This window comes from Convolutriloba macropyga, chromosome 9 (assembly GCF_964194025.1).
Source record: "Convolutriloba macropyga chromosome 9, txConMacr16.3, whole genome shotgun sequence".
Taxonomy (NCBI): Eukaryota; Metazoa; Xenacoelomorpha; order Acoela; family Convolutidae; genus Convolutriloba; species Convolutriloba macropyga.
In genome coordinates this window covers 965218-1109396 of record NC_134476.1, presented here as the reverse complement: position 1 = coordinate 1109396, position 144179 = coordinate 965218, and the positions used below count along the sequence as shown (strand labels likewise).

The window sequence follows — 144179 nt, the reverse complement described above, 5'->3', positions numbered from 1 at the left end:
TATCCAAAAGAGGACGTTTCCATGACTGCTGCATACCCATTGCCCATTCCACAAGATGAAATTGTCAGAAAAATCCTGAAAAACTCATTATTTCGAAAAAAAAATAAAATTGAAACTACTTTGCTGAGCATTTTTTTGCAAAAACCATGCCGTATTTGGTAACCAGTCTAATCTAATGTATAGTGAAGACCTGTGGTGCCACATCTTCATCCCAAACTATGGTTCTTTGCATACAATGTCTCTGCACTGACAAAACGGAATTATTTTTTGGGGTCCGTTTCACCACATTTGCAACGCTAAGTCAGCAACCAAAACCGCAGCAAAGTTTTTATTAGCGCAAAATGACGCACACAAAGTCTTCTGATAGTGGGGTGTCAAAAAAAATCCCCAGTGGGCCCTAAGGCCCAATGGGGATTTTTTTTTTTTGGAGTAATATTTTGATATCATGGCCGAGAAGATCATAGAATCGGTTGATATTTTTTTCCTAAATGTAAACCAGAACAATTGGTGCAAAACTGTTACTTTTTTTCACGGACTACTATCCAAAAGAGCACGTTTCCATGACTGCTTCATACCCATTGCCCATTCCACAAGATGAAAATGTCAAAACCGTCTTTAAAAACTTATTATTTCGAAAAAAAATAAAATTGAAACAAGTTTGCTGGGCATTTTTTGGTAAAACCATACCGTATGTGGTAACCAGTCTAATCTAATGTATAGTGAAGACCTGTGGTGCCACATCTTCATCCCAAACTATGGTTCTTTGCACACAATGTCTCTGCACTGACAAAACGGAATTATTTCTTGGGGTCCGTTTCACCCCATTTGCAACGCTAAGTCAGCAAGCAAAACCGCAGCAAAGTTTTTATTAGCGGAAAATGACGCTCACAAAGTCTTCTGATAGTGGGGTGTCAAAAAAAATCGCCAGTGGGCCCTAAGGCCCAATGGGGATTTTTTTTGGAGTAATTGTTTGATATCATGGCCGAGAAGATCATAGAATCGATTGATATTTTTTTCCTAAATGTAAACCAGAACAATTGGTGCAAAACTGTTACTTTTTTTCACGGACTACTATCCAAAAGAGCACGTTTCCATGACTGCTGCCTACCCATTGCCCATTCCACAAGATGAAATTGTCAGAAAAATCTTGAAAAACCCATTATTTCGAAAAAAAATTAAAATTGAAACTACTTTGCTGAGCATTTTTTGCACAAACCATGCCGTATTTGGTAACCAGTCTAATCTAATGTATAGTGAAGACCTGTGGTGCCACATCTTCATCCCAAACTATGGTTCTTTGCATACAATGTCTCTGCACTGACAAAACGGAATTATTTTTTGGGGTCCGTTTCACCCCATTTGCAACGCTAAGTCAGCAACCAAAACCGCGGCAAAGTTTTTATTAGCGCAAAATGACGCACACAAAGTCTTCTGATAGTGGGGTGTCAAAAAAAGTGGGCCCTAAGGCCCAATGGGGATTTTTTTTGGAGTAATTGTTTGATATCATGGCCGAGAAGATCATAGAATCGATTGATATTTTTTTCCTAAATGTAAACCAGAACAATTGGTGCAAAACTGTTACTTTTTTTCATGGACTATTATCCAAAAGAGCACGTTTCCATGACTGCTTCATACCCATTGCCCATTCCACAAGATGAAAATGTCAAAACCGTCTTTAAAAACTCATTATTTCGAAAAAAAATAAAATTGAAACAAGTTTGATGGGCATTTTTTGGAAAACCCATACCGTATGTGGTAACCAGTCTAATCTAATTTATAGTGAAGACCTGTGGTGCCACATCTTCATCCCAAACTATGGTTCTTTGCACACAATGTCTCTGCACTGACAAAACGGAATTATTTTTTTGGGGTCCTTTTCACCCCATTTGCAACGCTAAGTCAGCAACCAAAGCCGCAGCAAAGTTTTTATTAGCGCAAAATGACGCACACAAAGTCTTCTGATAGTGGGGTGTCAAAAAAAAATCCCCAGGGGTTCCTAAGGCCCACTGGGGATTTTTTTTGGAGTAATTGTTTGATACCATGGCCGAGAAGATCATAGAATCGATTGATATTTTTTTCCTAACTAAAAACCAGAACAATTGGTGCAAAACTGTTAATTTCGTTCATGGAATACTATCCAAAAGAGGACGTTTCCATGACTGCTTCATACCCATTGCCCATTCCACAAGATGAAATTGTCAGAAAAATCTTTAAAAACTCATTATTTCGAAAAAAAAATAAAATTGAAACTACTTTGCTGAGCTTTTTTTGCAAAAACCATGCCGTATTTGGTAACCAGTCTAATCTAATGTATAGTGAAGACCTGTGGTGCCTCATCTTCATCCCAAACTATGGTTCTTTGCATACAATGTCTCTGCACTGACAAAATGGAATTATTTTTTTGGGGTCCGTTTCACACCATTTGCAACGCTAAGTCAGCAAACAAAACCGCAGCAAAATTTTTATTAGCGCAAAATGACGCGCACAAAGTCCTCTAATAGTGGGGTATCAAAACAAATCCCCAGGGGGTCCTAAGGCCCACTGGGGATTTATTTTGAAGTAATTGTTTGATATCATGGCCGAGAAAATCATAGAATCGATTGATATTTTTTTCCTAAATGTAAACCAGAACAATTGCTGCAAAACTGTTAAATTTTTTCAAGGACTACTATCCAAAAGAGCACGTTTCCATGACTGCTTCATACCCCTTGCCCATTCCACAAGATGAAATTGTCAAAAACATCTTTAAAAACTCATTATTTCGAGAAAAAAAATAAAATTGAAACAAGTTTGCTGGGCATTTTTTTTTTGCAAAAACCATACCGTATTTGGTAACCAGTCTAATCTAATGTATAGTGAAGACCTGTGGCGCCACATCTTCATCCCAAACTATGGTTATTTGCACACAATGTCTCTGCACTGACAAAACGGAATTAATTTTTTGGGGTCCGTTTCACCCCATTTGCAACGCTAAGTCAGCAACCAAAACCGCAGCAAAGTTTTTATGAGCGCAAAATGACGCACACAAAGTTTTCTGATAGTGGGGTGTCAAAAAAATCCCAAGTGGGCACTAAGGCCCAATGGGGATTTTTTTGGAGTAATTGTTTGATATCATGGCCGAGAAGATGATAGAATCGATTGATATCTTTTTCCTAAATAAAAACCAGAACAATTGGTGCAAAACTCTTAATTTTCTTCATGGACTACTATCCAAAAGAGCACGTTTTCATGACTGCTTCATACACATTGTCCATTCCACAAGATGAAATTGTCAAAAACATCTTTAAAAACTCATTATTTCGAAAAAAAAAATAAAATTGAAACTACTTTGCTGAGCATTTTTTGCAAAAACCATACCCTATTTTGTAACCAGCCTAATCTAAGGTATAGTGAAGACCTGTGGCGCCACATCTTCATCCCAAACTATGGTTCTTTGCATACAATGTCTCTGCACTGACAAAACGGAATTAATTTTTTGGGGTCCGTTTCACCCCATTTGCAACGCTAAGTTAGCAACCAAAACCGCAGCAAAGTTTTTATTAGCGCAAAATGACGCACACAAATTTTGCTGATAGTGGGGTGTCAAAAAAAACCCCAGTGGTCCCTAAGGTCCACTGGGGATTTTTTTTTGGAGTAATTGTTTGATATCATGGCCGAGAAGATCATAGAATCGATTGATATTTTTTCCTAAAAAAAACCTGAAAAATTGGTGCAAAACTGTTAATTTTTTTCATGGACAACTATCCAAAAGAGCACGTTTCCTTGACTGCTTCATACCCATTGCCCATTCCACAAGATCAAATTGTCAAAAACATCTTCAAAAACTCATTATTTCGAAAAAAAAATTGATACTACTTTGCTGAGCATTTTTGCGAAAACCATGCCCTATTTGGTAACCAGTCTAATCTAATGTATAGTGAAGACCTGTGGCGCCACATCTTCATCCCAAACTATTGTTCTTTGCATACAATGTCTCTGCACTGACAAAACGGAATTATTTTTTTGGGGTCCGTTTCACCCCATTTGCAACGCTAAGTCAGCAACCAAAACCGCAGCAAAGTTTTTATTAGCGCAAAAGGACGCACACAACGTCTTCTGATAAAGGGGTATCAAAAAAAATCCCCAGTGGTCCCTAAGGCCCACTGGGGGTTTTGTTTGGAGTAATTGTTTGATATCATGGCGCAGAATATCATAGAATCAATTGATATTTTTTTCCTAAATGTAAACCAGAACAATTGGTGCAAAACTGTTATTTTTTTTCATGGACTACTATCCAAAACAGCACGTTTCCATGACTGCTTCATACCCATTGCCCATTCCACAAGATGAAATTGTCAGAAACATCTTTAAAAACTAATTATTTCAAAAAAAAATAAAATTGAAACAAGTTTGCTGGGCATTTTTTGCAAAAACCATGCCGTATTTGGTAACCAGTCTAATCTAATGTAAATTGAAGACCTGTGGCGCCACATCTTCATCCCAAACTATGGCTCTTTGCACACAATGTCTCTGCACTGACAAGACGGAATTTTTTTTGGGGTCAGTTTCACCCCATTTGCAACGCTAAGTCAGCAACCAAAACCGCAGCAAAGTTTTTATTAGCGCAAAATGACGCACACAAAGTCCTCTGAAAGTGGGGTGTCAAAAAAATCCCCAGTGGTCCCTAAGGCCCACTGGGGATTTTTTTTTTTGGAGTGATTGTTTGATATCATGGCCGAGAAGATCATAGAATCGATTGATATTTTTTTCCTAAAAAAAACCTGAAAAATTGGTGCAAAACTGTTAATTTTTTTCATGGACAACTATCCAAAAGAGCACGTTTCCTTGACTGCTTCATACCCATTGCCCATTCCACAAGATCAAATTGTCAAAAACATCTTTAAAAACTCATTATTTCGAAAAAAAAATTGATACTACTTTGCTGAGCATTTTTTGCAAAAACCATACCCTATTTGGTAACCAGCCTAATCTAAGGTATAGTGAAGACCTGTGGTGCCACATCTTCATCCCAAACTATGGTTCTTTGCATACAATGTCTCTGCACTGATAAAACGGAATTATTTTTTTGGGGTCCGTTTCACCCCATTTGCAACGCTAAGTCAGCAACCAAAACCGCAGCAAAGTTTTATTAGCGCAAAATGACGCACACAAAGTCCTCTGAAAGTGGGGTGTCAAAAAAATCCCCAGTGGTCCCTAAGGCCCACTGGGGATTTTTTTTTTGGAGTAATTGTTTGATATCATGGCCGAGAAGATCATAGAATCGATTGATATTTTTTTCCTAAAAAAAAACCTGAAAAATTGGTGCAAAACTGTTAATTTTTTTCATGGACAACTATCCAAAAGAGCACGTTTCCTTGACTGCTTCATACCCATTGCCCATTCCACAAGATCAAATTGTCAAAAACATCTTTAAAAACTCATTATTTCGAAAAAAAATTGATACTACTTTGCTGAGCATTTTTTGCGAAAACCATGCCCTATTTGGTAACCAGTCTAATCTATTGTATAGTGAAGACCTGTGGCGCCACATCTTCATCCCAAACTATTGTTCTTTGCATACAATGTCTCTGCACTGACAAAACGGAATTATTTTTTTGGGGTCCGTTTCACCCCATTTGCAACGCTAAGTCAGCAACCAAAACCGCAGCAAAGTTTTTATTAGCGCAAAAGGACGCACACAAAGTCTTCTGATAAAGGGGTATCAAAAAAAATCCCCAGTGGTCCCTAAGGCCCACTGGGGGTTTTGTTTGGAGTAATTGTTTGATATCATGGCCCAGAATATCATAGAATCGATTGATATTTTTTTCCTAAATGTAAACCAGAACAATTGGTGCAAAACTGTTATTTTTTTTCATGGACTACTATCCAAAACAGCACGTTTCCATGACTGCTTCATACCCATTGCCCATTCCGCAAGATGAAATTGTCAGAAACATCTTTAAAAACTAATTATTTCAAAAAAAAATAAAATTGAAACAAGTTTGCTGGGCATTTTTGCAAAAACCATACCGTATTTGGTAACCAGTCTAATCTAATGTAAATTGAAGACCTGTGGCGCCACATCTTCATCCCAAACTATGGTTCTTTGCACACAATGTCTCTGCACTGACAAGACGGAATTATTTTTTTGGAGTCCGTTTCACCCCATTTGCAACGCTAAGTCAGCAACCAAAACCGCAGCAAAGGTTTTATTAGCGCAAAATGACGCACACAAAGTCTTCTGATAGTGGGGTGTCAAAAAAATCCCCAGTGGTCCCTAAGGCCCCCTGGGGATTTTTTTGGAGTAATTGTTTGATATCATGGCCGAGAAGATCATAGAATCGATTGATGTTTTTTTCCTAAATGTAAACCAGAACAATTGGGGCAAAACTGTTAATTTTTTCATGGACTACTATCCAAAACTGCACTTTTCCATGACTGCTTCATACCCATTGCCCATTCCACAAGATGAAATTGACAGAAACATCTTTAAAAACTCATTATTTCGAAAAAAAAACAAAATTGAAACTACTTTGCTGGGCATTTTTTGCAAAAACCATGCCGTATTTGGAAACCAGTCTAATCTAATGTATACTTAAGTCCTGTGGCGCCAAATCTTCATCCCAAATTTTGGTTCTTTGCACACAATGTCTCTGCATTGGCGAAACGGAATTATTCTTTTGGGGTCCGTTTCACCCCATTTGCAACGCTAAGTCAGCAACCAAAACCGTAGCAAATCTTTTATTAGCACATTGGCAGAAAAATACTTGTAAAGATAATAGAAAGATCAAATCGGAGAAAAATTTTTCATTGTATGGTTAGTTCAGTAATTTTACACAAAAGATAACAGCGCATTGACTCTACAATCTAGAGCAGAACACTTTCAAAGCACTTTTGGCACGAAGCCCTGCGTTGGCAGATATTAATGCAGTTTTCACAGGCAAAACTTTTACACTTACTGCAGCAAAGGAAATCGATTTCCGAGTTTTTTACATTTATTTTGCACGCCACGCAGCGAAGGGTAGGAAGGGGCAATCTGAACTTTTGTCTATTACAGAAGCCTCTCCACCAATCGATACCAGCTTCTTTTTCCCTCCCGCTGCTCTGGCATTGACACCTCCTTAGCCTTTGCTCTCATGTACACATTTCTCAGAATTTGTTTCAAGGCCTTCTTCTGTAAAACGCACAAGTTCTTGATCCAGATTTTCAAATCTGACTCCTGAGCTGGGGTGAACACACACTTTGAATTCTCAGTGGAACGTTTGACATTCCTCCTTATAGTCGAATAAGGTACCCCGGTTGACTCAGCAACAGCACGAATTTAGTAGTCCCCATGCCTTAAAACATACAAAGCAGTGTCAAGATCGTACTGCGAATATTTTCTTTTAGTTGTTCGAGTATAATTTCTAGGCATAATTTCTCTCTCAAACAGGCGAAGTATTGAGTGCAACCCACAAACGTAATAGTCTCATTTTCAAAGCATACCACACAAGAGAAAACATTCAAGTCCAATTACAAATAAATAAGACATCCTGTCAAGACTATAAAGAAAAAAACTGGTAATAACATACAAACCCTAAGATCAACAGACACCAATTGCTTTTAACAAATAAGAACACTAAAGAAGCTTTGAGTACAAGCCCTCTGTCATGTACAACACTAGTTCTATCATTTTATTTTATATCAGCAGTTTTCATTATATTGCAGAAAATATAACAAGTCAATCTCTTTCGAAGACGCAACACAGTTCTGACACAAAATTGAAAACGCCAACAACTCGCAGGATGCACGGTGCCACAAAATTCATTACGTCTACTTCAACTAAATCATGTTTCAAAGAGCCGACAACAAAAAGAGCATCGTCAAGAGATTCTAAGATCTCTAATACTTCATCCATTGCCAAATCCATTTCAATAACATCCACACTTGATTCAAGAGTAGTGAGACGGTCACGTAATTTTTGTCTTAAAGCAGTCACAGACTCGAACATTTTCACTTGAACAACGCCGCACAAATTATCTAGATCGACAAAAATGGCATGTAATTGTCCAAGAATAATTCCCTCATCAGAATTTATCATAACAATATGTTCGCACGAACCATTTATGTCAAAACTACAGCTTGACGTGTGGCAGTGATAATTTTTCCCGTGTTTAGAAAAGGAGGAACAAGTTTTGAGGACGGATGTTACCATGCCAATTCGAGCCTGAATATCTTTGCACCGTTTTAGCAATAGAGGTCCAATTTTCAAAGCCTGTTCAACAAACGGTTTTCTTCTATAGAAACTTCTTTGACGCCGTTTCACAGCTAAACGAGTGAATAACTTGGTCGAAACTGTTTCACCAAGTTTTTTTTTAATTGAAAATGAGCTGCTTCGAAGGCTATAGTAGAACACACAGACAGCGGGCCACAACATTTCACTTGGCCTGCAAGATGACCCAAACTATGCGCATTGTACATTTCTGACTTGTCACCGTAGAACCGCGATAGCTGCCGTTGAAAACAGTCAATACATTTCCCAGCAATATCAATCTCCTTCTCTGATTTAAGACACGAATTTCTAATAAGACACGAATTCCAGTACTCAACAAGAAAACATGAATAAACATCTGACCAGATATTGTGCCGAGAAAAGATAAAAACCCATATAGAAGAAACAACTTTAACTCAGAAGCTTTCCAAAGTTTGAGCGTGTCAAGTGGACGCAACAGACGATTGTGTTCTTGAGAAGGCAGTCTACAAAGTGTAAGCGGGAAACAAGCCCCTTCTGTTGTGCCGAAAAATTTCTCTGACGAACGATATTGCTAACAGTCTTCTTCACAACACCCAGCAAAACTTGGTGCATGTAGTCAATGACCACGTCTTCGGGAACTGATACTAAACTTTCAATAGCAGACACGCCTCTCAAACCAAAGATAGGTTTTTTTCTGTAGGCTCCTTAGCTAAAACTTCTAAACGGTGTTTGTTTGTTCTCATTTCCGACTTGCTCTCTTGGTATGGATAGATCCAAGGCTTTCCAGACGAATGGCTCTGGCCTGGTACCTGGCAGTTGGGGTAACCGTACAAACCGTTAAATTGGTCCTGGTTTACGAGTGGGGCTTTCATGACAGAATCAACCATAACAAGTCGGATGTTGATTTCGACTTGGAACTCTTTGTCCCCAACTAGAAGTACGCGCTGATGGTTGAAACTGTGAACAAAATAAATCAAGTTTTTCATTAGTGATGAGCAATCAGGCTTGCTGTTGCCCCCAAACAAAGATACTAATAAAAGATTACGATAAAAAACTCTGAGCTTTTGCGGTAAGTTGAGCAACATCAGCCAAACTGGGCACAAACTGAACTTTGCGGACTTCGCAGGCGAAACGCCGTCCGTGCTTAAACTAAAGTGTAGAACTTGGTAATTTTCTTTGTGCTCCAAGTGAATATCTTCCTGCAGCTGCCATATGTTCTTGGATATCTTCTTGGAATAAATTAAATCGATGTTTCGTTCAATCAAAGCGCTTAATTGAGATTTGACATTCAAATGAAAAATTACTCCATTCGGTAATTCCTCCTCTTCTAGAGTGTTGGAATTGAATTCCATCTGTTGCAGACCATAAAAACTCGGCAAATTGTTCTTAGAAGGCAAGGAACGCTCAACCAGATTTAAAAGAGATTTGACATTTCGTTCACTCAATGCAAATTGATCAGCAATGCCAATGAACAGCTCCACAAAATCGGGCATCGAGACTCGTGATCCATCACATAGCGCATCGTCTGACTCTGTCAACTGTGTTTCTGTTGAGCTGTCTGAGGACTCTGAACTAGAAGTTTCAACAAAATTGTCAACTTGACGCAATAACAAAGGGGTAGAGAACTCAATCGGTGCTGGCGAAGGAGAATCAGTGTTTGCTGAGTCCTATTGTAGAGCGATGGCGGCTTCCTCACTGGAAATCATTAGCTCTTCACTGCTTGATCCGGAGCTTGACACGAGAAGTCTTTTTTTCTTGAGAGGTAACGAGATTTTTTTGGTTTTATTCTGCCAACATAGCTTGCAAAGCTACGAGCCTTAAATTTACGCTTTGAGTTGTGACTTTCTGGTTTCTCGGCGCTTGAAAGAGGCGAAATCACTCCAGATTTTGGAGTCAAAAATGATATTACTTTCACTGGGGTCTCGGGGTAGTGTATAATTCGTTTGACTTTTCCTGATCTTGTCCAATTATGGAGTATAACAGACGATGCACCATGAAATTCAGCATGTGGGCACTCACAGAACATTCTATCAGGCCCAAAAAAGTCACCTTCATACCGCACAGTAACTTCTTCTCCGACTTCTATCCCTTTGATAGCAGTAAAGCGAATTTGCACTTTTGATCGGCACCTGTTAGGCACATAAACAGAATTTTCCCTACATGAAGAATTAATGAACGAAACACCACAGAGCATCAATTTTGGTCCCGTCGAATGATCAAAATTAGAAACATCATTGACACCCGCAATGATTTCAGACGAAGGCATCGGAGCAAGGAAGCCAGTTAAACCAAACAAAATTTCGTTAAAAATAAATTTTTTCTTGGCAAATACGCCTAAACTTGTATGGGCAGCGTCTTTTGAAAATGATTTTTTCTCGGGTTGGAGATCGAAATTTTCAAGAAAATTCAAGTAATCTCGTCTCATAAGGCTTTCAAGTTTTTTTTCGGTTTGACTCACAGACAGTTGGACCAACACCTGGAATCTTATGCGTTTGCACATTCCCGTTATCCAAAAGCTCAGCTGTAAGGACTGCGTCGATTTGAGCAAGATCTGTCCAAGCAATATAAACCATTGCATTTAAACTTAAATATTTCAACGAACTATGAAAAAATTTAGAACGACCAAGAAAACCTCAGTTCCACAGAAAAAATGAAACGTCAATAATTTTTTAATTGAGCAACAAGTTTGAACTGGTATAATCAGGGAAACCAATTTGACAAAAACTTTAGTATTGAGCACGAAGAGAACTTAGCATAAAGAATCAAAACACATTGATAGCTTCAATTTTTTGGGAAGCTGCGAGCTATGAACATCAAGTACTCATCCGATTAATTGTCAATGCACTAGCAACAAGCTATATTAGAAACAAAATCAAAGACACAGTTTATAATAAGATACAACAATGGCGAAAGAGTTAAGGAACGGAAAACAGAGCTATAAACATCAAATACTCATCCAAATAATTGTAAATGCACAAGCTATATTAGAAACAACATTAAAGACAAAGTTTATAATAAGATACAACAAAGATGGAAAAGTTAAGATAGACATCTGAAGTCAGATGAGACATCAAAAGCCATTTTTACTCTGCTTCCTGTCTGCTACTACAATCATTTCCATCAGCAGCTTTCTTACTTTTTCTAATACTATCTTTCTTGATATCGCGCCCCAAATCGTCTATTGCATCACACTCCTGCATAAATTCGCCCGGAAACCGTCCCTCGATTAGCTCCTTAATTTCCTGCAATTTTTATCCATCAAGTGATGCTAGGGATGTTGACTTTCTAGGATTGGTTCTTCGGCCTTTTAGCTCTTCAATTGTAAAATATTTCCTCGCCAGATTCCTTCCATATTTCTTTGCAGTCTTCCCTTCGACCAGCGACATGTCCTCTCCTTTTAAAAAAAATTGCCGTTTCTCTACATTGGAGACCTCACTAACAAGGCTACTTGGAGCAGGGGTCGTAGCTTTCAATTCATTTTCGAGATATAATCTAAGCTCCCTATTCTCTCTGCGCTGATTGTCTATAACATTCGTTACAGAGCGAATCGCTTTACACACTCTGTTCAGAATCGAAGTGTCACTGGAAGCATCAATTGCCTCTCAACTTCTTCGTTTTCTGATTCCTGGCTATTGCCATTGTTCTCATCAAAAATAGTTGGACTATTTCCGTGGTCAACCTGCGGAATAGTGGAATTGGCATCTTCACACTGATCATCGCTCTGTTCATCAGCGCTTTCGTTCGGCAAACTCATCGTGGAGATTGTATTCAGTTTTGACTGCACAAGTTTTGGGCATTCGACGAACTGGACTCCTTGACAGTTCGGATAACTTCAATTTCCTGATCTCCTGAAGTCTTTGGCCTTTCTCTTTGTGCACTTGGGTCAATTCATGACAGGTTCAATTCACTCAAAGGCCGTTTTCGACTTTGATGCGAGATTGTCTCGATCGCGGCTTCTGTTTCTGCAGAAAAGGAGAGATTCCCCTTCTCTGTTGATGTATTGGCCTTGTCCAACCTGTTGTTCATTTGAGTGCAAACAACTTTTATAAAGTTGCTATCGCCTTTGGTAATAAAACGAGCATTGTAAAACTTGTTCGTCCAATAGAGTCTGAGAACATCTCCCTTCTTTACTCGGCTACGGGATGTGTAGCTTATTTTGTCCGGCCATGCCTTATGGTCAAGGCCAACTTCTCTATAGTTTTCGTCTTCAAAAAAAACAAAAAGTCTATCCCCTGGAAATTCTCAAGTAGTTTTTATCGTTTTCTGCCCAGAAAAGTAACCGCCTACGGAAACATTGCCATTTCTGGAAAAAAAATTCAAGAATAAAAAATCTGGTGATAAGAATTACGAAATCTACAAAATTCTTCCGCCTATACACAAATGATGCCTTCACTAGCTTCAATCTACTTTTATTATAGCTCAAATTTGACTAGTAAAACATATTTCAACGACTTCAATTCGGCAGTGCAAATTTACAAATTCATTCAACGCGAACTACAAAGTTGACAATATTTACTTAGCTCCAAGAAAATCATCAATGTAAACAAGATTTCTTGAGGAGTTGTCACTCTCAGAAATTGGCTGCGCAGCTGGCTCTTTCACTGATCTCAACTTTGCTCTTTATAGGTCTCTGCCCTTTTGATTTATAGCTCACCTTGCCTCTGGCCAGCATCCGGGAAAACGAAAATTCACCTGCTTCTTATTTCCAAAACTTTTTTCTTGCCTAAAGAATCATCGGATGTTTTTTGTGGGCTGATAACAAAATTGATTAGCTCGTCCTCAGTAAAATTTTCGATAGCTAGAATAATCCCGAGTTGTGTAGCCGAAACTGCTGTTTTTAGATTTAACTCTTCTGATTTAGGTCCTGCCGATGTCAAATCACTGGGATTGACATTTTCGTCCGGTATACTTGGGACGGCAACCGGCTCATTTCTACTTCTCAGTACAGCAACATCACGTTTCTTTCTCAGTCTTCTAACTGTTCCCACGAACAATCGATGCTCATTCTCTGATCGTCTTGTGCTTTTTTCAAGGCGCTGAAGTGCCTTCTCTAGCTTCTGCAGCTCGCTCATTGAAACTGAAGATCAGTAGAGATTCTGATTACAAAAGACAACGTATGGTAGTTCAAAAATGAAGCAAGTATTATATAGGCAGCCTCGAAAAACAACAAAAATATCTGGCCTGTCGCTAATATTATCTCACACAACCTGCGCTAAGATTAGACTTTAAACTTAATTCAGCCTCAAATTCCCAAACTCCGGTGTTCGAGTTAAAATAACTGCCCCGACTAACCATAATAAACCTGCCACTGCGACTCAAAATGTCCTATCTTACTTAACACAATAAAAAAATTTGAGATCCAAGCCACAAAGTCCTAAATTGCGCACTTAAGTAAAAAGAGCTACTCTTCGATACACTTTTATAAAGACAAACATGAAATGAACAAGCTTATTCGCAAAAATAATCAATGACGTTCACTAAACCAAGAAGAATTATTGCATGAAAACTCCATCACATCACTACTATAAAAGTTATTGACATCAGGCAACACTACTCGTTTTTTTAAAGGTAACTGGTTGGAAGATCATCGACTCTTTGAACCATGGTTTACTAACGTCTCCTTCTTAGAGTATTTCAATTTTACCGCTTGGCTGGTTTGTCATCTGTTGCTTTGTGATTTCGCAATTGGAAGGGTTGCGAAAATTCATCCAACCATTCAGACTACTTTCGTTTCTCCTTGAGCACAGGAAATACACACTTTTTGTTAGTGGATAATGCTCAATTAGTTCACTCTTTGCCGCTCTTAGTCCATCAGAGGAGGATGGGTGAAAACAATTGAAGCGAGGGGAAATAGCTTTTGCGTAGAGATTGCTCTTCTGGACCGGTTTCTTATTGCCTCCTTTCTTCAGTGCGTTTTCCTTATCTGATTGGCTGACTTTACGGTTCTAAAACGAAGAAAAAGAGTGGCAAAAACTTGTTTAAAAAAAATTATCCTTGAGCCTAAATTATCCAATAAGAGCTAAAAAAACCCTTATACCCGGGGCTGGGTGGTCCCACTTATGCCAAATGTGGTGGGCGATACCAGTTTACACTTTGTGGTGTCCCCTGATACCCGGTGCTGGGTGGTCTTGATCTTCAAAAAGCGAACAAAAAGCAAAAAAAAGCAATGCACCCATCTATCAAAAAACTGTAATCCTTTGAAAATGACAACAATTTTTGCAATTTTCCTATTCGGAACTTTGGTACAATTCACAGTTCATATAGCCGGTACAACTGAGAAAACTAGAAAAAAGTCAACAAAATACAAAATATCTATTATTTCCAATATCTTGAAAAATAGAAGACTTTTTCGAGAAGAGCTTTTTTCTCATAATTTCAAGTTTCTCTATACTGGAGCCAATTAAACAGAAACTCTAGTTTTTTGCCTATAGAGACGTATAATTGTGACAACTAACAGGTTCGAAACCCAAAGAACACAAAAGAGTCAAGTTTAGAGAGAAATTGGCGAAAAAAGAAGCTCTATTTTAGAAGAATAAAGACACCTAGTTCTCCTAACTACGAAATATTCAATAAAGAGACAAAACCGAAATTACATACGAATCAGCCGTCTCTATAGACACTGTGAGAGTGAGAATTACCAAAAAAGCCTAAGAAACTAAAATATTTTTGATTGGGAGCTAGAGAAATAGTAAAAATATGCACCTATCTATCAAAAAACTGAAATCCTTTGAAAATGACAACAATTTTTTGCAATTTTCCGATTCCGACGGAATTTTGGTACAATTCACAGTTCATATGGTCGGTACAACTGAGAAAACTAGAAAAAAGTCAACAAAAACCAAAATATCTATTATTTCCAATATCTTGAATAATAGAAGACTTTTTGGAGAAGAATTTTTTTTCTCATAATTTCAAGTTTCTCTATACTGGAGCCAATTAAACAGAAAATCTAGATCTTTTTGCCTATTGAGACGTATATTTGTGACAACTAACAGGTTCTAAACCCAAAGAACACAAAAGAGTGAAGTTTAGAGAGAAATTGGCGAAAAAAGAAGCTCTATTTTAGAAGAAAAAAGACACCTAGTTCTCCTAACTAAGAAATAATCAATAAAAAGACAAAACCGAAATTACACACGAATCAGCCGTCGCTATAGACACCCTGAGAGTGAGAATCACCGAAAAAGCCTAAGAAACTAAAATTTTTTTGATTGGGAGCTAGAGAAATAGTAAAAATATGCACCTATCTATCAAAAAACTGTAATCCTTTGTAATTGACAACAATTTTTGTAATTTTCCTATTCCGACGGAATTTTGGTACAATTCACAGTTCATATTGCCGGCACAGCTGAGAAAACTAGAAAAAAGTCAACAAAATACAAAATATCTATTATTTCCAATATCTTGAAAAATAGAAGACTTTTTCGAGAAGAGTTTTTTTCTCATAATTTCAAATTTCTCTATACTGGAGCCAATTAAACAGAAACTCTAGATCTTTTTGCCTATAGAGACGTTTATTTGTGACAACTAACAGGTTCTAAACCCAAAGAACACAAAAGAGTCAAGTTTAGAGAGAAATTGGCGAAAAAAGAAGCTCTATTTTAGAAGAAAAAAGACACCTAGTTCTCCTAACTACGAAATAATCAATAAAAAGACAAAACCGAAATTACATACGAATCGGCCATCTCTCTAGACACTGTGAGAGTGAGAATTACCAAAAATGCCTGAGAAACTAAAATATTTTTGATTGGGAGCTAGAGAAATAGTAAAAATATGCACCTATCTATCAAAAAACTGAAATCCTTTGAAAATGACAACAATTTTTGCAATTTTCCGATTCCGACGGAATTTTTGTACAATTCACAGTTCATATGGTCGGTACAACTGAGAAAACTAGAAAAAAGTCAACAAAAAACAAAATATCTATTATTTCCAATATCTTGAAAAATAGAAGACTTTTTCGAGAAGAGTTTTTTTTCACATAATTTCAAGTTTCTCTATACTGGAGCCAATTAAACAGAAACTCTAGATCTTTTTGCCTATAGAGACGTATATTTGTGACAACCAACAGGTTCTAAACCCGAAGAACACAAAAGAGTCAAGTTTAGAGAGAAATTGGCGAAAAAAGAAGCTCTATTTTAGAAGAAAAAAGACACCTGGTTCTCTTAACTAAGAAATAATCAATAAAAAGACAAAACCGAAATTACATACGAATCGGCCGTCTCTATAGACACTGTGAGAGTGAGAATCACCAAAAAAACCTAAGAAACTAAAATATTTTTGATTGGGAGCTAGAGAAATAGTAAAAATATGCACCTATCTATCAAAAAACTGCAATCCTTTGAAAATGACAACAATTTTTGCAATTTTCCTATTCCGACGGAATTTTGGTACAATTCACAGTTCATATAGCCGGTACAGCTGAGAAAACTAGAAAAAAGTCAACAAAATACAAAATACCTATTATTTCCAATATCTTGAAAATAGAAGACTTTTTCGAGAAGAGCTTTTTTTCTCATAATTTCAAGTTTCTCTATACTGGAGCCAATTAAACAGAAACTCTAGTTCTTTTTGCCTATAGAGGCGTATACTTGTGACAACTAACGAGTTCCAAGCCCAAAAGACATGAAAGAGTCAAGTTTAGAGAGAAACTGCCGAAAAAAGAAGCTCTATTTTAAGAAAAATTACACCGAGTTCTCCTAACTACGATAAAATCAATAAAGACAAAATCGAAATTACATACGAATCGGCCGTCTCCATGGACACTGTGAGAATAGGAATAAACAGTAAAACCTAAGAAACTAAAATGTTTTTCATTGAGAGCTAGAGAAATAGTAAAAATATGCACCTATCTATCAAAAAACTGAAATCCTTTGAAAATGACAACAATTTTTGCAATTTTACAATTCCGACGGAATTTTGGTACAAATCACGGCTCATATAGTTGGTAAAACTGAGAAAAGTACAAAAAAGACAAAAAAAACAAGATATCTATTTTTTCCAATCTCTTGAAAAATAGAAGACTTTTTCGAGAAGAGTTTTTTTCTCATAATTTCAAGTTTCTCTATACTGGAGCCAATTAAACAGAAACTCTAGATCTTTTTGCCTATAGAGACGTATATTTGTGACAACTAACAGGTTCTAAACCCAAAGAACACAAAAGAGTCAAGTTTAGAGAGAAACTGCCGAAAAAAGAAGCTCTATTTTAGAAGAAAAATTACACCTAGTTCTCCTAACTACGATAAAATCAATAAAGACAAAATCGAAATTACATACGAATCGGCCGTCTCCATGGACACTGTGAGAATAGGAATAAACAGTAAAACCTAAGAAACTAAAACGTTTTTCATTGAGAGCTAGAGAAATAGTAAAAATATGCACCTATCTATCAAAAAACTGAAATCCTTTGAAAATGACAACAATTTTTGCAATTTTACAATTCCGACGGAATTTTGGTACAAATCACGGCTCATATAGTTGGTAAAACTGAGAAAAGTACAAAAAAGACAAAAAAAAACAAGATATCTATTTTTTCCAATCTCTTGAAAAATAGAAGACTTTTTCGAGAAGAGTTTTTTTCTCATAATTTCAAGTTTCTCTATACTGGAGCCAATTAAACAGAAACTTTAGATCTTTTTGCCTATAGAGACGTATATTTGTGACAACTAACAGGTTCTAAACCCAAAGAACACAAAAGAGTCAAGTTAGAGAAAAATTGGCGAAAAAAGAAGCTCTATTTTAGAAGAAAAAAGACACCTAGTTCTCCTAACTACGAAATAATCAATAAAAAGACAAAACCGAAATTACATACGAATCGGCCGTCTCTATAGACACTGTGAGAGTGAGAATTACCAAAAAAGCTTGAGAAAGTAAAATATTTTTGATTGGGAGCTAGAGAAATAGTAAAAATATGCACCTATCTATCAAAAAAACTGAAATCCTTTTAAAATGACAACAATTTTTGCAATTTTCCGATTCCGACGGAATTTTGGTACAATTCACAGTTCATATGGTCGGCACAACTGAGAAAACTAGAGAAAAGTCCACAAAAATCAAAATATCTATTATTTCCAATATCTTGAAAAATAGAAGACTTTTTCGAGAAGAGTTTTTTTCACTTAATTTCAAGTTTCTCTATACTGGAGCCAATTAAACAGAAACTCTAGATCTTTTTGCCTATAGAGACGTATATTGGTGACAAATAACAGGTTCTAAACCCAAAGAACACAAAAGAGTCAAGTTTAGAGAGAAATTGGCGAAAAAAGAAGCTCTATTTTAGAAGAAAAAAGACACCTGGTTCTCCTAACTAAGAAATAATCAATAAAAAGACAAAACCGAAATTACATACAAATCGGCCGTCTCTATAGACACTGTGAGAGTGAGAATCACCAAAAAAACCTAAGAAACTAAAATATTTTTGATTGGGAGCTAGAAAAAAAGTAAAAATTTGCACCTATCTATCAAAAAACTGTAATCCTTTGAAAATGACAACAATTTTTGCAATTTTCCTATTCCGACGGAATTTTGGTACAATTCACAGTTCATATAGCCGGTACAGCTGAGAAAACTAGAAAAAAGTCAACAGAATACAAAATATCTATTATTTCCAATATCTTGAAAATAGAAGGCTTTTTCGAGAAGAGTTTTTTTTCTCATAATTTCAACTTTCTCTATACTGGAGCCAATTAAACAGAAACTCTAGATCTTTTTGCCTATAGAGATGTATACTTGTGACAACTAACAGGTTCTAAACCCAAAGAACACAAAAGAGTCAAGTTTAGAGAGAAACTGCCGAAAAAAGAAGCTCTATTTTAGAAGAAAAATTACACCTAGTTCTCCTAACTACGAAATAATCAATAAAAAGACAAAACCAAAATTACATACGAATCGGCCGTCTCCATGGACACTGTAAGAGTGAGAATCACAAGTAAAGCCTAAGAAACTAAAATATTTTTCATTGGGAGCTAAAGAAATAGTTAAAATATACACCTATCTATCAAAAAACTGAAACCCTTTGAAAATGACAACAATTTTTGCAATTTTACAATTCCGACGGAATTTTGGTACAAATCACGCTCATATAGTTGGTATAACAGAGAAAAGTACAAAAAAGACAATAAAAAACAAGATATCTATTATTTCCAATACCTTGAAAAATAGAAGACTTTTTCGAGAAGAGTTCTTTTTCTCATAATTTCAAGTTTCTCTATACTGGAGCAAATTAAACAGAAACTCTAGATCTTTTTGCCTATAGAGACGTATAATTGTGACAACTAACAGGTTCTAAACCCAAAGAACACAAAAGAGTCAAGTTTAGAGAGAAACTGCCGAAAAAAGAAGCTCTATTTTAGAAGAAAAATTACGCCTAGTTCTCCTAACTACGAAATTATCAATAAAAAGACAAAACCGAAATTACATACGAATCGGCCGTCTCCATGGACACTGTGAGAGTGAGAATCACCAGTAAAGCCTAAGAAACTAAAATATTTTTCATTGGGAGCTAGAGAAATAGTAAAAATATACACCTATCTATCAAAAAAATGAAACCCTTTGAAAATGACAACAATTTTTGCAATTTTACAATTCCGACGGAATTTTGGTACAAATCACGGCTCATATAGTTGGTATAACAGAGAAAAGTACAAAAAAGACCATAAAAAACAAGATATCTATTATTTCCAATACCTTGAAAAATAGAAGACTTTTTCGAGAAGAGTTTTTTTTCTCATAATTTCAAGTTTCTCTATACTGGAGCAAATTAAACAGAAACTCTAGATCTTTTTGCCTATAGAGACGTATATTTGTGACAACTAACAGGTTCTAAACCCAAAGAACACAATAGAGTCGAGTTTAGAGAGAAACTGCCGAAAAAAGAAGCTCTGTTTTAGAAGAAAAATTACACCTAGTTCTCCTAACTACGAAATAATCAATAAAAAGACAAAACCGAAATTACATACGAATCGGCCGTTTCCATGGACACTGTGAGAGTGAGAATCACCAGTAAAGCCTAAGAAACTAAAATATTTTTCATTGGGAGCTAGAGAAATAGTAAAAATAGACACCTATCTATCAAAAAACTGAAACCCTTTGAAAATGACAACAATTTTTGCAATTTTTTAATTCCGACGGAATTTTGGTACAAATCACGGCTCATATAGTTGGTATAACAGAGAAAAGTACAAAAAAGACAATAAAAAACAAGATATCTATTATTTCCAATACCTTGAAAAATAGAAGACTTTTTCGAGAAGAGTTTTTTTTTCTCATAATTTCAAGTTTCTCTATACTGGAGCAAATTAAACAGAAACTCTAGATCTTTTTGCCTATAGAGACGTATATTTGTGACAACTAACAGGTTCTAAACCCAAAGAACACAAAAGAGTCAAGTTAGAGAGAAATTGGCGAAAAAAGAAGCTCTGTTTTAGAAGAAAAAAGACACCTAGTTCTCCTAACTACGAAATAATCAATAAAAAGACAAAACCGAAATTACATACGAATCGGCCGTTTCCATGGACACTGTGAGAGTGAGAATCACCAGTAAAGCCTAAGAAACTAAAATATTTTTCATTGGGAGCTAGAGAAATAGTAAAAATAGACACCTATCTATCAAAAAACTGAAACCCTTTGAAAATGACAACAATTTTTGCAATTTTTTAATTCCGACGGAATTTTGGTACAAATCACGGCTCATATAGTTGGTATAACAGAGAAAAGTACAAAAAAGACAATAAAAAACAAGATATCTATTATTTCCAATACCTTGAAAAATAGAAGACTTTTTCGAGAAGAGTTTTTTTTTCTCATAATTTCAAGTTTCTCTATACTGGAGCAAATTAAACAGAAACTCTAGATCTTTTTGCCTATAGAGACGTATATTTGTGACAACTAACAGGTTCTAAACCCAAAGAACACAAAAGAGTCAAGTTTAGAGAGAAACTGCCGAAAAAAGAAGCTCTATTTTAGAAGAAAAATTACACCTAGTTCTCCTAACTACGAAATAATCAATAAAAAGACGAAACCGAAATTACATACGAATCAGCCGTCTCCATGGACACTGTGAGAGTGAGAACCACCAGTAAAGCCTAAGAAACTAAAATATTTTTCATTGGGAGCTAGAGAAATAGTAAAAATATACACCTATCTATCAAAAAACTGAAACCCATTGAAAATGACAACAATTTTTGCAATTTTACAATTCCGACGGAATTTTGGTACAAATCACGGCTCATATAGTTGGTATAACAGAGAAAAGTACAAAAAAGACAATAAAAAACAAGATATCTATTATTTCCAATACCTTGAAAAATAGAAGACTTTTTCGAGAAGAGTTTTTTTTCTCATAATTTCAAGTTTCTCTATACTGGAGCAAATTAAACAGAAACTCTAGATCTTTTTGCCTATAGAAACGTATATTTGTGACAACTAACAGGTTCTAAACACAAAGAACACAAAAGAGTCGAGTTTAGAGAGAAACTGCCGAAAAAAAAAGCTCTATTTTAGAAGAAAAATTACACCTAGTTCTCCTAACTACGAAATAATCAATAAAAAGACAAAACCGAAATTACATACGAATCGGCCGTTTCCATGGACACTGTGAGAGTGAGAATCACCAATAAAGCCTAAGAAACTAAAATATTTTTCATTGGGAGCTAGAGAAAAAGTAAAAATATACACCTATCTATCAAAAAACTGAAACCCTTTGAAAATGACAGCAATTTTTGCAATTTTACAATTCTGACGGAATTTTGGTACAAATCACGGCTCATATAGTTGGTATAACAGAGAAAAGTACAAAAAAGACAATAAAAAACAAGATATCTATTATTTCCAATACCTTGAAAAATAGAAGACTTTTTCGAGAAGAATTTTTTTTCTCATAATTTCGCGTTTCTCTATACTGGAGCCAATTAAACAGAAACTCTAGATCTTTTTGCCTATAGAGACGTATATTTGTGACAACCAACAGGTTCTAAACCTAAAGAACACAAAAGAGTCAAGTTTAGAGAGAAATTGGCAAAAAAGAAGCTCTATTTTAGAAGAAAAAAGACACCTAGTTCTCCTAACTACGAAATAATAAAAAAGACAAAACCGAAATTACATGCGAATCGGCCGTCTCTATAGACACTGTGAGAGTGAGAATCACCAAAAAAGCCTGAGAAACTAAAATGTTTTTGATTGGGAGCTAGAGAAATAGTAAAAATTTGCACCTATTTATCAAAAAACTGAAATCCTTTGAAAATGACAACAATTTTTGCAATTTTACAATTCCGACGGAATTTTGGTACAAATCACGGCTCATATAGTTGGTATAACAGAGAAAAGTACAAAAAAGACAATAAAAAACAAGATATCTATTATTTCCAATACCTTGAAAAATAGAAGACTTTTTCGAGAAGAGTTTTTTTCTCATAATTTCAAGTTTCTCTATACTGGAGCAAATTAAACAGAAACTCTAGATCTTTTTGCCTATAGAGACGTATATTTGTGACAACTAACAGGTTCTAAACCCAAAGAACACAAAAGAGTCGAGTTTAGAGAGAAACTGCCGAAAAAAGAAGCTCTATTTTAGAAGAAAAATTACACCTAGTTCTCCTAACTACGAAATAATCAATAAAAAGACAAAACCGAAATTACATACGAATCGGCCGTCTCCATGGACACTGTGAGAGTGAGAATCACCAGTAAAGCCTAAGAAACTAAAATATTTTTCATTGGGAGCTAGAGAAATAGTAAAAATATACACCTATCTATCAAAAAACTGAAACCCTTTGAAAATGACAGCAAATTTTGCAATTTTACAATTCCGACGGAATTTTGGTACAAATCACGAATCATATAGTTGGTATAACAGAGAAAAGTACAAAAAAGACAATAAAAAACAAGATATCTATTATTTCCAATACCTTGAAAAATAGAAGACTTTTTCGAGAAGAATTTTTTTTCTCATAATTTCGAGTTTCTCTATACTGGAGCCAATTAAACAGAAACTCTAGATCTTTTTGCCTATAGAGACGTATATTTGTGACAACCAACAGGTTCTAAACTCAAAGAACACAAAAGAGTCAAGTTTAGAGAGAAATTGGCGAAAAAAGAAGCTCTATTTTAGAAGAAAAAAGACACCTAGTTCTCCTAACTACGAAATAATCAAAAAAATGACAAAACCGAAATTACATACGAATTGGCCGTCTCTATAGACACTGTGAGAGTGAGATTCACCAAAAAAGCCTGAGAAACTAAAATATTTTTGATTGGGAGCTAGAGAAATAGTAAAAATTTGCACCTATCTATCAAAAAACTGAAATCCTTTGAAAATGACAACAATTTTTGCAATTTTCCGATTCCGACGGAATTTTGGTACAATTCACAGTTCATATGGTTGGTACAACTGAGAAAACTAGAATAAAATCAACAAAAAACAAAATATCTATTATTTCCAATATCTTGAAAAATAGAAGACTTTTTCGAGAAGAGTTTTTTTCTCATAATTTCAAGTTTCACTATACTGGAGCCAATTAAACAGAAACTCTAGATCTTTTTGCCTATAGAGACGTATATTTGTGACAACCAACAGGTTCTAAACTCAAAGAACACAAAAGAGTCAAGTTTAGAGAGAAACTGCCGAAAAAAGAAGCTCTATTTTAGAAGAAAAAAGACACCTAGTCCTCCTATCTACGAAATAATCAAAAAAGAGACAATCGAGAATTTACACCGGTTTTGGCTAGCCTCATAGACACTGCGAGCGTGGGTAACACCAAAAAGCCTAATAAACTAGAATATTTTTCAGTGGGAGCGAGAAATAAAGAAAAAAAATATGTACATATTCATAAAAAAACTGAATTCCTTAGAAAATAACAATTGTTGCAATTTTACGATTCAGACGGAATTTTGGTACAAATCACAGTTCATATAGTTGGTACAACTGGAAAAATGCAAAAAATAAAATAAAAAGCAAAATATCTATTGTTTCCAATATCTTGATAAATAGAAGACTTTTTCGAGAAGAGTTTTTTTTCCTACAATTTCAAGTTTCTCTATACTGGAGCCAATTAATCAGAAACTCTCGTTCTTTTTGCGTATAAGGACGTTTATTAGTTAGAACTAACAGGTTCTACACCCAAAGGAATCAAAATGGTCGAGTTTTGAGAGAAATTGCCTGAAAAAGAAGCTCTATTTTAGAAGAACAAGTACACCTAGTTCTCCTAACTGCTAATTGATCAAATAAGAGACCATCCCGAATTTACACCCGAAACGGCCGTCACCAAAGACACTGTGAAAGTGATTAACACCGATAAACCCTAAGAAACTAAAATAGTTTCCATTGGGAGCTAGAGAAAAAGTGAAAAATATGTACATATTTATCAAAAACCTGAAATCCTTTGAAAATAACAACAATTATTGGAATTTTACGATTCCGACGGAATTTTTGTAAAAATCACAGCTCATATAGTTGGTACAACTGAGAACAGTACAAAAAGGCAATAAAAACAAAATATCGATTATGTCCATTATCTTGAGAAATAGAAGACTTTTTCGAGAAGAGTTTTTCTTCTCAAAATTTCAAGTTTCTCTATACTGGATCAATTTAAACAGAAACTCTAGATCCTTTGGCGTATAAGGACGTATAATAGTGGGAACTATCAGGTTTTAAACCCACAAAAGAAAAAAACCGAGTTTTAAAAGAAAATTGCCAAAAAAAGAAGCTCTATTTTAATAGAAAAAATACACCTAGTTCTCCAATCTACAAAGTAATCGATAAAAACACAATACCGAAATTACACCCCAATCGGCCGTCTCAATAGACACTTAAGAGTGAGAATCGCCAATAAAGCCTAAGGAACTAAAATATTTTTCATTGGGAGCTAGAGAAAAAGTAAAAAATATGTACATATTTATCAAAAACCGGAAATCTTTTGAAAATGAAATTAATTGTTGCAAATTTTGGCAAAAATCGCAGTTCATATAGTTGACACAAATGAGGCAACTGCAAAAAAACACAAAAAAAAACAAAATATCTACTATTTCCAATATCTTCAAAAATAGAAGACTTTTTAGAGAAGAGTTTTTTTCTCATAATTTCAAGTTTCTCTATACTGGAGCAAATTAAACCGAAACTCTAGTTCCGTTTGTATAAAAGGACGTATATTAGTGAGGACTAACAGATTCTAAACCCAAAGAAGACAAAAGAGTCAAGTTTAGAGAGAAACTGGCGAAAAAAGAAGCTCTATTTTAGAAGAAAAAAGACACCTAGTTCTCCTAACTACGAAATAATCAGTACAAAGACAAAACAGAAATTACATACGAATCGGCCGTCTCTATAGACACCGTGAGAGTGAGAATCACCAAAAGAGCCTAAGAAACTAAAATATTTTTGATTGGGAGCTAGAGAAATCTTAAAAATATGCACCTAACTATCAAAAAGCGGAAATCTTTTAAAAATGACATTTTGTTGCAAAATTACAATTCCGACGGAATTTTGGCAAAAATCACAGTTCATATAGTTGGTACAACTGAGGCAACAGCAAAAAACACGAAAAAACTAAATATCTACTATTTCCAATATCTTGAAAAACAGAAGACATTTTAGAGAAGAGTTTTTTTCTCATAATTTCCAATTTCTCTGTACTGGAGCAAATTAAGAAGACAATCTAGTTCTTTTTGCCTATAGAGACGTATATTTGTGACAACTAACAGGTTCTAAACCCAAAGAGCATGAAAGAGTCAAGTTTAGAGAGAAACTGCCGAAAAAATAAGCTCCATTTTAGAAGAAAAATTACACCTAGTTCTCCTAACTACGAAATAATCAATAAAAAGACAAAATCGAAAATACATACGAATCGGCCGTCTCCATAGACACTGTGAGAGTGAGAATCACCAATAAAGCCTAAGAAACTAAAACATTTTTCATTGGGAGCTAGAGAAATAGTAAAAATATGCACCTATCTATCAAAAAACTGAAATCCTTTGAAAATGAAAACAATTTTTGCAATTTTCCGATTCCGACGGAATTTTGGTACAATTCACAGTTCATATGGTCTGTACAACTGCGAAAACTAGAAAAATGTCAACAAAAAACAAAATATCTATTATTTCCAATATCTTGAAAAATAGAAGACTTTTTCGAGAAGAGTTTTTTTCCCATAATTTTAAGTTTCTCTATACTGGATGAACTTAAACAGAAACTCTAGTTCTTTTAGCGTATAAGGACGTATATTAGTGCGAAATAACAGGTTTTTAAACCAAAGAAGACAAAGTAGTCGAGTTTCGAGAGATATTGCCGAAAAAAAGAAGATCTAATTTAGAAGGAAAAATACACCTAGTTCTCCTAATTACGAAATAATCAATAAAAAGACAAAACCGAAATTACATACGAATCGGCCGTCTCCATAGACACTGTGAGAGTGAGAATCACCAATAAAGCCTAAGAAACTAAAATATTTTTCATTGGGAGCTAGAGAAATATTAAAAATATGCACCTATCTATCAAAAAACTGAAATCCTTTGAAAATGACAACAACTTTTGCAATTTTCCGATTCCGACGGAATTTTGGTACAATTCACATTTCATATAGTCGGTACAACAGAGAAAACTAGAAAAAACTCAACAAAGAACTAAATATCTATTATTTCCAATATCTTGAAAAATAGAAGACTTTTTCGAGAAGAGTTTTTTTTCTCATAATTTTAAGTTTCTCTATACTGGAGCCAATTAAACAGAAACTATTGTTCTTTTTGCATATAGAGACGTATACTTGTGACAACTAACAGGTTTCAAACCCAAAGAACACAAAAGAGTCAAGTTTAGAGAGAAATTGGCGAAAAAAGAAGCTCTATTTTAGAAGAAAAAAGACACTTAGTTCTCCTATCTACGAAATAACTAATAAAGAGACAAAACCGAAATTACATACGATTCGGCCGTATTCATAGGCACTGTAAGTGTGGGTAACACCAATAAAGCCTAAGAAACCAAAAAATTTTTCATTGGGAGCTAGACAAAAAGTAAAAATATGTACATAATTATCAAAAAACTGAAATTCTTTGAAAATGACAACAATTGTTGCAATTTTACGATTTCGACGGAATTTTGGTACAAACCACAGTTCATATAGTCGGTACAACTGAGAAAACTAGAAAAAATTCAACAAAAAACAAAATTTCTATTATTTCCAATATCTTGAAAAATAGAAGACTTTTTCGAGCAGAGTTTTTTCTCATAATTTCAAGTTTCTCTATACTGGAGTAGTAGTAGTATTAAAAGACTCAATTCCAAAACATGAGTGAAGAGATTATTTAGTCCAGGCATCAAGGGAAATTAAGAGCGACAACTTTTACAAAAACGTTTTACAAAGTAAGAGCAAGACATATCGATGTTAAAATGAGTAAGTTTTTCAACTAGAAAAATATGTACTTTAGTACAAAATATGCCCAGCGCATATCGAACATGGGTTAATCGACGGGGGTCCAGACCAGAAAAACTTGTCGGGCGAGACCTTTTCAGCGGCATATCGAACTGGCCAGCGGCATATCAGCGGAAGCATAACTGGTCAGCGGCATATGGAACTGATCGACTGATCGAAATGATCATAAAAGAGAGACAATACCGAATTGACACCCAAATTGGCCGTCTCTATGGACACGGTGAGACCAATAAAGCCTAAGACAAATGAACATTGCATGCACTACGAAAAGCCTGACGTGATTTTGGGGAAATCTAGGTTGGCATTTTATGCCCCCCTGCGCTTATTACCCAAGACCATGAAAGCACTATTATACATGCAGTACCTATCTAAAACATCACAAATCATAAACCTCATTATCCGAACTGCATGGCTTGGGTGTAGAACTGTTCTCATTGCCGCAACTGTCAGAACTGGTACACTTCTTGGGGATACGCTTCAATTGACATATTTCGGGAGCATCAGACATGATTCTGAAATAATACGACTGAAAATGGTACATAAACTATATATGACGATCAAGCCCACCCCTCTGGGTGATCATCAAACCATCCCTGAAAGCTCAATTCATTATTTTCATCGATTCACAAGTAGAAACATGGGTGCACCAGGACACCAAAATGTCAAACTGGAGGTGAATGTCCTTGACAATATCTCGAAAACGGCCGAACAAAACTGAACGCGCTTTGGCAGAATTAAAGTACGACTCAAATTGCGCTTATCCTCAAAATTTGAGCCAAATTGGTTCATTCTACGAGGAGTTATTACAAAAAAAATGTCCGGTACCAAGTGACAAACATGTCATAGTGACACCACTGTTATTGTCAAAATTAACCTCTAAAACATGCCAAACAACGTTATTAAACTACACCATTACAACCAGGAGATAATACTGCGTCTAAAAAACCTACAATTTACAGTAAAAACTGATTTTGAAGTGGTCTATCCGACCTCCGCTTGTCAGGTATCCTGCTTCCGGGGTTCAAAATGGGGGTACATTTACTGGCCAAAAACTGAACGAAATTACAGAAAACGCTATACGTTATGTATACTGTGAAAAAGCTCATTTAATATCCTGACAGATGATGCAAACAGATCAGAAATCGGATCCTTCTACGACGAGATATTTCAAAGATAAGGTCCGGTACCAAATGACCAAAAAAGCGGAGTACAACCACTGCAGAGGCAAAATTGAGCATCATGACCACGGAAAACGCTATACAAAATATAGTGCATTATAATCAAGACATTCTGAGGAATCTAACGAGCCACTATAAGTACACTAAATCAACTGTTTTAAGGTACCGAAATTAGGGTAAACCAAGAGGTCCCAAAATCAACAATTTTTCCAATTTTGCACGTGAATAAATTTTCACCAGGCAGCCCAACTAACAAGCGTCTAATCCAAGCAGGAGGAGTTCATTACCAACAAAATGAGCCTACATTTGTTGAAATTGGTACAGTACTTTAGGAGTTATTAACAAAAACCTGTGCAGTAAGCCCATTTTTTCGTTTTCCTCGGAGCCCCAATTAACGAGAAAACCTGAAAAACCACGTTCGGAAGCGTCACGCACGTGTTTCTGGACGTCTGTTAAGTCCTCTGGTAGTTTACTTGACACCCAAGACCCTTACCGCGAGGTGGGAAAAAAATCCCACCTCGCCATAAGGGGCCAGGGTGTTTTGTGTGTTTTGAGTAAAAAACCGATTTCACTGAAAATTACTGAAATGGCCAAAAATGGTAAATCGTCAAAAGCTAAAAACTGATGGTTGTAGTAGCTTCATAGACTTGCAAAATGGATAAATAGCACAATTTGCAACTTCAAATGCTCCCAACAAATCAAAAATAAATCTATTAACGTAAAAATTGTTCCGAGGGAACATTTTTGAAATTTGCTCTTGAATAACTTTATAGCTGGGCCGTTCCTGTACAGCAACTGTATTTGGCAACAAGGTGGTACCGAGTAGTAACACAGCGGGCTTTAATTGACTCAATTTGGTACAGTATTGAAGAGAAATCAACAAAATCGAGAACCATACAACAATTTTTGCACTTTTAGAACGTGCTTAATTCTGGAAAATAACTGACAATTGCTTCGAAAATGAGATGGAAGGTGCTAATGTAAGCAAATGCAGTACAGTATTATGTCACTGGACATCCGAAAATTTAACAAGTAACCAATAAAAAATTCAACGTCGCTATATTAGCCACAAATTATCGAAAAAAAATGAACCAAGTTTTTATTGATGAATCAAATTTTCTATATGATGGAGCAAAAAAATCGACCCCCCAAACTAGGCTTATGAGCTTATGCTTTTACCTACTTTTAACTAATGTTTGGGATATTTCAAAGAAAAAAATCAGTCTTTTTGAATCAAATTTTCTATATGATGGAGCAAAAAATCGAGCTCAAACTTAGGTCTTTGAGCTCCTGTTTTGACCTTCTGTTAATCAATGTTTGTAATTTTAAAAAAAAATCAGTTGGTTGCAGGAGAAAATGTTGAAAGGAGACAAAAGTTATAAAAATTTCGAAAATTTTTGTATTTAAATTAAATTTTCTTTATGATGGAACAGAAGATCGGCCCCACAATCTAGACTTTTGAGCTTATGTTTTCACCTATTTTTAACTAATGTTTGAGATATTTCGAAGAAGATAATCGGTTGGCTGCAAGACAATGTGTTGAAACGAGACATAAGTAGAGCAAAAATCGAAAATTTTTAATTTCGAATCAAATTTTCTCTATGATGGAGCACAAAATCGAGCACCAACATAGATTTTCCAGCTCCTGCTTTTGCCTACTTTCAATTAATGTTTACGATTGTCCAGAAAAATCAGTTGGGTGCAAGCGAAAGGAGACAAAAGTTATAAAAAAATTCCGAAAATTTTTGTATTTAAATCAAATTTTCTATGTGATGGAGCAAAAAAATCGACCCCCCAAACTAGGCTTATGAGCTTATGCTTTTACCTACTTTTAACTAATGTTTGGGATATTTCAAAGAAAAAAATCAGTCTTTTTGAATCAAATTTTCTATATGATGGAGCAAAAAATCGAGCACCAACATAGATTTTTCAGCTCCTGCTTTTGCCTACTTTCAATTCAGATTTGCCATTTTTCGAAGAACCATTTGGGAGCAAGACAAAAGTGTTGAAATGAGACTAAATTTATAAAAAATTCAAAAATTTTTGTATTTAAATTTAATTTTCTATATGATGGAGCAAAAAATCGACCCCCGAGCCTAGACTTTTGAGCTTAGGTTTTCACCTATTTTTAACCAATGTTTGCTATATTTCAATGAAAATAATCAGTTGGTTACAAGAGAAGGTGTTGAAACGAGACAAAAGTAGAGCAAAAATCGAAAATTTTTATTTTTAAATCAAATTTTCTATATGATGGAGCAAAAAATCGACCACCAAAATAGATTTTTCAGCTCCTGCTTTTGCCTACTTTCAATTATTGTTTGCAATTTTTCAAAAAATCGTGCGGGTGCAAGAGAAAGTATTGAAAAGAGACAAAAGTAGAGCAAAAATCGAAAATTTTTATTTTTAAATCAAATTTTCTATATGATGGAGCAAAAAATCGACCACCAACATAGACTTTTCAGCTCCTGCTTTTGACTACTTTCAATTAATGTTTACGATCTTCCAGAAAAATTAGTTGGGTGCAAGCGAAAGTGTTGAAATATATGTTTGAGATATTTCAAAGAAAAAATCAGTTGGTTGCAAGAGGAGGTGTTGAAACGAGACAAAATTAGAGCAAATATCGAAAATTTTTCTTTTTGAATCAAATTTTCTATATGATGGAGCAAAAAATCGAGCACCAACATAGATTTTTCAGCTCCTGCTTTCGCCTACTTTCAGTTCAGATTTGCCATTTTTCGAAGAACCATTTGGGAGCAAGAGAAAGTGTTGAAATGAGACTAAATATATAAAAAATTCAAAAATTTTTGTATTTAACTTAAATTTTCTATATGATGGAGCAAAAAATCGACCCCCGAGCCTAGACTTTTGAGCTTATGTTTTCATCCTTTTTTTAACCAATGTTTGCCATATTTCAATAAAAATAATCAGTTGGTTACAAGAGAAGGTTTTGAAACGAGACAAAAGTAGAGCAAAAATCGAAAATTTTTATTTTTAAATCAAATTTTCTATATGATGGAGCAAAAAATCGACCACCAAAACAGATTTTTCAGCTCCTGCTTTTGCCTACTTTCAATTAATGTTTGCAATTTTTCAAAAAATCGTGCGGGTGCAAGAGAAAGTGTTGAAAAGAGACAAAAGTAGAGCAAAAATCGAAAATTTTTATTTTTAAATCAAATTTTCTATATGATGGAGCAAAAAATCGACCACCAAAACAGATTTTTCAGCTCCTGCTTTTGCCTACTTTCAATTAATGTTTGCAATTTTTCAAAAAATCGTGCGGGTGCAAGAGAAAGTGTTGAAAAGAGACAAAAGTAGAGCAAAAATCGAAAATTTTTATTTTTAAATCAAATTTTCTATATGATGGAGGAAAAAATCGACCACCAACATAGATTTTTCAGCTCCTGCTTTTGCCTACTTTCAATTTATGTTTACGATTTTCCAGAAAAATCAGTTGGGTGCAAGCGAAAGTGTTGAAAGGAGACAAAGTTATAAAAAATTCAAAAATTTTTGTATTTAAATTAAATTTTCTATATGATGGAGCAAAAAAATCAACCTCCCAACCCAGACCCCTGAGCTTATGGTTTTACCAACTTTTAACTATTGTTTGAGATATTTCAAAAGAAAATAATCAGTTGATTGCAAGAGAAATTGTTGAAAGGAGACAAAATAAGAACAAAAATAAAAAATTTTTATTTTTTAATCAATTTTTCTATATGATGGAGCAAAAAATCGACCCCCAAAGTAAAAATTTCGAGATTCCCGACGTTCCCCTCTTTTTCACCAAAAAGAGATAAAACATCTCGGGTTAAGTTTCACAGTAAAAATCCTTATATACAGATTTCCTGCAAGGATAGTCGAGAAAAGTTAGGACATAAATATACTTCACCAATCTGCAGCGCCCAGACTTGCATGTCATAGACTTTCAATTGTAAAACATATCCCAATAGTAAAAATCAGTGGGGAAAATTTCATGGCTTAGTTCTGAAATTTCTGCGACAATCAGATCCGGGAGGTCGCCCCAGTTGAGAGGTCGCCTTTATGAAAAGACTTATGAAGTCGACATGGGGGGTAATTTCCTAACTTAAATACACGGTCGACTTCCATAGTGATAATCGACCTAAAGTCTTTTCATAAGTCGGCCAACGGTCTTTTCATATCCAATATTGGTCCACCAATAGTCTGTTCATATCTGATATCGTCGACTTAAACTCTTTTCATAAGTCGACCAATGGTCTTTTCATATCCAGTACGGTCGACCTTAAGTCTGCTCATAGGTCTCTTTTAACAAATGCTCGGTGCGTTTTTAAGGATACATGGGTAGTTTAAACTGAGTGTTGAGTACCCCGTATGTACAAAGATAGCATCAGATGCACTAGAAACATGTCAATGATATGAAATAGAAGGACAATATGTTGGCTCAAAAAAGACTTGGAAAAAAATGTTTTTTTATAGCTTTGGCAATAATTATCTTTTGCAAGCCGAAATAAAACAATTAACACCTAAAACTTTAATATATGCAAAAACGTATTTGTCAAAATTCAGAGTCGACAATTGCCATATCGGTTGACCAAAGTCGACCATGACCATATCGGTCGACCTAAAGTCGACCATGACCATTAGGGTTGACCTAAAGTCGACCATGGCCATAAGGGCAGACATAAAGTCGACCAAGACTATTAGCGTCAACATAAAACCTTTTCATACCAAACATCGGTCGACCACTGTCTTTCTATGCCCGATATTGGTCAACCACGGTCTTTTCATAATTCGACGTCTCAACTGGGGCGCTTAAAGTACATTATATCCCGGGTCGAGGTTTTGACAAAAAATAATGTAAGATTAGCGGTGAATAGCGGTGAAAAAAAACTTTTTTCACCGCAAAGCGCCCGAATCTTTTAGCGTTGAATGCGCTGAAAGCGGTGAATTTTTGTAAGAATTGCGTTAAATTTTGTGTTGAAATTTTTTTTTCACCGCATTCAACGGAATTCTTACAAAAAAAGGCGGACGTACTAGGGTTCGAACCTCTACCGCATGCGTGTCATCAACTTCGTAATCCACTGCACCATCTGTCACTTACTTCAATGGTATTTCCTGTGAATATAAGATAAGCGTTGAAATTAGCGCGGTGAATATTTGTAAGATTTGCGATTTTAGCGGTGAAAAATTTTTTTTCACCGCATTCTGCTGGTAGCGGTGAAAAAATTTTTTTCACCACATTCTGCTGGTAGCGGTGAAAAATTTTTTTTCACCGCATCCTGCTTGTAGCGGTGAAAAGTTTTTTTTTCATCGCTTAAGCGCTGAAAAAAAAAATTTTCACCGCTTAAAAGTTTTTTTTCACCGCATTCATCGCATTGAACGCAAATCTTACACTTTTACTCAAATTCACCGCAAATCTTACATCTTTTAGCGATTTTTAGCGGTGACACCTCGAGCCGGGATTGTCACCGGGGTTGATTAATTGTAGATGTTGACCTGGGTGGTCCGGTTGTTCAGTACAATAGTAACCACAAGTGTCTCTTTGGAATAATGCATGCTGACAATGAAATGTGCAATGAGGACCAACTGTTGTATGTGGCTATGAAGTTACCAGCATTCTATGAGAACGTGTTTGGAAAGCATTTCAACTGGTATTATACAGGCGACGAGGACTTTCAATTGAAAGGAAACACGCTTTTAAATTATGTTGACAAACATCAGCAGAACGTTGCAAGTTCTGGATAAAAGATTCTATCCAAGCAAAAACTCAACCTAACGGATACTTGTTTCTGCTTGGGTAATCAGCTTTATCTACTACTACAGTATCGGATAAATCCACCACAACATATAAACATCACTCTATATTCCCACTCTTATACAAATAAAAACAATCAATTCCTGTCTCACTTATTGCGACCCAATAGTACAGAGTTAAGCTGGTAATTAACCATTATCAGACGGATAGTTTGGGTTCCATCCCCACTGACTCCAGTGGACGTACCAAGATACTAGTGTAACTAGTGAGACCGTGTAAAAAGCACGTAAAACCAACTTGCAAAAATAATCTGAACAAAAACCGGCTTTATATTAAGTCTTTTGACATATTCCTTGAATATATCTTTGGTATGTGTGTATCTATATCTATGAAGATAGATACATGATTTACATCTTGCATTTCTAAATCTAAAGAAGAAATATGTTTATTAACCAGGCACATACTACAAGTTAAATATAAACTCTGTTCATCATAATGTTCTCCTAAATGTTTATTAAAAACATTTACTCTGACTATATTTGTGGATATATACCAGCGATGTTCTAATTCTTTACAATCATTAAAACATTGTAAAGAAAGGACTATTTTTTTACAGATTTCACAATTCATTTCCTATTTTTGAAAAATTAAAAATTTTCCCTAATGAAATAAACAATGTCCCACTCAACAAACAATAATGTGCCAAAAGCAAACTTCTGTGACGTCTGTAAATTGTTCTTTGAAACAAAGAAGAGTTTTTACAAACATCAATCACACGATCCTTAGCATGAAGAACTATTAGAGAAAATGTTTGATTCAGATGAGGTTTAGAAAATGCAGAGGGTGTATGATCTACATCAAGCTGATACCTTGAATTAAGCTAAAACTAAAACAGAAACTGAAACTAAAACTAAAACTGAAACCTCAGATAAATCTGTGTAGAGTTTGTATGATCCAGATGAAAATGTTTACATTCTTAAACCTAAAACTAAAACTAAAAATGAAACTATAGCTAAAGCTGAAACTAAAACTAAAACTAAAACTGAAACTAAACCTAAAACTGAATCTTCAGATAAAACTATGGAGAGGCTGTAGGATCCAGATGAAGATGATTACATTCATAAACTCAAAGACAATACTAAAACTGAAACCAAGCCCAAAGCTGGAATACCATGTTGAGCCTGTGCTGAAACGTTTAAAATTTATACAGCTCTAAAAACTCATATGAGTAAACACTGGAGAGAGAACATAGCTACAACTAATGATTATGATATTAAATCAAGCATTAATTAGAAACAGATATATATATATATTAATAGATTTAATAATGAGCTTGTCGAAAATATAAAGGAATCAGTAGATTATATCTTAGATGAATTTCTACCATTTAGATCGTATAAATGTAAAGTCGCTGTTAATTGTTTATATAGGAAGAGAAAGTCAGAGGGAGGCACAAAGACTACTGACATAAAAGTTAGAACAGAAGAGTATATGACTGAAGATCATCGACTAGATCTAAATCAATGGCTTGATTATTCTAAGAAACATACGAAGGTTATGGTTATGACTACGAGTTTATTGGTGTGACAGATATACAATAAAGATAAGAATAAACTAAACCATCACTAGGATCTTTTACTGAACTAACAACTGATTTAAGAAGTAAAACCTAAGCAATATTAAATGTTAAAAGCAATTTAATTGTCTTCTTTTGTGTACTACAGCAGCATTATACCCCCTACAAATGCAACAAGGGAAAATAAACATATTGTTAATCTAATTGAAGGCTGGAAAGATAATGAATATGAATATGATTATTTAATAAAAATACAGAATAAATATAATTTGAATATATGGTTACAAACCTTCAACTGAAGATATTTCAAAAGTAGAACGATTAGATAAATGCACCAACTTCGTCAGCGATTGTAAGAATTTAAGAATACTAGTCTGGGATTAACACCGTGCTTCAATTAAAAACATAGAAGTATTATTAGAAAGACCTAATACTAAAAACACAAAGTATTGGTTTTGTGATAATTATACTTATTGGTTTCACACTCAACAAAAAATGAAACTCATGGATGCTGCACACAAACCAAACCAAAGATTAAAACAGAATTAAAACAAGGCAAATTAAAACAAGACAAATTCAAGAACCATCACAAACAACAAGAAGTGAAGAATGTTGTCTATATTGATATTGAATGATATATTGAAGGTGCTAATAAAAAGATTGGTGATAATACATATAAATTGTAAGATCAGATACAAATGGCTGTTGGATCTAGTTTTAATGGTGATTACGAATCATATTTTGATCTGGGCTCTATGAATGATTATTTCAAAGATCTATTAGAAATAGAAACTGAGAATAATTTCAAGTTAAACAAAACAATGATTTTCAATAAAAAAGATAATTTATATCGAGATGCCAAAAACACTTTCCATATATGTGGTAAAACATATATTAATGAAGTAGGAGATCACTGTCACGAAACAGGTAAAAATAGAAGTGCTGCATGTTATATTTGCAATTTAATCTATAGACAACAAAAATTCATTCCTGTTATATCTCATTATGGTAAAGGTTATGAATTTAATCTACTATTCGATGAGCTATTTAAACAGAATAGTGGTAAAACAGGAGTAAATGTTTTTAACTAGTACTAATGGTAAATCTAGCATGTTTAGAGTAGGTATACTAAAGTTTATAGATAGTTACAGTTTTATGACAATGTCTCTTGTAAAATGGCTAATGTCTGTGGTATTAAAAGTAAAACTTTTTATCCTTATGAATACTTTAAAGATGAAAATAGCTATAATATAATATTAGGTAACCTATCAATAGAAGACTTTATAGCATCAATAAAAAATAAGTTACCACTCCAAGCTGAATTTGATGAGTTTAATATAAATAATAGCAAGAAAACTGGTAAGGACTTAACACTTGATTATATGGAAAATGATGTTAGAATGTTAGTACATTCTAACATCTGTGGTATTAAAAGTAAAACTTTTTATCCTTATGAATACTTTAAAGATTAAAATAGCTATAATATAATATTAGGTAACCTATCAATAGAAGACTTTATAGCATCAATAAAAAATAAGTTACCACTCCAAGCTGAATTTGATGAGTTTAATATAAATAATAGCAAGAAAACTGGTAAGGACTTAACACTTGATTATATGGAAAATGATGTTAGAATGTTAGTACATTGTTTCAATTCATTTGTTAAGTTAAACACAAACAAATAAACTCAATCTTCTACTTTTTATTAGTCTACCTGGTTACAGTTTTAATTGTTTTCTAAAACTAAGTAAAAATGAATTAGATACAATACTAGATGAACAAATGCTAAAAGATATCATTAGTGATATAAGATCTGGTGTGTGGTGTTATGGGTGATAGATGTGTTACTAATGGTGAAACATGGACGATGTCCCATAATAATAGGTCCATGGCAAAGGATGAACTGATGTCTATCTTGTATATTGACTCCAAAAACTTATTTGGTTCTGCATTAAACCAAAAGCTACCATATAAAGACTTTAGCTTCACTGACATATTTTTAGACGAGGTGTTTAACCCTGATGATTATATTGACAATGGCTATTGGGTTATCTGTGATTTAGATTAAACAAATGAATGTAAAGATAGAACTAGTAAACTTCCACTACTACCTATTAGAGGAGAAGTAGAGGATAATGGTTTGGGTTATAAAAAAGACCAAAAAATTCTTCAAAAAGTGAGAAACTAATATTAGATCATAATGATAAACATGTATATCCAATACACTATAGATTGTTAAAGTTTGTTGTTAGGATGGGTATAAAATTTACTAAAGTTCGTAGAATAATTAAATTCAAACAAGACTATATTTTTAAAGATTATTTTGAGCTTAATTCCAAGATGAGAACAGTAGCTAAAACTGAGGTCGAGAAAGATATACTTATGTTAATGATTAATTCTCTGTTCGGTAAACTATATTTAGGTGCAACTGTATTAGAACTCGGTAAACTCCACATGTATGAACTCTTTTGTAATGTATCAAAACCATCACTTAGAGATCTAAACCTTCACTATATGGATACTGATAGTTTTGTATTATGTGTTACTGGAGGTAATGTTCCTGATGAATACATGGACTTAAGTAATTTGGATACTCTAATTGAAATTAATAATAAAGTTCCAGGTAAATTCAAACATGAAATGGGGAAGAGTTATAGAAGAAGTCCTGAAACCAAAGACTTATAGTTTTAAGAATTAAACATCAAAAGAGACAGGAATAAAGAAAAAAATTAATGTTAAACAAGTAGACTATTATAATGCATTAATGTATGACAAAGAAAGAGCTGTAAAAGATTGTAAAATACAAAAAGTAGGAGATAAAATGGCAACTATTAAAACTAGTAAGATAAGTCAGAGTAACATTGATAATGAAAAATTCTATATAAATTTTGTTCTAAACTGCCCTCTTGATAAAAACTTATATCTATTCAAACTTTTATCTATTCATCATAAATATATAATGATTTATAATTTTTTTTAACAAACAAAAATGATTAAACTAGAAAAATTTATAGAATTAAATAGTCTAGAGAAACAAAACAGAAGAAATAGATCAGAAGATAAATTAAAACAAGAAGAATATTATTGTGAAATAGAAGAGTTATTTGATCCTTTAACAAAAACTTTAAACACTAATAACGAAACAATGCAAGCCTATAACGAAACATGGCAGGTCCATGCTGCAACAATGCAAGCTCTTCAAAACAACAGTTTAGCAGCATTAGCTGACACCATCTCACACCAACGTCGTGGCAGCTTTCTTGATGAACGAGCCTCTCTATTATCATTCACACGCGATCCACCTGTAACAATAAAAGATGATTGAGGCAAAACATTTGCTGTAGACAAAGATATGATTGATGTTTTATGGGTAAAAAAAACAAATAAACCATTCAAATTAATCTCAGTTGATCCAAATTTAAACAAATTTAAAATAAACGGTGTAGACGTATCTCTAGGACCTGATGATATAAAAATGAAAGCTAATTTCTATGATTTTTCTAAGGGTTTGTTATGTTTATTACTATTATAGATGTAACCGAAAGAGATATAAAAAGTTATGAAAACAAAATAAACCGATTTCTAAGGGATATTGACAACGAGGAGATACTAAAAGTAATAGCGCAAAACTTATAAGAACAATATAAGCTATTATTGTGAGACCCACTTCACAGAGTGCAGCTTTCTTGATAAACGAGCTTCTCTATTATCATTCACACGCGATCCACCTGTAACAATAAAAGATGATTGAGGCAAAACATTTGCTGTAGACAAAGATATGATTGATGTTTTATGGGTAAAAAAACAAATAAACCATTCAAATTAATCTCAGTTGATCCAAATTTAAACAAATTTAAAATAAACGGTGTAGACGTATCTCTAGGACCTGATGATATAAAAATGAAAGCTAATTTCTATGATTTTTCTAAGCGTTTGTTTTGTTTATTACTATTATAGATGTAACCGAAAGAGATATAAAAAGTTATGAAAACAAAAAAAAAACAATTTCTAAGGGATATTGACAACGAGGAGATACTAAATTAATAGCGCAAAACTTATAAGAACAATATTAGCTATTATTGTGAGACCCACTTCACAGAGTGCACCACCAATAGTGTTTTCTACTTATTGTTATGTTTATTACTATTATAGATGTAACCGAAAGAGATATAAAAAGTTATGAAAACAAAATAAACCAATTTCTAAGGGATATGGACAACGAGGAGATACTAAAAGTAATAGCGCAAAACTTATAAGAACAATATTAGCTATTATTGTGAGACCCACTTCACAGAGTGCACCACCAATAGTGTTTTCTACTAGCGAAGATGAAACATATCGACGTGACACTACAGATTATGAACAAGGTGCATTAGAAGAAGAAGGAAGCAGAAGAAGCAGAAGAAGAAGAAGAAGAAGAAGAAGAAGAAGAAGAAGAGGAAGAAACTGTTTTCGAGAGTGATAAACAAATTAAATCTAGGGATCTTAGCATGGCCAAAAAACAAAGTTTCCATCATAAAGATCCAAACAATTTAATAGGAAGACTTAACTACTAATACTAGAAACAAAGGGTGGTCATGATGGGTTATATGATGAAAAGTTCAATATATCTAAACAACTATAATAAGTGAATATTATTAATCAAGAACAACTAGAAAAAATTGTTTTTATTTAGGTTAAATGAGCAAAGCTATGACTACATCCATAATGGAAAAACAAAGCGCAATTAAAGCTTAACAACAACAACTACTATCAAAAAATTTATTTAGTCCTCAAATAAAAAAGTTCAGAAGGGAAAGAAAAATACCATTTTGTAAAGATGTAACATGTTCAACTAATTTGATGGACAAATCATCTCTAAGTAAATACAATAAGAATTATAAGATTACATTAACTGCTATAGCTTTATCCGCAAAATTTGAATGGACCATAGCCTTAAAGAATAAATCTCGTATATCTATAACCAATGGTTTTAAAATAGTATTAGGCGAAGGTAGAAAACCAGAAAAGTTATGGGTAGATAGAGGTAGTGAGTTTTACAATAAAACATTTAAATCTTTACTTAAAGAATATGATACTGGAAAAGACGGTTCTGGGATCGAACTATATTCTACATATAGGGATCAGAAAGCTGTGTCTACTGAGAGAATCAATAAAACATTATTGCACATAATTAACAAACCATTGTTCATCAAAGTTGATGGTAATTGTGTAAATATAATAAATAATGCTTTTGTAACATATAATAACAATGAACACGCAACAATTAATATGACACACGTTGATGCTTCTAATAATCCTGAAAAGATTAGTTATATTATATCTACTTCTACTAAGGTTAAACCTAAACTTAAAGTTGTTGATTATGTTAGAAATGCTGACAAACGTAACATTCTCTAAAGGATATACTTCTAACTGGAATAGAGAATTATTTAAAATTAATCAAGTTTTAAAAACTCAGCCATCATTATATAAAATAGAAGATATTAATGGTGAGATAATGGAAGGCAAATACCATGGACAGAAATTATTAATATCCGAGTCTAGTTTTGAATCTAATGATAAGGTTTTGGAACCATTGAAAATTCACCTCCGGTCAGCTACAAAGTAGATAAATCTCTCTAAAAAGAAAAACAAATATGACAAGAAATACAATTGACCAGGCTAAACATCAATAATCAACAACCAACAATCTATCAGCAAGTAAGGCCCGTCAATTATTCCTAGAAGATATTGATAATATTGTCATGAAAGATACCTATAAAATTACAAATTTACAGCCCCATTGAAAAAGATTTTATTAATAAAGGGTATTGTGATAACAACTTGTTATCTTCCCCTAATAAAATCGATATTTTAAGTAAAAATACAACTGAATTAAGAAAACGTGTGTTTGATAAAGCTACAACTAAAACATTTAAGCTAAACAAAATACAAGTTAATGAAGAACTAATTATTGGGTTTAATATATCAACAAATGAAGTCACAAATACAGCTCACTTTTGTAATAAGGTTTTTAGTGACAAAATCTCTAAGTACAATCAATTAAAACAAGCATTTGATAATAATAAGTTTAATCAGAACATTATTAACATACTGCTAGATTAGATGTTTACTACTGGTTTAAGGGAATTTAAAGAAGTTAATGAAAAGACTAGTTCTGCTGTTGATGTAGTTCTTATAAAGAATGGAAAACAATAGCACAATATATTTTAGCTATGTTATTAGAAAGTAAGCTAGTAGACAAAAAAGAACAAGCAAGACTAGAGATGCATCATGATTTTGATCCTGAAGATATATTGAAAGAGCTTGAGAATTTTTTTACAATCTAATTGTGACTACATCTATGACTATGACTATGACTATATCTATTGCTATGAATAAGACAATGACGATGACTATGACTAATGCAAAAATTTTTACTATATAAAAATGGAAGAAACTTTAATAACAATATTAACATTATAAAAGATTTTACAAACTATTATGAAAGTGAAACTAATATTTATGATGAGAAGTTAAGTATTATAAAAATTATTTTAATCTTGCTGGGATAACAGAAATACTATTAGCATCAATAGCAACAACAGCAACATCAACATCAGTTGCATTAACAGGTATAGGAGTACCTTATTCTATAATAAAAGCTTTTGCTACAACAACTGTTTGTGGTTCATTATCAAAAACAATTTATTCTAAAATAAGAACTAAAATTATAAAGTACTTATAAATGTATATTTTTTAAGTAAACAGTCTATTGACAAATTTAATAAACTATATACTAAATCACTGAATGATAATATAATTGACAATGAAAAATGTAATGGACTGGTTTAGGTATATAGGAAAAGTAAATTGAGCGTTTTTTTAAACAAAAATTAATAATTAATAATAATATATGTAGTAAAAAAATATTAATATTAATATATACCATTAGATCTAGAACTAGTCATAGTCATAGTTATAGTCATAGCCATAGCCTTAGTCATAGTTATACCCATAGTTATACCCATAGCCAGAGTTATAGTTATATTTAAACTCTAATATAATTACATCATCTTCTTTGTACCTAAATAAAAGCCTCTACCTTTCTGTACTACATTTATACCTTTACCAGTAACTTCAATTTTAACTAAATCAGGTGTGGCTGATAAAGCTGCTCTAGGGTTTCCAGTTGCAGATGCACTTCCTATTTCACTTGCTATCTCTAATGTTCTGACTGGATTATTAGCAACTTTCTTTCCAAAGTTAACTGTTGCTTTACCAAAACTTTTAAAGATATCTTTCAATCCCTCTGCTTCTATTGTTGCATCACTGACAATCATTGACTTATTTCTGTTACATTTAGTACAACCAAACTTTAATATTTTAGTTCCTTTAACTGTAATAAATCTTCTTATGTTATTAATTCCACTATATTGTCTGCCACCAACGCAATATGAATTAGTTTTAAATTTCTGTAAAAAATTCATATTTATATATTAAAGAATGGAAGGTGAAAAAGATAACCCAAGACTTTGTAAACCCAAAGACTAAGACTAAAACTAAGACAAAGACTAAGACTAGAACTGAAGGTAAAGGTCTAATTAAAGCAAATGAAAAGAAAATAGATATTATTTATACTAAAGCATTTGTTAATTTAAGTAAGTCTGACTAAGATTCTAAATATATAATGATAGTGTAACTAGAGTAATAGATATAACTAGAGTATTACCTAAGCTTTAACTACAACTATTACTAAAGTATTATTAAAATATTATTAAAGTATCAACTATAACTATTACTAAAGTATTACATAGAACTATTACTAAACCATTAACAAAAACTAAGACACTACGGAAATATAAGCCCACTGCTAATAGTGTCTACTGCACTATATCAACCATCCTACTACCATCACTATTAACACTAACAATCCTTCTAGTTGATACTAATGCATGAAATATATTATCAGCAACACCACGAGCAAATTTAAAGTAAAGTTGTATTGCTAGTGCTCCTATATGATCTCTTGGGTATCTAGTATCGAATATATATATACTCTATGTTTACCTTCAAATGTTCTATAGTTTATATATGGTTTAATACTATCTAGTAATCTATTATAATTTCTATTAAAGTTAACAATCATCTCAAAGTTAACAAGTATCTCAAAAACACTCACTACACCTATATCAAACAAGAAGTTAGTATCATCTGGTACATTCTTGTAAAAGGGCTTTTCTTCTATAGAAGCTAAAGGATCTATACAGGGTACGCAACAAACTTTATCTCTAATTTCTATATAACAATTATTAGCTACTACACCAGCTCCTGCTTTAACTCTAAATAACGCTCTATCATTGCTATTTTTTTAGTATTAACTTAAAGCTTATGTCATTTATAGTCTTTTCTAAATCATTTATAAATCCACATAGATCGTTCATTTTAATCATCATATACATATGACCTTCTTTGTGAAGCTATATGATCGCCTTTTATTTGTGAAGCTATATGATCGCCTTTTATCTCTTTCTCTTTGATCTCTAACAAAACCACTTTCATATTTTTCCCTTGTGCTAGTTAGTAGTTTATACATTAATAGATTAAGATGACAATGATCTATATATTCGATTAATTTATCAATATTGGTACTAAATAGTGCCGTTACACCATAGTCCACAAATCTAACATTAGCATCATTAGCTATTATACCACTGCCATTACCTGAAACCATCAACTCAATCTCTTAATAGGATTCGTGTATGTTTTAATGATTCTCTCCTCTACTAATTAAATTTTTAAATTTATTGTTAACTGTATTCATTGTTGGTAGATTGTTTGGTTTATAACTTAGAATCCGGCTATTGTGTATGTCATTGTTATACATATATTGTTTATTGATTTCAAGTTCCATTTTATCGGGTTAAAAAATGACAGACAACTTAATCTTATGGGAACTACAAAAGATACATGAAGCTTTAACTAAAACTTAAGAAGAACATACACTTAACTTCAGAATGATAAAATCAACAGAAAAATTTTAGTGGACTATACTTAATACAACAAAATTAGTTTTGATTAGATGATTTGATGATAGGGTTTATAGCTCAGTGTTTAATGTGAACAAAAGGTTAACCATTTTTTATAAACCAGTGTGGTTTTAGATAGTTCTAGCTTTAACTCTAGCTCTAATACTGAATCTAGCACTAACACGAACACCAACGCTAACACTAACTATAAGACTATATCTAGCTCTAGCTCTAACGTTACGTCTATTCTTAATTATATTTATAAAGGAATCCCCTTATTATATTCAACTATTACCAGGTGCATATGAATTAACTGAAATAGCAGAATTAGTAAAAGAAGAAAATGAAGGTAATGTTATAATAGAAACCGATTAGAAGACAATGAAATGTATAATGGAAATAAACAAGGTGCACTTAGCTTTGATGCAGAAAACACAATAACCCATTACTAAGATATAGAAAATTAGTGTATAAACCAGGTAAAAATACATATCAAAAGATTATTGATATTATGGTTTTTAGTACTATTAACATTCATTGTAATGTGATATTTGGTGTTAAAGATAATGATAATAACACGGATATACAACATACATTTAATCTAACGGAACCAGGCTTCTTTATAAATATTATACCAACTAATGTCTTATATCAAAACGTGACAAAAGATAGAATCGAATATTTTGAATTTCATATTCAAGATAAGCATGGAAGACCAATTAATTTCAATGCCGATGTGTTGAGTTGGACTTTGCATCTAGTGTAACTAGCTGGTCAAAGGCCCATCTAACATAGTCAGCTGACAAAAGTTCCATCTGTGTTATCACAGCAACTTCGTTGATTTGATTTAATCTCTGTCTATAATAAAAGTTTCGGTCCGCTCTCGTTGCGATAACTTTCGAAAAGATCAATAATCGAAGTCTTAAAAAAAACTAATAAGAATTCAAGACTTAATTTCTTGAGATCAGCAACGTATCGGAAAAAAGTCGATATAGCAAGCACAATCCTGTTTGTGTACAGGAAATCCAAATTTTTGTATTTCACAACGTATAGGATTCAACGTATAAGACTCAACACCTATAAGACTGATAAGAATCAACGTATAAGAGAAAAACGTACGTAAGATTTACTGCATCAGACAACTAGCAAGGTTGTCGGCCAAACGTAATTGATGCTCTTTTCAAGGTCGGAATAGGTCAAAAATGCTATTAATTTGACCTCTGGATTCCATTTATATATAAAAAAAGAGATTTGCTCCCACCGGGGTTCGAACCGCAACCTCTAGATTAAGGGACTGAGGTCCTAACCATTAGGCTATATCCCAGTTGGAAAAATCTGTGCGAACGCACAAGTAAAATGCTCTTTCATTTACGCTTACACGCAATTGCGTCAGCAACATCTTCAGGCCCCAAAACTGATGATTCGAAAACTGGTATCAAATTAACAATAGGACGAATCAATGAGCCGGATTTTGTTTGAACTTGGGCGAACCGTGGGATTCCGTCGTTACCATTACGTAGACTCAAAATGCGGGCCAATGGATAATAGCCTCTTGGGCTGTCGCTATCGATTATCCAAACTAGGTTACCGGTTTTCAAGATTTCATCGGACGGAGTCTTCCATTTACAACGATGATTCAATGGGGGAAGATATTCTTTTAACCATCTTTTCCAAATGGCATTAGCGTACGCTTGAGCTCTGGCGTATCGCTTTCGGTGATTGAAGTCATCGATAGGGGTGAGTGAAGGAAGGCAAGTACTGCGATTCCCATAAGAAAATGGTTTGGCGTTAATGCATCTAAATCGTTGGCATCGGAACTTACGGAAGTCAATGGGCGGTTGTTTAGTGACTGTTCTACCAGATAGAAAGCAGTGAGGAGTATTTCATCTGTAAGCCGACGATTGCCAAGGACTGCGTAAAGTGTTTGCTTGAAACTCTGCACTAGCCCTTCCCAAACACCTCCATGGTGCGGTGCAGCGGGTGTATTAAACTTCCACTTGACTCCCCCTAGTGCCAGCTCCGAAGCAATGTTTTGTTTGTCCAAGTTTAGGAAACATAGCAACAGTTCTCTCTGTACCAAAAAAGTTAGTGCCGTTGTCGGAACATATGACCAACGGCATTCCACGACGAGCAATGAAGCGTTCAATACCCCTAACACACGAATTTGTATCAATCGAAAGTGCAATCTCAACATGAACTGCTCAGGTCGTTAGACAGGTGAGCAGGAAACCCCACCTTTTCTCAGAGTACCGACGGATCGTGACGTGAAACGGACCAAAGTAGTAAAGACCGACATTCGTAAAGGGCGGACACCTGAAGGCAAGACGTTCGGACGGAAGATCAGCCATCATAGATTGGACAGGCTTATTGCTTCGTTTTCTGCAAAGGACACAATCAAGCGGAGGATAGAACGAAGCTTCAGAACAGCATACTGCTGTTGGACAATTGCGCGAAGATAATCGTTACCTTCATGATGATTTTTGAGGTGCATATGGCGTAAGAAAATGTACACCAGTGGGTGTCGACCGTCGAGGATTATGGGGTGTTTCAAACTGAACAAGAGGTCGGTGAAGCGCTTAATTCGGCCACTGGAACGGAGCAGGCCACCGGGCCCGAAAAACTGCGAATACGCAGCGATAGGGCTTCTCTTACTGATTTTTTCCGAACTGCGGAGTTGCATAAGCTCAATTGGGAAAGACTCTGCTTGTGTAAGAAGCTGCAGCTTTTTTTTCTGCTGCGGTAATTTCCTCAGGTTCTACTATGTTTCCATCTACAGATCGGTAGGTGGCGTGCCGTGGAAGAATACGTAGGACATACGCAACGATTCGAAGAAGTTTAGGATTCGAACTGTATTTGCGAAGATGAATGCTGAAATCAGAATTTAAACAGTTGGAATGTAGGACGGAACAGTTGTCTAAAGGGTTGGGATCAGCTGCATGACGCTTCAACTTGATGTTCGACACCACTTCGATGTCCGGGGGAAACGGAAATTCAGATGTACGAAGAAAATCAGGACCACGTAACCAAGCGCTGTTCTGCAACGCCTCCGAGGACAATCCCCTCGTGCCGGCTTCGGTCGGGTTGTTCTGCGTTGCCACGTGATGCAATTGATCGACTGTTGTTCCCTCTAGAATCTCAGAGACACGATTCTCGAAAAATATAGGCTGTTTCTCTAGGGAATTCAACCACTGAAAGACTGTGGTACTATCTGTCCACATAAACGTGCGTTGAATCCGAATGATGAGCGCCTCGCATATTTCCTCCCTGAGGCGGGATGCCAGCAAAGCCGCTTGGATTTCGAGTTTAGGAACGGTGAGCACTTTCATCGGAGCTACTCGTGCCTTTCCAATGACGAAGGCTAAAACGCAACTGCGCTGAGCGCCTCCTGTGAACTGTCACCAAAGACATGTAATTCTAAGTGCTCGAACGAAACGAAAAAGTAGCTCCTAGGTAATTTCATTAGCCCAAGTTTTGATAATCCTGAGCTCCAGGACTCGAAACGCTCAATCATTTCCCTTGGGAGTACATCATCCCAGCACTGACCGTGAAGTTGCCGGACATCTTTGAGGGGGAGCCGGGCTTTCACAGTAAAAGGAGAAACAAGCCCAATTGGGTCAAATATTTTTGATACAAGGCTCAATTCCAGCCTTTGTGTAACAGCTTTTGAGGCATCACATATTGTTCCGCAGCTAACAACTAGTGTGTCATTTACATGATCCCACTTCAAACCTAGAACATGAGATGATGACTCCTCCCTTGAGGCGCCTATTTCTTCTGGAACCTGTTCAACTGATTTGTCCTCCAGCTCCTCGAGGAGGCCAGGGTTATTGCTGATGAACTTAGTCAGCTTGAAACCTCCCCTGTTGAGTAGTTCGATCAAATCGCGCGATATTTTTTGTACTATGATGGTTGACTCCATTGAGTCAAGGTAATCATTAATATAAATTTTTGGCAAACGGGTTGCGCCGCCTCTGGAAAATCTGAATTATTGTCTCTTGCGGTACGCAATAACGCATAATTGGCGCAAGTTGGTGAATCTTTTGCACCGAATATGTGCCTTGTGTACTGGTATACCTCAATGTTCATTGAGGGATCATCCCGCCACAGGAAACGCAAAACTGACTGTATCGCTGGCAAAACACCTACTTGTAAGAACATACCCTCAATATCAGCGGAAACAGCGAATTGATGCTGACGAAAGCGTATCAGAGTATGGATTAGTCTCTGCAACAGGTCTGGACCGGTGAGTAATAAACTGTTCAAAGATATACCCTGAAACTTTGAAGCACCATTCAACACCCTACGAACTTTTTCCGACTTGTTGCGGTTTACAACCGGGTGATGAGGCAGATACCATTCTCTTCCGGAGCAATGCTTTTCGTCTCAATTTTCCATTTTAATAACATAGCCTTTATCAAGATCGTCTTGAATTGTCTGTGCATAACGCTTGTACAAAATGGAATCTTTACTTAATCTCTTTTCCAATGATTTGAACTGCACCATTGCTGAAAAATGTGTTGGGGAGTTTTACTTCGTCTGAAGACCAAAGCATGCCTACATGATAACGGCCCTCATTGTGTACGGTGGATTGTTCGAGGACCTCAGTTGCCCGATGGCCAGAGGCTGAACGGGGATCGACCTGCTTGACAGCCCCATATGACTCCATATCATACCAGGATTTTTTTTGGGATGCTAACTCGGAATCTTGTTTAGCTACTGCCTTGAAACAAGTAGAAATCAGACCAGATGAAGATGGCAACGGACCGCTTAATACCCATCCCAACGGTAAGCGAACGGCAACGGTTGAGGATTTCGATTCGGTCTCAAAATACTTGATCGGGCGGATGGCGTGGTAAGCGTCTTGGCCTAGCATCATCTCGACGTTTGCGTAGTCATACGTCTTGTTCGGTAATACGCTTAAGTGAGGATATTTTTTTGAATGGCAGTATTATCAATAATGTCGGAACCTACTCGTAAATTTGTTTTTACATAAGGGAGTAGATCAAACGGAGAGCAAATGTTTTCGCCTATTGGTTGGACAGTAACCGTGCAGATTCCGTTGTTATAGTTTCTTGAGTATTTATGCCTTTCACGGTCAGCTTTAATGTGGTACCCTTCAATTGAAGACGACTAGCGTGCTTACTGGACATCCAAGAATGACTACAAGCTGTGTCACAGAGAACAAGTTCTCTAGTGCGTACATCTGAGGGACTTAAAAGATCAACTTCACGAACCTGAAGAAGCCCTTTTACATCAGTTATTGAAGTGAGTCCCGAGGAACTAGTCGTTCCCATAGACTTTGCATTTTCAACTGTTTTTGATGATTTTTTGTGGAGTTGACTTTAGTCAGCGTGCAAACGTTACTTTTCTTCTCAATGCTTACGGGAAAAACGCGTTCTGCCCCATGAAGTAATGTGTTATGAGCGCTTCGACAGCCCTCAATCGTGCATTTTTGTTGACGTGGACATGTTCGGAATGAATGCTTACCATTCAAGCACGAGAAACAAAGTTGGTTTTCTGCAACAATCTTAGCACGCTGCGTAGGGGTCTTTTCCTTGAAAGATTGACATCGCCAAATGGGATGTTGACATTTGCAAAGGGCGCAGGGCAATTGATCATTTTTTGCACTCTGGGAAGCTTTACTAGAGATATGTTGTTTTGCATTTGCATTAGCAGCAAAGAATTTGGAAGAAACTTTTGTTTTTGTTACACTTATGTTACCATTATCCTCATTTTTTCCCTTGAAAGAGATTGCTTTCATGCGCTCATGAGCTTCTGCTTTCTCTTTCAGCCAATCGTTAAAATCTAACATGGTTGGTCTCAACCACTCTTTCTTCACGGTGTGCATTGACCAGGATTCTGTTAAATTAGGTGGAAGCTTTTGAACTGCTTGGTTTAAGAGGGACGAGCTACGAAGATCTGTGTCATATGACAATGACCTGAATACGCCAACGAGACTTGAGACTACAGTAGCAAAGCTGATTACACAGTCTGAGTTATGCATTTTTACCGGTGGATAGTTGGACAATTTATCAAGATGCGCAGTCACCACTGCCTGTGGCTGTCCGAACTTACGCTCAAGCGTTTTCAAGGCATCTCTATACATTGACCCACAATAGGCAAATTCGGCAATTGCAGCCTTTGCTTTCCCTGTTACCAATGTTTTTAGGTACGTTAGCTTAACGTCATCACTCAATGTCTGCGAATCGATCGCACTACTAAATTGGCCGTACCATTCATGCCATTGAAGGGGGTCGCCGTTGAATTGGGAAAGTTTCCACTCGGGTAGGGGATCTCTCTTGCTGAAACTAAGCAACTCGGCAGATCTTTTACTGTTACTTGTTGAGATGCTGGAGGGTGCGACAAAAAAAAGTTGTTGCATTGGTAGTGGATTTCGAGGGTAAGACAGCGAGGACGAAACGGGTGGATATCCCAGTAGGAGTGGTATTGTTTGGAACGCCTGGTTATCTACTATTGCACTCGAAATTGGGTTACGGTAGTACGTTGTACCACCTACGGTGTTTACTGAAACAGGTACGTTTGCCGTGACATTAACATTGGACCTCTGCGGAGCCATCGTGAAAGCATTTGATTTGGTGTTTAAGGGAACATTAGCGAGGGTCCATGTATTCAAGTTAGGCGTGTAGTGACTGTCTGGTATTGATAAAGCCTGGTGGTGGAGTGGGCTTGCCGCAGCTGCAGGCAAATTTGCTTCTAATTGCGCTGCCAAGTGGTTGAGTTGAGCGTCGGCCGCGAAAGCATTATCCCGATTATGTTGAGGGGTGTATGCTGCTGTCAAAAAATCATGAGCTGGAGATGAAGTCTGTAAATTTCTCGTGTTTTGTGGCTGGTTCACGTATGCATTGCCTTTCAGAGACGAGCTAGGTTGATTTGTTTGAAAAATTAAACCACGGTAGCAAGCAGATTCTTGATCAGTAAGAGACTGCCAGAATTACAGTGTCATTTTCGGCAGGCATTCGTTTTGATTGTTTACTTCGGAGATCGGATTAATGAGTTCAGGCTCTTCGCTGCCTTGATTGATTTGCTGGATAAGATCATCATTTCCAGCCAAATCTGACGGTTGAGGAATCAATTGCGGTGCATGCTGTTGGTTTTGATCGTTCATTTCTGATCGATGGTTCTCAAAAATAAGATTCTCGACAGTATTACCCTGTTCATGGACGAAAGAGATATTATTTTGTGCATCTGCTGCCGCGGAAGAAATAGTTTGTTCGAAACAAGCGCTGGATTTTTTCTGTTAGCGCTACCAACTGACTCAACCCACTCTTTGACTCGATTTTCGCTCTTTGTTGAGTAGATACTGCCATGTTTTGAGGAACTATTAGTGGCGGTCTCTAAAAGCAAAGATTCATCGTCCATTAAGTTGACTTCCTGCATTTTAGCTTCAACGAGACGTTTCGGTTTTCCTCATGCATTTTCTCGAGGTCTATTTGACATTTCTTAGAAAACAATTTTATCTCATGCCTTCTCTCAGCCATTTCACGTTCTCTCTCTCCCATCTCAATCTCGTACTCTCTTTCAGCTATTCGAGCAGACGCTTTATTTTCTTCCTCCACTTCTTCTCGTCTAATTTTTGCTAATAAAAAGTCTTTCCGGCGAGCGGTTGAAGCCTTCGAAGAGGTACCAGCAGACAAGGATTTGTGGGATCTTTGAGAGCCTTTTTTTGAATTTCCTGAGTGGAGTCTATATAGTCTCGGGCATTTTCCATATTTTCATCGTGTCTTTTTTTCACAACTGCCAGCCATTCTTCTAATTCGGACTGAAGTTTCTCTGCTTGTTCAGTCTTAGCTGCAAGACCTAACAGGCTATCATTTTTTGTTATACAATTTTCGAGTAGATTTGGTAACAAAACTCTCTGCTCTCACTCGCCTCGCTTTTTTGTGGATAGCGTCATCAAGCTTTCGTAAAGTTTGCACAACTCTTTCTCAATCTTGGCCCTTGCCTCATACACCTTAGAAACTTTGCTTAAAAAGGGATTTGACATAATGGGAGTAAAAAAAACAAAAGATTAACTTACAGATTTGGTGAAACAGAAAGGGAAGGTGAAACAATATTGAACTTAGTGCACTGCAAAATTGGGATTTTAGGACAACAATTTAGGAGATAGAACAAATTGGGTAAAACAAAGTGATCATTAATTGGACAATTCTCGTGACAGGGGAGATAGAAGTTGGGGCGTAACTCGAGGAACGAACGAAGATTAGGGTGGAACGACTGAGTCTCAATTACAATAGTTTCTATAACCCCTGTAGTTTAAACTGGGGACACAGAACCCACAACCATTTGAGACTCAGAGAGCAAAACACCAATACGTAATAGGACTATAATATTTGCGCACAACAAGAGGACCGGAAACGCTTGAGTCGCGACCACGCGGCGATCGAGTGAGGAAACGGGAAAACGGTGGAGCGGCGGATGCGATAATTGAAAACCTTAAAAAGTGAGTGGTGCCAATCAAACGACACTACAATAACCACGCAACGAAAGCAGGACACGACGGAGCGATTGGGTCCTACAAAAAACAAGCTCTATAACCCTTAGTAGTTAAACTGAGGTCATCGAGCTGGAAAGCAATAGGACTCAGTGCAAACTCGAAGTTAACGCCGCTTCAGCGGCGAGTTTCTTATTCTTTTTGGCTCTGCGGCGTCGTTTATTGAGTTTGCTATGACGAGTTTTCTTAAGCAAGCGGCGAAGTGACTTCTGATGCGTTAAAATTAAAGTTAACGACTTAAGTGCCAAATGAGCTTTCTGATGCAGTTGATAGCACTCTTTTACTAATTTTGGATCTTTCTGTTTCCGCTTTGACACTAGGTCAATCAGTACATGGATAGTCACAACGTCTGTTTGCTTAAGAAAAACAAATATATTTGGTGCTCCGTTTCGCGGGCAATAAACTATAGCTTTCAAACGAGTTTGGTAACTTTCTAGCACATTAGAAAGTTCGGAAAACGCTAGTGCTCGAAAATTATTCGTTCGGAGAGAAGTCAACGAATTGTTTATAGCGTCGTGCCAGATTATGACATCAGTTTTGTACCGGAAGACGTTGTCCAACTAATATTGCACCGTTTTTCTTTCGTTAACAGCAAAAGGATTCAAGCTTTATCCCGGAAGTGAAAGTACAGTGCTTTTATACCGATTTTGGGCGATTTTTGGTAGACTATTGATGGCGTGGAACAACGAACTAGCACCCAAAACGGATACCATAAGCTCACATCAATTTGTATTTACCGTATCAGGACTAAAAACTACGAACCTTTCTTGTTTTAGATGTTTTTTGAGATTTTTTCTCAAAAATCAGTAAAACCGACAATTCTCAAAAATTTCGTCAAAATTCAAATTTTTTGTTGAATACCTGTATTATACTGTTACCCCAACTACACTGAACAATAATTTACCAGTTTATCAAAAACTTGACCAAATTTTCGATTTTTCAAATATTCGATCAAAAAATAGCACAAAAATTCGATAAATTTACCGAATTTTTTTTGAAAGCTGGTTTTTCAAGTTCCCACCCCTTCATTACGTGCGACCAATATCAATTTATGAGTACGAGTGAGTTTAATATTTTTCGAATATAACCAGTTTTTCTAAGTTTTTACCTGTTTTTCGTCAATTGCGGTCACTTTCGTCTTTTCTGGTGAAATCCTTCTTTTTCTAACCCAAATTGTCTCGGTCTTACAATTTTTGTGATGCTCGGTTGCGCTGCCCTGAAGACGACGTCAGGATGTTCCAGTCACCCGTTTTGCATGTAAAGATGATGACTGAAACCACCTCTCTCACTTTTTGGGCTGGGAAGCCGACTCTTTACAAGTCTAGTTGTTGTAGTGCTCCCTGATTTTTTTCTCTCGGTGGACCAAAATGTCCGCTCTCGTTGCCATAACTTTCGAAAAGATCAATAATCGAAGTCTTAAAAAAACTAATAAGAATTCAAGACATAATTTCTTGAGATCAGCAATGTATCGGAACAAAGTCGATATAGTAAGCAAAATCCTGTTTCAGTACAGGAAATCCAAATTTTTGTATTTCACAACGTATAAGATTCAACGTATAAGACTCAACACCTATAAGACTGATAAGAATCAACGTATAAGAAAAAAACGTACGTAAGATTTACTGCATCAGACAACTAGCAAGGTTGTCGGCCAAACGTAATTGATGCCCTTTTCAAGGTCGGAATAGGTCTTAACGCTATTAATTTGACCTCTGGATTCCATTTATATATAAAAAAAACAGATTTGGTCCCACCGGGATTCGAACCGCAACCTCTAGATTAAGGTGCCTAGGTCCTAACCATTAGGCTATATCCCAGTTGGAACAATCTGTGCGAACTCACAAGTAATATGCTCTTTCATTTACGCTTACACGCAATTGCGTCAGCAACAGTTTCAATCACAGATATAGTGATAGTTATATATAGATATACACAAAGATTTAGACTGAGACCTAGTAATAGACTTGATAGGGCTCATAAATTTCAATTAAGCTACAAAACTCTACAATCTCAATTAATTCTTATTTTATCATTTTGTAGTTTTAGATATATCAATAACAAGTTAGTTATAAGGCTCTCTCCAAACTTCATGACAGAGTTTAGTAGAATCTTATAATCAAGTTCAGCTTCACTAAAGAAATCTTGATATATAGATGTGAGAACTTTGCCTCTTTGTTCAAATGGAATAAATAAATTACAATTCTCTCTCTAAGACTATGTCTATCCAAAGAGAACAAAATTTGAATAAGATATATCATATTACAATCATTATGTCTACCTCTATAGAAGTATTCATTTATAACTGAGTGTTTGGGTATAACATCATCAAATATCATAAGTCTTTTGGTAGTTGATTAGGGGAGGTTAAATCTTTTACATCTTTAATAAACTCAACATTTGCTGTATCTTTATAACTCTCTACACCATCATATTGATCACCAGTAGGACCAATGATGTATAGTTTATCAAAATATATATTAGTTGTGATTATTTTTTTCTAAAAAGAATGTCTTTGCACATTCACTATGACAGATTATTATACATCTAAAGATATCAGGGAAGGCAGCATTAACAATAATATCTTCATCACTTAACCATGACTGTAGATTTTCATTATCATTGTTAGAAATATTTTTCCAAAGTTGGGTCAAAATTTCGTTGCTGTTAGGTTTACCCTTCTGATGTTTTTCACTGAATGTATATATAAAATTATTATTATATATAATATTATTATCTTTATCTTTATCTTTATCTTCATCTTTATCTTTATCTTTATCTTTATCTTTATCTTTATCTTTATCTTTATCTTTATCTTTATCTTTATCTTTATCTTTATCTTTATCTTTATCTTTACCTTTATCTTTATCTTTATCTTTATCTTTATCTTTATCTTTATCTTTATCTTTATCTTTATCTTTATTTTTATCTTTATCTTTATCTTTATCTTTATCTTTATCTTTATCTTTATCTTTATCTTTATCTTTATCTTTATCTTTATCTTTATCTTTATCTTTATCTTTATCTTTATCTTTATCTTTATCTTTACCTTTATCTTTAATATTGATTTTGATATTGTCAATAAAATTGATATTGTCATCGACACTAGCATTGTCATTGACATTATCATTGACATTGACATTGTCATTGTCATTGGCATTGTCATTAACATCAACATTATCATTGACATTATAATCGACATTATCATTGATTTTAGCAGTGACATTGACATTGTCATTGGCGTTGACTTTATCATTGACATTGATGTTATCATTGACATTGACATTATCCTTGACTTTATCATTATCATTGACATTGACATTGCCATTATCATTGACATTATCATTGACATTAACATTTAAAACACAACAACTAAAACATAAACAGTTATTATACATCCCTGGATACTTAACTGGACTGATTGAAAGATTGAGAGCACTCTTTTTTCTAAATCTTCTATAAATAAGATAGATCTTGTATAGACAATATGCACCACTTTAAGATTCATCATACTCTTGTATCCTCTCATCTGACCATAGATCAACATGTTCTTCTAAGAATAATGGTGGAGTCTCAACACCAAAACTATCAAAATAATGTGTCTTAGCACTTTATCTCCTTATAACTAACCCAATGAGTGCCATCAGTTGGATGTAAATTAACAATAAAGTTGAAGTTGGCTTCACGAATATTATTTGGTTTCTGATCTCTCATTAATATTTCTATTGGTATTAAACTTCTATCACTACCTGTATCTTCTATTTTGATATTACTCAAAGTTTCATTATAAATACTAACTCTATTATTGAATTCCTCAAAAGTTAAGATTAACATTTTTAAATGATAAAAATTGAAACGGGTAGTTTAGTTATATTTTTTTTTTATTTTTTTAAAATTTAATTTATAATATATGATTCAATACCAATAAATATGCAAAACTAGAAAAGAACTTTAGTAGATTTGTAGATAGATATACGGTAAGATTTGAATTTGAAAAATCGCCATTACATACTATAGTTTATGGTGGTACTGGAAAAGGAAAGACTTATTTTGTGAGACAATATTTAAAACTTTATAGAGATCAAACTTGAACTGAGACATTAAGTCCTTATGTATTTAGAGAAAGTGAGAATATGGCAGGAACTAAGACTGGAACTATAACTGAAACTAAGACTGAAACTATAGATAAAACAGAACTAAACCTGAAGATCAACTCTTTGATGTAGTCTTTAATCGAGTTGCTGATCATATCTGGGAAGAAATCAGTTCACGGTTACAGAGTGATACAGATGAGGTCAAAGACCATGTCCAAGATGATGTTAAAGATCAAGTCAAAGACCAAACCAAAGGCCACATATCCATAATCATAGTAAGAGTTTATACTGATTTTAAAATGAGTGATATAAATACGATCACAATAGAAAATATGTGAAACTTTCAAAAATAGTGTAATTGTTCTTGATGATATGGGGATAAGTTTAATAAGGATATAGCTTGTTATTTCACAGTTGGAAGACATCATAATATTCAAAAGATTGAAATGTGTCATAAACCGGCTCAGATAATTAATACAGCAAGAATGAACTTTGATACGAATTTTTTAACAACTTACAATGGTGCTGATCTATCTATTAACTTCAACGATATATGTAAATGCAAACATGACATCCAAGACATGATTAGTGAGTTAAATAGCAACTATGATAATTGTACAGATGGATTAGATCCAAAACTTCGTTATGATATAATAAAATATAATAAGAAAGAGAATGCTTTTATTATTTTTGATAGTTATAGAACTATGATATATGATTCAAAAGTTGCTTTCTCAGATATTAAAAAAGGTCTTAGTATAAAAGGAGGATTATCAAATGAGGAGAAAGTTTTTGCATATATGAAACCACTAATGATAAATCCCACAGGTAGAAATATTATTAACAATGATAATTATGGGTTATATTTTAATAAACTTCTTGCATCAAAAGGTATTGAAATACAAAATGATGATCTAACAAAAGAAGTAGTTAAAGCTAATTGGTTAAAGTTTGCATCAGTTTTATTGGAATTATCTGTACAGGTAATATGATGTATAATTACACAAGTCCTGATACTACAATGAAAACTGGTGGCCTTGTAGCAGCAGGTGCAAGTACTATGTTAAACAGAACAAATACATTGGTTAATTATGGTTTTGGTGAAGTTGGTGAAGCATCTGGGGAACGGTTTGGCATACCACTGACGGAGTCCGTTCACCAATGGTCGAAGACCCATAATGCTATTGTTTATAACAACGGTTATGTTTATGACAATGGTTATAACAATGGTTGTGACCAAAGTTATGGCAGTAGTTATAGTAATGGTTATGAAAAAGATTTAACAATGTTTATGCTAATAGGACTCCATCCACATTTCAACAAAAAAACAAAGACAAAAAGATAACAAAAGTGAGCACTTAAATGTAGGCCGGACAAAATCAGATATGTTATATGAACAATATATAATTAAAATCACAAATGCTTTAAATAAAAGGGATCTCTATGAGAAGAATGAAGATTTTAGTGAAGATCTTGCTAATTATATCAGAGATAAATTAGCTAGGAGGAATGAACAATTTCAGATAAAAGATGTAACTATGTTAATTATAATACTCGGGGTTATGACTATAAAGATGAGTGTTTCAAATCTAACGATCACTCTCAAAATTTAATTGAAACCTTAGCTCATTATAAATGTGGACTTTTAACTCTTCAGAAAAAAATTGTAAATATGTTTGTTGTACTTTAGCAAATCTAGTTTTTCATTATCAGCATTTCAAAAAGATAAAAAAGTTAAGAATGTATGTGGCTATAAAACAATCAGTGGTTCTCCTGCTGATATAAATCGTCCTTTGAAAAGTATAGTGAGGATAATATTAACATTAATCCACGTTGTGGCAACTCTGTTGATCCTATCATTGATCCTATCAATGACGGGTCAAACTCATTCGGAGATCCACGAAGTGGCAACTCTGTTGATCCTATCATTAATCCTATCATTGATGAGCCAAACTCCTTCGGTGATCCTGAACAGATTGCACCTATGGCTTTCAACCAACCTGGTCATATCTACGATAAAGAAGAGATTAAAAAACTGTTAAAAGCTTTTAAAAAAGAGATCATAAAAGAGTTAGGTGAAAAGATTAAAAAAGAGTTAAAAGAAGAGTTTAAAAGAACAGATAAAAGTAATATAACTAATTATATAACTAATGTTAAAACTATTAACAAAACAACCAAAAATTGTTGTTTTTGTAGAATTGAATGAAATATAGATTGCTTCTTTAAAAACAGTAATGTAGGTAAAGATTGTTGTTCAGAAAAACTTTTATATTTTGTATGGCCAATTTAAACAGATCTTCTCTTAAGAAACATATAAGGATGGTGCATAATAAATAAAATATTTATATTCTTTTTCTTATGATTTTTCTTATTACTATTCTTATTCTTATTTTTTTAATTATTATTATAATTCATATTATTTTTATCCTTTTCTTATTCTTATTCTTTTTCTTATTCATATTCGTATTTTTTATGCTTATTATTCTTATTCTTTTTTTTATTCTTATTCGTATTCTTTTTTAGTCTTTTTCTTATTCTTATTTTATTATTATATAAAAAAGACTAAATATTATTAATTTTTCTTAAAAAATCAAATATTTTTTCTCATATTTTATATTGGATTATAAGATTTCGGATTATGGATTACTTTTTATGGGCTATGGATTATATTAAAAAAATAAATATTTAAAATGAAAATTTTGATTCAAGCTGGTTTTTTGTTCATATTATTTCGGCAAGTTGGTTCTACGTGCTTTTTACACGGTCTCACTAGTTACACTACTATCTGGCGACGTCCACTGGAGACAGTGGGGATAGAACACAAACTATCCGTCTGATGACGGTTAATTAACAGCTTAATTCTCTCCTACTGGGTCGCACTAAGTGAGACAAGATGTGATTCTTTTTAATTTTATAAGATTGAGAATATAGAGAAATGTGTATGTGGTGGTGGATAAAAGGTGATATCGAATGGGGACAGAACCCGGACTATCCTTCTCATAATGGCTAACTGTCAGCTTAACTCTGTACTAGTGGATTGCACTAAGTGAGTCAAGAAATGATTGTTTTTAATTGTATATGAGTGGGAATATAGAGTGATGTGTATATGTAGTTGTGGATATATCCAATACTGTAGTGTGGATAAAAGGTGATTATCCAAGCAAAAACGAGTACCCGTTAGGGTTGAGTTTTTGCTTCAATGTACACCGTTTCTAGTGTCGCTTTTGGTTAGGGGTTGAGCTAAGTGAGAACCGGAAACGGCTATATTGCTCCAATACCAATTTAAAAAAATCAAGTAATGATTTAATTTAATAATGTAAATGAAGATAATTTAAATGAAGATTGTCATGAAGTGAAAAGTGGATATTTTCTTTTGCATCACCCGAGTGTCAACCAGTTTATAATTAAGTGGAATGTTTCTCAGCGTTACAGCTTTTTTTTCAATGTAAGCTATTTTTTAGAAGCATAATGAGGTTATACAACTCAACAACTGAAGAACTCATTTGAATGAAAAAAGATAACATATGCTCTTATCTAATTGTACAGTCTATCGATCGGTTTTTATTTTTTTTCGCAGATGCTGAATTTTGTGAGTTGACCCCTCTAATTTTGCGCTCTTCCTTTATTCAGCTTGCAGGATAAGATCTCAGTCTGGACATGATGGCTTTGGATGACATACAGCCCCAGATTTGTCAGTGAATTGCACATGTTGGAAACAGACTATGACATTCCTTTATAAAATTTCACTTCCTACAAATCTGTTGTGGCGTTAATAACATCAGAAAACTTATAGTACAAAGGGGTGACCACCATACATAATTAACGTGAAAATACTGAGCATGTTTTTACACGTAACAGCTCGCCTGAGATTGTGCGTAGCATATAATACTCCTCGTTTCTTTGTCGAAGAGTTTTTTGTGCTGAGACGATTAGCTCTTTTGACGATCAGTTCCTCGTAGATCAAATTAAAACATTTTCCTTAGGAAACATGAAAAACAGTTTATCATTTCTGATGACATTCATTTTAAGGTCATTCCGTTATATGACTTTTTCAAGACGATGTTGTTTGAAAACTTTATGCCAACTTTTAGGGAAAGTTTTTCTACAGTGCAACTAGGCCACCAGTTCAAAATTGTCATTTACAGAATAAACAAAAATCAAAATGTTTTTCAAAAAATTAAGTCACATCTTTTCAGCAAGAAACTATATAAAGACATTTCTAATTCGTATTTCCCCAATTTCTCCACCGTTCACTGCAAACAAACAACGATTTTTTTCTGTCTTTTCAACTTTACGCTGTTGGTCTTTTCAACTCTGAAACAAGTAAAAATATTATCTGTTAAGTGTTCTTTTGTTAGTTCAGCGTTTCAGTTGACGGCTGAAACTGACAAAATACTTTTTTACTTCGAAACGATTTCTGAAGTTCAACTGATCTTTCTCTGAGTTTTGTCTGAAACTTCTCTATATCAAAAAAAGTTACAATACAGGTTCAGATATACCGTCCTGTGAACCAGATAGTCTAAAAGGAGGAATCAATTTTTTCCTAACAGTTCATGCAAGAATCCAGAAAAAAAATGAACAAATAGTTCGATTTTTTGTTGTTTTCTGTCGCTCTCTTGCAAAAATGCCTTCAATAGTTTTCCAGAAAACGAGCAGTGCTACAATTGTTCTCATTTTTGGCAAAGAACATAAGAAAAACAACTACAGTGTGATAATTCTAAATAATTATTGAAGTGTTGAATGAAAGATGGAAGAAACTAAATATTGAAAATACGTTAAATTTTGAATTTTTGTTTTTCTAATGAAACTTTTTGATTTTCAACGTTCCTAACATTTTAACATTAGAATGTATCCGAAACCTATTGAATAGAAAAAACTCTAATTTTAACAAAAACATTGTTTTCTGTTTTTTTTTCATTTCATTAATTATTTTTGAATTCGTTAAACACATTTTCATTTTAGTTTGATTTTTGCTATAAAATAACAAATTTATTACAAAATTATTTTTTCAAAATAATTAATGAAACTCTCCAGAACCGCAACCACGAAAACTTGATTTTTTCCTACTTTTTCGGGTTAGTTTGTTTCTTATTTTTTTCATAGAAGAGCTCCCCTCGTTCAACATGCAAAAAATTTTGTGTTTTTCAAAAACTAGAAAAATTAACATCTAACGGCTACAAATTGTTGTGTCTTCCATTTTGCTGCGTTGCTTGAAAACAAAATTGAAAAATGGACCAAAGAAAAAAAGCCAGCATGGCATGTATATGTCTGAACACATGCGTTCTATAAAATGCTTGCTAGATATGAAGAAGAGTTGCATGGCAGATTTCAAGGAGATGCATATCTGGTCTGACGCAGATATTTATCCTTTCAATTTTGCTCACTTGACTGAATTAAACAAAGGTAGTTCACCTAATTAGATATCTAATGTATTCGATTCCTTCAAATGTGTTCGTTTTTTTTGTTTTCTGCAAAAATGAGCAGCAAAAACTTTTCTTTTCCAATACAAGAATACAATGCTACAAGAAGGACTAGAGGTTTTATAGGTTCTCAACCAATTGTGTTTCTTAATCAAACATCTGATTGGCTTAAATCCCGTTTTAGATCGCTTTGCTATTTTTCTGCCTGATACAGAGAAAGTTTCGCCTTGGAAAATAAACTGTTTGCCTAATATGATCATATCTGATTGAGTTTTTTGTGCTGAGACGATTAGCTCTTTTGACGATCAGTTCCTCGTAGATCAAATGAAAACATTTTTCCTTAGGAACCATGAAAAACAGTTTATCATTTCTGATGACATTCATTTTAAGGTCATTCCGTTATATGACTTTTTCAAGACGATGTTGTTTGAAAACTTTATGCCAACTTTTAGGGAAAGTTTTTCTACAGTGCAACTAGGCCACCAGTTCAAAATTGTCATTTACAGAATGAACAAAAATCAAAATGTTTTTCAAAAAATTAAGTCACTACTTATCTTTTCAGCAAGAAACTATATAAAGACATTTCTAATTCGTATTTCCCCAATTTCTCCACCGTTCACTGCAAACAAACAACGATTTTTTTCTGTCTTTTCAACTTTACGCTGTTGGTCTTTTCAACTCTGAAACAAGTAAAAATATTATCTGTTAAGTGTTCTTTTGTTAGTTCAGCGTTTCAGTTGACGGCTGAAACTGACAAAATACTTTTTTACTTCGAAACGATTTCTGAAGTTCAACTGATCTTTCTCTGAGTTTTGTCTGAAACTTCTCTATATCAAAAAAAGTTACAATACAGGTTCAGATATATCGTCCTGTGAACCAGATAGTCTAAAAGGAGGAATCAATTTTTTCCTAACAGTTCATGCAAGAATCCAGAAAAAAAATGAACAAATAGTTCGATTTTTTGTTGTTTTCTGTCGCTCTCTTGCAAAAATGCCTTCAATAGTTTTACAGAAAACGAGCAGTGCTACAATTGTTCTCATTTTTGGCAAAGAACATAAGAAAAACAACTACAGTGTGATAATTCTAAATAATTATTGAATTGTTGAATGAAAGATGGAAGAAACTAAATATTGAAAATACGTTCAATTTTGAATTTTTGTTTTTCTAATGAAACTTTTTGATTTTCAACGTTCCTAACATTTTAACATTAGAATGTATCCGAAACCTATTGAATAGAAAAAACTCTAATTTTAACAAAAACATTGTTTTCTGTTTTTTTTTTTCATTTCATTAATTATTTTTGAATTCGTTAAACACATTTTCATTTTAGTTTGATTTTTGCAATAAAATAACAAATTTATTACAAAATTATTTTTTCAAAATAATTAATGAAACTCTCCAGAACCGCAACCACGAAAACTTGATTTTTTCCTACTTTTTCGTGTTAGTTTGTTTCTTATTTTTTTCATAGAAGAGCTCCCCTCGTTCAACATGCAAAAAATTTTGTGTTTTTCAGTAACTAGAAAAATTAACATCTAACGGCTACAAATTGTTGTGTCTTCCATTTTGCTGCGTTGCTTGAAAACAAAATTGAAAAATGGACCAAAGAAAAAAAGCCAGCATGGCATGTATATGTCTGAACACATGCGTTCTATAAAATGCTTGCTAGATATGAAGAAGAGTTGCATGGCAGATTTCAAGGAGATGCATATCTGGTCTGACGCAGATATTTATCCTTTCAATTTTGCTCACTTGACTGAATTAAACAAAGGTAGTTCACCTAATTAGATATCTAATGTATTCGATTCCTTCAAATGTGTTCGTTTTTTTTTGTTTTCTGCAAAAATGAGCAGCAAAAACTTTTCTTTTCCAATACAAGAATACAATGCTACAAGAAGGACTAGAGGTTTTATAGGTTCTCAATCAATTGTGTTTCTTAATCAAACATCTGATTGGCTTAAATCCCGTTTTAGATCGCTTTGCTATTTTTCTGCCTGATACAGAGAAAGTTTCGCCTTGGAAAATAAACTGTTTGCCTAATATGATCATATCTGATTGAATTTCCACCTCAGAAGAAATCTCTCTATAAAGACTCGGATCTAAAAGTCGCCATGAAGTCCTGCCTCTAAAAAAACGCGAGCTTGAAATAACTAATATTCAGAGCTTATACGATCCGACAAAAAGATTTTTGAACAAAGTGGAACTAATGAAGGAGAAATGACCAGCAAAGGGTGAATTCACGTTTTAACAGTAACTTATTTATCGCTAACAAATTGAAGAGACCACTTTTTGTGCAACTTTGCAATTTCTCGACAAAATCAAATCTGGAGAAACATTCTGTCGTGAAAAATTGGTTTACGTTTGTATAAATAACTATGAGAGACAGGGCTTGGTCTGAAAAAGTAAACTTGAACCAGCTGGTCGATTTGTTTACATTGGGTTTGCCATCAAAATGGAAAAAATGTTCTATGGCTAAAATTTTATCAAGTTTTGTCTGAAACTTCTCTATATCAAAAAAGTTACAATACAGTTTCAGATATATCGTCCTGTGAACAAGATAGTCTAAAAGGAGGAATCAATTTTTTCCTAACAGTTTATGCAAGAATCCAGAAAAAAATGAACAAATAGTTCGATTTTTTTGTTGTTTTCTGTCGCTCTCTTGCAAAAATGCCTTCAATAGTTTTGAAGAAAACGAGCAGTGCTACAATTGTTCTCATTTTTGGCAAAGAACATAAGAAAAACAACTACAGTGTGATAATTCTAAATAATTGTTGAAGTGTTTAAAGAAAGATGGAAGAAACTAAATATTGAAAATACGTTAAATTTTGAATTTTTGTTTTTCTAATGAAACTTTTTGATTTTCTACGTTCCTAACATTTTAACATTAGAATGTATCCGAAACCTATTGAATAGAAAAAACTCTAATTTTAACAAAAACATTGTTTTCTGTTTTTTTTTTCAATTCATTAATTATTTTTGAATTCGTTAAACACATTTTCATTTTAGTTTGATTTTTGCTATAAAATAACAAATTTATTACAAAATTATTTTTTCAAAATAATTAATGAAACTCTCCAGAACCGCAACCACGAAAACTTGATTTTTTCCTACTTTTTCGTGTTAGTTTGTTTCTTATTTTTTTCATAGAAGAGCTCCCCTCGTTCAACATGCAAAAAATTTTGTGTTTTTCAGTAACTAGAAAAATTAACATCTAACGGCTACAAATTGTTGTGTCTTCCATTTTGCTGCGTTGCTTGAAAACAAAATTGAAAAATGGACCAAAGAAAAAAGCCAGCATGGCATGTATATGTCTGAACACATGCGTTCTATAAAATGCTTGCTAGATATGAAGAAGAGTTGCATGGCAGATTTCAAGGAGATGCATATCTGGTCTGACGCAGATATTTATCCTTTCAATTTTGCTCACTTGACTGAATTAAACAAAGGTAGTTCACCTAATTAGATATCTAATGTATTCGATTCCTTCAATTTTGTTCGTTTTTTTGTTTTCTGCAAAAATGAGCAGCAAAAACTTTTTTTTCCAATACAAGAATACAATGCTACAAGAAGGACTAGAGGTTTTATAGGCTCTCAATCAATTGTATTTCTTAATCAAACATCTGATTGGCTTAAATCCCGTTTTAGCTCGCTTTGCTATTATTCTGCCTGATACAGAGAAAGTTCTTAGATTTTTTCGCCTTGGAAAATAAACTGTTTGCCTAATATGATCATATCTGATTGAATTTCCACCTCAGAAGAAATCTCTCTATAAAGACTCGGATCTAAAAGTCGCCATGAAGTCCTGCCTCTAAAAAAACGCGAGCTTGAAATAACTAATATTCAGAGCTTATACGATCCGATAAAAAGATTTTTGAACAAAGTGGAACTAATGAAGGAGAAATGACCAGCAACGGGTGAATTCACGTTTTAACAGTAGTTTATTTATCGCTAACAAATTGAAGAGACCACTTTTTGTGCAACTTTGCAATTTCTCGACAAAATCAAATCTGGAGAAACCTTCTGTCGTGAAAAATTGGTTTACGTTTGTATAAATAACTATGAGAGACAGGGCTTGGTCTGAAAAAGTAAACTTGAACCAGCTGGTCGACTTGTTTACATTGGGTTTGCCATCAAAATGGAAAAAATGTTCTATGGCTAAAATTTTATCAAGTTATGAATATACTTGATCAAGTAAACGGTTTGGCATGTATGAATCATGACTCCTAACTCGATCCTTGGTAATTCATGGTTTCTTAGAATTGACATGATTTGCAATAATTGCAGCGAGGAGGCTCAACTGATGCTAAACATGCATTTTCCTTAATTTTTCTCACTGTGCTTTCGTGCTTTTTCGAGTGTACTGAACAAAGTTCAATTCTCACTGATCGCAACACTAACTTTTCCTCGAAATATTAAAAAATAGCGAGCAAGAGCTGTGACAGGTGTTAGCTGATCGAAATTGGTAGAATAGTTTTGAAGAATCTTTTTCGGATAGAATATTAGCAGTTGCATGTACTGGCTAGTAGCTTAGTTACGTTTGGTCAATATTTGTGCCTTCAACTGAACTAAAAGTAGAAAATTGAATTAGTTTTCAGTCTAATGAGGCCTGAAATGTCTCTAGTAGATCAATATGTCATGAAAGTTAATCGGTTGCAAAATTTGTGCTACGGAAGGGAACTCTGTGATACAGTATTAAGAGTCAAAGGGCAGTAAAAAGTCCATGCGCCCGTTATTCACTGTACATTGGGAACTGTAAGGAAGGCCCTGGACTTGCCTTAATTCTGATTTCACACTATTCAGACTTGCGCAAAATCTGGTTTTTTTAACTTGCCAGACTGGCACCCGTTCTGTTTTTTTTTAATTTCCAGACGGGCAGAAATTCTGATTTTTAACCCTGTATTTTGACCAGTGGTTCGGGAACTATCGGCTAACGAGCGCAGTGCAAGTTGACCGATGTCGATATATGCCACCCTGTGCTCGTTCGTAAAATTATGACCATAGACTTTAGATTAACTAGCTGAGGACAAGAACGGTTATTTTACTAGCTGGTACCCAGTGATAGAACACATTTCTTCACGCATTTCGCCTTAACTATCTTCGGGTCGAGACATTACAACCATCTGAAAGGTAAATTTCGTGAAAATCCGGTCAAAAACGTGCTGAAATGTCCCATAACACATGAAAGGGGGAACAAACAGTCGCCAGCAAAAGTCCTGGTCTAGATTTGAGACTATCACGGGTTGCTGACTTGCTGTTTGTTACTCCGTCATTATTTTATAGCACCGCAGAAAAGTGACCACCCCGAAAATCGAAAGACGTGGCACGTTAAAAAAATTTTTGAAATTCAAAATTTTCACATGAATTTTTTTGAAAAGGTTATTTACATTTGTGAATCATTTGCCAAGTGTAATTAAAGTCCCATAAGACTAATACACTTGATATTGTACTGATTCAGTACTGATTTTTGTGGAAAGACTTGCATTTTTACTGGTCCATTACTGAAGCACACTTGGAGTTCGGTGCGGGTGATGAAAGTTAATCTCTTGCAACATTTGTACTACGGAATTGGGCCCCGTGATATATTATTGAGAGTCAAAGAGTGTCAAGGTTTTGCAGCCAATGCGCATATAATTCACTCTAAAATGTGAACTGTATTTGAGTGCAATAAGTAAGATTATGTTTGTAAATGAGGCTGTCCGAGATAAATTTTTAGCGTTGAAGATTTATTCATTTTTTAATAAAAAAAAACGCAATGCCCTGTATCTAATATCAATTGCATCTAATTACCCTGTATCTCACATCGACTCTTTTCCATTTAACCTAATTTCATATCTTTGTTAAACCCTTATATCATCCAAAAAACTTTCAGTCCGTTTGCTCTGAGTACCGAAAGTGCTGTACAATTCTGGAGGACTGCTGGCGCTTGTGGGCTGTCCAGAGCCATAGGAGCCCTACTATGTTGATTCTGCGAGGTCATTATGTGGAATTTTGTTTGTTGAAAGCCTAATATGAATTACATCTCATTTTGAAAACTAATTTAGGGCCAAGGTCCAGCAGTTGATCCCTGATCAGACCATCTTCTGAGCACAACATGACTTTTTACGGTTTTTCTACGACTTTTTCTAAACCAGGCGTCTCTAAAGAAAAAATGCTCTGGAGGTACAGAAGTCTGGTCGTGTTCGAGATATTTGTATAATTGAATGGTGACAATAGCAATTTTGCACCCAAAGATCGTGCTTTCAATCATACACATCCACGGTTTTTTTTTCAAGCAGAAAACTTTGGTTGATTACTCGCTTTGAAATAGCAGTGTTTGGCACAGAGTCCCCGGTCGAAACATTGTCACTTCAAAGTGAATAATCTACCAATATTTTTTGCTTGAAAAAACCGTTGGGCGTATATAGTTTTGGATCCAAAATTGCTATTGTCGTCATTCAACCCGTAAGTAATGTAGGAAAGCATCCACAAACATTGAATTAAGCCAGGATGAGATTCTCGGGAATCGAGCTGGCTTCAAGTTCGACTGTTGCAAACAGCCAAGTCACAGTCTGTACAACTGCTGATCATGGATGATTCGCGGAGTATTCCTTTATTTTCTCTTGTTAGTTTTACGCATACACCCCATATTGCCACGGTACTTCATATCTAACCATGGAATTGAATTTGACTTGGATCATATAATAGACTTAGTGTTACATTACTTGATCAAGGAAATTATCAAGATTTTGACTATGTTGAATTCCATTCTTTTCAATGGTGGAGAAAAGAAGAAAATTATATAACTTTCAAAATTTGATCCTTGAAAATTTGATCCACAAGTTTGCATCAAACTCCATAATTCCGCCTGATTGCTCCCATTATTTAACCCGCAATTTTCAAACCACTTAATGAATAAAAATTGAACGCTGTAGGCAAAGAAAAGCATGCAGGCGAAACGAACGCGCATTTTTTGAGTTTTCTAGCAGAATCTGTTTTTGTTTTGTTAGTAAAATTTATTACGAATACTTCTTTATTCTAGCACGTGCACTGTATGATATGAGATGTACTCTTTGAGAGTTTCATTAGTTTTCTGTTAGATCAATACAGTGCGTTGAAAATGGTCGAAAAATGCTGTCTTTACTTCTTGTTTATTTTTTGCAGATTTTATAATGCATTGATTTGCTTACGTTTTAATTTGCGTTGCTGACAAATGCTCATTTTTTTCAATTTTTTGTCTCAATGATGGCTGAATTTTTCGGAACAAATTGTTTTTTCAAACAAAATGTTGTCACATTCAAAGCATTCACATAGAAAAAGTAATCCTCATGCTGGTAATTTTTTGAACTTCAGATCAAACACGAGGATTAAACGTTGAGCCTCGGCCCAGCTTTTTTTCTTCGTTTAAAAATAGTTTTAAAAAACTTTTTTTCTCAAAGTAAAAAGACCTACTTCCTACGGCACAAATTTCAAAACCGATTGGTGATATTTTTTGCAATTTTTCTATTGCAAAAGAAATTATTCTGATTTTTCTGATAAAATGAGTTCAAATTTACGACAAACAGTGGAAAGCCAATTAGTGGTGCTTCCCTCGCCTCCCCGTGAACTAGTTTCACTTAATCCCTTTATTCAGAGCATCCTATCACACAATAGCGTGATTACTTTTCTTCTTCTGATGGGACTAAATGGACTAGTTGTTCGAAGACATCCAAAAACGATGGATGACACACCAGAAACTTCTAAAACGTGTCCAGATGACGACGTATCGTTTGGATGTTTGTTCATTCCAGTGCCAATTTCGGGTAAAGTGTTCATTTTCAAGATGATTGAAGATCTTTCACAAAAAGGAGCGGGGGACCAAATTTACAAATCTATTCAACACCAACTCAGAAGTTTAAATGAAGTCGTAAAACAGTTTGTAGGCCCGAGTTTTGATCACAATAAAATGGAAATACAAATTGTGATTTGTACTGCCCCGAAAGCTGAAAAAACCGAAGAATTTAGGAAAGTTAGATTGTTAGACACTGACTGCTACTTGAACAATTCCGATTTAAGCAATATCAGTCCAATTTTTATTTTCACAAGCAAAAAAAGGTGACTGGGGTTATCGCCAAACCAGTCGATTTTCCACCTACGCAGTTTGATTTTGTTAAGCAGTTGATAGAGTTTTACATTGACAACCTAACCAGAGATGAAGTTTATCTTCCAGGCCCAACCCACAAGTTATTGGGTGGGCAGCCAGTGTCAATAAATCATATTGAAAAAGTTGTCAAAACTTTCAACTATTTCTTTCCCGACCGTGAGAGCAAACTTGAGTCAATTCCATCTTTCAATAGAATGCTAGACAACATGCTCTACTGCTACACAGAGGAAGGAAAGTTGGGAAAATTTACCGACTACTCAATTTATTTGGGGGAAGTAAAACTTTTCTCTGAACTGTTATTGGCTAAAATTGAGAAATCTTGTGGGGTCCTGATCAGAGGGTTCAGCAACGAACACTTGAAAACCATTGCAACGCTGCCGGAATATTCTAAGCTTCCGAACTTCGAAATTGACTGGTTGTACTTGGGAAAAGAGCACATTGTTGCTTTTGAAGTGGGCTTGTCTGAAAATCCCGAAAAAGCAAAGCAATCATCAGTCTCGAACAAACTAAAACAGTGCCTCACAAAAATTATACCACAAATGCAACTTATAATCCATTCTTTTTGGAGCTTGTATTCACAAAACGACACTACTTCGATCGGTGATTTGCTTAAGAACACGTTGAAAGTCGTTGTATGCCTTCCGAACATAAAACATGACATTTTTGAATCACAAATCACAAGCATAAAAGAGGAAGTGACAAAGACATGGCATACCAATTGCCCAAGTGAGTTGGCTTTGTTAGTAGAGAGAAATTGGGCACAAGTTTCAAACCACTTGTCCTTTCTGGTCTGCAATTCATCCAGCAATGATCTTGTTTGGCTTAAAATTAATGACCAGTTGAATGTTGTGAAATGTGATAAACCGATTGACGAATTATTTGACAGAAAAACTGACCCCTCAGAATCAGTTCTCTGTAAATTTGATGACGTTGAAATTGACTCAGATGACTCCCGCTGGACTCTCAAACACAGTTTCATTGACTATGTCTCTGCTTGTCTCGCCTGTGCCGCTTTAAGCATGTCTGCTTTCATTTCTGATCAGAACATGAGAATTGAGAAGACCGCTTTGGACGTCAACGAGCGGTACCAGAAATCATTCAAAAAGTGGAGGAACAAAAATTTTGGGGAAAACTCTGATGACCACCCGCAGTTCAATTTTGTGTTAAGTCCACAACAGCATCGAATTCTACTCGATCAAAACATTACTCACTTGATTCTAACTGGACAACCTGGTACTGGTAAGACTTTACTTCTCCTAGCCAAATGTGAACAGCTGGCTTCACGCAAAGATATTGATACAATTTTTTACTTCTACGATGAAGACAGACGTTTGTTTCGTAAACACTTGGATTCGCTGGTAGAGAGTAATTGCAGCCAAGAACTCAAAAGCAAACTGATAGTAGAAGGAATTGCCGATTTCAAACATATATCCAGTAAGATTAATAAGCTGAAGAAACGAAATCGCGTAATCATTTTCAGTTCTCAAGTAAATGGAGTCAGAAAAAAAACAAGTTAAACTTGACTTATACAACCATTATTACTTTGCAAAAAACTTGATCGAGTAAAGTTCTAAGTGTGCAGACAACAGCGAGTATTGTGTCTAAGCAAGTGTGGAGAAAGGTTTATTTTGCCTTCTCGCGCAGTCAACGTTATACAGTAATACAGTTTTAAAGTAATATAATACAATAGCCAACCGGTTACAGTATTTTTTTAGGACAGTTGACCGCGCGATAATCAGACAAACGATAAAAAACCTAACTTCTTTTTAAACGAGGATGTGATTCACTCAATGGAGGGAACAGTTAGCGCGCACTATGCAATATCACTGCATCGTATATAAATTTACGGCAAAAATACATGCTCATAGCATCGTCAAACAGAAACAAGTCTTTATAGCTCTTTTAGAGCTGCGTCATATAAGTTAACTTGTTATGATTCTTGTCTCCCCTTCTCGCACTATGGCACTGCAAGAACCTTTTGGGAATAAATTCCCTTAAAATCCATTATCCGAAATGTGGATTGAGAATCGCTACTAAAAATCGTCCAAGCAGAAAACAATAGATTTTTCAAAATTTTTAGGTGCAAGATAATTTGAACACCAATATTTTCGTTTTATTGACTTGTACGGTCTGAATTTAACTTCTTTATGAATTCTGCAACCACATCATTGCTTTTTTTCAGAGGTTGCCATGTACCTCTCTGCTATATTTGTCGTTGGCTACTTACCTTTATTCTTTTCCGGACACAAACAAAATGGATTGAAAAATAGATTTTCATCATTCGAAAAGAAAGTGAAAAAAACTAATGGGAAAAATTCCTATTGAAAAATGTGTTTTAATATTCCTTAGAGTTTTGGCCAGTTGGAAAACGGAAATAGACAATAAGTCCGAGACTGAGATCAACCACAAAATTTTTGAGAAAATTTGCCCGTTCTAATATTTTTTTGCAAAAAAATTTAAAAGCACAAGGTTAGGAAAGAATGAGTTTGGGAGGGATCGCTTCATGCATTTAGAGCAACATCAAGAAGAAAAATCTCTAGCTAATAGAAACAGTTGGGGCTGAGGGCTCGAAAAGAGCTTCAATATTCACAGAATCTTGTTACTAGTGGTTAGACTGAATGACTGCTAACGACAAAAGTGAATTTCACAATGTTGACTTCAGATTCATTTAAGAGAATCAATAAGATCTTGGCGTAATTCTTGCTATCATTAACTTAAAACTGACGTAAACTTCTGTATTCCGGAAGTTTGAAATGGGTAGAAATCTATTTTGACTAAGCGGTCGATGGAAGTGGGGTGAAGTGATGTTAAGTTGAGTGAAGTTGAAGTGTGATCTGGCTAGCAATACCATGTTCCAGTTGTCTCCTACTGTCCCTACCATGGAGAATTTTGTCTACCGGAGCATTTGTGTTGCCGGAGTCTCCTCTGTATTATACGACAGATATCTCTTTATAATTGAGCAGTTTTTAATTATGACTTTGCTTCAGTTTTTTAAACCTCTTTTCACACATTCAACGTTTTTGCACTACATCAATTAAAATTCTGGGAAGTGTGGCAAATATAGTGAGTAAAAGATAGAGCAGAGGTTGTTAAAAGGCTTTTCCTTTGATTAATTCGGGGTAAGAAGTACAGTTTTGAAAATGATTGTTACAGCGAAACCAAAGTGCTTTGATGATCGACGAAATGAGTTTGAACATTGACGATCGCATGAAGGAATATTTATCTAACTTCCGTTGCTGCTGGATATCTTCTACTGAATTTAATAGTGGAGATAGTTCGATAATAAAGGGAGATGAACTTCCTGCTGAATTCAAGCATGAGAATTTGAATATACTCTTTCGAAGTGCAAGCCACATCAGCACTATTACAAGCAAATATATCGAGAGGGTAAGAAATGAACTTCCTTTCCCTGCGGAAACTGTTAAAATTCCTGGATGCTTCATGGCTGAACAGCGAAAGGTATCCGTTTGGTTCGTACCGAATGTCATTGAATCGTTGTCCAATGGGCGCGATCTTTTCCTTGGAGACAATTTTTCCAATAGATTGATTGTTATTATATCGTCTGATGACTTCCCAGCAGAAGAGAAAATTGATCAAGTAAAATTAAGATGGAAGGCAACTGAAGTTGTTCTCTGTGAAGACAAATTGAAAGATATTTCAGGTTCAGAGTTTCAATCAGTTCTACTTGCAGTTAACAAAACAAGTGTTGATTTGGATGATGTTACTATGGCTATTTCAAGAGCCCAATATGAGGTAGGAATAATCGTTAATAAAGAACTTTCTATTATCAGAGAGTTACTTTCAACTTACCCGGGTCGAGGTTTGGGCAAAAAATAATGTAAGATTAGCGGTGAATAGCGGTGAAAAAAAAGTTTTTTCACCGCAAAGCGCCCGCATCTTTTAGCGTTCAATGCGTTCATAGCGGTGAATTTTTGCAAGATTAGCGATTAATTTAGCAGTGAATTTTTGTAAGATTAGCGATTTTAGCGGTGAAAACTTTTTTTCACCGCTTCGTGGTAGCGCTGAAAAAATTTTTTTTCACCGCATTATGCTAGTAGCGGTGAAAACTTTTTTTTCACCGCTTAAGCGGTGAAAAAAAAGTTTTCAGCGCTACGAGCAGAAAGCGGTGAAAAAAAATTTTTCAGCGCTACCGTTAGAATGCGGTGAAAAAAAATTTTTAAGCGCTACCACGACTCGGAGTTTTCAAAGCAACATCATTTTTTTTTACATTACCTGAACCAGCACCCCAGCTGGTTTTTTGACAATGACAATCCAGACAGCTGCAGACATGTCCATAATACGCCATTTACGTCCCCACCATGAGGTGCACAAAATCCCAGCGGGGGGGAAACCGACTAACCGGCGTCTCAACGGGGCAGGGGGGGGGGGTGCACCTCTTCATTAAATAAATTTTACATTTCCTAGGCAAGCTATAGCAAAAATTCTTTTTGTTTTAGGCTCTAAATACACTGGGGATACTCCATACCGAGTTTGGTTTGATTTGGACAACTCCTTGTTCCGATGAAAAAGACCTATTTTTAAAATTCGTTATTTGCGAAATTCGCAAATTTTCGATTGAAAAACGATCTTTTTTTCTAGTAAAATTAGGCGGACCATTCTTTTTGCATTACAACCTATATAGTACTGGTAGTCTGGGATATCAATTTGATTTACTTTGAACAACTCCTTGGCCCGATGAAAAAGGCCTATTTTTTAAATTCGTTATTTGCGAAATTCGCAAATTTCCGATTGAAAAACGAACTTTTTTTCTAGGAAAGTTAGGCGGACCGTTCTTTTTGCATTACAACCTATATAGTACTGGTAGTCTGGGATATCAATTTGGTTTACTTTGAACAACTCCTTGGCCCGATGAAAAAGGCCTATTTTTTAAATTCGTTATTTGCGAAATTCGCAAATTTCCGATTAAAATACTAACTTTTTTTCTAGGAAAGTTAGGCGGACCGTTCTTTTTGCATTACAACCTAAATAGTACTGGTAGTCTGGGATATCACTTTGGTTTACTTTGAACAACTCCTTGACCCGATGAAAAAGACCTCTTTTTAAAATTCGTTATTTGCGAAATTCGCAAATTTCCGATTAAAATACTAACTTTTTTTTCTAGGAAAGTTGGGCGGACCGTTCTTTTCGCATTACAACCTATATAGTACTGGTAGTCTGGGATATCAATTTGGTTTACTTTGAACAACTCCTTGGCCCGATGAAAAAGGCCTATTTTTTAAATTCGTTATTTGCGAAATTCGCAAATTTGCGATTAAAATACTAACTTTTTTTCTAGGAAAGTTAGGCGGACCGTTCTTTTTGCATTACAACCTAAATAGTACTGGTAGTCTGGGATATTAAAATGGTTCACTTTGAACAACTCCTTGACCCGATGAAATTTCTATATTTTTGAAAATAGAATAAGCGAATAAATCGATATTTCCTATTCAAAAACGAACTTTTTTCTAGGAAAGTTAGGCGGACCATTCTTTTTGCATTACAACCTAAATAGTACTGGTAGTCTGGGATATCAATTTGGTTCACTTTGAACAACTCCTTGACCCGATGAAAATGACCTATTTTTAAAAATTATTATAAATTAATTATTCGAATTAATCGGAAATTTACGTACGATAAACTAACTTTTTTTCTAGGCAAGCTATAGCAAAAATTCTTTTTGTTTTACACTCTGATTACACTGGTGATACTCAACACCTAGTTTGGTTCGAATTGAACAGCTCCTTGATCCGATGAAAAAGACCTATTTTTAAAATTCGTTATTTGAAATAATAGCAAATTTCCGATTGAAAAACTAACTTTTTTTTCTAGGAAAGTTGGGCGTACCATTCTTTTTGCATTACAACCTAAATAGTACTGGTAGTCTGGGATATCAATTTGGTTCACTTTGAACAACTCCTTGACCCGATGAAAATGACCTATTTTTAAAAATTATTATAAATTAATTATTCGAATTAATCGGAAAATTACGTACGATAAACTAACTTTTTTTCTAGGCAAGCTATAGCAAAAATTCTTTTTGTTTTACACTCTGATTACACTGGTGATACTCAACACCTAGTTTGGTTCGATTTGGACGACTCCTTGACCCGATGAAAAATACCTATTTTTAAAATTTGTTATTCGCGAAATTCGCAAATAACAAATTGTTATTCGAAAAAACTTCCCAGGCAAAAAATTCAATTACAAATAAACCAGAGGATCAATGAATTCAATTTATCATCAACACTTCAACTTCTAATAAAGAAAAGAAGAACAAATTTGCAAAAATTACTATAATAAGCACATTGAGTAACAAATTTCTGGAACAATTTTAATCAAATTACAAGTAAAATCAGATACGTCTATAGTAAAACAAATTACAGAATCAATTTCGTTTGTATTCAACATCAGTTTGCCGTATTTAAACAATTTTTTCGTTTCTTGTTTGAAGCGTCCAATGCTTGTACTCACGGACATTACCTTTTCCTTCTTTTTTGAACTTCTTCATAATAACAACAACTTCTTGCTTGCACAATCGACCTTTGACCCGAATTTTCTTTCCTGGAAACAGTGGCTCGCGTTCAAATCCATTAATTTCCGTCTTTATGCAGTTCATATAGCACAATTTTCTGGACTTTTTTCGAATAATTTTGGATGCTGCCATGAATAGGTTAATTCTCAAATTGAAGAACATCCATCCATTAAAATGGCTTTGATTTTTTCTGGAACAAAGGAATTTCACTCCAACTACGCCTGGAAATCTTTTCACTATATGGCGTTTAGCAGCAATCATGTCCGATGCCAAAAGATTTCCAAAGCGTAACGCAAATCTATGTCGAATGGTGGACTTTTTTGGAATTTTAGATGATTTCGATAACTTGGGACTGTTTCCTTTGAATGACTTTTGCCTCCTCAACCACTCTTCTTTTTCTTTTTCTTGCTCATGAATTCTGGCCAGCAATTTGCTCCTCAATTCCGAATTGACATCCATCAAAAACAAATATCTGAAGATAAAACGACTATTTCTTTAAATATTATTCTCTCATCAAACTAAGACACAAAAACCTTTAAGCTATGCAAGAATTTAGCAAAAAGTTCCTTTGTCCTACACTCTACCTACACTGGTGATAATCCATACCGAGTTTGGTTTGATTTGAACAACTCCTTGATCCGAAAAAAATTCTATATTTTTGAAAATAGAAAAAGCGAATAAGTCGATATTTCCGATTCAAAAACGAACTTTTTTTCTAGGAAAGTTAGGCGGACCATTCTTTTTGCATTACAACCTAAATAGTACTGGTAGTCTGGGTTATCAATTTGATTCACTTTCAACAACTCCTTGATCCGATGAAAAAGACCTATTTTTAAGATTCCTTATTTGCGAAATTCGCAAAATTCCGATTAAAATACTAACTTTTTTTCAAGGAAAGTTAGGCGGACCGTTCTTTTTGCATTACAACCTAAATAGTACTGGTAGTCTGGGATATCAATTTGGTTCACTTTGAACAACTCCTTGATCCGATGAAAAAGACCTATTTTTAAAATACCTTATTTGCGAAATTCGCAAAATTCCGATTAAAATACTAACTTTTTTTCAAGGAAAGTTAGGCGGACCGTTCTTTTTGCATTACAACTTAAATAGTACTGGTAGTCTGGGATATCAATTTGGTTTACTTTCAACAACTCCTTGATCCGATGAAAAAGACCTATTTTTAAAATTCCTTATTTGCGAAATTCGCAAATTTCCGATTAAAATACTAACTTTTTTTCTAGGAAAGTTAGGCGGACCGTTCTTTTTGCATTACAACCTAAATAGTACTGGTAGTCTGGGATATCAATTTGGTTCACTTTCAACAACTCCTTGACCCGATGAAAAAGACCTATTTTTAAAATTCGTTATTTGCGAAATTCGCAAATTTCCGATTAAAATACTAACTTTTTTTCTAGTAAAGTTAGGCCGACCATTCTTTTTGCATTACAACCTAAATAGTACTGGTAGTCTGGGATATCAATTTGGTTCACTTTGAACAACTCCTTGATCCGATAAAAAAGACCAATTTTTAAAATTACTTATTTGAAATAATAGCAAATTTCCGTATGTCAAACTAACTTTTTTCCTGGACAAGCTATACCAGAAATTCTTTTTCTCCTAGCTTCTACATACCCTTGGGATAATCCATACCATGTTTGGTTCAATTTTGACAACTCCTTGACCCGATGAAAATGACCTATTTTTAAAAATTATTATAAATTAATTATTCGAATTAATCGGAAATTTACGTACGATAAACTAACTTTTTTTATAGGCAAGCTATAGCAAAAATTCTTTTTGTTTTACACTCTGATTACACTGGTGATACTCCATACCGAGTTTGGTTTGATTTGGACAACTCCTTGACTCGATGAAAAAGACCTATTTTTAAAATTATTTATTTGAAATAATCGCAAATTTCAGAACGAATAGCCAACTTTTTTCCTAGGCAAGCTATAGCAAAAATTCTTTCTGTTTTACACTCTAGGTATACATGGGATACTCCATACCGATTTTGGTTAGATTTGGATAACTCCTTGACCCGATGAAAAATACTATATTTGAAAATTAAATATTGGAAATAATCGCAAATTTCCGTACGAAAAACTAACTTTTTTCCTAGGCAAGCTATACCTTTGATTTGCAGAAATCTATGACCGAATCAAAAACTCAAAATTATTAAATTAATCGGAAACTTGCGTACAGAAAAACAACTTTTCCAAAGACTAACTATAGCAAAAATCCTTTCTGTTCAAGACTTTACGTACACAGGTGATACCCCATTCAAAAGGCGCTAACCCATTGCTAAGCTAAGAAGTTTCATTGGATCTAACTGTTCATTAATCATGCTCAAAATGATGCAAAATTCTAATAAAATACATCTGATCGTAAACAAATTTAATAAGTTTTGAAGTTATATCATCCACAGAGCAATGGATCAGCTGCTCAGTTTCTTCTACAGCGTATCCTAGAGGTTCAAGCACGCTTTCATAATCCATAAAGTCCGTTCCCTCGAGGCTGATGTTCAGAGTCTCGACAATTTTGAATAATTTCACAAGACAATTAATTGATCCATTATCATAGAAAGTTAGAATTTGTCCAACTTTCCTGTTTTCGTTTCCAATTTCAACAAAACTGTTATTGCAGCCTCGTGCGTAACTTTCTGAGTCCAATCGATATTTTCCCCAATAACGGCAAAAGGCTCGCGCTGAGGGAAACTGTTGCAACAATTCTTCTATATATGTTGTACTAATCAAGCCAAGAGTCTGATTCACAGAATCGTTGCGACCAATTATTTTTTCAATCACAGGCTTCAGGGAATCATCTGTCAAACGTGAACTAACAATTTCTTTGTTGCGAATGTATCTCTGGACCAACAACTTACAAGTATTCACAGAACCAGTAACTGGTCGAATGAGATAATGATTCGCTGATTCAAATAAAGAAGCTGAAGTAATCCATAGGGGTCCAAACGTCTCACATTGCCAAGCAAGGTGTCTCAATAGATGGAAGTTAATGGATTCAAAAGATCTCCCAGGAAACTTGAAACTCATATTCCGACAAAAAGCCTCAAGGAGCAGTCCGCAAAACTTTGCATTTTTATTACTATCATATAACGCACGCAGTGCAAAAACTAAGTAACTCAGATCGCGGAATGTTGACTCATCACTCAGAACAGGTCGAAACACAATGAAAGACAAGTAGAGAAGATATGTCTTTAGTTCATTCGCTTTAAAGTTCTTAATTTCTCGTAATGAGCGCACACTGCGTTTGAATTCCGAGGGTAACCTCAAGGCGCTTGTAGCATTCTCCACCTCGACGGGAGATCCACTTATCTCAAACAAAAACTCAAGCAAGTCTTTCGCGACACCTTTCAAAAGTTGGTGCATAGTATCAGTGGGCGCGGTAAGCGGAAGATTAGGTATAACACTAAAAATTTTGGGATATCCCTGAACTCCTTTGCAAGAAACTTCAGGATCATTCTCTTTGTTCTGCTTCTTGAAATCAACGTCACCACTCTCATAGAAAACTGCTCGCCTGTAATGCTGTTCAGGCTTTCTCAAAACAATTATTTCGCTACTCGGGTAGCAATGGGCTCGAAAACGATGTTTACCTCGCATATCGCATAAACTGCATCCGTAAAAACCGTTATGACGCTTCATTTTTAAGACGCTACTTTTACACACAAGGTCGGCAATTAGAACAACAGTTTTGAACTCGACTGAGAAAGCAGTATTTCCGAACTCCAATTCGCACTTATTGAGGAGTTCCTCTTTATAAAATCCAAAAATATCATCCCAAGGACAATCGCTATTTCCATACCACAGACTACACAAGACAATATTTTCAAACTTTGAGCGCAGAACAGGGGGAAGATCGGCAATGGCCACCCAAACCGGATAGGCAGATTCACACGCAGACTTTTGTACAACAGCGCCATCTGTATTTAGAATCAATTTTATCTTAATTGTGTTATCTTTCACCAAGGACTGCAAAGTCATATCAGACGTTGAATCCCTTTTTGAGTTATATTCGAAGATCTGCTCTAAATTTCGATAAACAACAGCCCGTAGTTGTTTCAGAAAACTTAAGCAAATCAACTGCCCGTTTTCATAAATCTGGTGACTTCGAATATAACTTTTGGCTACATCTGGTATCAGCTTCTTCACAGCAAACGGAGGCAGGAATTCCGAACTAGGATGTATGACTCTTTCTCTTTTAATCAAATCATAAAGAAGCTCATCCGAGCAACCATGTTTCGTTACAATACTTAAGAGAGAAATCATTGAGTTATGAATGGATACATTTGAATTTTCACACAAACTGTTAAAAGAAAACTTAAACTTTCTCCCTTCGTCCGAAACGTTTTCAGCGCTTGAACTTTGCGCATCTAAATAAACGAAATCTTTGGCACTACTGTCAGAATTAACAGTGTCTGTGCAGAGCTCTGAATTGTCGCTCTCATTTGAAGAATTTGAAGTCGAGTCAACATCATGATCGCGTTGACCAGCGTTATCGTTGATGCCATTATCATTACTGATACTATTATCATCGTTATCAATATCATCAGCACTCTTGTCATCATTACAATCATGGTCACTACCATTATCATCATCGACATCAGATTGCTCAAATAAATGGGCTACTTTTGTTTGTTCGATGAAACTATCAATAATATCGGCGCCCTTGAGTAACTTACAAGATTTACTTTGGGGTTTGTGTTTTCTGGCATACTTCCTTTTTCCCAATCTTATATTCGTTGCAGAGCTGGTAGTTTGCTCTGGAAGGGTTAGGTGAGTTCTTTCAGTTTCTTCAATCAATTGGCTTGCTGTTGCATAGTGTTGCGCAAAAACGTTTGAACTTTTTCCAGAGCCTACATAAGCGTCATCTTCTAAAATGGGGCTAGGAGCTCTCCCTGACGTGCTTTCTTCGTACGCAGTTGACTTTACTAACAAATCCAACGACTGTCTTTCAGCTCTTTCATCAGGCAAAAACGATGTTGAAGGTTCATCGGTACAGTTTGTGTCTGTACACACTTCACATTTGCATTCATCAATGCTGCCAAAAAAAGAGTCACCATAATCAACTGTTATCTCTTCATCGGGGTGTATAGAACGAATAACTTGAAGTCGAATGGTTCGATATCGCAGATAATCACAACTATATCCTTGGAAATATCGCGTATTCGGCATGCAAGAATGGTTGACAAATCTGGCAACACCAAGAAGAACAACCTCTCGGCTCGTAGAGCTGCTCTTCATTATCGACAAGGGTGTCATTTTTTCCCTCAAATCCGTCGGAATGTCTTCGATAATACCAACAACTTCATGAACTGGTTCTAACCTAGGCTTAAGAACTCTTCCAGTTTTGTTGAACAACCCAAAGCCTCCAAATTTATCTGGTTCAATTTTAAACCCTTTCGAGTCTGCTGTTCTGTAAACCATTGAAAAGCCTTCCAGAGTTTTGCTAAGGTTTTGATTCGAGCTGACTTTTGCAACTATTGATGATGATGTGTCCTCAGGAAGCATCATCATTGGTTTGAGCGTAAACACTTGTAATAAATTTGAGCTCACAAAAGCGTCTAACTTTATAAGATCTTCGCATTTTATCATGATTTAACTGAAAAATAAAGTAACTTTGCCATAGTGTCTTTAAAATTTATGCTGAGAGAACTAGGTCAACTATATCGTACAAGAACAAAATGATTCCAAGTTTCAAGCTCAATTTGATACAAAAGGGCTACAAAATGGGCAAATGATAACACGTATCAAGTAAAAGACTAACTGCCTTGAGCTAAACATACAACTAGCACGGAACCCAGAGCTATTTACAATTCTAATCTTTAATTTAGAGTTATGCTAATCAGGTAAAAAGTGAACTTCTGAAATCAGCTTAGTCAACTAATTTTATCACAAAGTTAAAAATCAAATCTCAAAAAATCATAAACTTCTGAAAGATTTCTGTATGAGCTACATTTAAGGTTATGAAAATTCACTGATCATCGACTGCATCTGTTGCTGTTTCATCAATCAGTCCCATGTTCTCTGAGTTTCTTTCAGTCTGAGCCATTAAAAGCGATTCGTCATCTGCAACGGTGTGGTCACGTACAAACTGGTTGTAGGCTTTCCTTGCAGTCTTGTATGCCAACAATGGTGTTGAAGGATACTTCTGTTGCACTACGTCTAAGCAAAACATCAAAATTAATATCGAGGTTTTCGACAAAGAAGAAAGATATTGAAAGATAATTGAAAGCTATTCTCAATTTAGAACTTACTCTTGAACTTTTCGGCAAGTTCTGCTGACACAGCTGATCGAGTTTTCTCTGAGTTTTTTTGAGGCGATACAATTCTATTGCTTTCCTCACTGGACGAGAACAATTTAGAACCAAGCAGTCGACTGAAAACGGCAACGTCAGAACCAGCATGCAAAGTCATTAAATCAAAACCGTTGTGTTCAACAGGAGTTTTGGGCGAGTTCCATTCTGGGTTATCGTCGGCGCTTTGGAAGTCATGTCTTGCATACGAGAGCTCCTCTTTCAACGTTTGTCTCTGAAATATGAGCACTTCATTTTGCTCTATCGAGAAAGATACAAAAAGCATTTTGAAAGAGCTTCTTACCTCTCTGTTCAATGATTGAATTAAATTAGCTCTTTTCTTCAGTTCCCTCTCGCACTCTTTCTCAAAAGCTTCCTTCAGTGCCTTCATTCGCTTTTCATGTTGTTCGGCAAATTCTTTAAAGGAAGCGCACCCAGCACTTGAATCAGAATCATCGTGTTGAAAAGCAGGTGTTAGCTTTGGACAAGGTGGCAATTCTTCGGCTTTTTCTTGATTGTTCTAGAAAAAAAAGGAAACAATCTGTGAAACATTGTCTTAAATATGTTATTTCTAAGTTCAACAAAAAATAACCTCAGGCGTCAATTCATCTGGCAGAGGAACAGTCACGGCTTTTGATGTCTTCGTTATTGTCTTAACAGTCGGAGTGGCTCCCAATTGTAGAGCACTTGTCTGAGAGTTGCGTGGCATTTTCTTTGACAGAAAATTGATATCGTCGCAAAACTTTTGTTTTCGATCCGCCTTTATGTACGTAACATGCAGTCGATCGGGATTTCTGCCATTCCTCAACTGTTCTTCGTACTTTTTGTAAATCTCGTTGACGTATTTCTTGGGTCCCCTGAACAATAAACGGCAACGAACACTTTGAGAGTCTATTGAGAGGTCAATCGTCTTGTTTTCCTCAACGCTAGAACGCTGTATGTAGTTAAAATTATCGGGCCACAAATCACTAGTAGCAGTGATAGCGTAGAGCTCAGTTTTGCTGACAAAAATCCATCTCTGTTCATTTTTGAGCAGTGATTGCTTAATCGATTCGTTGATCTCAATTTCGGAGTCCGACTCGTTTCGTCGCTTTGTTGGATTCAGCCTCGTCCTCTTAGCCGGACCTCCTTGCGCGAAATCATGTTGTGATACAGTTTCTGCTTCGTTTGAGCTACAGGTATCTGATTCGAACAAGGGCTCAGCGCCTTGGCTCAAAGAAGAATTACCGAAGGTCAATTTCTGTTGTTTGACAGGCTGATTGATTTTGATCGAAGATACAGTCAAATTAGATCTGGCCTTTCCTGATTTTCCCATTTGATCTAAAAAAAGTTCAAAGCCTTAAGATCAATCGAAAATTGAGCGCGCATTAATTGCTGGGTAATTACAATCAACCACGATAAGGAAAAATATTCAAAACATGCCAATCATTGTTGTGAATTAAACTGATTAATCAAACATTAAACAAACTGATTAATCACAAAAATCAGATACACTAATCACTGATAATAAATTCAAGAAACTAAAAACAGTGTTAACAGTCACACTAAAAAGTAATACTAAAACTTCAAAAAACATTCTCATTCGTTCCTCTCATCTTCGTGGTCAATTTTTGCGTCGCTTGGATTGTCCCTTCTTTTCAAAAAATTTTTCCGATTGCGACCTGCTTGATTAGCAGATTTGCGAGCTCTTTCGTAAGCTTCCAGATAGTTTTTCTGACCAAACAGTCTTCTGATTTGAGCTAAAAACAACAAATTAATTTCCGTTTACGTAGTTTATGTCTCACTGAATATCACATTTTACAAACCTTTGAATTGAGAAACTTTACGAGGAGTTGCCGGCGCACGCTGGTCTTCCTTGCTTTTTGAAGGAGAAATCATTTTTTCGGTTAGTCCATCGACATTCCAAAGCTTTCGTCTGAGCTTTCGGCCAGCATCTTCGGGGTTTTTCACAAATCCGAGATCATAGAGGTCAACGCCATCGAAAAAGCGAACAGCCTGAACAGGCGATTCATGCTCGTCTGCCTCAATAGATGATTCATTTGTTTCTTCAGGAATCTCAAACTTAACACTCTCACGCGACTAAAAAACAGACATGAAAGGATGTTCAAACAAAAATAAACAACAACAAAGCCAACCAAAGTTTTGAAGCTGCGCAGCTGCTGCTCCAGTTTATTGTTGTATTCTCTGAACGTGTAAACGTGTGCTTGAATCAAGCTGGCGAATTTATCTTCATCTGCTTTCAGCATTGCACAGACCTCTTTATGATGATTGCAACACTGAAAAAAAAACAGATATAAGGAAGTTTTTTTTGCAATAGATAGAGCATTTTCACTAACCGTTGCCTCCACATTTGATTTGCTTTTCGTTTCTCGGACCAAACTCGAAAACGCCATCTGCTCACTTTTACGCTTTTCCGCTTTCTGATTTACAATGGTTTCTTTGTTTGAAATTGAAGATGATTCTACCGCATCTACCACTGGTTTCTTCGTGTTCTGTTGTTCACGGTTAACCGGTTTCACTTGCTTAGCGGTTCGTTTTTTTGAAGCAACGGGTAAATTATCCTGCAGATCAACCGAAGTATTCGCAACTGCAGGTTTTCTGTTTGAATGCTCGATCTGATTCTTCGCCGCCAGCTGGTTTTGGTAAAGAGTTGAAATCGCACTCTCGGCACCTTTGTGCGTCAAATAGTACTTATTTCTACCATCTTCGAGATTCAGATTCGTTTCTGTCAAAAGCTCCATGTTTATCTTTTGTTGCAGCGTATACTTGACAGGCCAACGTTCATCAACTAAATACAAGAATTGCAGATCTCCTTCATCGTTTCGGAACAAATAGGTAAACAAGTTGTTTAGTGGCATTTCCTCTGAAAATAGCAAACGAAATTAAACCAGTCAACAGCATGGTAGATCGTCGAGATTCAAAATTCTCAAACACAGAAAGAGGGGACTCCATACTCAATACCGAATTTGATCCAATTTGAAGAAGAATTTGATTCTAAAGAAAAAGACCTATTTTCAGAATTCATAATCGTAATTTATTCGAAATAATCGCAAGTTTCCGTATGAAACACTAACCTTTTCCTAGGCAAGCTATAGCCAAAATTCTTTTCGTTTAAGACTCTAGGTACATAGGGGATACTCCATACCGAGTTTACTTTGATTTGAACAACTCCTTGACCCGATAAAATTTCTATATTTTTGAAAATAGAAATAAGCGAATAATAAGCGAATACGTCGATATTTCCGATTGAAATACAAACTTTTTTCCTAGGCAAGAAATCGCCAAAATTCTTTTTGTTTCAGACTCCAGGTACTTAGTAGATACCCCATACCGAGTATGGTTCGATTTGAACAACTCCTTGATCCGATGAAAAAGACCTATTTTTAAAATTCTTCATTTGCGAAAATCGCAAATTTCCGTATGAAATACTAACTTTTTTCCTAGGCAAGCTATAGCAAAAATTCTTTTTGTTTTATGCTCTAATTACACAGGGGATTCTCCATACCCAGATTTGTTCGATTTGAACAACTCCTTGACCCGATGAAAAAGACCTATTTTTGAAATTCGTTATTTGCGAAATTCGCAAATTTCCGATTGAAAAACGAACTTTTTTTCTAGGAAAGTTAGGCGGACCGTTCTTTTTGCATTACAACCTAAATAGTACTGGTAGTCTGGGATATCAATTTGGTTCACTTTCAACAACTCCTTGACCCGATGAAAAAGACCTATTTTTAAAATTCGTTATTTGCGAAATTCGCAAATTTCCGATTAAAATACTAACTTTTTTTCTAGTAAAGTTAGGCGGACCATTCTTTTTGCAATACAACCTAAATAGTACTGGTAGTCTGGGATATCAATTTGGTTCACTTTCAACAACTCCTTGACCCGATGAAAATTCTATATTTTTGAAAATAGAATAAGCGAATAAGTCAAAATTTCCGTATGAAAAACTAACTTTTTTTCTAGGAAAGTTAGGCGGACCATTCTTTTTGCATTACAATCTAAATAGCACTGGTAGTCTGGGATATCAAATTGGTTCACTTTGAACAACTCCTTGACCCGATGAAATTTCTATATTTTTGAAAATAGAATAAGCGAATAAGTCAAAATTTCCGTATGAAAAACTAACTTTTTTTCTAGGAAAGTTAAGCGGACCATTCTTTTTGCATTACAATCTAAATAGCACTGCTAGTCTGGGATATCAAATTGGTTCACTTTGAACAACTCCTTGAACCGATGAAATTTCTATATTTTTGAAAATAGAATAAGCGAATAAGTCAAAATTTCCGTATGAAATACTAACTTTTTTCCTAGGCAAGCTATAGAAAAAATTCTTTTTGTTTTATGCTCTAGGTACCCATGGTATACTTCATACCCAGTTTGGTTCGATTTGAACAACTCCTTGAACCGATAAAAAAGACCTATTTTTAAAATTCCTTATTTGAAATAATAGCAAATTTCCGTATGTCAAACTAACTTTTTTTCTAGACAAGCTATACCAGAAATTCTTTTTCTCCTAGCTTCTATATACCCTTGGGATACTCCATGTCAATTTTAGTTCAATTTGGACAACTCCTTGAACCGATGAAAAAGACCTATTTTTAAAAATTAATATAAATTAATTATTCGAATTAATCGGAAATTTACGTACGATAAACTAACTTTTTTCCTAGGCAAGCTATAGCAAAAATTCGTTTTGCTTTATGCTCTAATTACACAGGGGATTCTCCATACCGAGTTTGGTTTGATTTGAACAACTCCTTGATCCGATAAAAAAGACCTACTTTTAAAATTACTTATTTGAAATAATAGCAAATTTCCGTATGTCAAACTAACTTTTTTCCTAGACAAGCTATACCAGAAATTCTTTTTCTCCTAGCTTCTATATACCCTTGGGATACTCCATACTAAGTTTAGTTCAATTTGGACAACTCCTTGACCCGATGAAAAAGACCTTTTTTTAAAATATTACAGAATAGTAACGTGGTAAGAATCCTACAAAGTAGAATAATGTATTTTTTCTTGCGTCTGTACAACAAGAAACTACCAGGGGTTTCGAGATCATTTGTTTATCGGCTGTCTAGTGACTTAAGTCCCTGCAAAGCTTGAAAAACAAATGATCTCTAAGCGTTCCGACGGCGGAAAACAATACATGCATGTTCCCCCCAAAAAAACTGGACGCAGCTAGAAGAGACAGTAATATATATGATATCATAACATCATAAACATCAAGAATACACATATATAAATTAACATCTAAAACATCATGTCCGAAAGCCAATACCCTCAGGTTTGGCTAAAAACAACCATCCAAAAGCTGATCTTCTATAAACAAATTCTATCCATTCTGCCACATGCATGTTGGGTCGCTTTGTTGGGTCACATCGCTGTCACAGACACTGGCACTGGCAACACTGACAGGACACTCGCTGTCACAGGTCACAGACACTGGCAACACAGGATGTTCGGCGAATTGTCCTAGGGTAAGGGACAACACGGAGGAGCTGGTCGACAGAGGCAACAAACCTACAGACCAGAATACTCGAACTCGAACTCGAACTGTGTCTGGGCCTCGAATATTCGGCTCTTGGCCTCGAGCTGGCACGGGGTTCTATATGATGAATCTCTTCAATAATAAGCCTTCAACAACGAAAAGGCAACAGTCTTATCTGAAATTGCACTTAAAAATATCAGAGCTCTTTAACAAAACACCTGCGACCAACCAATAGTATAATAGTAAAGTTATCAGTATGGGTACTGACATATATCCTATCGAAACCGCCTCGATTAGAGCTTTTCAACGATATAACTCTTTCATATATGGCCATAAAGCCCCCCTGGCTACAGACTGGTGCTATCACACGGCAACAGGCCTGGTCCTGGTGCTATCACACGGCAACACACCTGGTGCTATCACCCGGTTCCCATATAATCACTCCTTTCCTTGCCCCACCACTCTCGACTTCTTTCTCTATTTCCTTCTCGCGGGACCTTTTGAAACTTTCTATCTGGTTTGCCATTCAAAGTTATACATGCTTACCTCGCGGACAGCACGCACGCACACTGGCAGTCTTCCTGCTGTCACTTGACGTGACAGCACACGAATGAGCATGTCACGTGACAGAAGGCGTTGGCATTCGAAAGTTTCACTTTGTCATCTGGGTTAGCCGCTATAACTATGAAGTAAATTATTAAAGTGATAAAAATAATATATTCGAGAAGTTCTATAACTGTAATATAGTACGACAATTAAAATACTTATTTAAAAGAAAGATTTGCACTTGCAACGGAGGGGAGAGAGATGGAAAGGAGAGGGGGGGGGAGGGCTGGTGGGCTGATGGGCTGGTATGCGTCCGAAAAAGGCTTATATCTCGAAAACTACTGAACCAAATTTAAAAAATGAATATGTTTTGGAATCAGCATGAACAGGGGCTTCAACCTAGGGTTAAAAAAAGTTAAAAAATTCCAGGAATCAATACTCGATTTTTGAGATTTTGACTGATATTGGCTTATTTTCAGCAAAATTTGTAAAATCGAAAAATTTAGTGATGAAACTAAAGCGACACTTTTTGACACTTATATATTCGTAAAGAGTATTAATTGAGCAAGATAATGATATAACATACTTTTAAAATGGATTACTAGGAAAAAAGTTATTAAACTAAACAACTTTGAAAATTCGAAAATTTTTCGAAAATCGACCCTGACTTCGGTCTCTACATTGCTCTAGCATTCTCTTGATTGGCAATACTTTAGAAAGATAATTATATGGTTGTTGGAAGCGTAAACTCTAGTTTATTTTGCTACCAAAAACATGTATGTTTGCTCCTAAAATTTGAGAGAATTTAGTCCAAGTTCGACAAAAAATGACAAATTTTAGACCACAAATCGACAGTTTTCCTAAAATTTGGATAGAAAAAAAACAATTTCAAAAACATTTCTAAATAGTTTCAAAAAGACCAATATCACGGCAACAAAATAAGCTATAATACACTTTCTAACTCGTCTTCTTCAAAAAGTTATTAACAGACGTTTTTCATGAAGATCAACATTTTCTTCACCTGATTCGAGGTTTCATTAAAACTTTATGAACAAATCAAAATATTGGCAATTACTTCTACAAAAACTCATAAAGTACATTATCACAGCAACAAATTGGGCTAACATAGACTCTCTAACTCGTCTTCTTCAAAAAGTTATTAACAGACGTTTTTCATGAAGATCAACATTTTCTTCACCTGATTCGAGGGTTCATTAAAACTTTATGAACAAATCAAAATATTGGCAATTACTTCTACACAAACTCATAAAGTACATTATCACAGCAACAAATTGGGCTAACATAGACTCTCTAACTCGTCTTCTTCAAAAAGTTATTAACAGACGTTTTTCATGAAGATCAACATTTTCTTCACCTGATTCGAGGGTTCATTAAAACTTTATGATGAAATCAAAATATTGGCAATTGCTTCTACACAAACTCATCAAGCACGTTATCATGGCAACAAAATGGGCTAACATAGACTTTCTAACTCGCCTTCTTCAAAAAATTATTAACAGCCGTTTTTCATGAAGTGCAACATTTTCTTCACCTGATTCGAGGGTTCATTAAAATTTTGTGATAAAATCAAAATGTTGGCATTTACTTCTACACAAAATCATGAAGTACGTGACCACGGCAACAAAATGGGCTAACATAGACTTTCTAACTCGCCTTCTTCAAAAAGTTATTAACCGACGTTTATCATGAAGTTCAAAATTTTCTTCACCTGATTCGAGGGTTCATTTAAATTTTATCAACAAATCGAAAAATTTGGAATTACTTCTACACAAACTCATCAAGTACGCTATCACGGCAACAAAATGGGCTAACCTAAACTTTCCAACTCGTCTTTTTCAAAAAGTTATTAACAGAGGTTTTTCATGAAGTTCGACATTTTCCTAATCTAATTCGACGGTTCATTAAAATTTTGTGAACAAATCAAAATATTGGCATTTATTTCTACACAAACTCATAAAGTAAGTTATCACGACAACAAAATGGGCTAACATAAACTTTCCAACTCGTCTTTTTCAAAAAGTTATTAACAGAGGTTTTTCATGAAGTTCGACATTTTCTTCACCTAATTCGACGGTTCATTAAAATTTTGCGAACAAATCAGAATATTGGCATTTATTTCTACTCAAATTTACAGAGCATATTATCAAGGCAACAAAACTGGCTAACATAGAAGTTGTAACTCGTCTTTTTCAAAAAGTTATTAACAAACGTTTTTCATCAAGTTCGACTTTTTCTTCACCTATATCGACAGCTCTTTGTAAGTTTTATGTACAGATCAGCATATTGGCAGCTAGTTCTACACAAATTGAAAAGTTAAGTTCTTACGGCAGTAAAATGGGTAAAATTGGCTAAGTTCTAAATCGTCTTTTTCAAGATTTTATTCACAAACGTTTTTTATGACGTTCGAAAATTAGAAGCAACTTGGAATTTTATCCAAGTTGCTTGTGAAGCTAGACCACCAATGTTTGGTGTTTTACGCTCTCCACATTTCAACGTAATATGACAATGAGTTTAATATGAGCCCAACAAATCATTGAACCGATGAAAATAGACTGATTTTAGGATATTTTCCCGCTAATTTGCAGCCAAAAACGACCAAATTCTGAGTCCTTCGAGAGAAGCTGGACAAAAGATTGTTTGTGTAATACGAATCCCACAACTGAAGCAGTTCTGACACTGATTTTGGTTTCCTTCCAACAATTCTTTGACCCGACGAAATCAGATTCTCTTTTAAGCAGATCAATTATTAGATTTTTCGATTTTTCGAAACTAAAAAATTACGGAAGACGAACTTTCATCTCGAGGTGCTGGAAGTAAAATTTTGTTATTCATACTCCTTATACTCTGATGGTGGATTTAGTTGGATCACAATTCTTTGACTCGAATAGAAAACGCTGCTGTTGAAAGTTTTGGTTTGTTCTTTTTCCAACAAGAAAAATATTACTGTTTAGAGAAGCTGGACCAAATTGTTTAAGTGTTTCATACTCGTAATATATAGGGGATAAAAAATAATGATAGGAATCCTCACCCTAAACATCAAAAAAGAAGACGAGTACTCATTAACTTACAAGACAGAGTCAACACTGAAATTCAAAGATTGCCTATAGAAGGACACATAGATTGAGATCAATATTTTATAATACTTCTAAGTTGAAAAGTGCGAAAACAGTTATCCTCAGAGATGGCTAAAATTAAAACATCTTTGTTTAATATGCTTATCTTTTATCCGTAAGCTGACTGTCTATCCGTTAGGTGATCCTCTATGGACAGCGTGTTCGACATAACTTATAGTATTATATCTTTTTTAATATTAGGAGGCTGCTGATCATTCAGCACTACCCTTGCATGTTTTTAATACATCTCTTCCAATGATGAAAAATTGTAAGATTAGCGTTGAGTTTTGCGGTGAATTTTTGTAAGATTTGCGATTTTTAGCGGTGAAAAATTTTTTTTCACCGCTTAAGCGGTGAAAAAAAATTTTTCACCGCTTAAAACTTTTTTTTCACCGCATTGATCGCATTGAGCGCTAATCTTACACTTTTTACTCAAATTCACCGCAAATCTTACATCTTTTAGCGATTTTTAGCGGTGACACCTCGACCCGGGTACTTATCTCCAGAGAGTAACAATTACACTACAGTGTTCCACCGGTTCCTGGTTGAAAATATCACATTCACTGACTGGCTAGAGCCACATGATTCAGATATGGAATATGCATTGGTGTGGTGGGAGAGTGAACTGCGTAAACTGATGAAGGGAAACTTAATGCAAATAATAATGCGAAAACCAATCACTATCCGACTTCAACTTACGGCTGCATTTCCTCGTCTCTTCTGTTGGCCCTCTCCGACTAGCCCTGCGAAACTCAATACAGGTTGATTTTACTTATTTTCAGTGTTGAAATAAATGTTCATATACTTCCCAGGTCGAGGTGCCAACGCTCCAAATCGGTGAAAAAAGTATGAAGTGCAGTGATTGTGTGCCCGGGTTGACCCTCATACACCGATCTTAGATACCATATCAAAGTCATTTATGGTGTGTTTGGCTTCTTAGATACCATATTCAAGACCATAGAAAAAAAGAAAGACTCTGAAACGAAGTGTTTTGGGTCGCTGTACAAAACTCTAGGGGAATAATTGCATTTGGAGACTGAATTAAAAAAATTACGGTTTCTTGGATAACATATCCAAGACCATAGACTTTTATGGCCCATACAAGATCATAAAACTTTTTTGTGCAACATATTTTTTTGACACAAAAATGACTCTAAGAGCGTCCTATACAGGTTTCAGACGATTTAAAAATTAGTCATACCATATCCAAGACCATAGATTTTTATGGCCCATACAAGATCATAAAACTTTTTTGTGCAACATCATTTTTTGACTCAAAAATGCTTTTAACAACGTCCTATGCGGTTTTAGGACGACAAAATTGGAGATTTAAAAATTACTCTTGAAAAAAAATTATGGTGTCTTGGATACCATATCCAAGAACATACACTTTTATGGCCCCTCCAAGATCATAAAACTTTTTTGTGCAACTTCATTTTTTGTATCAAAAATGCTTTTAACAACGTTCTATGCGGGTTTCAGAAGAAACCATTGCAGATTTAAAAATTACTCATGAAAAAAACTATGGTGTCTAGCATACCGTTTCCATGACAATAGACTTTTATGGCCCATCCAAGATTATAATGTTCAATGCCAAAATTAAATTCCTGCAAACAGCATCTAAGACCATATATGTTTTCTTGATAACCATATCAAAGACCTTATATAGACTATTGAGTACCATAACAAGATAATATATGATTTCTTAGAAACCATATCAAAGACCATATATGGTTTCTTAAAAGCCATATCAAAGACCATATATGGTTTCTTGGAAATCATATCAAAGACCATATATGGTTTCTTGGAAACCATATCAAGGCAATATATGGTTTCTTGGATACCATATCTAAGACCATACATGATTTGTTCATTCCATATCAACGATGATGATCAAATTTAAGCTGAGGAGTCGGGCGTCAATGGTTTCTTAGAAACCATATCCAAGACCATTTATGGTTTCTTGGATACCATAGCAAGATCATACACGAAATCAATGCGCTTCGTCTATGGAACAATATATGGTCTTGGATATCGTTTCTAAGAAGAGCCAACCCGGGTGAATGGTTGTAAGAATTGTGGCTTTCCATGCTCAATGATGTGAATGCAAAGAACTAAAGTAAACGTTGAGCTTTCTACAATATATGATTTACCTTACGATTTGCGGTAACTAATCTGTTCACAGCTGCAGCAAAAAAGTAAAATTTCATCGCTGAAAACCTCAAACCCTGAAAAAAGATGGCCGGTTGCTCTTTCATACGGCGGAAGAAATCTGATTGAAGTACAAAAATTTACCGTTTCATGTCACAGTCACTGCAGTAGTAGACTCTGAGTAGTAGACAAAAAACCACTATTTAGGTTCGGCCTCCTTATCCTAAATAGTGTTTTTTTTTGCTTCGGCAAGTCTTTAACGATTCACTGAAAAATTTAGAAAATTTCACCAAATTCACAGGTAAAAGAACTTTAGGGGTGAAAATTTAATTTTATTGTTTTTCACAGCCAATCTACAAACGAATTTTTTTCTGAAAAAAGTTTGCCTGGGTTATATACAAAATAGAATACCATAATTCTTTGGTGGCCAATCATGTTCTAAACCCTGCATTATAACTAGTAGGGTAGTCTGCGATTTGCTTGTATGGGCGGGTTAGGCCCGTCCCCCTCCTACAAAAACTTTCACCTCTGACAAATTGAGATCTTGTTCGGAAAAGAAATTACGAGGAATTTTACAGGTCATATGATTATGTTAACTATTTTATTTTAATTTGAGAGATATTTTAGGTTCAAGTTTCGAAATTACTTCTTTTTGATCAAAAAATTAAATGCCTTCAACGCCTCGTTTATCGATTGGACGACTTCGACACCAGAGTTTTTTTTAAATAATTTCCTTTTCGTCCATTTTTTTTGTCTTTTTGTAGACGTAAGACTTTTTCTGGAAAATGAAAAAGCCTCAATGGCTAATTTTTGAGAAATAAAAGAACCCTTAAAAGATTTTATTCGATGGCTACTTTGAAACTACTTGTTTTCGAACAAAAAGTTAAATGCCTTCAACGCCTTGTTTATCGATTGGACGACTTCGACACCAGTGTTTTTTTTAAATAATTCCGTTTTTGTCCGAATTTTTTGTCCTTGTGTAGAGCTATAGCTATTTTCAAACTACTTGTTTTCGAACATAAAGTTAAATGCCTTCAACGCCTTGTTTATCGATTGGACGACTTCGGCACCAGTGTTTTTTTAATAATTCCGTTTTTGTCAAACTTTGTGTCCTTTCGTAGACGTATAGCTACTTTGAGACTACTTGATTTCGAACAAAAAGTTAAATGCCTTCAAGGCCTTGTTTATCGATTGGACAACTTCGACACCAGTGTTTTTTTTAAATAATTCCGTTTTTGTCCGAATTTTTTGTCCTTGTGTAGAGCTATAGCTATTTTCAAACTACTTGTTTTCGAACATAAAAATAAATGCCTTCAACGCCTTGTTTATCGATTGGACGACTTCGGCACCAGTGTTTTTTTAATAATTCCGTTTTTGTCCAACTTTGTGTCCTTTTGTAGACGTATAACTACTTTGAGACTACTTGTTTTCGAACAAAAAGTTAAATGCCTTCAACGCCTTGTTTATCGATTGGACGACTTCGACACCAGTGTTTTTTTTTAAATAATTCCGTTTTTGTCCGAATTTTTGGTCCTTGTGTAGAGCTATAGCTATTTTCAAACTACTTGTTTTCGAACATAAAATTAAATGCCTTCAGCGCCTTGTTTATCGATTGGACGACTTCGACACCCGTGTTTTTTTAATAATTCCGTTTTTGTACAAATTATTGTCCTTTTGTAGACGTATAGCTACTTTGAAACTACTTGCTTTCGAACAAAAAGTTAAATGCCTTCAACAGCTTGTTTATCAATTGGACGACTTCGACACCAGTTTTTTTCTAAAGAATTCCGTTTTTTTTACAATTGTTTTGTCATTTTGTAGACGTAAGACATTTTCTGGAAAATGAAAAAGTCTCAATGGCTAATTTTTGAGAAAAAAAAGAATCTTAAAAGATCTTATTCGATGGCTACTTTGAAACTAATTGTTTTCGCACAAAAAGTTAAATGACTTCAACGCCTTGTTTATCAATTGGACGACTTCGACAACAGTGTTTTTTTTAAAGAGTTCCATTTTTTGTCCTTCTTTTTTGCCTTTTTGTAGATGTAAGACATTTTCTGGAAAATGAAAAGTGTCAATGGCTACCTTTTGAGAAATATAAGAACCCTTAAAATATTTTCTACGACAGCTATTTTAAAGCTACTTGTTTTCCAACAAAAAAATTAAAAGACTTTTTTCACTTTGCCGTTTTTGTTCTTTTTCTCTACATTTTACTTAATCTAATTGTTACAAATATCACATCACAAAATTGTTATGCAGTGAGATTTCCATTGACTATATGTTTTTGAGAGGTACGTCATCATCGGAATAACGAAAGATGGCAATGTCTCCATGGGGAGGTTTGGAGAATCATAAACCTATTAAATGGTTTCAATTGATATCGAATGATTTTTCATTATTTGAAATTATTTGTTTTCAGCAAACATAATTGCGTTTTATGACTTTTGCTACTTTATGTGGATTGTTATCGAGTCCCAATGAGTACTAGTCCAATGCTTTCCTTATAAATAACAACTGTTTCATTTTTGTTGTATAGGTTTGTTGGAAGCTATTATTACTCGGTCATTAAGTGTTTTTTTAGAGTTGGATGCAATTTTTCATCCATATACAAATTCTATTTGAACAAAATTTAACTTTCTGCAATTTTGCTATCTCTTCCTCATTTGGTAAGCTTATGGGCCAACAATGTGAAAAAACGGCGCGCACTTGTGTCTCATTAGAGGCGTTATCAAACAAAACTCACTATGATTAGATGCGATTGCTGGAGTCAGTTATGACTTCCAAAAAAGAATATTTAATATTTGAAAGACTTTATTCATAAAGACTGAAAATACTCTTTCCTGATTGGACAAAAAGGGAATAATATTTATTCCTCCTTTTCCTTTATGTGTTTTCCCATTTACCCTCTCTTCTCAGAAGAGAAAGTAATTTAGTCAGTACCAGTTACTAACCTGAAACCTGATATAATAATAGAATATATTTCTCTCTCTCTATTCCGCTCTTGTTTAGTATTGAGATACAAGTTAGACCGTAGCATTGGGGCCCGTGCACCGTCTACTGAAGCTCAGATAGAAGAGTAACAGACTAGAGATATAGGATTCTAGTTAGTCAGGTAAGCCGTAAGAGTACTTACTATTCTTGAGACAACCATAAGACAGCTCCAGAAGTATCCTAATAAAGGTAAGCTCAGAACACGTCTTATCTGGTGCGACCAGTGCTGAACTAAATTGGGAAAACAAACTAAAATTTGAAGGAAATAACAAAATTATTATTAGAAAACAGAACGTGTAATAAATAGAGAATAACAAAATGGCTGCTAAATACGATATACAACCACATAATAACCATACCCTAATACCGTTCACAATCGCTAACGATTGTCCTCAGGAAAATAGAGAAACAATCTACAGGATAATAGTAAACTTGAAGAATAACCTCTTCAAAGAAACAGAAAATATACAACAGATACAGATCCATCGAAACCACTTAGCACATTACTTGCCAGTAATACTACTAGGCAATGACAAACTAAACAATCATTACACATTTGTATTAACAGATGAAAACGGAAATAAGAGAATATTCTTTAACTTTCAAAATGAAACATCATTATCGGAAATGCTAAAAACATTTTTAAAAAGACATCAATAATCACAAGACAGAACAAAACTAACAGCAATAACCTCTACAACCTACGAACTACTAAAAAACACGGCTGAATACCTAACCGAAAATCGCCAACAAGCTCAGTCAGTAAATGACAGATTACGAATAGACATAAAACATTTTAACAATTGGTTAACAAAAATAATAGAAATGAAACCAGAAATGAAAACAGCGACAGCAGATATAGTAAAATTAATATCAGAATTCACATTTCTATTTTGGTTAGACAATTTTGAACATATCAATGAAAAGCGAATACAATTCGGAGAAACATTTCCAGATGAAATTAATAATTTAAGTGATGAACTCCAAAACATTTGGGACAAAGAACACTATTCAGAACTTTTTGAAAGTGCACTTCAAGTCTGCTCAGATAGCATAAACTTCATAGAAGGATTAGAAGGCTATGTAAAAATTATGGACCAAGGACAATCAGGCTCATCAATATTTAACTTATCAAAAAGCCTAGCATCAACATCAACACCAAAAGATGTTCAAAAAAACAATACCTCACAATCAAAACAAAAATCAACAATCAAACCAGATAAACAATTAACATCAAATCTATTTGGAAATCAACATAACACAATAGATGATACAGAAACATACGAATCAGATGAAAGAGAAATAAGATTTGACAACCCATTTCGGGTCTTTCCCATTATAGCCCCCCCATTAAATTATAGCCCCCCCATTATGGTATAATTACCATGATTGGGGGGGGGGGCTATAGGTTACATGCCCACTAAGCTGGGGGGGGGGCTATAATGGGAAAGACCCCCCATTTCCACCATCAGTGAACCAAAACATTAGACGGAAATACCAAATGAAAGATAATTTTAACAGAAATAGCTCACACATAAACTCTTTAGATGATAATTATAGACAACAAGAACAGAATTGGGGACAACAACCACACAATTATATAGACCTTAAAAATGAAATAACACCAACAGTAACGAATCATACGAATAAACTTATAAACGATCTAGAAATAAAATACCAACAAATGAATAAAAGAATGGAAAAACGACAAGAAGAAGCACTCGAAATAGTATTTGATAAACTAGATAAAACTCTTGAAAACATACAGAGACACATACAGAAACTAATCCAGGAACATATAACGAACATTTCTTTAATAACGGAAATACAGATAACATCATGAAAGAAAACATACAAAACAATGATAGACAACGTAACAGACAACAAGAAAACCGTAATAGAAGAACAAATTCTATCACAACAGAAGAAAGAGAAACAACAGTAGTAGAACCTCCTTTACCATTTTATAAACAATTAACATCAATGAGTATAAACGAAGAACCTCAAATTGAACAAAGTATCAGTAGTGGCTCAGTACCAACAACAATAAGACCATTTGACGGTACAGACCCAGCATATACTGTTGAAGAATACTTAAACAGTATAGTAGCGGCAATGATATTCAGTAGCGGCATAGAACCAATAAACAAACCTGGACATCACCAATGGAAAGTAAAAAGGGCAGCATTAATATTACATACTCTACAAGGACCCGCACAAAAATGGTATTCAACACTTCCAAGCGAAACAAAACTAGATTGGGAAACTTTCTGCAAAGAATTCTCAGATATGTTTGATTAAGAAAAGTCAAAACAACAAGCAAAAATAATATTACAACAATTACAAAAACATACCAACGAATCATTAAGATCACTAACACTGAGAATAGAAACTCTCGTAAAAACAGCATATTCCTTATATACAGAAGATTATCGAAATAGCGTAATGAACCAAACTTTCATCAGATGTTTAGATAACGAGTTAAAAACAGCAGCATTGAAAAAACATGCAAATCACAAACAAAAACCACGTGAACCAGAAATGCCATTTAAAACGTTAGTAGAAAAAATAGACCAGATGGACTTAACAAGAACAATAACTAACAACCATAAACGACTATATGAAGTAAATCAAAGTACATCAAATATCAATGAAGAATTGAAACAAATGAATATAGCGTGTAACAATATCAACGAACTAAATCAAAACGATTTAGAACAATTCGAAGGAACAATATGCAATGTTCTCAACGGAATAAATAACACATATGACAGAAAAAACTTTAAAGGAAGTGTGATACCAGTGTAGCCGTATCATCCAAAATTCACGTGGAAACCAAGGCTTAAAAGTATTATTATCCTATTTGTATGAACACTTATGTTATATAATTAAATGCATTGTAAATATGGTTATCTCCGAAAGGAGTTGAATTGTTAGTTGTTCATTTCACGCCTGCGATTTGGGGGGTATTACAGCGTGGTCTAAACGCAACACATCTGCTAAATGCAGACAAAATAAAACTGTCTAGAAGCACAGTCGTATCGTGGCCGAAATTAAAGTGTTAACACTAACTCTTTTCAAAAGGTTTAAGTGTTCTAAACTTACAACTGGAATTATCACAGTCATCAATTCCTCGAGAATAAGTTTCTCAATCTATCCATTCGGGATCAGTAGACAATAGTCGTGACAACATCACAGATCATACAACAATAAACGCTCCACACGGAGTTAGCGAAGTAGAGATATTCGCGTGGGATAACATGGCGCAGTCAGCAATCAAAACTCTGCTCGGAGTACCGGTATTTTGGGAATCAGGGGCGAACCCATCATCCGAATGGACAACATGGTTCGGGACATTGAAGATGGCAATTATGGCAAGAGACAACCTGCAAGTTGATAAACTGCTAAAAATGAAACCGACAAGAGCGGAACTATTTTACCCTACACTCCCAACTTACGAAGACGCATTTGAAGGGAACAAACGCAGAAAAGTGGACTGGGAAAATGAATGTAAGCAGATAGAACAAAGAGGACCTATGGTAGACAGAATCCCGTGGGATGAAGCAGACCTAAAAGTCAAAAGCTTAATATATCTCTCACTTGGATCAGAGGGCACAAGGACATACCATCAAAGGAACCCTCACACAAGGATAGAAAGATGTACAACCAACGAGTTGGTACATGAACTCTCCATTACATTCACCAGGCCAAGAAACACAACATTCGATCGTTTCCAATGCTTTAAAGCAATGCAACGCTCGGATGAATCACTGGAAACTTTCTACAGCCGCCTTCGTGAGCTGGGAGCACACTGTAGATTTCAAGATCTCGAAGAAGACCTCGTGAAGGACATTTTCATATCCAACATGAGAAGCTCCAATATCCAAATGGAGCTCCTCTCAGAAGTCAGAACGCCACAACAGGCCCTAAATTATGCCATCAACAGGGAACGAGGCCAGGCAAATCAACAGGAGATCATGAAAGCAAATACGAACTGGAATACAGTGTCGTACGTCCGTCAAAACAAGCCAAGACCACAGACGCCCATCCAACAAAAAACATCAGCATGCTGGAAATGCGGAAACCCATTCTCAATGGCTCACCTCCAGACATGCCCAGCTAAACAAACGCAATGCAAAATACGCAAGAAAATAGGTCACTACACCTCACTGTGCACGGCGAAAATGCCAGAAAGAAGACCCACACGTGGACAATCAAACATCCAAAGTCCACAATACAAATATCCACAAACGAGAAGAGTGAAGCACATTAAACAGGAACCCCAACAAAGTGGCCAAACAGAAGAGAGTGTAGACGCCGAAGCGGCCCTGTATATAAAAGAACTCCACGAGGACTGGGCGAACATAAAAACCATACGCCCGATAGAATTCCAACAAAAAAAATATGGAGGTCAACAAAGACCCATATAGAGAATTCTGGGTAGAAACAACAACAGCCCAAAACAAAACACAGTGGTTGGCAGACACAGGCTCTCCACGCTCATTCATGAATATGGCACTAAAACTCCAACAGGAGATTCCGAACGTGAAAATAGCAGATTACACAGAAAACACAGTCTACAAAAGCTTCACTAACAATAATATTATTATAAAAGGAGTACTCTCACTCGAACTACGATCAGGATCGTGGACAGCCAAAGACTGCAAAGTTCTAATTGTGGAAAATAGAACAAACAACATAATGGGGAGAGATATACTCACCAAACTGGGGATTACACTCAGCGCACAGAAAAAGCCTGGTAAGACAATTAATCTAATCTCAATATCCAAACGGAGAAAAACATAATAAATTGGATATTCCACAAATATCCACATCTCTGTACAAGACTAGGACGATCAAAAAACCATATTGCAAAATCAATATTCAAATCACAATATACACCATCCCAACACAAGGGAAGAAGAGTTCCGCTTCACTTGCTCGACAAAGTGGAAAATGAACTCCAAAAACTCATTGACGAAAAACAAATCATTAAACTAGACAAATGCTCAGACGAATTATTCATAAGTCCAGTAGTCATAGCCGTAAAGAAAGATAAAACAGTTAAAATAGCTCTAGATTCCAAAAAGCTAAACGATGCAATACATAAAAACAAATATCAAATGCAAAGCATCGACCACCTCATGGATTCAGTAGCAGTTTTTATCTCAGAAAGAAAAAACAATCCAGGACAATACTTTTTTTCTAACATTGATCTAAAATACGCGTACAGTCAGATCCCACTCGATGAAAACATCAAGAAACACTGCAATTTCAACATCATAGGAGGAAAAGCCACAGGCACATATAGATTTATCAACGGATTCTATGGCCTAACGGATATGCCAGCCACATTCCAAAAAACCATCGACAGAACACTACATGATATAAAACAAAATTCGCATACTTAGATGATATCCTTATAGTAACAAAAGGAACACTCGAAAACCACGAAAAAGAACTAGACAAAATAATGCAACGCTTGAACGACGAAAATTTAGCAATCAATCTACAAAAATGCGAATTCGCGAAAGAACAAATAACCTGGCTAGGTTTTGTAGTCACTCCGAATGGAGTCACACCAACAAAACAAAAATGTGACGCAATAATAAACCTTGACCACGCAAAAACGTTGAAACAATTAAGATCATTCATGGGATGTATCCACCACTTGATAAAATTTATACCTAACTTGGCTAGAACCTCCGAACCATTAAGGCCATTACTATCGAAAGCAAACACAAAAGCACAAAACAAACTTGATTTGAAAGAAAATCACACAATCGCATTCAACGCCATAAAAGATAAAATAAAACAAATAACAGAAAACAAACATTTCGATACATCAAAAGAAACAAGAGTTAGATGCGATGCCAGCAAAAAAGGTTTAGGAGCATGTCTCGAACGAAAATTCGGACACATTTGGAAACCAATCGCATTCGCGAGCAGATTCCTAAGTAACCTCGAATCAAGATATAGCACAAACGAACTAGAACTATTAGCAGTAGTTTGGTCACTAGAACATTTCAAATACTACTTGTACGGTACGGAATTCATACTCCAAAAGGATCATCAAGCGCTATTTACAGCACTCAAAGAAAATAGAGGAAACAAAACATATCAAAGTAGACTAACTAGATGGATAGACCGCTTACTACCATTTCATTTCTCGGTCGAACACGTACCCGGAAAAAATATGGGGTTTGCTGACTACTTAAGCAGAAATCCTACAAGAGAAGCAATTCAACCTACGGACGAAGACAAAAACTTCGTAATTAATGCGATCGAAGAGTTCAAGCTATTCATAGCAAGAAACTCGCTGTCTCCAAATGGAGCGAACTATTCACTTTCTCCAAATGGAGCATTTAATTCAACCAATCAAAACACAGACACAAAACTAGACAAGAATGACGTAATTAATCCAAATCACGCTTACAGCAAAACAAACAACGCTTTTTGCCTTAACACACTTACAAATCAGTCACATACTTCTTCTACTGATTCTAATTCTTTCTATTTCAAACCTATTTCCAAATTCCTTAACAAAAACATTGTCGGTATAACAACAAGGCGTAACCCCAACATAGACACTTACAACATTCCCATTAAACGCCGATTCAGAGCCCCCAATAAATCCAAAAGTCCCCCAATGGACCAACCAAGTAATTCAAAAACATACATTAGTTGTAGTACCCAAACGGAGGAAAATTCGACCAAGGCAAAGGCCTAGACCCGATAGATTATTCAAAACATGAAAACCTATTCGATGCTTATAAAAACTTACCAACCCCTACTTACCGAGAAAACTTTAATAAAGTTTTCAATGAAGAATTTCTGGCCGAAGCATCCCATCGAGATTTAAAACCAATTATAGATCTAGTAAAAACCGAAAATTGGGATGACCTGAAAAAGGTAAATCCGTTATACTTCCGCATTAGAAGAGACTTATCGGTTACCGACACAAACTGCCTATTATATGACAATTGTTTGGTTATTCCTCAAAATTTAAAACAACTGGTCTTGGACACAATCCACCATAAACATCCAGGCCAAGTTGGGATGCTAGCATTAGCCAATTTAGTGTGGTGGCCACACATTCACTCCGAAATCGTCGCAAAAGCCAAATCATGCCGACACTGCATCGATAAAGGTAAAAATCTAAAACCGATTATACCTAAGAACCAATTGGGAAATTTACCAAAACTATCAGAGCCAAATGAGGAAATCCAAATGGATTTCGCAGGGCCAATTCCATATAAGAATAGCACACAAAACAACTATATACTAGTAACAGTCGACAGACTATCTCGTTTTCCCCACGCGGAAACTTTTCATAACTGCGATACAGAAACAGCAATAGAATACCTAGAAAATTATTGTAAACTACATGGTATCCCTAGATCCATTAGATGCGATCAAGCACAGGCTTTCAAAGCCAAAGAATTTGACATATTCTGTGAAAACAAAATTATAAAACTAATACTTGCTCCAGCCGGAGACCACCGAGGAACAGGTATGGTTGAACGCCTAATACGAACGATCAAAAGACGATTAGCCGTACTCGATATTGACCCCAATTGGAGCTCGGAAACTCTAAGCTCACGCCTAGCAAATATTATAGAAAATATCAGACTCATACCCAATAGAACTACCAAAATAACTCCATTTGAAGCACACTTTGGCAAAAAGCCAAATACAGCATTATCAAATATGCTCACAAAACCAACTACGAAAAACTTATCATATAATAAACTAAAAAGTCGTTGTTTAGACAAGCAAATCCTCAGACACGATGTGTTGTCACAAGAAGAGACGTGGAGAAGAGATGGGTATTCGGAGGACGAACTCGACATCCAATACAAACAGGATGAAAGCTCCACGACCCACACACATCCCATAGACTCGGACGATTCGGAAAACGTACCCCTGAGCAGAAGTTCCCCACGTAAGATCTCCCCTTCAGAAATACATTTCTCCATCGGAGATAAAACAACTAAGATAATTTATAATAAGAAAAACGTCGCTCGAAAATCTATAGCGAGAAAAACAAAAGAACCAAGAAACACACTAGCACCGCAATGGAATATAATTCCAGACGGAACTATTACTAATTATACACCACATACTATTACAATAGATACTCCAAAACGGAAAAACACAGTAATCCGAAACAACGACATTGCAATAGCTACCGAAACTAAACCAATACCTGAACCTAAACCAAGATTAATTCACATGGTCGCATGTAAAACCGTCGGAGAGTATGAAATAAATCAAGAAAAGATACGTAAATTCTGTTTAGACGAAGCCAAGAAACAAACAGTCGCAAACAAACCATTAGGAACCAAAAGAACACTTGATGAAAGTAACAGTACCATAGATCCACCTGGACCATCAACGGCACACACCAACATCAGCGACGCAACCAAAATCCCAAAAGCTACTACTAGAAACAAGGCAACCAAGAACAAAGCTACAACAAAAGAACCCAAGAAGAAAGAAACGACAACGAGGAGTATCCCCATGAAAACCAAATGATCAAAAGACAGGCTAATACAAATCGCAACAAAGAATCAACGACAACAACAAAGTAGAAATACAAAAACTCCAAAAGGAGTAACCAAGTCGAAAGTTAAACACAGCACGCCAGTAACCAACTTTAACAAACACTCCAAACAAGCAGCCATCCTGAACAGCCAAGAGACGATCTCCATGCGAAGAAAGCTCCCATCGACTTCGGACACAACACATCTCACAAATCATTTCTGATATTTAACACCCCGGAACCCCAACCAGAATCCATGAAAATTTACACGATTGAAACAGAAGAACGTTCGTACGAAATAATCACTAGCAACAACGACCAGGACTTCATGGAGACAAGCCCCCACGAACCAACCCAAGAACAGCAAATAACAGCAACATCAACGCTAGTAAACGAGTCGAACAATGAGTTCAATACAAGCGTACCAGACATTTCATTTGCTATCTCAACAAAGAAAATTGATGATGCAACTGAAAAAATCTTTGCGTTCAACGCAAAGAAACAGGACAGCACCAATTAAAGCACGAAGGAAAACATTCAACACTCGGAACACCCGCAAATCATCTTTCTGGACTCCTCCACTTCCTCAAACCAAACTGTGGACCTCACCAACATCTCCACAGACCCAGAGCCATACGATAAAGCAGAAACTCCGCAAGGCGACAACTGCAACCAAGAACAGATCACGATCAAGAGACAAAACATCAACAAAGAACTATTACAAGGAGACGCCAAAACACTCCAAGTGGAGGAAACATCGAAATTCCAAATGGAACCATCTACGACCACTAAAGAGACAACACAGGAAGATAACTCAGAACAACTCCAAACGGAGAAAATACCCAGCACAGCAAGCTCTCTTATCTATAAAACTCCTCCATCCTCGCCCAACCCAGACTCAATCTCGGACCTCAACGAGGAGGACCTAGCAGCATTAAACGAAATCCCTTAGATCAGGATTTCTTTGTCGGAGGGGGAGTGTGATACTGGTGTAGCCGTATCATCCAAAACTCACGTGGAAACCAAGACTTAAAAGTATTATTATCCTATTTGTATGAACACTTATGTTATATAATTAACTGCATTGTAAATATGGTTATCTGCGAAAGGAGTTGAATTGTTAGTTGTTCATTTCACACCTGCGATTTGGCGGGTATTACAGCGTGGTCTAAACGCAACACATCTGCTAAATGCAGACGAAATAAAACTGTCTAGAAGCACAGTCGTATCGTGGCCAAAAATAAAGTGTTAACACTAACTCTTTTCAAAAGCTTTAAGTGTTCTAAACTTACAACTGGAATTATCAAAGTCATCAATTCCTCGAGAATTAGATTCTCAATCTATCCATTCGGGATCAGTAGACAGTAGTCGTGACAACATCACAGATCATACAAAAAGGGAATATTATTTTATCCTTCTCTTCCTTTCTATGTTTACCCATCTACCCTCTCTCAGCAGAAGAGAAAGTAATTTAGTCAGTACCAGTTACCATCCTGATATAATAATAGAGTATCTTTCTCTCTCTCTACTCCGCTCTTGTTTTGTATTGAGATAAACGTTAGACCGTAGCATTGGGGCCCGTGCACCGTCTACTGAAGCTCAGATAGAAGAGTAACAGACTAGAGGAATAGAACTTTAGTTAGTCAGGTAAGCCTTAAGATTAAATATTATTCTTGAGACAACCATAAGACAGTTCCAGAAGTATCCTAATAAAGGTACCCTCAGAACACGTCTTATCTGGTGCGACCAGTGCTGAACTAAATTGGGTAAACAAACATAATTTTGAAAGGCATAACAAAAAATTATCAGAAAACAAAACGAATCATACCTAACAAACTAACAAATGGCTTCCAAATTTGATATACAATCAAATTCGACTAACAACTTAATACCGTTTACAATCGCTCATGATTGTCCACAGGACAATAAAGAAATAATTTACAGAATTATTATAAATTTGAAGAATAACCTCTTCAAAAATACAGACCATATACAACAAATAAAAATCCATCGTAATCATTTAACACACTATTTACCAGTAATACTACTGGATAGTGATAGACTTAACAAACATTATGCATTTTTATTAACAAATGAAAATGGAAATAGAAGAACATATTTCAATTTCCAAAATGAAACACCATTGTCGGATATGTTAAAGATATTCCTAAAAAGGCATGAAGAGTCACAAGATAGAACAAAACTAACAGCGATAACATCTACTACATACGAGATGTTACGAAATACAGCTGGACACCTTAAAGAAAACGGTCAGCAAGCACAATCAGTGAATGACAGATTACGAATAGACATAAAAAATTATAACAATTGGTTAACAAAACTAATCGAATTAAAAACAGAAATGAAAACAGCATCATTCGATATTATAAAATTAGTATCTGAATTTACATTCCTTTTTTGGTTAGATAACTTTGAACATATCAAAGAAAAACGAATACAGTTCGGAGAAACATTCCCTGATGAGATCGGTTATCTGTGCGATGAACTCCAAAATATTTGGAATAAAGAATACTATACAGAAAATTTAGAAAGTACATTACAAATTAGTTCAGATAGCATTAACTTTATTGAAGGATTGGAAAACCATGTAAAAGTTCTAGACCAAGGACAAACAGGTTCATCAACATTTAATTCAACGAAAAGTTTGACATCAACGTCAATACCGAAAGATACACAATGGAGTAATACATCACAAATAAAACAAAAATCAACAATAAAACCAGATAAACAATTAACATCAAATTTATTTGGAAACCAAAACAATACAATAGAAGATCTAGACAACTCAGAACCAGAAGAAAGAGAAATAAGATTCAATACTCAATTCCCACCATCAGTAAATCAAAATAGACGAAGATATCAGACCAAAGATCCATTTAGTGAAAATAATAACTACATTAATTCACTCGAAAATAATTATAAACACCAAAATTGGGGACAACAACAACAATTCAATTAAATAGACTTAAAAAACGAAATTACACAAACTGTAACAAACCATACTAATAAGCTTATAAATGAATTAGAGGAGAAATATCAACAAATGAACAGGAAAATGGAAAAAAGACAAGAAGAAACACTTGAAATGGTGATCGATAAATTAGATAGAACCCTCGATAACGTACAACAGCAAAATAATTAAAGAATAGAAAACGAACATCAATTCCACAACAGAATCCAAAACGAACATACAATCCAGGACGGAAATCAAAACGCATATCAATTACATAGCAGAAACCAAAATCATATAATGAACGAGAACGTACATAATACCGAGAGACAACGTAACCAACAACAAGAAAATCGTAGTAGAAGAACAAATTCCATTACAACAGAAGAAAGAGAAACAACAGTAGTAGAACCCCCTTTACCATTCTATAAACAATTAACATCAATAGCAAAGCATTAGCAGTGGCTCAGTACCTACAACAATAAGACCATTTGATGGCACAGACCCGGCATACACTGTCGAAGAGTATTTAAATAGCATTGTCGCCGCCATGATATTTAGTAGTGGTATAGAACCAGTAAACAAACCTGGACATCATCAATGGAAAGTAAAAAGAGCAGCATTAATACTTCATACCCTACAAGGACCTGCACAAAAATGGTATTCAACACTTCCAAGCGAAACAAAACTAGATTGGGAAACCTTTTGCAAAGAATTTTCAGACATGTTTGATTCGGAAAAATCAAAACAACAGGCAAAAATAATATTACAACAATTACAAAAACATACGAACGAATCATTACGATCATTAGCATTGAGAATAGAAACTCTTGTTATAACTGCGTATTCTCTATATACAGAAGATTACAGAAATAGTGTTATGAACCAAACGTTCATCAGATGCTTAGACAACGAACTAAAAACTGCAGCATTAAAAAAACATGCAAATCATAAACAAACTCCATGAGAACCAAAAATGCCATTCAAAACACTAGTAGAAAAAATAGATCAAATGGATCTAACACGAACAATAACAAATAATCACAAACGATTATATGAAATGAATCAAAGCACAGCCAACATTAATGAAGATCTAAAACAAATGAATATAGCTTGTAACAATATAAATGAACTTAACCAAAACGATTTAGAACAGTTCGAAGGAACAATATGCAATGTTCTAAACGGAATTAACAATACATATGATAAAAAGAACTTTAAAGGAAGACCAAAATTTGCACTTTTCTGTAGCTATTGTAGCTCACACGGACATACAAAAGGCCGATGTTTTAAAAGACCACGTCGAGATAGCGTAACAAGACCAAAAGAAAAATCATTTTATAGTCACATGAGAAACAACCAAAACTTACCGAATAGAAAAATTGATTCAAATAACGTCAACGGTAGACAACTACCGCCAACATCACCAATATATAACAATTCAAGAAGTCGAACACCATACAGATCACATTCACGAAATAACTATTATAGAAGAGACTCAAGAGACAGTAGAAACAATCAAGGATATCAAAAATCTAATAATTACAATAACAGAAGTAGTAGCTATAACAGACATAAATACAATAGAAACAGAAGTAACAGTTATAATAGAAGCAATAACTATAATAACTATAATAATAACAGATCAAATTCAAGATACAACGACAGAAATAATTCACGACAACAGTCACCCTATAACAGAAACAAAAGTTATAAAAATAATAATCCACAAAGATACAACAGTAGAGATTCAAGTAGAAATAACAACTATAGACAACGTTCGAATAGTAATAACAGAAATTATTCAAATAACAATAATAGAGATAACAGAGGAAACTCATTCCAACGAGAACAAAATAATAGACACTATTCAAGAGAACGAAGAAATGATGGAAATAATAACAATAAAAACAGAGTAAATAATATAGAACACGAAAAAACAAATAACGATCCACCAGGAATTGACGAATATGAATATACATCAGAATCTTCGGACGAAGATCAAGAAATACTAGATAAATTTTATAATGCCAACGAAGGGACATGCAACACTGTAATAAACACTTTAGAAAGCAACCCAACTTGGATACTACCAATGTATCAATGTAATAAATTTGAACAGGATTTTACAAAACAAAAACCAATTTTAGAAATAGATTTTTTATTAGACTCAGGTGCAACATTAAATCTACTTAATGAAGATACATGGAACGAAATCAAGCACAATAATCCAGGATTGATCTTAGATAGAGCAAACAAAACATTAACAGCTGCGAACAATACGACTATAGATACATTCGGAACAGTAACACTAAACCTAACACCGGACAGAATTTCTAAAAACAGAAATAAACCGCAGACTAACTTCCAAATTCACTTTTATGTAACACAATGTAATCATAATATACTGGGCATACCATTCTTCAAAGAGTATATCGAGACGATAAACGTAAATACTAACAAATTAACATTAAATATAAATACAAACCTAGACAATGATATTATATTCTATATGAATAGCACAAAAGGCTACCCTTACTACTCTAGGTTATACACAATATTTAGTAAAGAAACAATCTATATAGAACCAAATCAAAAAAAAAGCATAACATTCCCAATACCAATATTTAAACAAATGAAACATTCCAATGATAAAACAATCCAAAAATCAAAATTCTATTTTGAACCAGTAAACAAATATCACAACATATCATTTACAGATATAAAGGACTTTTCTTCAGATAAAGAATATTTCATAGACATCCTATTGATTAACAAAAATAGACACCGAATAACATTAAATACAGGACTCATTGGCTTTATGAATAGAAACATTAGCTTTAAACGACAAGATAACGAACTATATCAAACAAATTCTATTGATTTATTCACAGCATTATACCACCTAACATACGAAAATGAAAACGATTTCAACGATATACTTAATATACAAGAAAATGCAACTATCGAACAAGTAGCAACATTCGAAAGAAAACCAAACTTCAAATGCAAATTTAACATTAACAAATACTCAGAACAAGACAAGGAATTTATACAGATGTTTGATTTTCAAAACTCACACTTAACACAAGAAGAATTTGAAAAAGTAGTAACAATCATACTAGATTACAAACAAGTTTATGCAATAACAAAATTTGACGTTGGAAAAACGAAAGTAAAATTGAATTTACCAATGAAAAAGGACGCAATATTCAAAAAACAAAGAATAAGTAAAGTACCAATACATCTTCGAGAAAGAATACAGAAATTATTAGATGTTCTTAAGAAATATGACATCATAGCACCAGTCAATAAAGAACAATTATCGACAGGAAATACATTCACAAATCCAGTAATCATATTACGAAAAGGAGAATCTTTAAAAATCGTGCTAGATGCAAGATACCTGAATAGCATGATAGATGAATCAAAATGTAACTGGCCAATTGAACCCGTCAATGTAGCTTTAACAAGAATAAATGGAACAATATTCACAACAGCAGACCTTAATAGCGCATACAACCAAATACCATTAGACGAAGAATCGATGAGATATACACATTTCACAATTAGAAACGAACAATATTGTTTTAAACGATTATTCTACGGAATATCAATCGGACCAGCAGCATTTGCCTCAATACTAACACATTTCCTTTATCCTTTGATCAGAAAAGGAACAGTTATCACTTACGTTGATGATATTTTTATCCAAACAAACACTTATGAACAAATGTTCGAAACACTAATCGAATATCACAAAGTACTGCTTAAAGAAAACCTTAAAGCAGCACCCGACAAAACATATTTTATGTTAAAGTAAGTAAAATTCTTAGGTCACATTATAGAAGACAAAAAAGTAAAACCACTTACATCACGGATAGATGGATTCCAAAAATTGGAACCCCCAACAAGTATGAAAGCTTTACAACGATATCTTGGAACAATAAACTTTCTAGCAAAACATGTCTATGGCATGCAGCCAATACTACAACCTTTGTATAATCTCTTACACAAAGAGAACGACTTTAAATGGACTAAAGAACACCAAAAAATATTCGAACAAATGAAACGAACCATAACACATAACCTTGATCTAACAATGCCAGACACAACAAAACCATTTTATATCATAACAGACGCATCAAACACAGGCATTGGAGCAGCATTATTGCAACAACATCCAACTGAAAAGAAAATGCGATTAATATCAGCAAATTCTAGACTTTTCACACCAATTGAAATGAGACTCTCTACACTCATACGAGAGTGCTCAGCAATTATATTCGCGCTCACAGTGTACGAATTTCTAATAACAGGTTCAAATCACCCAATAATTTTATTTACAGATCACAAACCAATAATTTACCGCTTTACACAAAAGAATAAACCAAATCATAGAGTCTACAGATTTCAATTAATATTAATGAAATTTCCAAACTTACATATTATCTGAACAGAAGGAAAAAATCTAGCATTACCAGACCTCCTTAGTAGAACAATAGACGAAGAACATTTCACCAAGACACGTGATATAACAGTGGAAATACCAGAAAATATAAAATTCTTCTTTGCAAAAACTCCATTTGCAAATAACCTTGAATGTAAGTACAGTATATGCAATAACCCAAATACTGATAATAAAGAAACAACACATTATCCAGTTCTAGCTGATATACAAAGTAACTATTTTGAAATCAACATTGATAAAAACGAATATCATCCAATATCATATGACAAATACAACACAGAAACAAAAACAAACTTAATCATAGAGAAAAATCAAAAAGGACCGTACACAATTCATCATGATGATGATTACCTTAGACTAATTAACACTGTGAAACAAGAACAAAATTTTGATAACACTAGAATAACAGACATTTTCTATGATGAAAAGACAAAGATAACAGAAGATTTAATAAAAGAAACACAAATCATAGACCCGGTACTTCATAAAGTCAAAATGTGGAAAAAACATAACAATAAACCGCATTCAGTAACAATGGACATACGTGGAAATAAAGGATTATTCGCATACTACCGAAAGTTTAAATCAATCACGATTGATGAAACAAATAACATAATGAAAATGATAATTCGAATTAAAAAACAAACAATACAACGAATTTGTTTACCATTAACATTATTATTATGTGTTTTCTACGAAAACCATTGCGTAGACACAGTTGGTCATACGGGACTTGAAAAAACGAAAAGAAACATAATGGAAAAATATTACTTCCCAAATTTGACAACTTGGATAAAGATACTAATCGCAGATTGCATACAATGTCAAACAAACAAAGTCTTCGCCAATACAAAAACAAAAAGTAAACAAGAACAATTAGCACCTACAAAATCATACTTCAACGAAATGATAATGATAGATACCAAAGGACCGATACACCCCACATCAGAGGGAAATAATTTTATCTTTGTAATAGTAGACGCATTCTCACATTATGTAACAATAATGTGCGCACCTAAAAATAACGCACATTACGCATTTACAGCATTATTCGAACATTGGTTTTGAAATTCGGATTACCCGAAGAAATACGTTCTGACAACGGATCAGAATATATAAATACAGAATTAACACATCTTTGTAACTACTTTGAAATTAAATTTAAACCTAGTACAACGTATGCACCCTGGACAAACGGACTAGTAGAAGGATCTAACAAAATAATTGGACGATTTATTAGGACATTATTATAATGAAAAATATCAAAACTGGTCGAGAAAAGCAAAATTCTTTCCATACGCCTATAATACACAATATCAGACAAGATTAGGTATGTCACCTTATGAAGTCGTTTTCAATCAAAAACCTAGAAAACCAACAAAGATTAAACTTGGAACAACTACAGACGAAATGGGAAATTGTAACCCAACAAGCACAAGTGCTTGTAACACACAACCCACACATACTCATTTAGAAAAACAATTCAGTCATCCAAAAATAGCAAAATTGCAAAAAGGAACATTTGCAAAATGGTTTCTGGATAAAGAGAAACATTATAATGACACGTATCTAACAATAACAAAAATATTACAAAACAGAAAAAAGCTGACTGATGAATTAAATTTAAGATTCAGAACAGCAAAACCACTCAACATAAACACTTTCGTATTGATAACAAATCAAAAACAGATTGATGGAGTATCAAAGAAACTATTACCCCTTAAGACAGGACCATACTTAATTATTGATAAACCTACAGAAACAACGTACATACTGAAAGATAATAATAAAAAACATATTACAATACACAGAAATCATATCGTATCATATTATCCGAAAGAAAAACATATTAAAATCGAGTTACAAAACTATTTATTAACAAATGAAATCCCAATATTAAAACAATCTAATACCAAAACCACATCCAAAAATTATGTACAACCTGATGAGGTCACACGATCTCACAGTTACAATCTTCGAAAGAAGAAAATAACAATCCCCCAACCTTAAAATATCAATAACGTTTTACTATAAATAATACTAACAATAATATAATAATAATAATACTGATAATACTATCTGCACTTGCACAATAACGTTCATATTTTTTTAACAGCTTTCCTCCTGAACAATTAACTAGCAGTGTAACGAACCACTTGGCAAAATGCCCACTCCAAAAATCACATATTCAATTGAGCTTATACGAATATTTGGCAGACACGATTATTTCAAACCGAAATAAGTATAAATTATTCATTTCACTAACTACGCATTTGATCAGTGTTCAGTATTCATATACTTTATGTTCAACATTCACATACTATGTCCAGTATGTTCAGTATTTATACAAGACACACTTTCCCCCTAACCCGAACCTTGTGTGTCATACCCCCCCCCCCCCAAATGATAAAGAAATATAACAAAAGAACATATAAATTAACATTGGAACAAACAATATAAATAATAAACAATGTGAACATAAAATGAGCATTACTAAAAGGTGCTCTAATTCACCTAACCACTAACCCATAGAAACTACACAATCCACCTAAAATATACTCTTTACATTTCAACCGATGTAAGAAACCATATGAATTTAACAAATTTCATCCTACACACATCTAACACCTTTTAGTATAAATGATAATGACTAAAAACAAAAGGGAACATCCATGTAAAACTGAAACAGTTGATGTTTTCCAAATACTTTCTCTGTACTGACAAAAGTTCAGAAACCGAAGAGTCTGTAGTAACTGACAACCACATACATCTCCATACTGCATCACCATCATACATCTCCATTATAAATCTCCACCAACAACAATAAAACAAATGTACAAATAACAAATAAAAATATCCGTATCGGATATACTAAAACAAATGGGTATTGATAGTAGCCCATGAAACCCCGACTAAAGACTAACACGGGTAAATTCTCATGTAAACAAGAAAACAAATAACAAAATAATTCAAATAACAAAGAGTCTATTTTATATGTTCACAAGCTTTGAACTGGAATAGACGTCATGAGATAGTTGATATTTACAATAAAAAAAGAAACAAAACATAATAATAACAAAGAACAAAGATCTCAGATACAAGAGTGTTATAATCTTTAATAATGTGAACACTCTCGGAATGGAATAGATACTTCGAAATTGTTAACAATTCTATTCACATATCCTATTTGAGGATTACAGAAAGGGAAAAGTTTATTACAACTAACAGTGATGACTAACCACATAGGAAAACGATGAAAATAAGGAAACAGAACTAATTAAACTAACGACGTAAACACAATTCATGTACACCGTGGCATAATGGCCGTATAAACGAAGAACGGGAATTAAGAAAAGTGTAAGAAAGCAAATACGAATAACAATCTGTAATGATTAGCATAACGTCTTATTGAGATAATATATGGATCCGAATACATCGTTTCAAATACGTCTTCCATAACACAATAGGATATCTTCATCGAACATTCAGCAACATCTAAAACACAAAATACATGTTTAATTCTAGAGTCTATAAACATCTTTGACACCTTTCATTACCATGACCAATGAAAACTATCATTAACATTTAGACCTTCACCCCATTATAACAAACATTAGGCTTACAACACATTTGGCGAAATGAACATTTAACACATTTTGCAGTACACTTTTGCAAAAACTGGAATATACGTCACACTAATATATGTCATTTAAAAACGGACGTCATACACCTCATTAGTACACCTCATTAGTGCAAAATACGAACGTTATCCATCTCATTAGTGAAAATAAGGACGTTATTTTTTTTAACAAAGACACAGACGTCATAACCGTCATTACTAGACCTCATTAGTAACTCAAACTATAACTGAAACTCAAAGAGGACCCAATTAACGGGAAAAATTTACCAAATTGACACCAGTCACTACGAACAAAGATACTATCCACCAACAAACGTCAGAGACAAACAGTCTCTTTGCAGACGCAATTAGTAACAAAAATAAAATGGGAAACCAATTAACATTTACACCATGAACACAATGGTGATCAACAAAACAGGTCTTACCAAGATCATTAGTAGATGAAATAGACATTTCAACTACGTCAATACTTTACCTACGTCAATGACTGAAAGTACAAATTAACACTGCAAAGTTGCAACATCAAAGGCAGTCAACAAACATACATACCATCTTACTAATTGGACCATTTTGTACCAAATTGATTGGTATGAAATGGCGCCACGAACCATCTCTAACTAGCATAGCTAACCATCAAAGTAGCTCCACTAACAATCTCAATGATAACAGAGATATACATCAGAACAAAAGAAAGAAACATAATTGACACAGAAGAAAGAATTAACCTACCATGATGAAAGTATACCAACTAACCATCAAACAGATGTCAATATACCAATTACAGAGAAAACAATATCTCGAGAACAAAAAAGTACCGAAACAATCAGAAGAAAAGTTAATTCAAAATCTGGGAAACGACCACCATAATTGGACCCAGTGATTATTGAAATTGACAACTTAAGAACCAAAAAATGAAAAACGGAAGATATGAAACGGTTAGAAACATTGTAGAGGACTTCGGAAAGAAAGTAAAAATCACAATTCTGATTTTGCCTCGCTCAAACCACAACTGCTAAATTTGTTCAGAAATCTGAAAAAACTTGTAAAAAACTCAGCTAAGCTGATAATTCTAAACCTCAAAAATACTCAAAAACAAAATTTAGTCTTAAGACTAAAAACATTCTATCTCAAACATAATTTCAACTTTCTAAATATTTTTGTATAAATTCATAACTTCTTTCATATCTGTCACAACTCTTTCATATCTGTAACAACTCTTTCATTTATCTACTTTCATACAACAATTCGACAAACCAGGTAAACTGAATCATTTCAACTTCTGTTTAAAATATTTCAACTTCTTTTCAGAAAGATTATTTCACCACTACAGATATCATAACAATGAAAAACCACCGATGATAAGAGTGTCAGAATTTATGCACTCTTTGAGTAGAAAACAATTTTGTATTAAGATACAAGTACAAAGAGACAACTTCATACAACTAGAATACTCCTTTGGAAACCACATTCATTTTGATAACGATAGTGTACGAACAACGGATTGCAAAATCTCAGACAAAGACTGTTTATTTATTATTGAAGGAAAAACAGAAAACGGACAAGAAGTAAAAATCTTTTGGGGAGAAAAACATTTTGATTTACTTAAAGATATAACACTTTGTAACGAAACAGTCACAGAGTTTAACTCACGAAAACAACAAATTCAAACAGACCAATGCGTTGATCTTAACAAACTAAACACAGTTTTCATAGTGGTATGTAAAAAAGATGCCATAGAACTCCTAGACGATATAGATGATAAACAAAAAGACTAAATTATAATCCAAAACGACAAACATGATACCAGTAATCGTAATAGTAGTGTATAAATAATTCCGTACAATAGATTCAATAGTGCGGCACGGTTAAGTGTCAGTTACAAAGAGAAAATAACTGTCACTCTTCAGTGCAGCATTACATTTCATGTTTTAATAAATTAACAAACTTAAAGATTTCATTTATCAGTTTCAAAAATAGATTTCCACGAATCATTAATTGCAACTTATTTCATAATATCAAAAATAATATTTTTCCTAACAATACTTCTAGTACCTTGCATTGTAGTTATATCCACTTACCTAGCTATTGTAACAATAAACGAAGTTATACGCAACCGCAGAGTTGTATATGCAAGCCCACCAATACAATAATCCAATGCAAGACAATCACACTGATATCTACCATATATGTAAAACAAACATTGATATAGTAGAACTAGAAATATTCAAGTTTATAAAAATTGCTATAATCATATACTTTTTTGTACGCATGTGCTTAGGACTAATCGAATACTTCGTAAACCCATAAAAATTGATCCTAACCCTGACATTGAAGAATCAATATACCACACATTACATACACAAAAGTTCTACCTCCAAATTGGATTTCCAGAAACATCACCATTACACGGTAACATAGTAATATACCAACTGAATATTAGACTTACAACTAACGAAATTTGGATAACAAACTTAGGAGCACAAACACATCAACCAGAACAAGAACTAATACCAGTAGTTATACTCGCTCCACCATACATACAACATCCACCACCAGGACCAGGTTCTGGAGCTTAAAAAACAAATAAAAGTAGCAACAATTGCGTCATCACATAACAACAATTCTAGTAACAATAACCCAGAAAGACCACATCACAACGAAGTAACAGATCTCACAAATATACCAACCTCACCAGAAATAGAAGAAACAAACCCTGAAAACGAAAATCCATACACAGTAAGACGAGAAAGAACAGATAACAGACATCTATTAAGAGGCAGACGTAGAGCATCATTATCATTTCCTACACAAGACTCTACATTAGTTTCATACGGCTCAACTGATATAGACTCAAATATAATAAGACCCCTGGAAACAGGACAATCAGAACCACCAAGTCGAACAGGAACACCAACATTAAACAATTTTAGTATCGCATCACCAAGCGACCACTCAAGTGTTAACACAATCCCAACACCTACATCATCTGAATTAAGAGCAAATCCATTTTTACCACCAACATTACAACAACGACAAGATTTCAATTTCGTACAAGAACATTTTCGAGTACAACCAATTCAATCACCACACAGCTCACTTTGGTCAGCAACATCTCCACAACAATCAGCAAGTACAAGTTTTACACCACAACGCACACCAAGAACATCATCATTAACAAATACATCTACTAGCATCCCACGAGTAGAAATAACTAATTCTCTACAACCACCACGAAATACAGTACTATCACCAACACCATTTATACCTGAAGATTAGCTTCCTCACACCCAGCAAGAACGAGAGCAACCCCAGTACTAAACCCAAATCCACCAACTTTAAGTAGAATTAATGAACACACATATCTTTTTACACTAGACTATAAAACCTGGAATTCACCTCCACCGTTATACGGACCCACTAATCTCGGAGACACACTTACTAGTTGGTCACGATCAAGATTAGAAAATACACTAAATCTTACAACAAGACAACGTAATACAGCACTTAACGTCTTAGCAACACCGACTTTAGAACTTAAATTTAATACCACAATAAAATACGATACTATATTTAATCACCCCTTTCACGCAACAACACCGTCCATTGTAACAACAACTACACCAGCACCATTTGTCTGCATTGACTTTGTTTACAAATTTGATCGATACACTAAACAAACTTTAGGATTTGCAACATTCTATAATCCTCACACAGGACTAACATACACATGTCGTTTCAACTAAAATCCATAGTACTAATATTATTACTAATAACATTCTTTATCTATATGAAAATAGACACTGAAATAAGATCACAATATAGATTGAAACAAAAGATCAAAGAACAAATCAAAGAACGCATAACCGAACGAATGGAAGAACATACTCAAAAACTCCAACAGAAAAATAAAACAGCGAAAGATAAAAACAGCGAACACAACCGAACAAGAGAACTACAACAAAATAGTAAATCATGTATCCAATAATAACACAAAATTCAAAACAGAACTATACAAATTACCATTAAGCTACAATATACCAGAACTGGAAGAATTCAAAAACAGTTCAGATTATGAACGAATGTGGGAAATAACCATAGATAAATGGACTAGAAACTGGAATTTCTATAGAGACCAATTAACAGATAGTATTTTCGAAAAATTCCAACTGAATAATAAAAGAAATAAACGCCAAACAAAAGAAGACTATGTAGAACTAACAGGACAAAACATTAACGGGTCAGCAATAGGACCGCAAGACATTTTTATTGAACAGTATGACTGCGACGCAGAAGAAATAACGAACGTCAAATACTATGAATTGAACAAAATTAGTACATGTAAATTCAAACCCCTAGATTTAGAAATGACAAAAACAGAAGTACAACTTCTATCAAGGGCACAAGCAGTAGAAATTAAAGCATACGCAGTTACAGGAACAATTAAAGAAAGAGTAGAATGGTGTTCACAACACACTCACTACATTAGAGCAAATAGACCTAGCTATTATGTATCGGACGCACGAAGAACAAAAATATTAGACCCAGACGAAGTTCGTAACGAACTGGCTAGAATTAGACTTCTTAAAAATACAAGATACAAACCAACAAGACATAACATATCATTCAATTACTTATCAAACCCACCATTACAAAAACGATTAGAAAATGTACAAGGACATATACAATTCGAAACCGACACTCCTATGGTACCACCATATGGAAGATTGGGGTATAATTACACAAACCCGTTGTGGGTACCTAACGAAATTAAAAATGCACAGTCTAATTGCCTATCTGGCGTAAAAACACAAAATAGAATTGACATTCTAGATTGGACTTTAGAGATAAAGGAAGTATCTATAATATTGAACCTTGATACTAAAGAAATATCATATATGGGAACAAAACTACCGTGTGATCTCCACAAAGGAGAATGTTCACCAACACCATTTACAAAGGCAACAATCGTTTGGGAACCCCAAACACATTGTCAACTGTTCGAACATATTCGATTTGACGCATATATGGTTAAATATCAAGAACGATATTGGATAGAAACGAATGCAGAATGGTCATCAGTACAAAAACCGGATGTAAAACAAAAATTAAAATTTAATAATACAGCTTCAATAGCAACAAGATTTGAAATTTACCCCCTAGTCGAACGTGAATGCGGATCACCGCATTCACTACATAAAACAGAATACGATGATATTTACATAATATACGAATATGGTTTTGATATGCATACAGGACAAAAAGTAACAAAGAAAGAAGACAAATTCGAAAACGAAAATTTATAAAGATAAAACCAAAACAAATAATGTCTCACTCATACACACGGTATGAAGACGAAAAAAACCAAAATTACTACTATGGTTTTGTAAACGAAAACACACATCTACAAATGAAAATGGACCTCTATGTGAGTAACATTTATTCACGTATTAGTTTACAAGCCATCGAAATCTATTCACAAATATGTGGACAAACTCGCAATATTAGACAATTAACACTTACACAAGTGCAAACGAACACACCACTCCTAGGATACATCCTTACAGGAGACAGATCTATATTTGTGAAACAAGAAGGAGTTAATGTGATAAAAATGTATAAATGTGCATTTATAAATAAATGTATAAATGTATAAATGTATAAAAAGAAATCATCACCATTATACGTACCACAAACACGTAAATGTTACGATAAAATACCAATATTATATAAAAATAGAGTACAATACGTACATCAATTAACAAGACAAACATATCTTTGGGCAAAGACAGTCCCATGTTCACATAGTAACTTTGATCAACTAATCTCAATCGACACAGAAGGAACAGTGAGATACAGATTAACACCTTACCCAATAAAAGTAGAAACAATATTAGAAACTATATCACCAGAAGAGATCGAACTAGACAATATGTTTAGCAAAGCAAGTCTCATTGAAAGCGGGATATTTAGTAAAGAACAATAATACAAGAACGAAAAAGAGACTTTCTACACGAATATATGAGAGATCGCGAAAAACCACTACAAGAAGCACAATCCGCTAACGCACAAAAACTTCTTGAACTTGAACAATTAGGATTATTACAAACATACAAAAATTACGAACATGCACTCAGATGGTTGAAAGATTTAAACATAAATGGATATAACTTCCAAATTGATCAACCTAGTGTAAACTGGAAAGAAATTTTCGATGCCGCCTGGCTAAAAGATCAGATTCTATCTATCTTTGGTTGGCCATGGTATATACTCGAAAAATGGCTATCATCTATGCGATGATGAGCATGATATTATTTGTAACAAACCTAATTATAAAGTTCTACAACGCTTTTGCCATACATAAAGCAATCGGAAAACAGGCAAGCATAACAAAAGTACTATTAACCGGTATATTCGGGATATTCTCACAAACACTAACTCAACTAGTTGCACAAATACAAGAAGAAGACACAGATAACAATAATGATGATAACAATTCACATTATGGTAATAGACACAATAACTCCCAAATACATAATCATCATTTCAGAAGACATTCGACAGAAATACCCACATTAACTCGTAGGGACAAACCAACAGAAAATTATGTGGACACGAACTATAAACATTATAATACTACTATCAGCAGAACTGAACACGGATTACAGATTCGAACATTAGAATCACCAACAAAGAAACAAAGACCACCACTACCTGAACGGAAACATAAAACAGAAACCTTAACAACAATAAAGGAAAGTAAAAACCATCCACTTCCACCAATACCACCTCAACTGATAACGCCACCTCCGGCATACCAACGTTTGAGTAGCCTCCCACCAATACCTATTCCCATACCAAGCGCACCCAATATAGAACAATCACATACACCAAACAAACCTTATCCATATGAAACACAAATAGCACAGTCTACATCATATGAAATTCCTCAAACTTCAAATACTCAACATAATCAACATCATCTAATACCAACATCAAGACTCTTAGACATACAAAACCCACCCCGCATAGATTTTGAACAGCTAAAAATAACAAATAACAAAATACAAAACCGTAGCCATAGCTTAGATATTCTCAAGAATGATCAGCCACATACGAATGAAGTTACATACTTCGATACCCATTCGGCTGATACATATGAAATCTAAAGACCAATACCCTGTTAAGGAACAACTAACAATATAAGATTCTAAAACCCCCAGCCATAACTTAGCCAATACAATTTATTTTTTTTACTAATAATGCATTTTAATGTATTTTAATATATTTAACACAGTATCTTATAGTATAAATAACAACCAAGAATCCACTTAACCAACCAGTAAAACAATTTTAAGTTCGATTGCACCAAATCACAAAACAAAAATGTAACAAATGTATTTGAAACGAACAGATACATCCCAGAGAGTAATGTACATGATGGAACATCTCTTCAACAATATTGTAACAATATTCTAACAATATTTTGACAAACATATAATGATATAATTTAGATACAAGACTAATCTATTGTGAGTTTTAGCAACAAAAACAATGGCATCAAACATGGAATATGACTCGCCATACAAATCCGACTCGCCATTCTCCTACGAAGTGGAAGATGGAGAATTGAGTTGTGAATCGGGTAGATCTAGCCCCGGGACTATTCGAGATTGTGCATCCAACTGTGGTACTAAAACTGATAATCAAATGATAACAAATGAGGAGACAGTTACAACATTCAGTTGAACTGGAAAACGATACAGAGTTTGTACAAACACCACAAGATATAGCACGCAAGATACAAAACAAATTTGGTAACAGACGAAACCTCCAATCTTTCGATACTGGTAACAATAACATTCATGATATGCTAGAACAAAGAACAAATATGGCTATACATAGCTATCAGAACACCAGACCTAGGCAGAACAATAATAACAACAATAACGATACATATATGTCACCCCCTTACCGAACTACCCACCACCAGTACGACCACCTCCACCTACAGATAATCATCCATTTGAACAAACACGTACTCACAGTAACGTTCGACAACGTTTATTTACGAGAACAACAACACCAAACACAAATAATTTACGATTTCCATATGCGGTTACACCCCGCTCAAACAACAGAAAATCTTTTTTCCATCAGTCTACAAATGAACAGACTCCGACCGAAACGGTCATGGAAACAATTTGGTTCCAAAACAAGGATCCAAAAACACTCAATAACCCTCATGGAATAAACTACAACCCCCTCCTATCATATAGAAATTGGGCAGAAATGCCATTCGATTCACGATCCTACAATTTCTTTATAGCACCATTGCATACACTGAAAGACCGTGCATCAGATTTTTTCCACCACTACCATCGGAAAATACGAATACTGTAAAAAGGAGCACAAAGAATATGGGTAGAGATAAAACACATCAATCTCTATACCCTAAACTTAAGCAGTTTTATAGTCTTACGGAACGTTTCCTCTACGACTACGATTATGAGTTCCGCCTCCCAACAGACTGTAATTTTGATCTCCTAGTGGCAAAAGCCTCTCAGGACCTTTCTGCGTTCAGCGCATTTACACAGCAACATCAGATCTTTCAATTAAGCTTCAATCTCCTCCACCCTACACCCAAAGATGTACAAAGTAACAATTATAGGGTACACGAGACAAAATTAATACACAATTTGATTTATTACACATTTCTTCGAGACAAACAAAATGAAGCTTCAAAAAGCTATATCCACATCAATGACCAATTGACTTCTCCGTACTTTCTAAATTATAGCTACAAACTCAAGTGGAATTACACAATAGGGACCTTAAGAAACTTTGACCCAATCAAGAATTACTACGTATTCCAGCCGAAGGACGACCCAGAGCGACCACTTATGGTACCTCTGGAAGCACTAGAACCTTGTGAGGAGTACCACGTGTATCACCTCACAGGGAGTGTAACAAATAGGGCAATCACGAACCGCCTAAACTTTAACAACGAACGAAAGATTTCCGAAACAGAAAAGGAAATTTGTAACTCCTTACACGCCTCAATAACAGAAACCCCCATTACGGAAATAGTCAACTTACTCGGGTGTTTTCTTTCAAAAGACGAGCACTTCTTGAAGGAATATAAGCATTACTGCGAACGGAATAACCATCCGAAACCAACGGAAAAACTTTAACACAAGCGTTATAACAAGTAACAAGTCTCAGTATATAACAAACTGAGACAACCAACTGTAACATCGACAAACCATGTTTGTAATCTTTGCATATATGAACAAATTATTATTTCTCAATTCAACAATACACCTCATTTATATACATTCACTTTGTAAATTCTTGATTTGGAATACCTTTCCTCTTTTTGATATATCATATAAAACATAATTATTTCTAACACTCATTGTTAATTTGTTTGAAATAAAAAGTATAAAGCCAAAAACAAGTTTTTATCTTTCACACAAACCTAACCTACTTTATAGACTGTATATGTAAATATGCAAAGATTTCTCCATAGTTAGTTATATGCAAAACAACATGTAATTTTGTAAATAAAGCAAATTTCCAAATAAAACAAACAAACAGAACACAATAAGCACACGGTATAGTGTGCATAGCTTTTAACTGAATGAGTCATGAAACAGACATGTTAATATTGATCTCCGTGTAACAATATTATGTAACAACATAAATTGCTAACATGATATTTTTGTTAACAAATAGAATAAAGGCTAAACATCTCAAATACATATGTAAACTAATTAATACGGACAACATTGGAAACTATTGTTTGCAACAAACTAATACATATTTCAAATGGTAACAATTATTAACACAAACATATTTAACAACAACGAAAATGAAACTTGATCTCTATTCGAAATTTTCACATGCAAACTTTTACACTGACAGAACAAAATACATGCAACATATATAAATAAGTTGATATATATATTAGTGTTAACCATAGTAACAACTAACACAATAATATTTTTATAGTAACAACTAACATATTAGTCTTTGGATCATTTGGATCATAAGCGCGCAGACAGAGACGTTCAATTAATTTATGAAGTTGAAGAAATAACTGTTAAATGGGATTAGGAAATTGTCATTCTTGTGCATACCCATTACAAAAACTTAAGCGAGATCTGTAAACCTTAACAAAATTCATAAGAGACTAGCACCTCAATGACAAAATATAGCAAAGCGATAAACAGCATTTAACGAATGTTACAGACACGGAAAATGCTTCATCAGTAACAACTAACAAATCTAAAACCATGTAGAAGTTTGATAAAACAATTCTAAGAATTGTTAATAAGGACTAACTCATGACTTCAAGCGGAAACGTTAAATAATACATGTTCATCTTCAGTAACAAAATTTATAATCCAACATGACCAAAATCTCATATGTCATTATGAGAACGAACAATTATTAGCCATTTCGCTGACATACTCTCCTTTATTTCTCCATCGAATTCCAGGAATTTATACAAATAACAAAACTAAAACATTCAGATTTGTTTTTTCTTTCCAACCGGAAGGAATACTACGCATAAAGAGAACATGTAATGAATCTAAAAACGATTCTTAACAACTAACAGCTAACAGAAGCAAACCAAGCAAACCAGGTAAGTCAGGTGAGTCGGCGCCGGACATCAGGAACCCCTACAACATCAACGACGGGCCTACCCAGAAAGATCTCTACCCACTGGAGAGTGTGGTGGTGGAATAGATACTTTTGTGGTTGTTGATGTTCAATCCTTGCTCTTTGGGCGACCCATGTCTAGGAATCGACTTACAGACGAACCGACCTTCAAGCAACACAACCAAAAAAGAAAGAAAATCCTTCAGAGAGACTACAGAGAAATGATAAACTATATTCTATTTATATCCGACTAGAAGACTTTCAAAACAACTCTAAACCCCGGAAAGATGGAGTCAGACATGACTTCCAAAAAAGAATATTTAATATTTGAAAGACTTTATTCAGAAAGACTGAAAAACTCATCCCTGATTGGATAAAAAGGGAATATTATTTTATCCTTCTCTTCCTTTCTATGTTTACCCATCTACCCTCTCTCAGCAGAAGAGAAAGTAATTTAGTCAGTACCAGTTACCATCCTGATATAATAATAGAGTATATTTCTCTCTCTACTCCGCTCTTGTTTTGTATTGAGATAAAAGTTAGACCGTAGCATTGGGGCCCGTGCACCGTCTACTGAAGCTCAGATAGAAGAGTAACAGACTAGAGGAATAGAACTTTATTTAGTCAGGTAAGCCTTAAGATTAATTATTATTCTTGAGACAACCATAAGACAGTTCCAGAAGTATCCTAATAAAGGTACCCTCAGAACACGTCTTAAAGATCAAGGAAGTTAACATCTTAATTAGACCCGATAATTAATAAAATTGACAAGTTAAAACCCAAGAAATAAAAAAACGGAAGATATGTAAATGTCAGAAACATTGTAGTGAGCCTCAAAAACGAAAGTAAAAATCACAATTCTGATTTTGTCTCGCACAAACCACAACTCAAAAACTTGCGGTAAAAAAATTGAAAATTTAGTAGAAAAATTTCAGCTAAGCTGAAAAAACTTCTATCTTCAGAAAATACTCAGTCATAAACATTGTAATTTAGTCTTAAGACTAAAAGTTTCTATCTCGGAAAAAATTTGTAACTCTAAAATAATTTTCTATCTCACGACACAACTTTGTTTCAACTTAAAACAGTTTCTATATTCTCTTTCATAAATAATCAAAATTATAAACAGAACTGTTTATAATAAAATTCAATTTTTTCCCAACAATCTTATCATCGACCTCCATCCACAAAACAATCCGGCACAACAGGTAAACTGAATTATTATAACTTCATTTCAGAAAGGTTACTTCAACACTATAGATATCACGGTGATGAAAAACCACCAATGTTAACAGTATCAGAGTTTATGCACTCTTTGAACAGAAACCAACTTTGTATAAAAATACAAGTCCAAAGAGATAATTTTATAGACCTCAGCTACGCCTTTGGTAACCATATTCATTTTGATAACGACAGTGTAAGAACAACAGATTGCAAAATTTCAAACAAAGATTGTTTACTTATTATTGAAGGAAAAACAGAAACCGGACAAGAAGTAAAACTCTTTTGGGGAGAAAAACATTTTGAATTACTGAAAGACATAACACTTTGTCACGAAACAGTCACAGAATTTGAATCATTGAAACAACAAATCCAAACAGATAGATGTGTTGACATTAACAAACTAAACACAGTCTTCTTAGTTGTTTGTAAGAAGGAAGCTGTAGAACTTCTAGACGACAAACTCAGAGAACTTATAGACGATAAATTGAGAGATTAACATAACATGATACCAATTATTGTTATAGTAGTATACAAATAAAAATCTACATTAACAATCCTAGTGCGCCACGGTTAAGTGTCAGTTACACAAGCAAATAACTGTCACTTTTCAGTACAGCATTAGAACCATTTCTCAGATAGACATTCCTTATCAGTTACAAAAACTGATTTCTCAGAAACATTAATAGCAACGTATTTCATATTATCTAAAACAATATTTTTCCTTACTATCTTTCTTGTACCTTGCATAGTAGTTATATCTACATTTTTAGCTATCGTAACCATAAACGAAGTTATACGAAACCGCCGAGTTGTATATGCAAGCCCACCAGTACAATAATTCAACGCACGAAGTTCACTCTGATATTTACCACATATGTAAAACAAATATTGATATAATAGAACTGGAAATATTTAAATTCATAAAAATCGCACTAATTATATATTTTTTCATACGCATGTGCTTAGGTTTAATAAAATACTTTATAACTCCATAAAAAATGATCCTAACCCTGAAATCGAAGAATCGATATACTATACACTACATTCACAAAAGTTTTATCTCCAAATTGGATTTCCCGAAGAATCACCATTACACGGTAACATTATAGTCTATCAACTAAACATTACATTTGACACTAACGAAATTTGGATATCGAACTTAGGAGCACAAACACACACACCAGAACAAGAATTAATACCAGTAGTTATCATAGCACCACCATACATACAAATCCCACCACCCGGACCTGGTTCCGGAGCTTGAAACTACAAAATCAGCTAAAATTGCGACAATAATAGTAACAATACCCCAGAAAGACCACATCATAACGAAGTAACAGATTTAACATATATACCAATATCACCAGAGGCAGACGAAATAAACCCTGGAAACGAAAACCCGTATACAGTACGGCGTGAGAGAACAGAAACAAGACATCTCATAAGAGGCAGACGTAGAGCATCACTATAATTTCCCACACAAGACTCTACATTAGTGTCATACGGCTCTACAGACATAGAATCGAATATAATAAGACCTTTGGAAGCCGGACAATCAGAACCACCAAGTCGTATAGGCACACCAACATCAAATAATTTTAGTATCGCATCACCTAGCGACCAATCAAGTGTAAACACTATCCCAACACCTACATCATCAGAGCTTAGGGCAAACCCATTCTTGCCACCTACACATCAACAAAGACAAGATATCAACTTTGTACAAGAACACTTTCGTGTACAACTAATTCAATCACCACATAGCTCACTTTGGTCAGCAACGTCACCACAACAATCAGCAAGTACAAGTTCAACACCACAAAGAACAGCTAGAACATCATCCACAACAAAGACATCTATAAGTGTACCACGCATAGAAATAACAAATTCTTTACAACCACCACGAAACACACCGCTCTCACCAGCATCGTTTATACCTGAAATAAGATTAGCCTCGACACATCCAGGAAGAACACGAGCGACACCTGTATTAAACCCGAATCCACCAACTTTAAGTAGAATTAATGAACACACATATCTAATTACACTAGATTATAAAACCTGGAATTCACCCCCACCATTATACGGACCCACTAATCTTGGAGATACATTAACTAATTGGTCACGAGCAAGGCTAGAAAATACATTGAACCTAACAACAAGACAACGAAATACAGCACCTAACGTTCTATCGACACCGTCTCTTGAACTCAAAATTAGCACAACCATTAAATACGATACCATATTCAACCATCCATTTCACGCAACAACACCGTCAATAGTAGCAACGACAACACCAGCACCATTTATCTCTATCGATTTTGTCTATAAATTCGATAGGTATACTAAACAAATTTTAGGATTTGCGACATTTTACAACCCTCACACAGGCTTAACATACACATGTCGTTTCAATTAAAATCAATAATATTAATATTATTATTAATAACATTCTTTATCTATATGAAAGTAGAGACACAGATACAATCACAATATAGATTAAAACAAAGAATCAGAGAACAAATTAAAGAACGCATATACGAACGAATGGAAAAACATATTCAGAGGAAGAATAAAACGAAAACTGATACATTGAACATAACAGAACACAAAAATTTCAACAAACTAATGGATAATGTATTCAATAATAAAACAAAATTCAAAACAGAAATCTACAAGTTACCATTAAGCTACAATGTTCCAGAACTGGAAGACTTTAAAAATAGTACAGATTATGAAGAAATGTGGGACATAGCTATCGATAAATGGACTAGAAATTGGAATTTCTATAGGGAACAATTAACAGATAGTATCTTAGAAAAGTTTCAATTGAACAATAAAAGACAAAAACGTCGAACAAAAAACGATTACGTAGAACTAACAGGACAAACCATCAATGGTTCAGCAATTGGACCCCAAGATATTTTTATTGAACACTATGATTGCGACGCAGAGGAAATAACAAACGTCAAATACTACGAACTGAACAAAATTAGCACATGTAAATTTAAACCATTAGATTTAGAAATGACAAAGACAGAAGTTCATTTTTTATCAAAAGCACAAGCAGTAGAAATCAAAGCATACGCTGTTACAGGAACAATTAAGGAAAAAGTAGAATGGTGTTCACAACACACACATTACATTAGAGCAAACAGACCTAGTTATTATGTTTCTGATGCACGAAGAACAAAAATATTAGACCCAGACGAAGTTCGTAACGAACTCGCTAGAATTGTTTTTCTCAAAAACACAAGATACAATATATCATTCAATTACCTATCAAATCCATCACTTCAAAAACGAATTGAAGACGCACAAGGACGAATAGAACTCAATTCAGAAACCCCGATGGTACCATCATACGGAAGAATAGTATACAATTATACAAATCCTATGTGGATACCAAATAAAATTATAAACGCACAATCAAACTGTTTAACAGGAGTAAGAACACAAAACAGAATAGATATTCTCAATTGGACATTAGAGATAAAAGAAGTCTCATTAATATTAAACCTAGATACACAAGAAATATCATATATGGAAACAAAATTACCTTGTGATCTCCACAAAGGAGAATGCCTACCAACACCATTTACAAAAGCAACAATCGTTTGGGAACCCCAAACACATTGTCAACTGTTCGAACTCATTCGATTTGATGCATACATGCTTAAATATCAAGAACGATATTGGATAGAAACAAGTGCAGAATGGTCAACAGTACAAAAACCAGATGTAAAACAAAAAGTAAAATTTAACAATACAGCTTCAATAGCAACAAGGTTTGAAGTCTATCCACTAGTTGAACGTGAATGCGAATCACCGCAACCATTACACAAAACAGAATACGATGATATCTATATAATATACGAATATGGTTTTGATATGCATACAGGACTAAAAGTAACAAGAAAAGAAGACAAATTTGAAAATGAAAAATTTATAAAGATAAAACCAAAACAGATCATGTCTCAATACACACGCTACGAAGATAAAGATAATCAGAACTATTACTATGGTTTTGTAAACGAAAACACTTATCTACAAATGAAAATGGACCTCTATATGAGTAACATATATTCACGCATTAGTCTACAAGCAATCGAATTCTACTCACAAATTTGCGAACAAACTCGAAATATTAGACAATTAACACTAACACAAGTACAAAAGAACACACCACTCCTAGGATACATCCTTACAGGAGACAGATCAATCTTTGTAAAATAAGAAGGTGTTAATGTAATGAAAATGTATAAATGTGCGAAAAAATCATCGCCACTATATTTACCACAAACACGTGAATGTTACGACAAAATACCAATATTGTATGAGAACAGAGTACAATATGTTCATCTATTAACAAGACAAACATATCTTTGGGCAAAAACAGTCCCATGTTCACATAGTAATTTTGATCAACTAATATCTATAGATACTGAAGGAGCAGCAAGATACAGACTAACACCGTACCCAGTTAAAGTTGAAACAATACTAAACACTATATCACCAGAAGAAATAGTACTCGATAAGATGTTTAGTAAAGCAAGCTTAATTGAAAGCGGAATATACAGTAAAGAACTTGTACAAGAACGCAAAAGAGATTTACTCCATGAGTACATGAGAGATCGTGAAAAACCACTACAAGAAGCACAGTCTGCTAACGCACAAAAACTTTTAGAACTCGAACAATTAGGACTATTACAAACATACAAAAATTATGAACAATCACTAAGATGGTTAAAAGATTTGAACATAAATGGATATAACTTCCAAATCGATCAACCAAGTGTAAACTGGAAAGAAATCGTTGACGCAGCTTGGTTAAAAGACCAAATTCTATCTATCTTTGGTTGGCCATGCTAGATTTTAGAAAAAATGGCTATCATTTACGCTATGATTAGCATGATATTATTTATAACAAATCACATCATTAAATTCTACAACGCCTTTGCTATACACAAAGCTATTGGGAAACAAGCAAGCATAACAAAAATATTATTAACCGGAATCTTTGGAAGATTCTCACAAACATTAACACAACTAGTAGCACAAATACAAGAAGAAGACATTGATAATAGCAGCGATGATAACAATTCACATTATGGGAATACACATAATCGACAACAAATCAAAAAACATAATTTTAGAAGACATTCGGCTGAAATTCCAACAATAACTTAGAAAGAAAAATTAAACGAGATTTACGTTGATACAAATTATAAACACTATAATACTACAATACGCAGAACAGAAAACGGAATACAAATCCGCACATTAGAGTCACCAAAGAGAAAACAAAAACCACCTTTACCTGAAAGGAAATATAAATTAGAACAATTCAAAATAGAACCATTAGAAACAATAAAAGTAAGTAAAAATCTACCTCTTCCACCGATTCCACCACAACTGATAACACCACCACCCGCATATCAATGCTTAGGGAACAATACATCACTACCTTTACCTATCCCAAGCGCACCGAATATAGATCAACCAAACACATCGATTAACACTTACCCATACGAAGGACCTATAATACAAACAACACCGTTTGAAATTCCACAACCTTCTAACAGATCCTATAATCAACAACAACTAATACCAACATCAAAACTTTTAGATATACAAAACCCTCAACCAATAGAATTTGATCAACTAAAACTAACGGCTAACAAACTACATAACCGTAGTCATAGCCTAGATATACTAAAAAATGATCAGCCACACACTAACGAGGTCACATACTTTGACACTCATTCGGCTGATACATACGAACTTTGGTATTCAGTAATTGTAGTAAGGAACAACTAACACTATACTGATCCTATTAAACCCCCCACCCTAGAACTACGATATGTCTCATTAATACTACTAACATTTATTCAATGTATGAGATAATCATACACTTCAGTCTGTTTTATCCATCTGTTCAAATCGTATGAACATAATCACATACATTGTTTATACAATACTTTAAAAAGAATAATCCAACTATACTTTATTTGATACAAAAACAAAATAAAAATAAGACAATTGCGTCAAATATACTCACTAACTGATTGAGGTAAAACAACAAAATCGTATTAGATCTGTAACAACATTTATAACAATAATCATTATTTCAAAAAATAACCATTTATAAGTTTTAGCAAATGGCAACTGGCATGGAATACGACTCTCCGTACAAAGCGGATTCCCCATTTTCATATGAAGTAGAAGAAGGCGAATTAAGTTCTGGCTCGGGCAGATCCAGCCCCGGAACAATTCGTGACTGCGCGTCCGACTGTGGCACGCAAACAGAGGATCAAATGGTAACAAACGATGAAACCATCACAACATTCCGAGTGGAACTGGACAACGCTCCAGAGCCAATACAGACACCACAGGACATCGCACGTAAAATAAAGAACAAATTAGATAGCAGGCGAAACCTTCAGTCGTTCAATATTAGTAACAATCATACTAGTAATAGTAATACTACTGAACAAGGAACAAGTACAGCGGTACATAGCTATCAAAATACTAGACCTAAACAGATCAATAATCGTACAAATATAGATAACTATATGTCACCACCCTTACCAAATTACCCACCACCAGTACGACCACCTCCACCAACAGATAAACACCCATTTGAACAAACACGCACACAGAGTAACGTTAGTCAACGTTTATTTACCAGAACAACAAATACTAATACAAATAACTTGCGATTTCCATACGCCGTAACACCTAGATCGAACAATAGGACATCATTTTTCCATCAATCGACTAACGAACAATCACCGAAAGAAACAGTCATGGAAACTATTTGGTTTCAGGACAAAGATCCGAAAACCCTTAACAGCCCCCACAGTAGTAACTACAATCCACTACTCTCTTATAGAAACTGGGCAGATATGCCTTTTGACTCAAGAGCTTATAACTTCTTTATGGCACCACTCCACACACTCAATGATCGTGTGTCAGAGTTTTTCCCACCCTTGCCATCGGAGAATACGAATACAGTAAAAAGAAGTACTAAGAACATGGGTAGAGACAAGCTCCATCAAGCTCTCTATCCAAAATTAAAACAATTTTATAGTCTAACAGAAAGATTTTTATATGATTATGACTATGAGTTTAAACTCCCGATAACCTGCAATTTCGATCTCTTAGTGGCAAAAGCCTCTCAGGATTTATCAGCCTATAGTGTATTTGAACAGCAGCATCAAATATTCCAACTCAGTTTCAATTTTCTACACCCTACGCCAAAGGATGTACAGAACAATAACTATAGGGTACACGAAACAAAATTGATACACAATCTAATTTACTACACATTCTTAAGAGACAAGAAGCACACTACTTCAAAAAGCTTCGTCCACATCAACGACCAATTAACTTCACCATATTTCCTGAACTATGGATATAGACTAAAGTGGGAATATACTATAGGAACACTCAGGAATTTCGATCCTATCAAAAATTATTACGTGTTCCAACCCAAAAACGAACCCGAACGGCCTCTCATAGTACCACTTGAGGCACTCGAGCCTTGCGAAGAGTACCATGTGTACCACCTCGAAGGCAGTGTTACAAACAGGGCAGTAACAAACAGAATTCACTCCAACAATGAGAGAAAAGTTCCTGAACTGGAACAGGACATTTGTAACTCAATAAAGGCCTCGATTACAGAAATTCCTATTAACGAAATCACAAACTTACTTGGGTAGTATCTATCGAAAGACGAACATTTCGTGAAAGAGTATAATCACTATCGCAAACGAACGAACCATCCCAAACCAACAGAAAAAATATAATACTTCATCGAGTAACACGTAACAATGTCAACTTCTCCATATAACAGTAAATTGGCAGTAAACAGTAACAATAACCAGCTACAAACTAACCATGTATCTAAAATCTTTGCATAATTAATTCTTTCTATTCTTTATAGATACTTTCGATATAGATATTTGGATAACATTTCGATCCAGTACTCTACCCTTTCAGTACTCTAACCTTTAAATTATATGAATAAGCATCATATTTGTACTTTGTAAATTGTTCTTAACAATTACCCTCTTTAACAAACATTTTGATACTGTATTTCCCTTCTCTTTACAATAATTTCTTTCGAATAAAAATATATAAACCAAAAAATAGTTTTTATACAACTTCTATAAACCTAACCCAATTTCTAAAATTGTATATGTAAATATGCAAAGATTTCTCCATAGTTAGTTATATGCAAAACAATATGCAATTTTGTAAATAAAGCGAATTTTTCAATATGATAAATAAACAGAACAATCAGCACACTGTATAGTGTGTACAGTTTAGAACATAGTGATAACATAGTGATAGGAAACTAACACAATGAGTCATAAAATAGACATGTTAATCACATGTATGAACAATACTAAGCAATAACATGAATCATTAGCATGATACTTCAACAAAAACAAACCTAGAAATCTCGAACATTTAAAACAAAATACGTATCATTTACACGAAAGTAAGCCTTAAAAACAAAATGGATAACAACACATTAAATTCTTCTTATAACAACTACTAGTAGATAACAAATTATAACATAGAAACGATGAAATTATTTTTGACTTCGAAATTTTCACTTGTAAATACATACACATACAAAACATAAAACTGAATATATGAAATACATGCAAATGAACCCAAATCATAGTAACACCTAACATAATAATCTCTCTCCTGTAACAACTAACATACTAGTACTCCAAATACTAGGAAAGTCTTTGGATTATTTGGAATGTTTAAGAGAAGCGCGCAGACAGAGACGTCAACTTAATTAATGAAGTTGAAGAAATAAGAGTTAAGGGGAAATAGTCGATTGCCATTTTTGTGCATACCCATTATAAAAGGCTATAAGCGAAATCTGTACACCTTTACAAAATTCATAAGAGACCAGCACCAAATTAACAAAATATATAGAACAAGAGACCAGCAACATTAACAAATTTACAGACACGGAAACAGTGTCATCAGTAACAACTAACAAATTGGAATGGAAGAAGTATGGCAAAACAATTCGTAAGAATTGATTGCATCAGAGTAACTCATGACTTCGAACAGAAAAATCAAAATAACTAATACATGTTCATCTCCAGTAACAAAATTTAAACCAGACTCAACATGGCCAAAACAATCAAATGACACTTAGGAACTTTTCGTAGTACGTCATTCTGTGTGACAGCTTACCCTCGATTTCTCCATCGAATTCCATGAATCTATTTAGTAACAAACAAACGAAAAACATGTAACATAATAGTTTTATTTTCTTTCCAACCGGAAGGAATACTGCGTATAAAATAGAACACTTCATAAAACCTAAAAACGGTTCTTACTTAACACTTAACAACTAACAATTGCAAACAAACCAAGCATACCAGGTAAGTCAGGTGAGTCGGCGCCGGACATCAGGAACGCCTACAAGCATCAACAATGGGCCTACCCGAAAGGATCTCTACCCACTGGAAGTGTGGTGGTGGAATAGATACTTTTGTGCTTGTTGATGTTCAATCCTTGTTCTTTGGGCAACCTATGTCTTGGAATCGACTTACTGACAAACCGATATCAAGCAACACAACCAAAAAGAAAGAAAATCCTTCAGAGAGACTACAGAGAAAATAATAAACTATATTCTACTAGAAGACTTTCAAAAAACTCAAAACCCCGGAAAGATGGAGTCAGTTGTGACTTCCAAAAAAGAATATTTAATATTTGAAAGACATTATTCATAAAGACTGAAAATACTCTTTCCTGATTGAACAAAAAGGGAATAATATTTATTCCTCCTTTTCCTTTATGTGTTTTCCCATTTACCCTCTCTTCTCAGAAGAGAAAGCAATTTAGTCAGTACCAGTTACTAACCTGGAACCTGATATAATAATAGAATATATTTCTCTCTCTCTACTCCGCTCTTGCTTAGTATTGAGATACAAGTTAGACCGTAGCATTGGGGCCCGTGCACCGTCTACTGAAGCTCAGATAGAAGAGTAACAGACTAGAGATATAGGATTCTAGTTAGTCAGGTAAGCCTTAAGAGTACATACTATTCTTGAGACAACCAAAAGACAGTTCCAGAAGTATCCTAATAAAGGTAAGCTCAGAACACGTCTTATTGCGAACGAATATGATTTGATCAGAGGTGGATATAAGCGCTCACTAGTCATCCAGCGGTCGAATTAAGCGCAAACTAGTCCGATCAGTAGTTACTATGGCGAACGTGATGGTCTAATTAGATGAGGTTTTCGCGAACAAAGTACACGAGTGCAAACGTAGCTTTGAGAGGAAGATTGTGTGATCTGAGCTCACCTCGTTCTGGGTCGGCCTTATCAGGTTCCAATATGGGTTTCAATCTGGGCTCTCTTTTTGTTTAGGCTCATCCGAAAACACGATAGTGTCGTGTGAGGAAGTGGAGTGTGTTGACGATGTAACAATTTCTGCTCTCAACTTACTCTATTGGTGTGCTGTCTCATACGAATACAGTGTAGAGATTTTGACTTTTGATAACCCTTGTTGAGGACAGCGATGATGATTTTTGTCGTTTCTTACGTCGTTTTTTTTTTCAAAAGAAATCGTCGTGTTTTGATCGTTTTTTTGTCGTTTAATTGCTCTTGATCTAGTTTTTCTCTATCGCTCCCACTCCGAAGTAAAGCTTCTGGCTAATATGAAATTGTTTTAGCATTTTATTAAGAAGTGACTAATAGCTCAGTGGTCAGTGCATCAGAAATTGTTGCGGTAGATGAATGGTTCGAATCCCAGCGTTGAGCGCTTTTTTTGGTCGTTTTTTTTTCTGACATAAAAATAACGACGAAATAACAAACAAAACGACGATTACCACGTAAGGGCTGGGATCGTTTTTGTCTAAGGAAAACGATTAAAACACGACCATTTCTTAAAATTGGAAAACAAAATTCATCAACACTGGAATCCGTCATCAACATATATAGTAAATGAAAAGAAAATCTCTCCCCTAGGAATTTTCTAAAACACATGCGAGTATTACTTGAACATAAATTACTTGAAAATAAATTACTTTAAAACACACTGTTGGAGAACTACTGTAATTTTAGTTGAGCTGGAAAGTTGGTCCTCGGGAAACTTCCTAATTCAAATTATTCAGATTGTCACTGTTATAATATATATTCTTTAAATATGATCAGATTCGGAACCCAAGTTAGCGCAAACGAAATCAAACCAAAGTCTGTAAATAGTTACGGACTTAATACTATATTCGAAGACAACTTGTTAACGTTTAACTTGTCTGTGTTCCGAATAAATTTTCTTGAAAAAAAATCAAATTGGATAAATTCCCCATAACTCTGATTCAGACAGCTTTTAATGACCATGCGTGTCATCCCCCTTGTTGTATAAAACCAGGATATCGCGCACGACGACTTAGAATATACAAAAAGTTGATTGGTACTACACGAACTTATCTAGTTGATTGCTCAGTCCAGATCTCTACCAGGATGCTGGCACAACAAAAAAGTGTATTCAACTACTTCGTAAACGCAATGTGCTGTCTCAGGAAATAAACAGAAGATACCCACAAGCGACTCTATTTGATATAGTAGTTGAGAAGCAGAGGAGTTATTACAATTGGCGCAGAGGAGAGAAATTGGATATTCTACTTTGTTGCAGTGAGGTGGAATCGTCTACCCTCACAAACAAGTTTAAAGACCTGAATTTTTTCGAATATAGTCTATGCAAATTAGACCTATTCCACAAATTGTTCTCCGATAGTGTCAGATGTGATTGGTTCTTTATGGAATATCTTGGCTTTGAAAATGGAGAGAGTGAAGAGAGGAGAATTGAGAAGTACCAACAGTGGGGAGGAGACATACTCTTCACTCTACTGAGGAGAGGAGAAGATTATGAAACACTTCGGTTGTGTTTGGATGTGCTGAGGAGATACAACCTTCTACAATATGAAATCAGTCTGACTAAAGACGGACTGACACTTCTGCACTTGTTTCTACGTAAATTAGGTATGTATGAAAGAAATGATTCCCACAAAAAGAAAATTCTGAGGAAAGGGTTTGTTTTGTTTATTATTTTCACTGCGACTTGTTCAAAGATACTGAATCCCGGAATCTATAGGTAATAAAGAACTTGGTTAACCCTCGGTTTTAAGATAGAAAAATATCTAGATATAGTATTTCTGGTTCAATTTTCTGCCCGCAAACCACTTTATCACAGGCTGAAAATGCTAGAAACTTTCGTATAGTAGTAGCGTGAAAATTGTGCTGCCTTAGGCATCACACTAAAAAAAGTTCAGGTAAATTTACCTTAACGCAGTTAAGGTAAACCTTTGTTAAGGTAAAATTAAGGTAAAAATTACCTTAACTTTACCTTAACTTGAGTTAAGGTAAAAAAATACCTGAACTGTGTTAAGGTAAAATTACCTCAACTTACCTTAATTTTTTAAATAAATTTCTGCAGTACATAATTGTTTAATTTTAGTAAAATTATCAAACAAAATGTTGAAGTATATTACAAAAGCTTTACAATGATCCTTATATGAAGCAATTTGAGCTAATATTTGTCGACCTACACTACATCAAAAACCAAAAATACTTTCAGTGAGTGCTCAAAAAAATTCAAAAAGGCAGTAACGCAACAATTTTGCAAAAATTGGTATTTTTATTTTTCAGGCTCCTCTGTTTATGAAACGAGACGGGCAGAACGGAGGCGTTGAGCTAGTAGCTCGCAACGAAACGGAAAGGCGGGTCGTGTCAACTTTAACCTGAACATACCTTAACTTACCTTAAAAACACCTTAAATTTTTACCCTAATTTTTAAGGTAAATTTACCTTAAATAATATAATTTACCTTGAAAGTTCAGGTAAAATTTAAGGTATTTTTAAGGTAAATTTCAGGTATTTATTCAGATATTTTTACCTTAAAATTTAAGGTGATTTTTGCGCGTTTTTCAGGTAAGTTTAGGTAATTTTACCTTAACTGTTCAGGTGTGTTTTTCAGGTAAATTTAAGGTATGTTCAGGTAAAAGTTCAGGTGGTGCCCCCTTAAATTTTCAGGTAATTTTCAGGTAAAGTTGAGGTAAGTTAAGGTAAGTTCAGGTAAGGCAAAACTACCTGAACGTTTCAGGTAAGTTAAGGTATTTTTTCAGGTAAATTTACCTGAACTTTATTTAGTGTGATGCTTCTCACTTTTAAAATTTTGACAATAATTAAAATTTTGCCACTGATCAGCGACAAACATGTAAAAGTGTGCTTAGACAAGTTGAGCTGGACCGGACGTTTCTAGCAGAAACAGAAGGAAAAAGTTGAAATCGAGCTAAAAAAGAAAATTGCAACCAAAAATAGAGAAAAAAAGTCAATTTTAAAGGATCAATTGTCAAGCTGAAACAAAAATTGCAATCACAAGAAGAGATAAATAGATCAAACAGTTTCAAACAGTTCAACTTACGAAACAACAAAATTTGTTTAAAATTAGGATCAAAATTATAATGGCAGGTTCCCTTATATCCAAGACCAAAGATGACTAATTTATGATTGGCAACAAAATTTGATTCTCATATCAAAATAAGTACCATCCATCACAGTTGTATGATTAGCAAGATCCAGATAGAATCTTCTTAATGTCGTTACAGTTCACAAAAACACCTTTCTGAAATCAAAATTTGAGTAAGTGCTGTTGCTGCTGTAGCATCACCAAGGAATACATAGAAGCCCTACAAAAGAGAAATCTCCCTCAATTATTTTATGCCAAGTTGAGGTTTAAAGAGAGTACACAGCAAAAGTTTTGCCTTTGTCTGGCCATCAGGACAAACTGGTTTTAACTTTCTGTTTTTTGATGATCTTTTATTGTAAACTAAGAATTCAAATTCTTTTAAGATATGGCAAAGGTTGCTGACCGTTTTTTTTATGAGTTATGAATAGTTTTGCCGTCGTTTTCGAGTCTTCTAGGAACATCTACTAGAGTTCATTTTCGCGCAAGTAGTCAAATTATTCAATTTTTACGTATTAACGTGTTTGCCATTGATCTATTATTGATCCCAGCAAAAACACTCTTTTGTTACTTTTCCCTTTTCAACCAACTTTGCTACATATTTGAGCTAAGAAAACTTTCGGGAGTGCCCAAACTTCAACTGACATATATGCAAATCTTTTCTCCATATTAGGGTTCGAAAACGATATGTCTTTTGTTCCGGTCTTTGTAACGGCTGCTCTCCTTGTGTTTCACAA

General features: G+C 34.6%; 1 protein-coding gene across 6 annotated transcripts; it reads left to right on the top strand.

Moving 5' to 3' along the window:
• Positions 1–70229: 70229 nt before the first annotated feature.
• Positions 70230–142701, top strand: LOC142345554 (uncharacterized). Of its 6 annotated transcripts, XM_075397643.1 has the most exons (5): positions 70230–72501; positions 93755–94042; positions 140346–140455; positions 141440–141959; positions 142626–142701. In XM_075397643.1, exons 1-5 carry the CDS (start codon positions 71457–71459, stop codon positions 142667–142669), a joined length of 2007 nt encoding a protein of 668 aa, XP_075253758.1. In that variant the 5' UTR covers positions 70230–71456; the 3' UTR covers positions 142670–142701. The 6 variants fall into 6 exon arrangements, 5 of the variants coding, with proteins under 5 accessions (XP_075253758.1, XP_075253757.1, XP_075253760.1 ...); XR_012759343.1 differs by lacking the exons at positions 93755–94042; positions 142626–142701 and adding an exon at positions 74416–75015 and having other exon boundaries at positions 70230–72728; positions 140346–140453; positions 141440–141500; XM_075397642.1 differs by lacking the exon at positions 142626–142701 and having other exon boundaries at positions 141440–142082.
• Positions 142702–144179: the final 1478 nt, after the last annotated feature.

Bases quoted from the DNA above. Each gene is read 5' to 3' on its own strand.
- LOC142345554 (XM_075397642.1), top strand. From the start codon at position 71,457: ATGCTAGACAACATGCTCTACTGCTACACAGAGGAAGGAAAGTTGGGA. The intron at 94,043-140,345 runs GTTGATTTTACT...CTTTTTGTTTAG, and splicing joins CCCTGCGAAACTCAATACAG to GCTCATCCGAAAACACGATA. The intron at 140,456-141,439 runs GTAGAGATTTTG...GATCTCTACCAG, and splicing joins CTGTCTCATACGAATACAGT to GATGCTGGCACAACAAAAAA.